General features: G+C 42.6%; 5 protein-coding genes across 9 annotated transcripts; 3 read left to right on the top strand and 2 right to left on the bottom strand.

The window, feature by feature from the left end:
* Window positions 1-7589: 7589 nt before the first annotated feature.
* On the bottom strand, window positions 7590-14242 carry zgc:114181 (uncharacterized protein LOC619255 homolog). Of its 3 annotated transcripts, none has more exons than XM_041942716.1 (13): window positions 14168-14190; window positions 13651-13768; window positions 13440-13550; window positions 12749-12892; window positions 12036-12198; window positions 11157-11245; window positions 10212-10409; window positions 9978-10062; window positions 9565-9725; window positions 9314-9478; window positions 9069-9210; window positions 8840-8987; window positions 7590-8135 (listed from the first exon to the last, which is right to left on the bottom strand). In XM_041942716.1, exons 3-13 carry the CDS (start codon window positions 13548-13550, stop codon window positions 8057-8059), a joined length of 1485 nt encoding a protein of 494 aa, XP_041798650.1. In that variant the 5' UTR covers window positions 13651-13768; window positions 14168-14190; the 3' UTR covers window positions 7590-8056. The 3 variants fall into 3 exon arrangements, with proteins under 3 accessions (XP_041798650.1, XP_041798649.1, XP_041798651.1); XM_041942715.1 differs by having other exon boundaries at window positions 14076-14174; XM_041942717.1 differs by lacking the exon at window positions 13651-13768 and having other exon boundaries at window positions 14168-14242.
* Window positions 14243-19556: 5314 nt separating this feature from the next.
* Window positions 19557-44628, top strand: taf2 (TAF2 RNA polymerase II, TATA box binding protein (TBP)-associated factor). 2 transcript variants are annotated; one of them, XM_041941852.1, is made up of 28 exons: window positions 19557-19650; window positions 19894-20076; window positions 20340-20394; window positions 20894-21054; window positions 21472-21590; window positions 21896-22037; window positions 23228-23459; window positions 24133-24317; window positions 24570-24683; window positions 26980-27079; window positions 28204-28289; window positions 28427-28562; window positions 28681-28835; window positions 29722-29836; window positions 31080-31189; window positions 31506-31571; window positions 31737-31863; window positions 32025-32150; window positions 34489-34629; window positions 35111-35221; window positions 35375-35568; window positions 36069-36208; window positions 36546-36615; window positions 37234-37343; window positions 41534-41763; window positions 42501-42665; window positions 42908-43010; window positions 43126-44628. In XM_041941852.1, the coding sequence occupies exons 2-28, from the start codon at window positions 20027-20029 to the stop codon at window positions 43422-43424; spliced, it is 3642 nt and encodes a 1213-aa protein (XP_041797786.1). In that variant the 5' UTR covers window positions 19557-19650; window positions 19894-20026; the 3' UTR covers window positions 43425-44628. The 2 variants fall into 2 exon arrangements, with proteins under 2 accessions (XP_041797786.1, XP_041797785.1); XM_041941851.1 differs by having other exon boundaries at window positions 19565-20076.
* A 459-nt stretch (window positions 44629-45087) lies between these two features.
* enpp2 (ectonucleotide pyrophosphatase/phosphodiesterase 2) lies at window positions 45088-69542 on the top strand. 2 transcript variants are annotated; one of them, XM_041942350.1, is made up of 25 exons: window positions 45088-45138; window positions 45687-45792; window positions 50822-50977; window positions 52486-52611; window positions 53496-53556; window positions 53751-53848; window positions 54011-54090; window positions 54383-54502; window positions 55249-55304; window positions 57248-57313; window positions 58663-58735; window positions 58895-59003; window positions 59275-59400; window positions 59777-59808; window positions 60025-60152; window positions 62025-62100; window positions 62355-62442; window positions 62563-62735; window positions 65586-65631; window positions 65899-66038; window positions 66746-66881; window positions 67303-67380; window positions 67558-67690; window positions 67860-68013; window positions 68298-69542. In XM_041942350.1, exons 1-25 carry the CDS (start codon window positions 45121-45123, stop codon window positions 68466-68468), a joined length of 2550 nt encoding a protein of 849 aa, XP_041798284.1. In that variant the 5' UTR covers window positions 45088-45120; the 3' UTR covers window positions 68469-69542. The 2 variants fall into 2 exon arrangements, with proteins under 2 accessions (XP_041798284.1, XP_041798283.1); XM_041942349.1 differs by having other exon boundaries at window positions 45094-45138; window positions 58663-59003.
* Window positions 69543-75036: 5494 nt separating this feature from the next.
* nod1 (nucleotide-binding oligomerization domain containing 1) lies at window positions 75037-82934 on the top strand. Its single transcript, XM_041941688.1, has 12 exons — window positions 75037-75514; window positions 75828-76026; window positions 76156-76330; window positions 76723-78535; window positions 78627-78710; window positions 79611-79694; window positions 79822-79905; window positions 80470-80553; window positions 80641-80724; window positions 80814-80897; window positions 80981-81064; window positions 82164-82934. Exons 1-12 carry the CDS (start codon window positions 75486-75488, stop codon window positions 82234-82236), a joined length of 2877 nt encoding a protein of 958 aa, XP_041797622.1. The 5' UTR covers window positions 75037-75485; the 3' UTR covers window positions 82237-82934.
* A 1278-nt stretch (window positions 82935-84212) lies between these two features.
* znrf2b (zinc and ring finger 2b) lies at window positions 84213-121094 on the bottom strand. Its single transcript, XM_041941689.1, has 5 exons — window positions 120180-121094; window positions 100778-100873; window positions 88861-88966; window positions 88105-88177; window positions 84213-88008 (listed from the first exon to the last, which is right to left on the bottom strand). Exons 1-4 carry the CDS (start codon window positions 120580-120582, stop codon window positions 88120-88122), a joined length of 663 nt encoding a protein of 220 aa, XP_041797623.1. The 5' UTR covers window positions 120583-121094; the 3' UTR covers window positions 84213-88008; window positions 88105-88119.
* Between the last annotated feature and the right edge of the window lie 23085 nt (window positions 121095-144179).

The following is a 144179-nucleotide window of genomic DNA, read 5'->3' on the forward strand; positions in this document are numbered from 1 at the left end:
AGGTCATTCTTGCTGCTGATTTTTTTGCGCATTTAAATGGATCTTTCCCCAACATTAACCAACTGCTGCCAGTGCCGAAACAGAACCATGCAAAGCTGAATAAAGTCACTATGAGTGGAGAGCGCGTTGCACTTGCAGGTGCACACAATTCACAATTCAGTCGGCAGATGTTTGCCTTAAAACACATTTGCTGTTGCTAATTTGTTGTACATGAACATAATTTCTAGGGGACAGAGCTCAGCATAAAGTAGCATAAATTAAACTACTCAAGTAATGTACAAGTACCTCAAAATTATACTTAAGTACAGCAATTGAGTAAATGTATTTAGTTACTTTCCACCACTGCAACTGTGCTCACCAAAGTGTTGAAATCTGGCAACATGGAGACATTGCGATGATGTAGCTCAACATCAACTCAACTCAGATATGGAAATAAAAAGGCCATAAGAATTTGAATCTTTAAATTAACTATGAAATTCCTCAGATTGATTATTTTCGTATCTAAAAACAAAAAAGTTGAGTCACAAAATCAAGTGGCTACAACTGAAATGATGATTTCAGACACCACAGTTCATGAGTAAAAACTCAAACACGAACGTTCGAGCTGTCAGGGATAGCCAACCGAGCCTGAGTGGCAGCAGTCAACCCTCTGTCCTATCAGGTTGCGTTTAGTCGGCCATATGATCCAAGAAAGAGAAACAACCCTGGACAATATTGGACATTGCAAAAAAAACTTTCAAAGAATTGATATAAATTCAAAGGCTGGAATTCAAATCCCAAAGCTGTTCAGTAAAATGTATCAAGCGTATAAATGCAGTCGTGTATAAATGTCAACATTATTCACAGGTCTTAAAGGTCCAGGTTCAATCTTACATTTCAGTCCTGAGTTTCTTATAAAATCCCAGTTGTTATGGTCTTTAAATTTCTTCCACAGACAAAAAACATTAGTCAGACATTTTAAAAGATGTAAAAAGGCAACAGCTTATTCAGTTGACCTAAACCCTTTTATGTAATGTTAAAACAGAGCGCACCAGAAATGTCAGTAATAAATCCTGACTGTACAAACTGTGTGACCAACTACGGCAGATACAGAGGGTCAAAGATGAACCAGGAAGTCGGTTGCTTGTGAGCTTGAAATCCTTACGGCCTTCCTTTGCTTCCATCCCTGCGCTGTTGGGCTGCGTGGTAGAGATGTTCACAGATCCTAGGAATGATTTCACTGAGTACAATGCTAACATAACTGATGCACACGATGGTTGAAACTATGACATTAAGGCCTCAGTTGCAGTAAACCAGAACTGAGTGGTTTGCTCAAGGGCTTCCTGTCCTGCCAAACTTCAAGTGTCAAAAACTGCCTCGACTTAATTCAACTGTTTTCCTCTCTGGAAACAAATGGAGTCAGTCCTGATGACCTTTAATGAGGCTGTTTAGCGTGCAGCAGGTTGACTGAATGTCACGCAGAGCTGTAGTGGCGTCGGTTCGACGGGTGGAAGGCATTTGAGTCCGACTTTCAGAGCCTCTTTGTCAAAGTCAAATCAAATTTGTTTAAGGAGTATTTGACAGAGCACCATAAACCGAATACAGACGACCCTGCAAGACAACAACGTTAGAAATACGTGTGTAAAAAAAACACACAAGGGCACAAAATGTTCCAGTTCCAGCTGCCGCGCTTGAATGGCAAGACTGAGCAGTGAATTGCATATTAAGCTGAAAGAGGTGTAGGTGCTACAGAAAGAAACAAAAACAAAAACCAAACCAAAAGAATAGACTCCATCTGGATGGGCTGCATGTTCACTGTGTGCAAAAGAAATAAATAAAAATGAGCCATTTTTGTAACTTCATTGAGACAAAAGATAATAATGGCAGGATTGAACGTCATTGAAATACAGTCAAATAAAGACGGGACTGTGCAACACTTTTAACTGAAGCATACGTACCTGAGTTATTTATTCCGTTTGTCATCCTCTTGCAGTGAATGTATAAGATAAGCATCGCCCTCTCCTCTGAGTACATTGTTCTTCGCTTCCTCTGTTAAATGAATTCACTCAGTGTTACGCCCATATTGTCTTGTTTCCGGGGGAATCGTCATTCCAAAGGTGTCTGCTAAGCAAAATATTGTGATGAAGGGAACGCAGATGGAAGCAGCAGGAGAGCCGTCAGAGAGAGACGAGAGCACTGCAGACAGACAGACAGGCAGACAGACAGCTGGGTGTGATACAGCAGAGAGGGAGACTGGATGGATGAGGATGACCTAGGTTTGGAGGGTCAGTACATAGGTGTCAGGGACGAAGGCGGATTAGCCATTAAGATGAATTGATAGATGTTCTTAGATTTGTAAATACTGAATGCATGTGAAAATGTAGACTGAATATGAAGTAACATCTTGTTCTTCACTTGGATGCTGTGGGACTGGAAGAGGAAGGAAAGACAGGACTGGATTTAAATGTTTTTGGTGGCTCAAATTAGCTTCTTTTTAACACAGCTGGCTGCGTTTCCAGAATGTAGCACACAGGGTATGCACAAACTATTTGGTGCAAAGTGTTTTTACAAAAAATAAAAATCCACTCAGTTCCAACAAGGCAGAAGAAAAGAATCAAAATGAGATGACCAAAGCAGAAAATGCACGTTAAACACACAATCCTTCCCCCAAAGTGCTTCTTGCTCTCAGAATTTTTAGTAGAAATGAAAAAACTTCACATCATCATCTGATTTTATAACTTTCATCACCTTGATTGTAAAAGATTTTAGATCTCTGCACGGCAACTATACAGAATGGTCAAGATTAGGGAATTCTCCTGGTTATGGCAATTAGACTTCGGCTAAGGTATGCTTAGGGTTTAGCGACTAAAATGCTGTGTAAATAGAGTTGAGATAGAGGGCTCCTGATATAGGTGAGACAATAAAATATTACCAGGGATGTCCCGTTATCCATCCATAAAATTAAAGACTTAACAGACTGCCTAGCAGTTTATAATATCATGAGGAAAGGTTTTGAGGAAGGATTAGTTATCACATTTCTTTCTTTCATCGGCCTCTCGGCGGCACATAAAGGGCAGTGGCACTGAGCACTGGCATTACACATACATCAGTATGAACATGAATCACACTTGTATGCTTTTGTTAAATGAATGGTTAAAGTCTCGCTGTCGGTGTTGATGGAATCACCAGCCTTGGCTTTATAAGCCAACAGAATCAACAAGTGGATAAAGAAGTATGAGCTTCTCTCATAAACATCTGGAAGGCCAAAGAAGGGCCTTCATCCAGTGAGATGTCCAGTGAGAGAGGACTATAAACTGCACTTAACATTTTATAATTTGCAGGCTTTGCTGTACTTACAAACAAACCAGATCTCTGCAGATTTAATGTGAGCAGCTGAAGACAAGGACAAACCTTACTGACAAAAAGAAAAAGAAAGACTTGTTGGAGCTTCAGACACAGTGGAAATCAATGGGAGCCTTTCAGTAAGCCATTGCCCAAAAGCTGCAGGATCACTTTCTTGACTGCTTTCGCCTTTTCAGAAACTGTGATGCACTTCTTCAAACAACTCACGTTAACTGAGCCCCTCCCTCTTTGTTTCTACTCCCCAAAACACCACACACACACACACACACACACACACACACACACACACACACACACACAGAGAGAGAGACACACACACACACACACACACACACACACACACACACACACACAGAGAGAGAGAGACACACACACACACACACACACACACACTGCTCCAGCTCATAATCCCTCAGGCTAGTTTTGATTGTTAGTTAAATCTTTGTGCTCCTTCCCCCAGAAAAAAAAAAAAAAATCCAGAACCTTTGGCTCTGAAATGAGCTAAACTGTGAGGCGAGCGGCTGGGTGGGTTTTCTCTTCTCCCCACATTCGGCACCTCTTTTCCTTCTTCCTCACTGAAGTGTTTCTATCCATTATGCGCAGTGACACTCTTTGTCTGAAGGACACGGCGTTCGGCAAAGAGCTTCCGCTGGGCCGGCCCGGCCGTTTAATTGAAACCGTAAAAGAACTTTCTTTTGGCACAAAAGCCCTTATGTGGGCTTTGTCGCAATTAGATTGAGCAGAAAGGCCAGCGAACCTGATAAAAAGGGATTAGGAGAAATGTATTGCTGGGATATTATGTTGAGTGTGACACGGCAGCTTGTGAAGGAATTAGCAACCCGTCCTGGATTGGTCAGCAGAAGGACAAAATGATTAATGGAGTGGTCAAAGGCTATGCTTTAAACCCAATTTCACAACAAGAGCTGAGGCACATTGTGAACACTGGTCCACCTCGGCAGCACCTGACTCACCTGCAGCCCAGCACAGTGCCCTCAAGCTGCCGGTGTTAGAAGTTGCCCACTGTGAAGAAAGCGAGACTGTGCAGGAAATGTGCCTGAAACGTCTGAAATGTTTCTAGCTCTTTGTTTTTCATTAATCTTCATGAGGATCCTGGTGGTTTGCTTTAGGGCTCCATAACTGTCTGCATAGATCCAAACAAATAACCCTCAACAGCACAATGCTGAGTCATTAGTCATGTTATCAGCAGAATGATAAGAGGGCAGTTACATCAGGTTTAACACTTCTATTATAAAAATACAATTTGCTGAATACTGAATGTCAATTGTGGAGCTTGGCTAAATATGCACATATTTTTAAGTATTGATCAAGTGGCTATTTGTAACATTACCTTCCTCTCTGCAGAACGCTGTAGCCTATGGCTCATTGTTTCGGTTTTACAACCCGCCACTGTGCTTTCATTGACCTGGTTTCCAGCAGCAGCAGGCGGCTGTTATCAGCAGAAAAAGTTCTGGCAAACCCAGCAGCCGGCAGACAGACAGAGCGAGAGGCGAGCTGCTGAACGTAGTGGAGCATTTAGCAGCTAAAGGAGGGTGAATACTGGACTTCAGGTGGTCAGGGACGCAGCTCCACGTGAATGCAAATGACAGCTCAGTCCACCTTATGAGGTGATAACATGTCAGGGCTGTGTTCACTCTGCCTCTGCCACTAATTGGTCCAAAAATAAAACCTATTAAATACAGCTTTAAGTATAATTTTATCCATTTCATGCTTCACCACTTTTCACCAGCAAATACTGCTTTTACTCCCTGACATGTATTTCACATCTAGACTTAAAAGACACTTAACAGGACTTGTAGTCATTCTCACGTCAGATCGGCTTGGAACAACCACACAACGCTGTTTATGTTAAACTACCGCACAGTCATGAAACACAGTGGTAATTAGTGGCTGGAAATTTGCCAGATCGAAGACTGGAATGGCAAGATAAGTGTGTGGTAATGATAGATCATTACCGCCACTAAGGTGCCCTTAACCCCCGATGCAATAATTCAATGACATACAGTAATGGTAAGAATATAACATTCACAGGCTCCATTTAGTTTAACGACTAGAATACTTTTTCTGACTTTATTTGGTGCATTTTGGCAATAATTATTATATACTTTTACTTGAGTACAACTTTGAACTCAACACTTTTACTTGTAATTGAGTATCTTGGTGTTGTGTTAATGGTACTGAAGTAAAGAATCTAAATATATACCTTCTAGAAACACTGCAACATATTAGCTGTCTATCTGCAATCTAATCTAATTTCCACAGAGTGACTCAGTGGGAATTTTCTCTTTTCAGATGACTTTATTTTTCTTTTCATTATTTGAAGTCATTGATTCAGGTCAAAAGTCACAGCAGCCATTATTTATATTTACTTGAAAGCAAATTTTCCAGCATTAAATTGATATTCCTGTTTCTTCTTCTTTCCCGCAGGTTAAGTTGTGGTGTGTGACCGGCTTGGCGTCGGATCATCAGACTCGAAGTGAGCCAGCGGAGAAGAGAGCTGCTGTATTCAAAGTGTCCTCCAGTGGAGACGGTGTGTACTGCACGCCTGCCGCTGTCTGTCCTGGTTTAGCCTTATGTTAACCACCGTCACTGCTACTGCAGCCAGTTGTATAGTGGTAGCAGAGGACACACTGCTGTATATTAGCTGTCCATCTGCAATCTACACTGCTATCTTTCAATTTCATAGAATGACTCAAATTAAATTCTGTTACTTTGAGGACTTTATTTTGCTTGTGGCTATTTTAATCATCATCATCATTAATTCAGGTCATAAGCTGCAGCCTGACCCCAACACACAATCCTTCTATTGATAATCTCAGTGCGCAGACCTATTCGTGAATTTCTTTTCTGAAACAGCATGTTATACTGGAGAGAAACATTGTTTGAAGATCATTTTACTGTAAACCCACTTTCCCATGACACGATTTCAGCTTGCATACACAGCGGGCTGCTTCAAGGTGGATTAAGGCTTGTCGCTGTGAAACCAAAGTTATTCTCAGCTCCATCACGGCCCTGTCCTCAATACCAAAGCACTTTATAAATAGGCAACCAAATAGAGCACTGTTACATCTGAGCCCTGTCTTGTGGTACACCGTGCAGGCCTGCAAAGTTTCCGCAAGAGCTTTGCTAAAGATGATCACTTACTGTGTTTGGGATAACACCAACATTTTACAGTTATTTCAGAGGGTCTCATGTGATTTCTGAGGCTCTCCATGGGTCAAATCCTGCACTTTTTAAAGCCCAATTTTCAAACCCTTCCTTCACTTGAAAGCAAATTTCGCAGATTTTAAATTGATTTTCCTGTTTCTGTCTTACTTTGTGCTGGCTAAGTTATGGTGTGTGACCAGCTTGGCATGGGATCTTCAGACTCAAAGTGAGCCAGAGAGGGAGAGAGCTGCTGTATTCAAAGCGCCCTCCAGTGGAGACAGCGCATACTGCACCCATGCTGCTCTGTCCTGGTTTAGCCTCATTGTGCAGTCAGTGTTTCTTGTTTCTTTCACTACCACAGCAGTCAGCTGAGGACGTGACAGTCCTACAGAGAAGAGGTGAGTATTCTCAGTTCACTACTCTCACTACACTTCTGCTAAACTTCATCCTGTGGCTCCACTGTGCCTGCTGCCCTCTCTACAATAAAGTACATGCAAACTCTGGGTGGTGTCTCGTCAGTGGCTTGTTTCTGCCACTGAGACACTGAAGATGAACTCACGGCCTCTGTACTGTGCCACAGTACCGTGAGCGTGTGTGTGGGTGGGGAGGGTCAGCTGGTGTTGTGAATCAGGCCGCTGAAGTGTCAGACACGGCTTCTTCACAACACCAGGGTTCCTCCCTACCACTTCCTGCTGGGACACACGATCACAGCAACGTGTCTCCTCAATGACTGCGAATATGTGTCCGTTTGAGAAATGCTGCAGTTGAGATGACACCTGTAAAGTTTTGTGGATACTGTATCTAATGTTATTACTAGTGTGTCCAATTATTATTATTGTTCCTTGTGTTAGTATGAGAAACACTTCTTTAAGGACACATTTGCAACTGAATTACTAGATATTTTTGTGAGTTACTGTTCAAGTAAATGTCTGAGTGGTGAATAAATGTTTCATGACTGGAACAGAACCTGTGTGTTTGTCTCATTATTAACACTCATTAAAGAACATGTCGATGCTTTCTCACGTTTTAAAAAAAAAAAAGTACACAAAAGTTGCATTATACAGCTTTTACTACATGACACACACACGCACACACACTTACAGTACGGTCTGACATTATTTGGAGCATGAACGTATGCCACATATGCAACGAAGAAGGAGTGACATGTGCCACTACATTCACACACAATGTCAAAATGATAGATAGATAGACAGATAGATAGATAGATAGATAGATAGATAGATAGATAGATAGATAGATAGATAGATTTTGTTGCTCTTTTTGTCTACATTAATGAGTAGAATAAAGGCATTATTTAAACACACTTTTACTGACTAAACTGCCAGAGAGACAGAGAAGCAGCAGAAAAGCGAGACAGGAAGGGAGGAGGCGCTTGAGATGCAGATAAATAATAAAACCCTGGTAAGACACAGAGAAATGGACGAAAGACAGATAAAGGCACAGTGAAAATATAAAACCAGGCTCGGGTCGGGGAGAGCTCACGGTAGCTGGAATGGTTTAGCAGGTCGTTTAACAATGCCATGAAACTTCACACACTGCTCTTCTTAATCTGGGAGACTTCGTTCAGGTAGGCAATGAATAACTTGGTTCCTTCAATGTAGTTGTACCTGGCAGAAGGAAGTTAAAGGAAGGCAAGGGTTAAAAAGCTGTAGTCTCTATCAGCTGCTACAGACAGTATCAATCAATGAATCAATCAATGATGGACTGGTTTTGAAAAATGTGCTGCTTTGATGGAGACACTCACAGTAAGAGAAGCATACATAACACCTTCATATAGAGGCTGCCAAAGCATCAATAATCTAGACTCCACTTGTGCTCTTCAGGTCTCGCAGGGAGTGACTGTTTATCTGATCTGATCTGCTCTGCTCCGTCTTTTCTTCACATGCTGTCCGTTTGTCTTTGTGATGTTGAGTGATCTCATGTGGCTGTAAGCCCGTCGACCTCTTCAAAGTGTCTGCAGTGCTCTGCTTTCTGTTCAGCATTTACAGTATTGTGTTGTTTTCCGTGGCATGCCCACCTTGTTATGTTATTCATTTTAACCTGGCGTCCCCATTATCTTGCATTCATGTGTGTTTTATATATGGTTAAATGTTAGATTAAGGGAATAGCCCAAGGATGTTGATGATGAGGATGGGACTGTGAGCCCTGCAGGTTTAGGTTCCTTCTGATTAAATCCCAGCTTCTCTCCGGCATCGTGTGCTCATCTCAACAGTCCAACAGTCTCAACAGAAAGGTAACTAATAAAGGTTTTATTTGAAGCATCCTGTCAAATGAAATAGAAAGAAAGGAGTCACAGTTTGAGGAGTCAAACCTGCTCATTTTCTCGTTCTGGGAGTGCAGCCCGTCATCAAAGCCTCCGATGGGCATCATGATGATGCTCTTCCCCGTCACATCCTGGAAGGTTCTGGCAATAGGGATGGTGCCGCCCTCACGGATGAGATCAGGGTCCGTGTCAAAAACTGGACAACGTAGGAAATTTTATATTAGACCGTGATGGACATGAACTCTCACAAATGTGAGGGGGCTGCTGTGCTCTGCACCTCTCTTGACGGCAGCTTTCCCAGCCTCATAGAGGGGATGCTGAGTGTCAGCCAGCCAAGGCTTGGCCCCGATCACCATGGTGACCTTCAGCTTGTTAGGACTCTTCCTCTTGGCAAACACCGAGTGAAGGTAGTCTGTTACCTAAAGCATCGACCCAACAGGATAAGAGCAGCGGTAGTTTATGGGAATAATCTATTATCTTATTCTAAACACAGCAGAGGTTTAGGTTCCCATCCTGTTTTACCTGTTTCTTGACCATAGCAGGGTCCATGTTGGGAACTTGTCTAATGGAGAACTTAGCAGTAACCTTAGCAGGGATGACGGTCTTCGTGCCAGGGTCGGAGAAGGCCCCCTCAATGCCGTGGATGGAGACAGTGGGGTAGCGCCACATGTGGGCCAACAAGTCCACCTACAGGAAACAACACACACACACAACCATCATTCATGTTGCCCCGAAGCAGATTATTCAGATCATTTTCAAGATTACACTCTTACCTTGTTGTTGTACATGAGCTGGTTGACACCGATCTTGTTCTTGTAGTTGTCCATGTCAAACTGGATGTCCTGATACATCTTCCATTCCTCGTCAGAGAGGGGAGCCACGGCCTCCCTGATCCCAGGAATCAGGATCTTACCGCTGGGGCTGATCAGTGTGTCTGCGGCAAAAAGTCGAAGGCAAAAGAATGAAGTGGTTCTAACTGGGCTTCATCACACACTGTCATGGAAAAGTCATGGAAAAGTTTAAAAGCTAACACACAGAGCGCTTATATTCAAATGAAATAAAAACTTGGCCCTGTTGGTACCAGGTTTATTGCTGAGGCCCTCTGATCTTGGTTCAGTGTCTTACTTTACTCCGAGCAACGGACTAAATGACTGATTTAATGTGCACTGCTTAAAAATACACTCACCCAGAATGCCAACGAGGTCGGTCATCGGTTCGATCACAGTGCCTCCATACACACCCGAATGTAAGTCCTGTTTCGGTCCTTCAACCTGCAAACACAGCAGAGGAAGCCTTCACGGTGAACAAGCCTAGAGAAGCTGAATGACGGCCCGGTGCAGAGTGTGTGTGCGACGGAAGAATCAGGCTAATCTTATTTAAAACCAGATGTTTCAGTTTGGATTCGTGTTGCTGTGTGTACCTCAGCATAGAAGTAGCAGTTGCCTCTGGTGCCGTAGGTGAGGGCGGGCCGTACGCTCAGCCAGCCGCAATCTGAAATGACGATGTAATCCACGTCAGAGAAGAAGGTGTCCCTCTGGGCCAGGATCATGGCGTCCAGGCCATTGGAGCCCGTCTCCTCCATGCCCTCGATGACAAACTTCACATTCACCGGCAGCTCCTGGTGGACAGGAAGGAAGACGGTTACATGTGTTCGGCAGTGAGCGACAGTGACAGCATGAGGTCAGGAGGGAGGATGAGTTGTTAGAAGAATCTTACCTGAAAAACTGTTTATTTTTGGATGCCAAGAATGCCTTTTTGAAGCTGTAATGGTGTTTACAGGCTCTAAAAATCATGAGCCATTAGCTGCGTGTGAAACAACAGTGCTCTTGTCAACACTCACATAATCCCCTTAATGCATGGAGCATCTGGCTGAGGCCTTTTCGATGCGCACATTCAGCTGTGTATTTTTTCCCGAGACAAAGCGGCAGCGAGGGAAGCGGGAGCAGACCGGTGCAGTGACTTTGCAAAGACAGCAGTGACTGTGCACGTTAGCTTAGCAGGAGCTCAGCTCTTCTCTCTCACTAGCCTGAGGGCGTGCAGCTTGTTCCCGCTAAATGTGCAAGTTTTCCATTCCACTAAATCGCCTGCTCAAATAAATGGGAGTTATCTTTTAGGTCGATATCGCCTGAGGCGTCTCTCTCTCTCTCGCTCTCTCTCTCTCTCTCTCTCTCTCTCTCTGTTGCCCTCTTTTTATTTCAAGGGTTTTTAAGACAAAGATGATTTGCAAATAAGTGCTCTAATCTGTCCTTTGGTCCCACTTGAGGTCACAAGGGATCTGCAGCTCCGACTCCCTCGCACATGTGATATTATTCATCTGTGGCATGAAAAACTCTCTGGTACAGTGGTATTATCAGTTTACACTTACCATACTGAGGGCCTGATAAGCCTCCACGGCATGGATCCAGGCCAGAACTGGGGCCTTGTTGTCTGATGCTCCTCTTCCATAAAGGTTACCTACAGGCACAACAATCAGTGAGTGAGTATGGGTCCTCAGGAGGCCAGGGGTCATGTTGTGCCGGAGATTAAATGGAGCGCCCCCAGCTGCTGTGCTGACCTGTGCACCTTAATTCATGTAGACATTGTGAAGCCCTTTGACACTAACTGTGATCAAGGATTATCCATAAAAACCTGTCTTAATCCAACCCAATCTCACTTGCTAGTATAGATAAATTACCAACACACACAGTGTTGTCATGCCCATTTATTCCCTCATGTAAAGTCACCCTTTTTAAATGAATTCTTCATTATAAAGTGCCTGACTGCTGCTGTCCCTCTTTAAATTATTGTTATACTTTAATTCAATTCAAACTATTTCAGACTCAGGCTGGAGATAAAGGCAGGACATTACAAAGCACAATATAAAGATAATGGTTTAAAGGAGAAAAAAATATATACTAGCCCTAACCTCATTGAGAAAGCAAACATCCTGTCCATATATGTGGTTTTAAGGATGGAAAAATCATTTGATTTCATTTCATCACATACATACTGTGTATCAGCTACTGTGTATCAGCTCTTGCTCGAAGCTACTGTATGTGATGTTTACATTAAATGAAATATTCAAACCCAAGACTCCGTGTTCATTCAGATGGAAATATTATACACATTTCACCCAAATTCAGCCTGACATGTTTGGTAACTGTGGAAAACACCACAGTTTGAAATGAAGTTCTGCTGGTCTGAACGGTGCTTCGCTGCACAGCATGACTTAGTAACGGTGACTGGAGAGCTTAAAGGCTGTTACCATTGATGTCAGTCAGGTTGTAGGGATCCGTCGCCCAGCCGTCCTCCAGCTTCGCTGGCTGGACGTCCACGTGACCGTAGACACACACTGTGTGTTTGTTTGGGTCGCTGCCAAACTGGGCCGTCACCACTTTGGGCAGCGCTAACGTCTGCCCGTCAGGAAGCTGCAGACGTTAAAGGAGAGTTCACATCAGCGTGGCCTGTTGCACTCATACATATGTTTATTTTTCCATCCCTCCATCGCTGCGACTCCCCCCTCAGCTGCCACCTGACAGGTACTGAACACTGGGCACTGCATATTCATATGGAGTTTGATGTCAAAAGGTCATCGCCTATTGCTTTTACCATTCACTAAGACAATATAATGCTCTAACAGTTCAAGCTATGTTGGTCCTACAGTATTTACTGGTGAGAAGATTGACCTTTAGTCTGAACTAAAACACACTATGTATGTTTAATGAGTCTGGGAAGCAGCTTTGATGTGTCTCAGTCAGTAATGAGGAGGTAGATTTAGTCCTGACCGCTCCATCCCCCTTTTGAAGTTAGCAGCTCGTTTGCCACTGTTACGCTCCCCGATGAGCCGACCTCTATGTTTGAAATATAGAATATCTACTAACCAGTTAAGGTGATGATTATATACCAAGCTCTGATATCTCGGTATTGCAGTGTGTGTGAAAGGCAGGCAGGGAGGCGCAGGTCTGCTCTGTCACTGACCTCCTGTTCTCCGATGTCCACCAGCTCTACAGTCCCTCCCATCAGCCTCAGCTTCTGAGCCGCCATCTCCATCATGCGGTGTAGCTCCGATCTCTTCAAGATGTTGCTGGAGTCGCTTTCGATTGCAACCCAGTCCCGCAGAGCCTGGAAAACACACACACACGCACACACAAACACACACAGACATTCAGCATTCAAAACATCAGCACGGAACTTTATTCAATCCTGGTGCCATCTTGTAAAATAGCACCACTGCTGCACGACTGTCCAAAGATCAAAATGATTTCCTTGATTCATTTTAAATTGAGGGGTCTGAGACAAACAAAGAACTCTTCATAAAAAGTTGCCTGCAGACGTTGGCTGAAATGATTTCATGGAGCAAACAGTAGCTATAGTGTGCTTATCACCAGCAGCCCAGGGTGACTTCTTCAGATTTATGTTGCCATGTGCAGTGGATTCATCTAAACAAAAGAATCATTTAGATTTTTTTTTGTTACTGGCTAAAACTTGTTTGATTTCCATGCAATCAGCGTAACTTTTTTAACTCAGTAAAGTTTTACAGCATATTTGGCTGCTCTATAGGATTTACAATCTGTGGTGTAGATTATTCTAATCCTAATAAAAGCAACTGGTGTTCAGCATCTGTAGAGCTTGGACTCCTAACAATAACAGTGTTGCTACAGGAACGTACCTCCACATATTCTTCTTGATGGCTGTCAATGTACTGCACCAACTCTGTATACTGGAAAGCATGGACAGTAGAAATGACCAGAAGGATGGAGGGCAGAACCAGAAGATCCATCTGTAGAGTAAAAATAAATGAATAGATAGATAGATAGATAGATAGATAGATAGATAGATAGATAGATAGATAGATAGATAGATAGATAGATCCGACTTACCTGTTCCAGTTTTCTGTACTGTTGATTATCTATTCAATTAATCGTTAGTCTATAAAAAAGTCTGCTCACGACTCCCCTCAGTCCAAGGTGTAGTCCTAAAATGTCTTCTTTTGTTTCACTAAAAAGCAAAGATATTCAGTTTACAACAATATATGGCAAAGAAAAGCAGCAGTTCCTCTGATCTGAGAGCCAGGAACTAGAGAATGTCTTTGAAAAATGAACGAAACGATGAATCAAACAGTCAGTTATTCTTCCGTTGACCTAATCTGCTGCCAAATGCTGTTTCAAAGTCAATCCCACATAGGAAGGATAGAACGCAGACTAGTCCATCAAATTTACGGATAATCAGTCAAAAAATGAACCCATGAAGCCCACTTTCTGTAATTTATGTGTAATAACAGAATCACAAATCCCAAATAACTCACATCAGCTCATTGGCCTGCAGTCCAGAACTTCACGCTCACCTGTGGATATTTTCAGAGCACAGCTACACTCAGTGGACGGCCTTTGCTCTTACCTTTTCTCTGCTGGAGGTGTGTGTGACAGTCCTCTCAGGCAGGCGGACTGCGGTCCCGTGTTGTCGCTTGGACATTTATATACCCTCCCTTCGTGTCGCACTCCTACTGGGCCCCGGGGTCACACAGTCAAACATTTCCTGATACTGTGCCAAGAAAGCTGACAAATTAAATTTTTCTTGCTGACACAGGCACAAGAATTACACTCAATCTATTGATCCCGCTCCAAGAATGCACAGCGGGGTTCAGCAGGAACAAAAGCAGCATGGTGAAATGAGCAAATTCCTGTTGTTTGTGTTGTGGAATCTCCAAGAAAAACTCCCAGTTACACAAAACCGGAGCGCCTTTTTTTTTTTTCCATATTAGGAAGGCGCCCCATTGTGCTGACCTTAATGCTGAGCTACTTGTAAGCATTCCTAGTTGACATTAGATTATTACCCTAAGACAGGTTTTTCTGAAAATATTTAATCCAATCACCTCTTCATGTTCATTGGATAAATTGTCCTTGGTAAAAACTTCCTGTCTCTTTCTGTGTGTCCCAGTGTGAGACAGGACAAGAGCCCAGGGAAATCTTAGGGGGGGGGGGTGAAATAACCAAAACGTTTTAGCTGGCAACTGGAACTTTTTATCAATGTGCATTGTTGCAGTTTGTATGTGCCTGCAGTCACTATTCCACTTTCACTTTATTTTCTGTAAAGATTTGAATTAATCTTGAAGAAACGGACAAAAGGGATTTGGAACAAAAAAAGAAGAGACAAATCTTTCTTTAACTGACAATTGAGAGAAAAACAGCTGAGATATATATATATATATACACACACACACACGTATATATATATATATACGTGTGTATATATATACATATATATATATATCGAGAGAGAGAGTGTATGTATACATACATATGTACGTATGTACTAAGGCTATCCACTGAGTGTAGTTTATACACACAAATACACACACATGTATATATGTGTATACACTGTGTTTATGTGTATAAATATTCCATCCCCTGCACAATGACATTTTTTTTAACTGTTTCCTAAGTTGCACCACTGAATCTAAATCAAATCAAACATTTATCAGACACGAACACCACTCAATGAATGATAAAGTTGCTATACAGTCATTTGTAAAATGTATCTTATTATGTAAATCAGTTTTATCAATGTACAACCCCAATTTAAAAAAATATAAAAAAAATAAATCAATAAAAAAGCTGTGTAAACAAAATGTAATCATTTGCTAATCTAGTCAACTGAAAAGACAAAGACGATACATTTAATGTTTGACCTCATCAGCTTCATTCATCAGATTCTGAATTTGATGCAGCAACATGTTTCAGACAAGTTAGGACAGGAGCAACAAAAGACTGGGAAAGCTGTGGAACGCTCCAAAAACACCTGTTTGGATCATTCCACAGGTAAACAGGTTGATTGGTAACAGGTGATAGTATCATGATTGGGTATGAATCATCCTCGAAAGGCTCAGTCGGTCACAAGAAAGCATGGAGTGAGGTTCAACACTCATGAAAACCTAAAATAGTCCAACAGTTTAAGATCAATGTTTTTAAATGCACAACTGCAGGGAATTTGGGGATTTCACCATCGAAAATGTATAATATCATTAATTAGTTTGAGAGAATCTGGAGAAATCTCTGCTTGTAAGAGGCAATGCTGAATGGGCATGGCCTTTGCTCCTTCAGGCAGCACTGCATGATCACATGTTGTTAAAAGGATGTTACTACATGGGCTCGGGAACGCCTCAGAAAACCCTTGTTAATAAACACAGTTCCTGTCTGCTTCTACATGCACGGCGAAAGCCCCATCAACAGCATCCAAAAACACTGCTGACTTCCCCGGGCCTGAGCTCATCTGAGGTGCACTGACGCGAGCGTGCTCTGGACTGATGAGTCCACATTTCATGTTGCTTTTGGAAATCATGAATGTTGTGACCTCCAGGCTAAAGAGGAAAAGGACCATCCGGACTTGTTTCTGTCAGAAGGCAAAAATGAATATTTGTCCTTTTTTAATTACTCAGTGGGCAGGTTTCTTCATGAAAAAATGTCTTTATTTTTGAACCAAGAGGATTTACTTTCCGCAGATCATCAAAGTTCTCGATCCATGCCTGCTAAAGTCAGCAGTATAACAGTAATCAGGCAGCCAGCATTTGTAGCTACATCTATGAGACTGCAAACTGTCCTGTCCATCAAGTAGGGATTGTATGGCACGAATATACCAGCGAAGATTCCTGATCACAGAGCAAAATGGCTTTTTACAAAATGGTAATCATGCTGTAGCCCTCACAGTCATCAGATCTCAATCCAGAACAGGAAGTTGAGAAAGGGCCTCTTTACCTATCTGACATTTTAAGTTTAGGTGAAACAGTTGAACTGTGCCAACCATCTTCACATGGTGAACATGAAATCTACTGACATACATGTGTTTTGCTGAAATATTACAAGTTGTCACATCAGTCATTGCACAGTCGTACTCAGTGTTGACACTGTCTTTATTTCGGTTAACATCACTGGACTTAGCCGTATACATGTGTACAATCACAATCACAATGTCTCTATCTGTCACACTCTTTTATCTTCCCTCTTGTCATCATCACCGGGCAAATACAGTAGCCTGTTGCATATTATCTCCCCCTTTTGAGACAGAGAGACTACAAAAAGAACACAAACATATGGCTAAAGACCTCTAAAACTCTTTCTTAGCATTAATCCAAAAACTGAACATACACAATTAACTGGAAACTAAGTCTTCAGGGTAGATCGTATAGCCCTTGTTCCACAGCAACATAGGGATTATTCTACCCTCTGCAGTTCCTGTTCTCTCCCTGAACCCCATTATCTCTCTCTATTGATCTAGGGGACACATTGACCCAAACAGAGTAAAATAAAGGTGCATTTCAAACAAACACACGCATGTTACAATGTCTCCAGGCTGATGTTATCACTATAGTGTCTCTAATCTGGGAGGGGTCTAACTTCACAGGCCCTCAAAGTCAGTCTTGTTGTCCCTTGGGATGAAGAGGGCCACAGAAAAGATCCCGGTATGATCTCTGGGGGTGACATCCCTCAGGTGATCCAGCCTCCCTGGTGACCAGTGCAGGACCTGGACTGTTTTAGGCTGGTAGCGCATCAGGCCAGGTATGGGTCAGGCTGTTTGAGAACAGGACGATCAGTTGCCCTGTTCACCTGGGGTTAGTGGGAACTAGAGATTGTGGGAGCGAACCCATACTCCTTGCTGATGAACTCAAATGATGCAAACTGCATGGTGTTGTTTCTGCAAAGCTCCGGCGGTATTCTCAGCATCACGTGCTCATCCGGCTAATATACGTTTGAGCCGGCTGATGACCTGAAGGCTATACATGGAGGGCAGGATGGTTACTCGATGGAATGGGAATAATAGTCAACTACTGTCAGTTAACTCTTCCCTTCCAGCTCACAGAGATCTGCTGAAATTATCCACCAGGGTGCTCAAGGGCCTTGAGGACATCTGGATCTGAGTTAACAACAGTTTGGCGGTTGCAGTCATATTGGACGAGTACAGGTGCTGATGAGAGTATAGCTATGGCATTTTTTGCAGTCCTTGATCTTGGAGTTCACCCTATGATCACTCCTCTCCTTTGCCACCAGTTACCTTTGGAGTAGTTTCCTCCAGTGTAGGCAGCATGTATCTCTCATGCTTGACCACTTCATTCAGGCATTTGAGGTTGATGCACACTCTGCCTTTGTCCTGAGTCTTTATCTCCTCTGGCACCATACGTGTACACCAGTCAGTGGGTTCAGTTACGTGTTCTATAATGCCCAAAGCTAACATGTGCTTTTATTCCTTAAACCGCCGAGAGGCAAATATATTCCCAATGCATTTTACCTCACTGCCTGGGCTGCTGGCACCGTGCCTTGTTCTGATCAGCTGGGGGCTTGGTGGCAGTTTACTTCATGTGTGCTGAGACATTATGGTGATGTCAGATCCAGTATCTATCTTGAACTCGACCAGACTGCCATTTATTGGTAGTGTCACTCACCACTGATCATCTGAATCAGGTTACTGCATCATATTAGTTTCTGGCTGTATCAGAGCTTCCAGGATAAATGTGTCACCACTGTCTGTGTCTCCTGGTGCCACTGCCATTACTTCACTCAACATTTTGGTTTTGCATGCAGCCTCAAAGTGCCTCTTTTTATTACACTTCCTGCATCTTTTGCTATGTGCTGGACAAGGTTCACTTTCCATGCAGTCTGCTGTACCATGAACACACTTTCTGTTTCGACTCACCATGTTTTGAGTTGTTCTGTCCCTGGTGCCCACTGTTGCTCCTCTTTCCGTTTGTCTGTTGCCACGTCTTGTGTCTCACTGCATTCATTGAACAGTTGTGATCATTTTAAAGATAAAGAGGCAGAGGGTCATATCCCCTGATAAGATCCATAGGCATACAGAAGAAAAAAGACAAAGGATCTGCACACTGTACTGAGACCTCCCAGCTATTTCATTTTAATAGAGTTTCAATCGAACAGAGATCATCAGGCATTGTCAAATAACTATCAAAAGGCAGAACAAGCAATACATAGAGACAGTCACAAGATCTTCACGATTGAGAGTCAATCCACTCTCAGGCTAGACCAATCAGAGCAGAGCTGGACAACACCATCTGATACTCCTATATAGGGACAGAGTATGCCTCAATGAATAGGTCAAAAACAAATAAAAACATCAAATTAACATTATATAGGCATGAAATCCCATCCTTAAAAATCAGTCAAATACTATATATAACACCTAAGTGTCACAATTGTCATAAAAAACTACTATATAGGAAGATGCGTAGAAAAACGTGAAACAGTAACATGTTACTTGCCCAAAAAACCGAAGAAGTCTTAAAAATGCTGATAAAATCGTTTGATTCCCGGGAAAGGTGCATCATTCGACAACACTTATTCTCGTTTAGACATCACTGAAAAAACTCATATATTACACTTTTGCAGTGCGCGCTCCCGCAGAGCTTTGTGCACTTCCCCGCAGCAATATTATTTTCCTAGGATGGCGACGGAATCATCCAATCATAAGCAACCCTTTAAAGTCACTTACCCTATTGGGTTTGCCATCAAGAATGTGTATTCGCTGTGATTGGATGAACAAACGTGACTCTCCGTCGCCATCCTAGAAAAAAAAGGCAGGAAGGTTACGCCCCGGTATGACGCAGCAAGAAGTGAACTCTACTTTTTTTTACGTTTAAAGTAGATTAATTTGTATATGTTTTATAAACAACTATTTGTTATGTGAAATATATATGAGATTAAAGAATCCAGTGTTTTCCTCTTGATATAAAAAAATTGTTGTCATTTTTACGCGGGAGGTCAAAGGTTACTATCAAAATGGCTGAACACAGTGGAGCCGCGCTCACAGAGTTATGAGCACCCGGACAGAGAGGATATATTTGGATGTTTTGAGGCACCGCGACTGCAGCAATCATTGTATGGGCCTGTTCTCTTGTATACAACATCGACTGTCAGTCATGGCCGACGCATATTTATGGATACGCACACTGTGGTTGCAATAACACTGTAACTGTTACAGTAGTCTCCGGTGTTGCATACCGGAGATACGGCTCTCATTACAAAGAGGATAGTGCAGTGCTGGTTGTTACTGCTGGTTCGTTATTACTGTTGCATAAAACGTTAGTGACCGTGTTGTGGCTTTTTCTTAACTTTTTGCAGTCTGGCAAATGCATGCGCTTGCTGCACCTCCAGCTAGCTAAGTAGCTCGGCAGAGTTGTTGAGAAGCAAACATCACGGAGCAGTGTTTTGGCATGTTCAAATATCTGCCAAGGCGCAACAGCAAGAAACAAGGATGAACCGGAAGAAGGATAAAGGCTTCGAGAGTCCGCGACCATTTAAATTATAAGTATTTGTTCCATGTTTTTGTCATTGTGAGTGTGAAGTGAATGAAGCGGTTTACTGTCATGTTCGATAGCGAAGCAAAGCTAACGTTAGCTTACACGTAGTAAGACTTGCTTGTGTACACACAGTAACATTACTCTAAGTCCAAACCTGAAGAATGCCGCTGCTTGTTCACTGAGAGGGAGAAAGTAACGTTAGCTAGTGAAGTTCATAGCTCAGATTCACATCTCATACTGACATGGTTACTCTGTCATTGCCTTTACGACCCACCAGGTGGTGTGCATCAACAACATCAACTTCCAGAGGAAGTCCGTCATTGTGAGTACAGTACACAGATAATACTGTATAACAAATATAACAGCTCTCCAGTCTAGTTTTTCAGTCAGTCTGTTGTGGTTAAACAGAAAACACCTGCATCTTACTCGTTTTCTTTAAGCTTCCTAGGGCCACACAAGTACTCCTTGTAATAAAGCTGACATTTATTGACATCTTGACATTAGTGTTTCCTCTTTTTTGTCAACCTGTTTCCACATTACACCAATTCATTTAGGGGAATTACTAATCACACTAAAAAATAATGACAGCATTTATTACAAGTCAGTTTAACAAACCAATGTGTTACAGCCCTGCAGAATCACGTTAAATGTAAGTAAAATCATAAAAGCATGGAAAGACTTTGGAAGTGATGAAGCCTGCACAGACATTTTTTTGATCATTTTGACTGAACAAACATTTCTCTGCAGCACACCTTCACCTTCAGCTGCAGATGATAATTGTAGTCAATTTTGACCAACGTTCTCTCTTTTGCGTCCCGTAGGGCTATGTTGAGCTGACCATCTTCCCTACAGTGGTCAACCTGAACAGGATCAAGCTTAACAGTAAACAGTGCCGCATCTACAGGGTCCGAGTCAACGAACTCGAAGCCCCTTTCATTTACAATGATCCCACACTGGAGGTGTGCCACCATGAGTCCAAGCAGTGAGTACATCAGTGCACTGTCTTACCAAATCATATACTGGCTTTCAGTTGTTTGTCTGCAGTCAGAATGCTGTTGAGTTGCGTTAGATCCGTCAAATCAACACTGTGTGCTTATTAGCAAATGTTGCCTAATTGTATGGTTGAAAGGCTGAATGCATCAGCTAAAAGTAATTAAATAAGGTAATGGACAGTATAGTTTTTTGCTAATTCAAAACACTAAAAATGCTTGAGTAACTGTTGTGTTGAGTAAAGTAAAAAAAAAATCTGTTCACTTATTTCCTCACATTTAGACTCCTGTAGCTGTAACTTTTCACTGCAGATGAAAATATTATCATCGATATCGCTGTCTGAGGAACTGTATAGTGCGGTGGCAATATGATCATTCATTTTGTGCAAATGTTTTATGTGTTTACGTAGGAGGAACCTCAACTATTTCTCCAGTGCCTACACAGCAGCAGTGAGTGCTGTGGACCCTGATGCAGGACATGGGGAGCTGGTTATCAAAGTTCCCTCTGAACTCTGGAAGCAAGGAGACGGTAAGACTGTGGCAAAAAAAGGCTACCAAAAATTAGACAGGCACACAGGATTATTTAATTATTTACTTATGTATAATGCAGAGCATTCGTTGTGTTTCAAGACGTCATCTACTGTCCAAAAAATGTCATAATTTTCACCCAATTGTTTAATTTGTGATGTGTGTGCCTGATAGCTTGAATCGATTTGGTCACATAAGGTGGATTACAGTTTCCTTAGAATAAGTAAAATGTCTTGGGTTTTTGAGATAAATGGAACTGTAAGATCATAACTGATGCACCAATGTTTCTGCATTTTGTGTCTGCAGATTTGAAGGTTCTAAAGGTGTACATTGAATTTTCTCTGGACCAGCCAAAAGGAGGTCTCCACTTTGTGGTCCCTGATGTGGAAGGCAGCATGGCGGAGAGAGGAGCTCATGTGTTCTCCTTTGGATACCAGAACTCCACCAGGTCTAGAAACAATGACTAACCCTGACAGTCAAATAACAACACTACCTTCACTTCCACTCTGCCAGTAAAGCCCAGTTCAGACCAAAGATTGACCACGAAACAAACCGTTTTAGAGCTTTGGAGGGAAAAGTTGTTGCAGCGTGAACTGGCCTGAATCAGCTCGACTCAAACTGGCTGATGGCATCACGTGCTTGTCAAGTCACCAGTGGCTGGTTAAAGAACGTAAGACACGTCACCTATAACAACAGCCAGTCAGCTTGTAGCTGGTTTGCTCTGTCAGCTGGTGATGGTGGTAGAATTTTAGATGGAGGAAAGAAAGGATCACCTCATCGGTTTGTTTGAGGGACAGGCATTACAGTATGACATGAGCCTTAAAAGTTAGATTTACTGCTAAACTGACAGCTTCACTGCCAGCCTTTTCCTCTGTTCCACTCACATTCATTGTCCCTCTCTGCTGCTCGCCCTCTCTCCATTGCTCAACCACACACTGTACGCACACACTTTTTATGTTTTCGCCGTTTCCCCAATACTAGACAAGCAGCTGAAGCAAGTAACTCACTGTCATTCATACTTTAAGATGCCACAAATTCTATCCAGCTACAAGAAAAGCCTGAAAAGAAGAAGAAAAGAAAGAACAGAAGTACCAAAAGTGGTTGCTATGGAGACAATACACCGTCTGGTCCAGTCGCATATATGTAAACTGTCGGGTTTTCAGAATGTTGCAGACCGGTGCATTGCAAGTCGTTGCATGTTTCAGCCTGTGTCTGGTTGCGAATGTCTGAACTGGGCTTTAGAATATAGACAAGTATACAACTGAAAACGTTGTCAACGTCGCCCCACTTTCAAAGGAGTCTGGAAGTCGATGTACTAAATCCTTAAAGACTTTACAGCATATGCAACATCACCTCAAGGCTCCAGCAATGAAAAACATGGAAATTCACAAAGTTTTTAAAGTTTCAAACCTTTGTTGTCTTAATTACGTTGTAATAAAGCCCTCTACCTGTAGTCTGTTAGCATGTGACAGTTCTTAAACTTCTGTACTCTCTCAGTATTTTTCCCCCTTTTCTCTCTGGAAATTTCCTGTGCTGTCATGCAGACCTACACTTTCACAGGAAGTCCACAGTAGCAGTTGTCAGTGCATTCATTTATGTGTGTATGCTCAAAGCTCATCAGACTGTCTCATCCCCCAGATTCTGGTTCCCCTGTGTAGACTCCTACTCAGAGCTCTGTACGTGGAAGCTGGAGTTCACCGTGGATGCTTCCATGGTGGCGGTGTCTTGTGGCGATCTGGTGGAGACCATCTACACCCATGATATGAGGAAAAAGACATTCCACTATGTCCTCCCCATCCCAACTGCGGCCCCCAACATCTCCCTGGCTGTGGGGCCCTTTGAAATCCTCGTAGATCCCTACATGCATGAGGTAGGTTTAAATGATGATGTTTCTGCATCTAGTCTGGGAACATGCAGAAACAACCACCCTCATGTCACTGTTTTTGATGTCTGTATTAATTATTTTGTGATTTATTTTCTGAAATATCTGATTTTATTTATAGGAGATCAAACAGTGAACTTTATGGTTCAAAGGTACACAGAAATCACATAGTTGACTGAATAACAGTCAGAAACGTGTAGTGAGAGGAAAAAAAATTCAACTATTACAATGTTTTATTTCAACAAAACTAATGACGAGATTAATCAAATAGTTATTAATCAAATAATAACTTTTGCAGTAAGTCTTGTAATGTGCAAGTAATTTGTCCGTCCTTGTAGCTTCTACTAATGACCACTAGATGTCCCTAAACACAAGGTAACAGTATTGAAGGTTAGGTTTGCTTCACTACAATCAGCCCTTCAAAAGGATAAAACAGCTAAAACCTTCATGGCACTAGCAAACCGCTTCATTTTATAAATTCAGTGAGGTAAGAGATGGTGTATGGGCACCCCACTTATGTAAAGTATTAAGTAATTGTAGTTCATGCAGTCAAAGAAATACAAAGGGACTATTTCCTTTGGACATTTTACACTTTCTTCTTTCTGACATTTTGAAAGATGCCAAATTAACAGCTACAACATTGTGCCCTGCCCCCTCTCAGGTGACCCATTTCTGCCTGCCGCAGCTGCTGCCGCTGCTCAAGCACTCAATGTCTTACCTACATGAGATTTTTGAGTTCTATGAGGAGATCCTGACGTGCCGCTACCCTTATTCCTGTTTCAAGACTGTGTTTGTGGATGAGGCCTACGTACAAGTGTCCACCTATGCTTCCATGAGCATCTTCAGGTAAGCGTGCCTTGGAGTGTGTGAGTGACTCTGTCTTTTCAGGTAAAGACGAGATTTGTAAATTTGCGTTTGTACAACCATGTTTTTCTGTGTGAGCAAGACATTTCCAGCTATAGAGAACTTGCCGTGTTGTCTTTGAGGATACTTTACACTAAATTGTTGTTGTTGCAGATTTTGATCTAGTCATACTGCTTGTATTCACTGTATTCATTTCCTTCTGTCTCAACTTCAATTGTTTCCTCTGTTTTTCAGTACTAACCTGCTCCACAGCGCTATGATCATAGACCAGACCCCGCTGACGCGCCGCTGTCTGGCCCAGGCCTTGGCTCAGCAGTTCTTTGGCTGTTTCATCTCCAGGATGTCATGGTGAGAGTCAGCACAGTGAGGCTATCAAGTCTGAGACAGGGAGTCTAAGCCACACAGGCAGACATGCCGCTTGGAGCTCATAAGAAGGCTCATTTTTCATTGGCTAGTCACAATGTTAGTCATGAGACTGTGGATTCTTTTTTTTTTTGCATTTGTCATTAAATTATAATATAATAAGAATACAACTGCAACCGAACAAAGCCGCTACCAAGACTAGCTTGTTACATCAATAAAAACATTGCAGTGGTGTCCAGCAGCGGATCACTGGGTCTGAGATCCCTAAAAGATGATTTACCAATGTGACTGCCATTTTGTTGAGGATATGATGTCCTTGAACCTGTTATTGTTGTTTCTGGATTGGTTAAAATCACTACAAATTCAATAGACATTTTCAACTTTTTTGAAGCCCACCTTTGAATGAGGTCATTGAAAACAGGTACGAATACTTTAGATGTGATCAGACGGCATTTTGTACGAAGTAGTTCATTCAAAGTGTTCTTTGAGTGGCTTTGATTAACCAGAGGCCAGATTTGTATGTAATGGAAAAGTATAGTCATTATTGTTTGGAACTGTGCTCACATAACGTACAAACCACTTTTGATGGAGCCCAGAAATACTCTCCACTGTGTTCTGGTCTTTTTGAGAAGTATGGTAACACTTAGCCCACAGACCTTTTCATATGAGGCCGGTGATGAGAGATTTACAACAGAACTAAGCTGCTTTGTCAGTACCAAGAGTCAGAAGTCGGGCCAGCACTGGCCTGTATTCACCAACGTGATGGATCGGTGTGTTACTGCTTGGCAATTTGGCCAGTGTGGTCGGAGTGTGTGAGAGACCGAGGGAATAATCCAGGGGTGCTTGCTTGCATTAAGAGGCCCATCAGAAGGACTTCTGCGCTCTCTAGAGCTGCTAGTCCCTTGGAGAGAAATGCATGCGTGTCCTTCCTTTACCTCATCTCATTCTCCATTCTCCTCCCCTCGCCTCCTCTCCTCGCTGACCTCTAAACACACATCAGATGTGGAGCCTTGGCCTGCTGATGTTGTCGAGCTGGCAGGTGTTGTGTAAGAAAAGACCTCAGGAAAGTCAGATCTGTTTGATTTTAGCAAAGCATGGCACTGCCTGCTAGCAATTAATCAGAGTGGGAGTTAACTGGGCCCTGTAATTGAAAACAGGCCCTGCTCAGTAGCCTGTCAGATGTTTAAAAGAGAAGGCAGAAGAAAAAGAGAAACTGCTCCTTTCCAAATCTGTATTGATAAATACTGTTGGTTATGAGCTTGAGAAAAACAAGACCTTGGATTTTTGTCTAACCTTTGCCTCATGTGTCTGTCTAATAGAAAGCAAGCCAGGTTTTCTTCTTAGTGAATGTCTGCTGACATGAAGATAGACTTAGTCTATAGTATCTGAGGGTTTTATCGTCTAGTTTGCTGTGTTTTACTGAATTTTCCATTTTTTTACAAGCCTGAACTTCGGTTACTGTTAAAGAAAGGTTTGTTGAAGTTGAAATCATGAAAGGAAGGAAATTCAGAGCTTCACTGTATTCCACAGGTCTTGATTATCAGTTAAATGATATGATCCAGAGAGTATTAAGGCAAAAAGGGATCAGATCTGTGTAGGAAAATACTTTTCTCCATTATGCCGATTATAGCCCTTAAACAGATGACATCATCTTAATTATATAAGCCAGACTGCATTTGGTTCAGCCTTAAGTTGTGAAACCACCAAGGTTGAATCAGTGTATTGTGTCTGTTTTTACAATACAATAAATCCAGGCTGATATATTTATGAGAGACATTTGCCATGCCAAGTTTCTTCCTAGAAATACCGCCAGAGTTAAACTCACAGTAAAACTCACTCAAAGCATTTAAAGCCGCAAAAGATTTCCACGTTCAAAGAACACAAAACAGTGTGGGCAACTGACATGGAACTGGTCAAACTACACGTAACTCTCAGTTTCAATGTGTTCGCTCTCATAATTGCAAATGCCTGCCTTTAACTTCACACCACACTGCTGGAGAAAGGAGAGGAACATCGAGCAGTGTAATTTATACTGGCCTGATTGTTACACACTTCTTCTTCGCCATAAATCACTTGCAAAAAAAGAGACTCTGGAAAGTGTAAATGAGGTCTGAAGTTAATTCACTTAAAGCCATGGAGTTAAACAGCAGTTTGCCTGGTTTTCATCATTTATTCCTTAAAAGGATGAGTGGATGAGTGGAATGGATGACTTCTTTAATATTTTGTCATGACTTGTATTTAGTGTTGGCTACAGTGACGTGATATGTTGTTACTTCTAAAGGGCTGATGAGTGGGTTTTGAAAGGAATCTCAGGCTACATCTACGGCCTCTACCTAAAGAAGACCTTTGGAGTCAACGAGTACCGGCACTGGATCAAAGAGGTAACCTTTTTTGTGTCACAACACTTGCAAGGTTTCCCTAAGAACCTGTCAGCAGAGGTGGCGTACAGCCCAGCTCCTGCAATGCTGCAGTCACTGTTTTTGTCATGATTTGTTTGATTTGATTTGTCATTTTCCTAGCAGAACTGAGATTTTCCTTTTTCCCCAACATTATGACGTGTCATGGTATCTATCAATCAATCAGTCACCTGCTAAACTGAATCTATCCTGATGCATCTCATCATCGATGTAGTTAAACAGATTTCAGTTAATGTTTTACCTTTGCAGTGTGATGTAGTGCCACTGCTCGTTTCCCCTGAACCATAACAATCCTAATATTTCATAGAAATGTAATAATGTCCTATGATGTCTCAGGACATTATTACACTGTTTTGAAGCAAGGAAGGGGTTGGGGGGTTGGGGGAGATCTCCAGTATAACACACAGTAGGAAACCCTGCGCTTCAGAAAAGTTTTTCCCAGGAAATTGCTCTTGAGTGAATGCGAAGCTGAAACTGCGTGTTAGTCCACAGTGATTTGAATGCTCTCAGAACTGGTGGTCAAGGTACCACAGGAAGGAACGGTTAGGGTTTGGTACCTTACAAATGATTACAGCTGGTATGATGAGTTGGTTAATCCATTAGTTGGTTGACATTGCTGATAATCGATTTTTCAAATAAAAAAAGTTGGAAATGACCTGATAATTAATACCTGCGTACATGTGTCCAGCCTCTGCTTTTCTTCACCCTGTGCTGTTGTGAATAGGACATCTTGGTGCTTTGGGCACTGTTTTTTGACATTTCATTAGAGCTGCAAAAATAAGTTGACTATTTGATTGATTGAGAACTTTAAAACTATAAATATAGATTTTTTTTTGGTTTGTTTTGGACTGTTGAATAAAACAAGTAATTTGAATACATCATCTTGGGCTTTGGGAAATTATATTAGGCACCTTTCACTGTTTGACTTTTTATATACAAAATTATTGCTTTGGAAAATAATCGTTAGATTAATCAAACATGAAAGCAGCCACTATTTGTAGCCCTACAAATTATCAGATGATATTAAGTGATTACATTTTCCCCTGAGGTTTCATAAATGTTACTAAATATTATCCTGTTGTTTCCAGGAGTTGGACAAGATTGTGGAATATGAACTGAAGATGGGAGGGGTTCTGTTGCACCCGACCTTCAGCGGAGGCAAAGAGAAGGACAAGTAATACACTCAGCCTCAGTCTGAATCCCAGTGTAGCCATTAGAGTAATTTAGTTTTCACGTTTGAAGTGTTCATAAGAAGTCATTTTCTGGATCATAATTGCATGATACGCTGACCAAACGTTTTTTTCTCCTCAGTCCAACTCCCCACCTTCACTTCTCCATCAAGCACCCTCACACGCTGTCCTGGGAGTACTACAAGATGTTCCAGTGTAAAGCCCACCTGGTGATGAGGCTCATAGAAAACAGAATCAGCATGGAGTTCATGCTGCAGGTTAACCAGCATTTTCTTGCCCTCTGCGTCTGTAATTTTTTAAAGTTTACTTCGTAACAGAATCCAGTTTAGACTTCATTTGAATTCTTTGTTTTCTGCTGTTTTCTGCACTCTGTAGGTTTTCAACAAGCTTCTGAGCCTGGCCAGCACAGCCTCATCCCAGAAGTACCAGAGTCAAATGTGGAGTCAGATGCTTCTGTCTACTCACGCCTTCCTCAAATCCATCTCTAATGTCTCTGGCAAAGACATCGGGCCCCTCATCAAACAATGGGTGTATCCTTTTGTCTCTAATGGATTCTTAGTTTGTGATTAATGAACTGATTGTACTGTGTGACCTTGCACAGCTACACATTAAAGGTGTAATACTTAAGAATTGGCCACCTGTTGAAGGTCGCTCCAAACAAATAGGGGGCAGCATATCACCAGAGTAACTGCTAACTGCTGCTCACTGTACTCTTTCCTGTGGCCATCTGTGGCTTTAGCTTGTAGTTGCTATTAGCTAGCTATCTCAGGTTAGTGGCCCTATCAGCTGTCTGGAGTCCCCCCTGACTGAGAGCAGTTTGGCGAGAGGGAATACAGTACCAAGGATTCGGACTCAATGGATGATGAAGACATGGCAGGCGGGGAGAGGAGAGTCATGAACCAGGAGAGCAGCGAGAGGGAGGTGGGGCATCAGCAGCTAATAGAGCTGGAATATTTTCACATCCAATTCTGTGAATTAATGGTTTATTTTGACCAAACCAGAGTTGGTGATGATTGTAACAGTGGGAAGACAATGACAGTTCTTACATATGGCACCTTTCAAAACCTAGCTCTTGGCAGGATTTTCTGTAGCTTTGTGTTCACTTGAGCTAACTTTGGAACTGCTTCAACTTATGTCAGAAGAAATGGAAACATCTGTGTGAACTAAAACTACTTGAAGTACGCAGAGCCCAGATTCCTAAAAGAAATCTAAAACCAATTTGAAAGGAGAATTATCACAAATGTATCGTTTGCTCTTGAATTGAACAGAAACTGACTACAGCATTTTAAAGCATCATTGCAATATAATAAGTAACTGACCACCACCTTTAGTTGAAACCCCCTCTCTTAACTGGTTATATTTCCCCCTACTGTTCTTGGTTTTCTGCATGTTTTAGCCTTAACTTTTTACACTCAGGGACCAGAGTGCTGTCGTGAAATTCTTTGGCAGTTTTGCCTTCAACAGGAAGAGGAACGTGCTGGAGTTGGAGATCCGTCAGGACTACACATCATCTGGAACTCAGAAATATGTGGTGAGCATTGAGAGTTACAGCATATGGAAGGCGTGTGCTGTCTTTGTGTAGACCAGCTTTTTTTTTTTTTTTACAGCAATGCACAGGTTCGATTGAAAATGTGTAATTATAGTCACAGTATACTGTGGTCTGGTCAGTCCATTCACAGTGCACATCAGGAGAAAAACAATTTCAATTATTCTAATTTGTGTGTTTATTTTGTGTCTATTCAACTTGAGGTAAACTTTCATTTTCAGATTTTCACTTCAGGCTAAAATGAATAGTTGTCCATTGCATGCAAGAGTTTGCTGTGAATGAAGATTGAATACCTGCTGCCTGAGTAATAAAGTGCCAGTACCGGCACAGTAGCCACTGCCTTAACTTAAATAACGTTGTGGACTGTTAAAAGCTACATTCCTAATATGCAATGTCAACTTCATGGCATTTCTCAACTCAGTTACCTGTGGTGGAAAGTAATAAAGAACATTTACTCAAGCACTAAAGTACAAATTTGAGATACCTGTGCTTTACATGACTATTTCTACTTCTACTCCATGACATCTCAGAGACAAATATTGCACTTTGTACTCATTAATCTGACTAATCTTGGATACTAGTTACTTTGCAGCGTCAGATAACAGTCTGAGATATAATCAATACACAAACTATGATGTTATTTTATCACTGTGGCTTTATTGGTTGCTTTGAGAAATTCACAGGAGGCTGAGCAGTATGTAAAGTAATGTAGCAATATATTCTAATTCGCTCCACATTAATTAATTATAATCCAGTATTATAATAGATTGTATTCACAAATGGGCAATTCTGCATAATGAATTATTTTGCTTTTGGGACTTTAAGTATATTTTGATGCTAATACTGCTAGATTCTTTTACTTAAATAACATTTTCAATATAGGAATTTCACTTTTAACAGTGTCTTTCTCCTTCTCGTGTGTGTGTGTGCGTGTGTGTGTGCGTATGCGTGTGCATGTGGCCCATCTTCCCTGGTGCTGCACATTGTGATCAAAAGCAGTAAAACATTTGTTTATAAGATCAAGATAAGTTCAGAATTCTCCAAAAGGCTTCTGTTTGCATATTAAAACCACTAAAATGCTAAAGTGGAGGAGAATACCCCAAGACCCCAATACCTGATTTTAGTTTGTTTCTTGTCACTTTTTTTCCCTCTTGCAGGTTTGTAGTTTGCACGGTAGAATATTGTTCGAGATTCAGTATCTGTAAGGGTCTTTTTGGTTTCCCTGCAGGGTCCCATCAAGGTGACAGTGCAGGAGCTGGATGGGTCCTTCAACCATACACTGCAGATAGAGGAGAACAGCCTCAAACATGACATCCCCTGTCACTCCAAGAGCAGACGGTAAGTACTACAGCAGAACACGTTGCCTCATTCTTTCTCTCATGGTTATACAGTATTATATTTTTCACACTTAATATTTTTTGTATTTCTCCATATTATTACATTAAATTAATACATTATATTATAGATTAATATGTGTTATATGTGACATGTTCAGCAACTTAGTCTTTATTCCATCTGTGCTGGTTCTCTCCTCAGTCCTCTCATGTCTGTCATAGTGATTGTCAACAACAAAGAGTTTTCAATAAATGAATGTGCATTATGTTAGCCTCATATTTGTTGGTTTACTAATCGCTGATTCCTTTTCTGTTCCCAGAAATAAGAAAAAGAAGATCCCTCTGATGAATGGAGAGGAAGTTGACATGGATCTGTCAGCCATGGAGTAAGACATCACTCTGCCTGCTTAGTTGTCACATCCATCGATCATATTACTCACATGTTGTGAAGATGAAATGTCGTGCGATAGATGTTGCCAGAAATACCTGCGTGAGTTGACTTTAGGCACTTTTCCTTCCCTCAATGTGCTTATCTTCTGTTGCCCCTGCAGTGCTGACTCTCCTCTCCTCTGGATCCGGATTGACCCAGACATGTCCATTCTGAGGAAGGTGGAGTTTGAGCAGGCTGACTTCATGTGGCAGTATCAGCTGCGCTATGAGAGGGATGTAGTTGCACAGGTGGGATAGCGGCAGTCAAGCAAATGTGGTCATGTAGAAGCATAAAGTATCATAAAATGAAAAAACGAATATTGTACCAGTATGACACAATTGTACTGAAGTGCATTACTTGAGTAAATGTACTTAGTTACATTCCACCACTGACCTTATCTCTCTGCTAGGAGGAGGCCATCTCAGCATTGGAAAAGTTCCCAACTCCTGCCTCCAGACTGGCTTTGACAGACATCCTGGAGCAAGAACAGTGTTTCTACAAAGTCCGAATGCAGGCCTGCTTCTGTTTGGCCAAGGTATGTACCTGCGTGCATGTGTGTGCGCGCCCAGCGATTTTATGTAAATGAAGAGTCGCATTTAAGATCATCCTGGATACACATGTTTTATGAATAACAGTCGACTCAGGTGTCGCTAAATCCTAATTAATATTAAATTGGGATGTTGGTTTCAGTTGATTTTACTTTCGTTAGCCTGACAGCCATTAGCCAGTAGTGGCTGTTAATGGATGATTCTGTGGTTAATGGATTCTTCACTGACTTGCTGCAAAGGTCTGTGTTGAATGTGTGGGTGCAGGGAAGGACCTTGTTTGTGTAGGCCTGTAAAAGAAGTGGACAGCAAAGGGCTGCTGGTTAAAAAATGGACGTCTGATTGTATACGTAGAAGTCTATGAGGAAAATGAGCCAACTTCTCGCTTGACTTATTACCACAGTAAACATTTTCCGATGGTTTATGGTCTCTGTCACTAGTTTAAAGTCTTCTTCAGTACAGCATGATCAGGATAGAGGCGTAGCAATGTGTATCCATGGCACTGTGTACATTTAAATGGCTGTGACCTTGTTTTGGGGTGTTGTCCGTGTTTTCGTCGTAGAGCTTTGACCCTTTGACAGTGTGTTTTTGAGTTCATGAAAGTCAATTGTAACATTTTGTTCACCTAAAAATGTCTTGTTCAGTGTACAGTAGTACTGAAAGACACTGTTAACTTTTTCTACCAAGTACATTTTGTTTTAAGCCTGTTTTTTGCTAATCGATCATCTCTTATCCCCAGTAAAGCAAATAATCTCAAGGGATAAGAGTGTCCTTCCAAAAGGCCAAGGATTGGTGTTGTGTTTGTTCTTTGCTTCGACTCATTAAATGTGTCAGAGGTCACAAAAACATGGTTTAGGTGGTCTGTGCAGTTGTACACATCAGTGGGAAAACAATCTGACCATGCTGAGTTTGGTTTTCATCTTCGCTTGTTTGCTCTGGAGTCAATTAACTTCAACTGGCAATAAGGAAAAGTCTTGAAAGTAGCATACAGAGATATAAGAGGGAGACAAAATGCTTCACAGAGAGACTGAAACTATCATGATTCTGTTCTGTTAGTCTAAATTCCTCTTCTTCTCCATCTCTATTCACTTATTATGGTAAAAATCTACATTTTTACAAAATATTTAGTTCAAAAATATTGTGTAAAGGGGTACGGTATGAGAACAACATAGAACTTCCCAGCCAGCAAGGCCACCCACCAGTTTAACCCTGGCTGTGCTTGAGCTCAGTTCACTGAATAATCCTATTCTGTGGCTACAGGAAATTCTCGATTCTCTGGATTTGGTCTATTCAAACTTTAACCTCAATGGATTTCCTCCATTCGGGTTCCACCTGAACCAATATTTTCACAACATGATAAACTGAGTGGAGGTTGAAATGGCAGCACTTCACTTTTTTCATTAAGTTGCTGTATTTGGCAACAGAACCCCCAACAGACTCCATCGTAATGGCCTTTGGTATATACTACATCTACACACACACACGCATACACACGCACACACACAAATTGAGACACAAGCTCATACACAGAGATATACACACTCTCTGAGACACACATAAACACATGCACTCATAGACCTGCATACCCACATCGACCACAAAGTGAAATATGGCTGTCTTGAACCCTCAGATGGAGTTGGCTGCATTATTATTGGTTAGGATGGCATTTGCTTGCTTGTTATTGGTAGAAAATGTGGGAAGGAAGAAGGAACAGCCTGGGGCCAACAGTCGGGGGGTGGGGGGGCATAAATACTGACAAATGCATGCACATGTTAATAACTCTGACACACAAAAAATACAGATGTGTTCATGAATGCGTGCACACACACCACACAAAAACATTCCGGTGTGCTAGCCCCCCTTTATTTATCTTACCAAATGACAACATCCTGTGTCCGTGACCCTTAGCCCCATATTACCACATTAACATAAATTCCCCAATATCCTGTTGGAGCCCAAACACCACTGGAGCCACCGGTCTTCATACCTGTGGAAACCTCATGTGCTGCTCGTGTGTACATTTGTTCAGTTTTCAGCACAAAAATTTGAATGGACAGAAAGTACAATGTTATACAAGTTCCAACATTGTTGACTTGCCATTTGTGTGTCATGCAGTCAGCTTATGAAAGTGCAGCTTTATGCTGTTGTGCACATTTTACATTCCATTTGTAGAAATGTTGATAGTATTTAATTCTGCTGTTATTTGACTGTGATGCCAGCAGATGAAAGACAGCCGACAGCCGACAACTTGAACAGAAGTGAAGAAAAGTAATTGAGTAAAGTATGACTGCATTCTTCTCTTCTCGTGTGTGCGTGTAAACCTCGCAGATAGCCAATGCCATGGTGAGCACGTGGCAGGGCCCGCCAGCTATGAAGTCCCTGTTCACCCGAATGTTCTGCTGTAAGAGCTGCCCCAACATCGTCAAGACCAACAACTTCATCAACTTCCAGAGTTACTTCCTGCAAAAGGTTCATCGAGCAAACAACCCCAGCAGGCACACACAAGTTAAACACACACTAGTTCTCAGCCCCATACACTCTCAATCAAGGCCTTACAAGTAGAGCTCCACAGATGAATGGACATTGCCAGTATCTTCACCCAGTTTCAGCCCATCACACATGGAGTGGTGTATATTTTGCCTGATTAGTAACAAAAACCTTCAGTACAGAAATACCACAAATATGTTTTCAGATTAGTGTTTCAGTTACATATTTTGTCCACCAGAGAGACCCGACAAGTTTATTTTTCAGCTGTTGAATGTCCCACCAAAGATTATTATCTAAAATGTTTAAACATGTTGATTTTAAAAAACGAATCTCGAAAGTTACATTGTTACTGGATTTTCACCATTCAAATATTAGTATCAGGCTCATAATTCAGTTGGACTTTACCTATAAGGCCATTCTAATCGTAGAAGGATTAATCTTTTGTCTTTGTTTTTCATGTTAGACGATGCCTGTTGCCATGGCGCTACTCAGAGATGTCCAGAACCTCTGTCCCAAAGATGTCCTCAACTTCATCCTGGACCTCATCAAGTATAACGACAACCGAAAAAACAAAGTAAAGACACACATTCACACGCTCTATTCTCTAACGCCGGGACTCTTGATCAGTAATGACCATGGCCAAAACCTTACAAATACACAGTAGTTTTCATTTTCAGGTTTCCTTTTCTCTTTCCTCTCTCGTCCTCTCCCTCCTGTCTGTCTTCAGTTTTCAGATAACTACTACCGTGCAGATCTGATCGAAGCACTGACCAACTCTCTGACCCCAGCCATCAGCATCAACAACGAGGTGCGGACAGTGGACAACTTAAATGCTGACGTCCGCCTCATCTTGGAGGAGATCACACGATTCCTCAACATGGAGAAACTGCTGCCAAGCTTCAGAAACACCATCACTGTCAGGTTAAGAGCGGAGCGTGTGTGCCTGTATCTGTTTCACGCATGGCCTCCCAAAACACGCATCTCTCCCTGCAGCTCGCGATCTCAGTTTTACACCACAGTATACTTAAACACGTTGGTATGTTGCTTCCTGTTGCTCTACAGCAGAGCAGAGAATCCTAGCTTGTTTCCACCTAATCACACCATATTCACATAGTGATCTTAGTCTTGTTTATTAACGAACACCCATCTGCCACTGTCAGCTTAGTATATGAAATTAAGGAAGTAACAGTTATGGGGAAAAAAGATGGCGTGACAAGATTTCATTAATTAATCATTCATATCTGATTTATAATCATTCATATCTGATTTATCCAAAAGGAAGAGCAAACCTGGTGTTATTATTTTGACATAGAAAAGGCGCAGTGCCCACTTTTAGTCATCTTTTGCATTCATTTCACACACAACTAGAATATCCCTCATTTTTCATCTCCTCTGTTACCCTCCTCCTCCTCTCTCTCCAGTTGTCTGAGAGCGATTCGTCAGCTTCAGAAGAACGGTCATATTCCCAGTGATGCGTCACTCTTCAAGTCCTACGCTGAGTATGGCCACTTTGTAGACGTTCGCATCGCTGCACTGGAGGCCCTGGTGGACTATACTAGAGGTAAAACATTAATTGCAAGTAATTAGCTGTTGTTATTAGAATTATTATTACTACATTTTGTCATTTTAAAAACATTGAGATCTGATATGGCTCTGATAAGTAGGGGTCCGTGATAACTGACATGGGGCCAAATCTCCAATAAAGAGACCAATAACTGCGTAATTAAGACACGGCACCTGAATGTTTGTTGAAAAAAAACAGAGTGGGGGTTTCTTCCTGCAGTTCTGCTTTATTTTGACACATCTTTGGTATCTTGAGGATGTTTTTCGTAGTGACGTGCTGTATTCAGGTCAGTGAAATGCAGCTAACTCTTTTATGTGCTTTTTTTGTCCTGCAGTTGAAAGATGTTCAGCAGAGCTGCAGTGGCTGCTCAACATGGTCCAGAATGATCCAGCTCATTATGTCAGGTCTGCTAACAGCTAGCACACACATGCACCCATCATGCTGTACATTACACACACTCTATCTCACTGTACCTACAATGATCCCACCTCAGGGTTGTTTTCTTTTGCTTGGTCTGTTTGTCATTGCATCTTGTACAAATGTCAGTACTTTTACATAAAGTTGCAATGCAGCTAGAATATTAGCAAAAAGATTACTGATTGTCTACTGTTCCTGTTTTTAACCTCAGGACTAAAGGAATTTATCACCATATGGAAGTACATGTACGTGATTTTGTCACACTTCCTCAGTAACATGTTTATAAAGAGAAAGTCATTGCAAAAACCAAATTTCACCTCTGATTAGAGGAAGTGATTTCAGTGTAACTAAAGGGGGATGAAATCCACAGCCATGTATAAATACATTTGAGAGCTAAAGTTTTTCAGCAGGACAGTGACCTTTCATAAGACAGTATTGTACCAGTGGGCTCTAATCTGAGGTGCCGTTGTTACTGAGGCTGGTAACTGTCATGAGAGATCATGCATGGGTACATCTAAATGACCAGGCTCACCTGCTGTAATGCTAAATGAGCTGACAGACAAACAGCCAACATGCATTCATCTTCTTGTTTGTTGTCCAATCAGACACGAGATCCTGGGAATGCTCTGTAAGAATCCACCTTTCACTAAGACAACAGACTCGGCTCTGTGTAATGAAGCTTTGGTCGATCAGCTCTGGAAGCTAATGAACTCAGGTGAGACACGCACACATACACAGACCAACACACACTTACCTGCACTCTTTATGAAGGACAAGATGTAAAATCCTAAAGACTTCTCGTTGTCATTGAGTCAGTCAAGCTGCACAGTACTTACAACAAATTGAAATAAAGGCCACGGGGCTGTCACTGTACCATTGTATGTGTAGTGTATCAGGCTGGTTGGAGGAGCTTGTGAGAGGATATGACCCAAAAATGTAAAAGTAATTCAAATAATTGATCAGATGCAATTGAAAGTGTATTAGACATGTTGTACTAGCCAGCCTGTGCACAGTGTGGCATCAAAAACAGACTTCAGTTTTCATCTTCCCTTGTTCCATCACTAACATGCCACATTCAGTTGTGTTTTGAATATATGGCCCAGTCAGGTCTCAAGGAAAAGGACAGCATGTCAGTTCCTCAGGAATTATTACTGCTGAAGCATCTTTTAGCACTGAACTCACATTTCTCATTTATATGATGAAGAGTTGTTCAACTCTAAGGCTACGCAGCTGTCTCATGAATTTAGGTCATAAAGTATGAATTAATATTGGATTGAAAATGCATCTAACGATCAATAGCTCTAGACCAGTTGCTCTTTGGCTTTTTCACTCAAGAATAAATAACTGCTGAGTTTCCCAAATGGCCTGATCCAACCACAAGTAGGGGAAATACACAGTTGAGAGTTTAGTTATTACACGTTCAGTTTTATCTTGCAAGAATTGCTCTGACAGAACTTCAGTCACTGACACAGTGCATGCAACAGAACCAGGAAAACATTTGAGGTAGAAAGTTTTCTCCCTGTAGAGGAACTGCCGCAGAGACCTGATATGTTTGTAGGTACCATATAATAATCTATTTCATCCTGTTGTTAGACAAGTTGTCCTGTCTGTCAAAGCCAGCAGTTCTTATTTGCAATGAAAAACTTTGATAACAGTAGCCAGTCTCATTTCACCAGTTCACTTCTGGTTGCACTGCGGCTTCAGACTTCTGAGGATGTTTCATTCACTACTGGTGCTGTCTGAATGTTGTCCGAAACCAGAGCACTATGGTCATGTTGTGTTATGGACTTCACTAAGTATTAAGTTGAGTTTTTTTAAAGAACGTGTAAAGCCTTTAAGGTTCCCAGCAGCACAGTTGGTTCTTTCATTGTGACATGGAAGTCTGGACCCACCAGGGTTCCTCTTTGCGTTTAAACTCAGTAACCAGACAGGAAGGATTTGGTCAACAAGGGTAACAAAGACTCAGATCTAGTTCACCACCGCCCCTCTGGTTTACTAATCATGTAGGGAGCTCATTTTTTCACATTGCTTATTCCGTTTGAGTAGTTTAAAATCAAATGAAGGTTATTGTCACACACAGAGTCATACACAGGACAACGTATAGGGAAATTTATTCTCTGCATTCAACCCATCCTAAGTATTAGGAGCAGTGGGCAGAAACTACGCAGCACCTAAGGGCCAACTCCACTTCTAATTCAGTTCCTTGGCAAGGGTCGCGACAGGAGAATTAACCTTCCATTCACACATTTGATGGTGGGGGAAACCGGAGCACCCAGAGGAAACGCAGTCATGGGGAGAACATGCAAACTCCACACAGAAAGGCCGGGCATTGAACCCAGGACCTTCTTGGGTTCAGGATCTTCTGTCTTCTAACCAGTGAGCCACCGTGCTGCTGCCAAAAAACAAACAAAACACAACAAAGCACTTACACTGCTGCAGCCTCCATTCCAACCAGGCCCCTTCCAGTGAGGATTTATTCAAGTATGCAACTTTCACCCTGAGAGTTATCAGTTGGCATATTTTGTTATGGCATCTGTCATCATCTGATTGATAAAAAGAGGTGATAGCAGATTGCTTTCTATCTTTCAGAATGGCAAAGGCATTAGTTTCCCCTGCCACATGTGTTTGACTGGACAGACTTCTGTCAGACTGCTGTTGCACAACTCACTGACACAATCTGCACGTTGTAATCCTCTACAATCAATCCCAAGGGGTTTTGAATTAACTTTAAAGGATTCTCAGTGAAAAAGTTGGTTCTGCCATAAATTATTTTGTTTTTGAATGACTAATGCAAGGCTTGTATGGCTCAGTCAGCTGGTGTCCAGATTTGTACTGATCCCTGTTCCATGTTATAGAAGAAAAATGACAAACTTTCAAGTGTTGCTACAGTTCATCATGTCGTGAAGTAGAACTTTTTACTACTCAGGATTTTACTGTTTCTCTGTCCTTTTTCTTATTATCATATTCATTTCATAGTTGTTAGGAATAGCTGCAAGTCTCAGCTTACCTCGAGTTGCACTTGCTTACTTCCAAACACGTGGCTGCACAATCATTTCCAGTGTTTGCTCCGAAAACTGTAGAAAGTACTGAAAGATGCCCATCACCAGTTTCAGACTGGGGTGACTTGATTTGTGCAACCAGCAGTCCACAAAAGATATTCCACTAACAATGATGTAAAACAGAAAGAAGGAACAAGTCTGCACATTTGAGAGCCTGGAACCAGAAGTAATCTGGCATTAGTAGAAACAATATAAGCCCTGTAAGAATGTACTTCCTGCAGCACTTCAATGCCTTGCAGGGTGTTGCATGTGTTTAATGGCGTGTTAGAGTCACAGCCATTTGGTGGACTTGCTGCTGACTCTGCTGTTTTTCTTGTTCATTGTCGTTGGTGCTATCACAGACAACACATATTCTTGTTAGGCACAACAAGGACTAAGAACAGAAACAGTTAACAGAACCATGGTAGTGATTGCAGTAGGTTTGGTGGCAGAGTGTGTTTCAGATGAAATCTTTTGCTCCTGCTCTTTTCCTTCATTATTATCTGCTTGTTTCTTCCTGTCATGAATTGAAAAAGGTTCAAGTCTACTCTTTGGTGCTGTGCCTGTACCATATGCGCACATGCTTCTGCCTTCTATTGTGTCCTCAGGTTTCATTATTTCACTTTCTTCCAGGGGGGCCTATGTGTCTTTTAGCTCGCGAGCCAGGCCGATCTGTGGTTCAGTGTGCCAATCCAAATACACACCAGCTCAAAATCCAAATACAAGTACATGTTCACCATTCCTGAAGACCATGGGGCTCTGATTGCAACATATTATTTCATTTATTGACTTACAAGCTTGAAGGATGAAGAAAAATATTGATAATCATTATTTCCAGTGAACTTTTGTTTGTCGGTCAGTCGGTGTGGGTGGCTGCCGGGCAGCCTGAATGTGCTGCCAGTTTAAATAGTAAGTGACCAGAGTGTGGTAACCTTAAATACTATGTTATGAAAATGTGTTGGTTGTTTTATTCCTGTCCCCCCATAAACCAAAGCCCCCCACGTGTTAAACACACACACTCACACAGGATGATGTGTCTCTGGCTGAAGGTCAGTGCTGGAGGAACACAAACGCAGAGTACTTTATTTCAACCTTCTTCCAAAGCCACAGTCCACCCTCCATGCTAGGCGCCTGGCCTTTGGATTGTCAGCTTCAGCAGTAATTGGTGTTGAATTCATTCCAGCTCTCAACACACTGCTACTCAGATGACTCATATAATGATGCTTTTGGCTCTGGAGTGATTGAAAGCTGATCTTGTATTTAGTTGTGCTCCCATTGTCTGATGTGTGGCTGAAGAACAGCTCAGGATTAATTCCTGCGGTATACTCTATAAAGAAATAGATTATAGCATGAACTGAAGGCAAAAAGCGTTGATAGCTTGTCTGAATGGCCACAAACGTGGGGTGACAATTCTGTTGGGCCAAGATGTGATAATATTTTTGAACACTTCATGGTTTTTACACAGAAAAAGTGATCTGATTTAAGAGCTTGAGAGAGATGTTCACACCTCCACACACCTGGCCGATTACTGTAGAAAGTGGGCGGAGCTGTAGGCTTGTCCACTGTTCAGTGGTCTGCAGCATACTGACCCTCTGACTGCACTGAAATGCAGTACAACCTTATCTGACATTCTCATGACTTGCCCCCCTCTGACTTCATTCCACCCTTCTATCTGTCCTTCCTCTGCACCTCTCTTTTTTATCCAACTCATGTTACTGGTGGTAACATGATGGTGGGTTTGTAATGCAGGTGAGGTGTTTTTCATCTGTTCTTCCCTTTGTCTGTAGCCGTCTTTGATAATTGATCATTTACTACCCCCTCCTTGTCAGTCTGTACCTCATTTTCACCTTGCCCCTCCTTTTCGCAGGTACCTCCCATGACTGGCGTCTGCGCTGTGATGCTGTGAACCTCTACTACACGCTGTTCGGTTTGACTCGGCCCTCCTGCCTGCCCTTGCCAGAACTGGGCCTCGTGCTCAACCTGAAAGAAAAGAAAGCCGTTCTAAATCCCACCATCAAGCCTGAGCTGGGGGTCGGCACTATCATGGACACGCCTGCCAGTATAGGCATCCACGGTGTTGGCATGAGCTACGCAGCTGTAAGTGGTGTGGGGTCTATGTCAGTACTTTCTGAATTACTGAATGGACGACATTTTAAGCTATTTCTTGACAGGTCATGTTTGTATTTTGACCATAAATTATTTCATTTCAGCCAACAAACACATCAATTAAAGACCTACAACATCACACCACAGCTCAAGTTCCATTGCTTTCTGTGCCAGTGGTGATGTAATCAGCAAGCTGCTTGGTGGTCTTTATTTCCTTCTCTTTGAAAGTCTTTGATTTAGTATTGCTACATAAAAGTTTTCAGATGGCACACAGATAGCAACTGCTTCATAGAAACCTGTGTTAGGTTGGATCTATGTAATTATGGGTACTATAGAGTTGCCAATATGTTTGGCTGTACCTCATTCCCATTGCATCACCATTGTGCCCAGAATCAGTGTTGAGCACAATTCTGCCTATTTTGGCCATAAAAGCAGGCAGCTGATTGAATCAGCATCATCCTAGCCTGAGCACAGGTTGACTACACTGCAAGCTGAAATGACAATACTGACAACACTTAGGAAGCTGCTCAAAGCTCTCAGAATTATTGACTTAAAGTTCTTTATTCATTCTCATTACATTATTGTGCAGAAGAAATACCCTTAGTGGTTTCATACACACAGTTTCAATGTACTCTTAACTCGCATTGTTTTTAAAATGACACTATTAAAAAGAAGAATAAGTAAGCCATACTACTACATTATTAGGCTTATTTGTTTGTGTCTTCCAGGTGGATGAAGAGCCAGATCCTATTTCATTAGGTGTGTGCGGAGTGGGTCAGCCCCCCCAGGGCCTGAAGAGGAAGGCCGAGACCCCGCTGGGCTCCCCTCCAGAGCCCGGACAGATTCTGCAGCAACAGGATGATGATGGACGAGGAGGCCGCTATAAGATCAGGGTAACAGGCTGCCCTGACTTTGGACCTCACTGTTTTGTTTGCTGTGCTTTACTTGCCACTGCCCTGTTCTTGTCAAGTCTTTTGTTCTTTATTTTGATAATTTTATTCAGGCTTATGGACTTCTGTTTTACTGAAACTTGCAGCATAGAGTTACAATAATGTCTCTGCTGTACATAAACTCACTGAAATAATGATGCTCTGTCATCCTGTGTTAATATGTAGTTCTGGTTTGTTCCATTTAGTTCAACACAATGGAAGATGAAGATATTGATATGGAGACTGTTCATGATAGTCAGGCTTTCATTCACCATCATCTCAATCTGCTAGAGAGACCATCTACACCAGGTAAACACACACACACACACACACACAAACAAGGAATATTCCTTGCATCATTCCGGAAAATAAAAAGCTATCCAAAGCCTGGTGCTGCACACGCTTCTTCTCTGCTTCTTTTTAGGAAAAGAGCCGCCTTCAGTCGAACAGTCCATGCTCTCCATGCCCGCCACGCCTGTGCCGTCCTTTGCCAAAGAGACCGCCTCTTTGTCCTCCAAACACGGCGGCGAACATAGCCACCACCATCACCACCACCACCACGAGCACAAGAAGAAGAAGAAGAAGCACAAGCACAAACACAAGCACAAGCACAAGCACGACAGCAAGGACAAGGAGAAAGACAGAGAGAGGGACAACTCCCATGCTTACAGCAACAGCCCGGCCAGCGGCAGGTCCCTGCGCTCGCCCTCTTTGTCTGACTGAGACACCTGGAGGGGAGTTTGGTTTCCAGTTGTTTCAGACAGTGTTAACTGGACACATCCATCACACAGTAGCAGGCCTGTATCTCAGTCGAGCACAGAGACACAGATGTAAAGCAAAATATGTTTAGCTGATCAAAATATTCATGACTCAGTAGTGTTATCATACAGGAAGACGTATTTGGACAAAGTGAAGAGAAATGATGCTGTTCAAGTGTTGTAGTCAGATAAATGGCTGCAGTGAATTCCTCGGCAGAAACAGCAGAGACAGGAAACAAGGAAGTCTGAACAGAGGTTGCAGTGTCGTTGAGGTAAATCCTCCAGAGGTGTGTCCTCACACCACGCAGACACACACAGCCTGCAGGAGTTCCAAGCTGTCTGAGGCACACGACCACATACACCTCCCTCCACAAACCTCATCCCCACCCCCCCGAACAGACACCACTGTGGTCTGCCTCATCCCCACGGCTCGATCCCAACATTCAGCGAGTGGCTTCTGAGGGGAAACTCCTTGATGGTGGTGTGGATTTAACCATCCTGTCTGGACTGTGCCTCTGGTGTCTTTAGCGTCATGCAAACGACATGTCCCTGCTGCTCACAGATGGAAAATAAAGAGAGGAGTTTCACCGTGCTGCACCGCTGAAACTCAAGTAATACTACGGTGTTTTTTTAATGCTTGTTGTTTCTAAACTGTCATTGATTAAAGATGCTTTTGTATACATGAATGTTTTCACTAGCTTGAATTCAGCTCTACAAAGGCTTTTATGGCCGGTTTTCTCAGCCTTTATTTAGAACATGCAGAGTTCTATATCCCCCCTTTACATAACCAGAGAAGTGTTAAAAGGCCTAAATTAATCTGCTCTTGCTTAAAAAAGACATTGGTTAAATATTCATGCCAGCATTTATTCCCATTTAAAACTTCTGCATTATCCTGGGAACTCTTGTCTCCAGTGTGTTATGAGATTTCATGATGGTTGTGAATCGCCTTGTTGGGATTACGGACAGTTTAAGAAGTGTGTTGTTGTTCTTGTTGAACACAATAATCTACTAAAAGACATGAGACAATGTTGATTTCACAAACGCACTGTAGATACAAAGCAGTCATGATAGAAGTACAGAATTAAAAAAAGTTAAAACAGTTTACTCACAAGCTCTTTGGAAAATGATGGATGTATCTTAACACAGGAAAGTGGGTCTTACATTTTCATTGGTGACTTTATTATATTCAAAATAAATGAAAGTACATTATCTTTTTTTCTATTGTTCTATTTGTGCAGAAGGCAAAGCATGTTGATGCCTGTGTGAGAAATAGGTTGGAGCAGCTTTTGAGCTACATGGAAACATTTAATTTGACTCCCTGGCTGCTTAGACTGTGTTGCTCCTTGTCCCATATTACCCATTTAAATCCGTAACTTTAGATTTCAGAGTACACCAGCATCAGTGTAACTTCATTCAGCAAGTACAAGACCAGCGAAAATACTTCAGTAGCACTTGCAGTAGCAGCTGCAAAGACAGTGGTCATCAGTTGATAGAGAGGCGAAGGTGAGAGCACCTCCCTCCAAAGCAGCGCCAATGAGACGCCGGTCCGCACCTTTCGGACTCCTCCCCCTCGTGCTCCCGGTGTCTCCAGCGGTCCTCTCTCCGGTGGTCCTCACTCTCAGACCTACAGCACAGGACACCGCTCAGGCCCACGGAGGAGCATGTTGCTGCACAAACTGGTACGGTAAGAGTCCGTCCCTGCACCTTCCAGCTGGAGGTCGCTTCAGATTGTAGACACGCTGTGCGTAACTGCGCATTATTTCTTACTTTGCGTTATTTGTTGTGACCGAAAGGGCATTTTCCAGGTTTTCTTAGTTCTTTTTCCCCACTAACCCCCTCCCCCCTCCCTGCTGCTAACATTAGCAAAACAATTGGAGATTTCGTCTGTCAACTCCTAGATGCGATCGTTTCGTCAGAGGCCATTATTATGCGGATGCGGGTGGTCCCTCTTCACTTTGAACTCAGCACCGCACCGGTGCTGACAGGGCATCGAGAACAGAAAGAAAGAAAAGTCTTCTTCCTTCTTCATTTGGAAATAAATGCATCAAACGGAAAGCAAAATACAAAACCCCCACAAGAGCACCTGACAGTCATTTAGTAAAATGAATGAAAACAGTCTGATAAGCCTGTTCTTCCTCTGCCTCTGTGTCAGCTCTCCAATGGAGAGCAAACCTGTGCAGCAGTTCCATAAATGACTGTTCTAAGACCAGATGTGTTGTTATCTCAGGTTGTTTGGATCCTGTCAGTCCTGTGTGGCACTGATGTGTGTTCGGGATTTGTCTACGACCGGCCCAGACGCTCGGGAGAGGACAGGACCTCAGCCAGGACTGAGTGTGAGTACGCTGCTCTTCTTACTGCCAAGCACAGAGAGCATCTCTGACCCTGAGCCAGCAGGCGTTCTCACAGCCGAGCCGGCCTGGACAAAGCTGCCGCATCCCTCCCGCCTTCAGGCTGTTCTGAAACAGACCCTGACCTCTGACCTCCCAGTGGATTGCAGGCAAGGGAGAGTCAGTAAAGTATCTCACTGATCATTCAATCATTTCTAGAGGTGTGAAGGGCCAGCATTTCACTAAAAGAAGAGCAAAGGTTGTAGGAAAGTCTCAAAAATGAGCAGAATTTCGTGTGGAAAGTTTTATCCTGTTTCCAACCCTGTTAATTATCTTGAGACATTGTGGGTCCGTTATAGTTGAGCTCTAACTAAAGATTATTTTCATTATTGATTAATCTGCAGATTATTTTCTTGATTTATCAATGAAACATCTGGCCTGCCGTCTCAGTTTCCCAGAGCCCAGAGAAAACCAGAGATTCAGTTTACTATCACGTAAAACGAAGAAAATTATTCCACTAACTGCTTCAGCTCTGCGTTAGAGAGTATTTAACTGACGCTGTGTCGTCAGAAAACACTCAGCAGTTTGTGCTAGTGTATTCTAGTTTTGTGCATAACGCCAGATTAATAATCATTCCATCACACTGACACGATAAATCAATATGCGAAACAGACACACTGGTCTCTGAGACATTGGGATGATATGTTTGGACTACATTTTATGTGCTGCAGGATTAATTTGAAAAAAATTGTCAGCTGGAGTCAAACATCACTAAATATTGTGAGGTTTTCTGCTGGAAAATGCTTGAGAACAATACAAAGGTGCATTAAGCTTATGTAGAGTTTCTCACAACTGTGTTCAACACACATTAACAGCACATGTGTTCAGTAGAGCAGACTCCAGAAAAAGTCAAACACTTTCATTTAGTTGCCAAAGCATCTGAGCACGGGCCATGTGAAGTGTGTTTTGGACGTGCATTCATGTATCTTGGCCAAGACATGCCTAAAGCTACGCTCCAGCTCCAAGACACATGCAGAAAACAACCTCTTTTTTTTTTTTTTTTTCTTCAGAGCTGAGTTAATCTTGAACCCTATGTGAGCTTCAAGCGCAATCAGTCACCCCAACGTCAGCCGGAGTGACACACGTCCACCCCCGGCTGTCTCCAAGATCACGCCTCCGAACATGAGCAACGTGCAATTAGACGAGAGGCAGCTTTCCACAGCTGCAGCTCCGGAGGAATTTCTCCTGCTCAGTTTATTTGCTGGGTTATTTTCTATATGAAGTGTCTGCCAGCGCATATGAAATGAGCGAGCAGCAGTATGTGGCGGCGGCAGCGGTGGGGGGGTTACAACGGATCACTGTGCGAGGTTGTGATTGGGCGGCCTGTGTGTTTTTATGAAGAGAGGGAGTGTGTTTGTGTTGCTCTACCTTGAGTCAATATTAAGAGAGCATTGGAGCTCAGCCTCTGCTCCAGATTCTCAAGCCTTGTCGGCAGAAGGAGGAAGAGGTTTGCTCCTCTGTGCTGTAGATTGTCTCTTCTGGACTTTGCTTATTGTTTATTTCGCTGCGTTTTTGCATGAGATCAATTTGCAAAAAATGCTTATATGCACACAGTGAGTATGAATTTGCAAGATAATTAAGAGTTGCACAACGCTTCTTCAGTGCTTTGTTCACCAGAGGTTTTCAGCTGCCTCGCCTTCATCAGGGTGATATCTGAACACTTTCTTTATGGCCCATCAGTTAGTCATGAGACTAAGAAAATCACCGTAAATCCCATCATCTTTCTTCAGAATACCATATTTACTCTGAAAAAAAGGAAGGCAACATAACGAATTTCCTCCATCTGAACACTTATGGATTATCCTAGCCATGATGCAGCACTGTCATTTTGCATTTCACAGCCTGGATGAATCTGGACATTTCAGCCACTCAGATCATCTAATTAATTACATGAAGAATGTTAAAAATACATACACGCTCACAGTGACTGTGAGATGGGAGAAAATGTCAACTAAAAACAGAATTTACTCTGCCATTTACCAACCATGTGAAAATCAACTGGCCTGCAGAGGCAGCACTGGGCACATTGCTGCTGAGCAGCGCAGCAGCCAGGGGTGAGGAAGAACTCCTGCACCATCTTTGCGTTATTATATGTCACAGTAAAGCACAGACCTCAATGATACAATGAATGATGGCTGAGATCCATTTAGCTGCTTCTCAAGGTTCTGGTAATGTTCAAGCTGGCTCACTGTCAGACTGTCATGATGTGCTGAGACCCCCCCCCCAAAGATCAGTTCATCTGGACATATGTCAACGCAGCTATCGCACTGGGACAAAACAGGAAAGGATGGTCTCTGCTCGCTTCCACTCAAAACCTGGAGAGGTTTGTTTGTGGTGTGGCAACAAATGGACCCACCACCAGTGTTTTGGGTTGCTACAGATGTGACTTCAGCACCATTTCAAAAGCAAAACTGCTAATAAATCCACCTGCCGACTGTGAAATCAAAAAGTGCGTGACAGCGATCCCACAGTAAAGAGCGACGCCTCCTTTTCATCATATTCATGACACGCGGTCGATTTGCAGTCTAATACTAAAATAAGGCTTCTAATCAGATCTTTGAGAGTTCTTTGTGAAACTAAAGAACATAAATGTACACATCAGAAGCATTAAAGTGCTGCGTTAACTTCTGTCACTGAAATTTGATTATCCCATGTGGGTTCTGATGATGCACTGACGGCGTTCTCCAAAACTGTCAAGCCAACAAATTATCTGTCAGTCTGCATAGCTTCATGTTTAAAAGTCCTACTGAGCTTTAAAGTTCATTGGAAACAGAATTCCTGTTTTTCGTTATTTTACACCTTCCTGACCTTGTTTTGTTCCACTCTGAGAGTTGCTCAGAACATTGCATAGAGTTTCAAGTTTCCTCCTGGTTTGGCTAGACGGTGGTCCTGGATCAAGGCTGGGATAACCCTAGCTCATCAGTTGACCACAACACATCCTGTGATCCTGTGATTGAGAAAAAATGTAATCAGCTGAAAATGGTACCTAATCGACTTTATTGGGCCTCGAGGCAGAATGAGTAGGATTTGTTGGTTAAGGTTTGTGAACGCTCCTTTCAAAGTCCCCCCTCCTCCCTGACTCAATAGCTCCTCTTGGATGCTGCTTTCGATCTGGCGCCTGGTCGCTACGTTTTTCTGGAGTCCCGCCCTCACACCCTGCATGATGTTATTGGCTGAGGGCTTTACACCCACTGCCCAAAGGCTGATGTCCGGAAACATCCTAAACACAGCAGAATGCTAAAATACAGGCAGAGGGCAAATACAGACTCTGCTGCACACTTCTAGAGGGTCATAAGTGATGATTGACAGGGATTCTTTAAACATGACTCCCTGCATTGTTTTTTTTAGGAAAAAACTCTCTGTCTCCCTTCAACACTGGAAACTTGGACCTGTAGTCCACACCCAGCGCAAGGCTGATGGGAGCGAGGGGATTGATGCTCTACACGGCTGTGCCAACTAGCTGAGCAGCAGAAATCATCTGAAGTGTTCCAGCTCAGTTCCTTCACATAGTGCATGTGCACACACACGCACACACATGTCCACACAGAACACACAAACACGTGCTGAAAAGCTCCTGTTGGCATCCTCTGGTTTTCTCTCCGAGCGAGGTTGTTTTTTCACGGGTTGGTGGACAAGGAGCACGTTGTTCGAAATGTAGCAGCGAGTTCACTCCGTCTCACACTCAGATCCCCAGGATGTCTTCAGTTAAGCCGGGGGCGTCTCGCACTGTGTGCTGGGATCCAGACTGGACCACTGTCCTTTGGCTCAGAAGTGGACAAGAGCATTACTGTGTTGTGTAGAGGCCGAGTGTCCCCACAGAGAGGTAGAATTACTGCCGTTTGGGTCCCAGGAGAGGACTCAAAGTAAAGGACTTAAAGATGGCTGGGTTTGGCTCATGGCTTCCAGAGCTTTAGCACAGTTAGTAGAATTATCAGCAAAGAAAAAAACAGTGAATTGCTGTCATTCTGAACAGTGAAAAAGACATTGTTTTTGAAAGTGGTAGGTTATATTTTTGCAGTATTTGTGACTGTAGGTCAGTACAGGTTGGTGCTTTAAATGTCCTTTAAAGACAGCTGAGTCAGTCATTCATCATGTGGACAATATACAGTCCTTTAAAGACGCTTTCTCTGATGTTGTTATTGCACCCACTGGCCAGATGCCAAAATGTCGTCCCACTCACATGTGGAAGGTGTTATCTTATCTTGTCTCGTCTAAACACACACCTGATGTCGTGACCCGCACGAGCTAGCAAAGTTAGGTGGGTCAGACAAAAAAATCAATGCAACTGCAATACAAAGTGTATCTGATCACTGGAATCACAGCTCCCTTTTATTTTATTAGCAAACTCCAGATCCTCAGGCAAATCCTCATGAAAAGGAAGGCAATGAGGGATTTTTATAGTGATATACAGTATATCCGTTAACAGGTAAGAATCGGCTCAATACCATTTCACTGTTATAGAAAAAGAAAACCCAGAGCCATGACCTGTCAAATTACTTACAGTTATTGATCAGATATCCTACGAAGGCCTGTGAACAGGGGCGGCAGTACGTGATTAGAGGGTTGGCTGGTTGCCTCAGATTTGACTACATACAACACATGAGTTCAGGTGTGTTTTAGCATCGCACAGGATCAGAAAACTGAGGGGGTCTTATGTTCAAATACTCAAAATATTGTTGATGGACTGTGAGAGATGGTAGAACAGTTCATGCATTTTTTTATTTCATTATGTCTTTAAGTTGGCTTCATGTTTTACTCCTCTGCATCATGGTAGATCAGCTTCATCAATGCTGACGACGCTGTCATGACTCTTGTCTGTCAACACTCATGTTTGATATGGACTCTCCTCAGCAGTGCACTGATGCTGTTTGTGTTCGAGACACCGCGGTGCAGAGCTGTGCCGAGCCTCTTCATCTCACAGCAGGACACCCAAATAACATAAAACACCCATTGAACGTGTGTCTTTGGTCCTCAGCTCGCTCTGCGTCTCAGTACGTGCCGACCTCGGGCTCCTGCAGGAACAGGTGTTTTGAGCTGGCCGAGCAGGAGCCACCAAACTGTCGCTGCGACAACCTTTGCAAGACCTACAACGGCTGCTGCTGGGACTTTGATCAGCTGTGCCTCAGGACAGGTACTCCGTCGTCCTCCCTCCTCATCTGCTGATTACTTTTTTCTTCCTGTGCAGCTTTTCATCCCCTCTGTCTTGGTACTTCAAGAGCAAAGCAGCTAATGTAAAATAAGCTAAACTTAAGACACACCAAACCATTCCTTTGTATTACTATGAAAAAGTATTATGATTTAAACTCACTCACAGTGTTTGTCTTTGGAGGCGTTCTTGGACCTCATGGTGCAGGTCAGGTCAGAGAGGCCAAATAAAACATTCTCAGATTTCTTTCTTTTTTATGCCATTAAGCTGCAGGAAATCCTTGGACATCTGGCATTTAATATCCATCAGGTGGCCGACAGGTTTTTCCAACAAAATGGCAAATCAGCCGCGCGATGTGACTTTTATGTGTTGCTGCGACTCTGCAGTTTCGTTCATGTGTGAAAGAGAGAAAAGAAAGGATTCTCCTGATTTACAGCGTTATTCCACGTTTTCAAATGAAGATTCACATCCCAAACTGGTGAGCCTATAAAATGTGCTCCAGTGCTAACATTATTAGCTTCACCTCAAGCAACAACAACTGTAAAATCCTACTTATGCATTAATGCACCAGATTTCACTGCTTTTTCTATATTGAGTGCTTCGTTTAGCTCATGTGTCATTTTGAACATAGGACTTTGACTTGTAATGGGGTTTTTATACAGTGCAGTATTGCGACTTCCACTAAAGTACAGGGTCTGACTTCTTTGGAATGTCAGTGCTGGTCACAGCTGTACTCTGCACTATGCTGCCATTTAGCCAGACCCTGATTATTTTGGATCTAAATTTATGTCCCTGCCCTAATATGCCTAGAAAAAGACTAACGTGGCTAATTATCGCTCTCATTTTCAAAGTGCTTTTGCCGAGCCTTTTAATCAAGCCTTATAAATATCTGGATATCGTTTTTAAGCGTGATTGTCCAGCTGTACCGTTCAGTTGAATGAGCTGGAAATGAGCCATGTACTGAATATGCATGTACTTGATGTGGGCCTGAACAGATTTCTTACTTGTTATCCAGGCTGGACTTGTTTGTAGCCATTCCTCCCTGTTCATGTGTTGCCTTCTCTCTCTGTCAACATTTCCCCTCCGCTACTTCCAGTCTTGGTGGTCTGATTTGACTCTCCCCTTCAGCCTGGCGGTCTTTGGTTTACCACCGCCTCACCGCTGTAACCCTCCCCGTGCCTGAAAGTGATAATATACTTCTACTCTGGTTTTTACCCTGATGGTGTCAAATCCCGCTTTAAGCTCCAACTGCCGTCTGGCGCTCACATCTTGATTCTTGAATGAGAATACATGCAGTGTTGTTAGTGTTTGTCCCAAACTGTGGGCTGCTCAGCTGTGAAGTATGCAGCCAAACCACTGTTACATTGATATACCAGCTTTCATTTCTCAGTGCTCGTGGTTTCAGCACTAATCTATCAGATTTGAGGTGCGCAGTCTTTATCCCCTGCTGGCTCTCATGTGAGCTGAAGTCCCTCCTGTGTTCCTGCATACAGAGGGAGGCTACGAGTGCAGTAAAGATCGCTGTGGGGAGACTCGAAATGAACAACATGCCTGCCACTGCTCTGATGACTGTCTGGCCAGAGGAGACTGTTGTACCAACTACAAGACACTGTGCAAAGGTTTGCAACTTTAAATGTCCTGCGTGTGCTGTATACAGTGTGTTTGAATGCCCCGTTTGTTACAGTGCATGCAGTGATTTGCATGGAAAGGCTCACTATCAGTCACACATCAGTTTTCATTTACATCAGCTGTCACCTTGAACAACTTTAAAACTCACACCCAATTATCAACACCAGCCAGTTTAGATGCTAAATGCTAAATGCTATGGTTATAGTGTTTTACTTCAGTACAGATATGGCCGCTGTCACACTGTCTGTTCTTGGCCTGTAAACTACAGTTAACAGCTCTGGTTTATTTACAGTGTGTTTAAATGTATTTGAGTTACTAAATTCAGGTCAGTAAGATGATTTCTTAAATCATGTAAACAAGGAACCTGGTTTCGCCTGCTAGATTCTGCAGGAGAACACAGATTTTTCTGTCGTGTTTATGTGTAACCAGGTTTCTAAATGACTGTGTGCATCACAAAGACTTGATACAGGGGAAAGAACAGAGCAGCTGGTGTGGAGCGATGGTTCCTTGTAATCTGGCACTAAAACCAACACAAAGTAGCCTCTAGAACTCTAAATAAGTTTGTATTTATCATTAAACAATTGAGTTTTTTTTAAATTCAGATGCATTTGTGCTGTGAGCTGTAGGCTCTGTCTGTCAGCTGTTCAGGAAGCAGCATCTTCTATCACTGCATGCGTGGAAACACACTGTTTGTCTCTGCATGCTATCAGCTATCAGTCAGACACATTCAGTGGCTCACCCAGAGCTAAAGGAGCATTTCTGATGGATGTTTAATCCAAACATCGGCTTTTGCAATGTTCTCACTGCTCCAAACCCGCCGTGGACCAGCCCGTTTCAGTCTCTTGAACTGCCTCCTCTGACCGTGCTCTTTCAGGAGACACTTCGTGGCTGCAGGATGAGTGTGAGGAGATCAAGACGGCTGAATGTCCCGCTGGGTACGTTTACAGCAGTGAAGGAGCATAAAGTGATCAATCAATCAGTCAATCAAATAGACACACTCTGACATCATTTACCTTTTTTATTTAAACCTTTCTTGTATGCCACATGGGGACTGAACTGGCCTCCTCTGATATGTGTGTGTGTGTGTGTGTGTGTGTGTGTGTGTGTGTGTGTGTGTGTGTACGTGCAGGTTCGTGCGCCCGCCACTCATCATGCTGTCAGTGGATGGGTTTCGAGCTTCTTACGTGAAGAGAGGAAAGACTGTCATACCCAACATCGAAAAAATGAGTAAGTAAGAGTCGGCTTAGCTGATCGCTGATCGAAGGGGAAGACTCTGTTGATGTGCTGATTTATGGAACCATGAGCATCAACAGACAGTCAAGACCTGATGTGATGCTGTTAGTGGGCGTCTCTTTGCTAATCTGGAAGTTTCCTTTGCTCTGTTTTCAGGAACATGTGGAACCCACGCTCCGTATATGAGGCCTGTTTACCCCTCCAAAACGTTCCCCAACCTCTACTCGCTGGCTACGGTATGGCACAGGAGCGCTGACGTCACCAGCAGCCGGGTTGTCAGGTGTTGTCAGTGGCGTGTAATGAAAAATAGTCTGCCTTCAGCGTTTGCGGCAGTGAACCTCAGCAGTATTTTACAATAGTCTGTTAACGTTAGCTGTCTGTAAGCAGCTTGAAATACAAACACAAGTAAAGAAATGTGAACGTATAGTCGACCACTGGAAGTGAGATACAGAGAAAAGAAGACCCGCCAGGTTATTAAATGACAAGTACTATTGGCTGAAGCATCATCTCAGTTTCAATCTCTCTCAGGGTCTCTACCCAGAGTCTCACGGTATTGTTGGCAACTCCATGTATGACCCGGTGTTTGATGCCACCTTCACCCTGAGGAGCCGAGAGAAACTCAGTCATCGCTGGTGGGGAGGACAGCCTGTAAGTACTGTTTCTTCTCTTCTCTTCTCTTCTCTTCTCTTCTCTTCTCTTCTCTTCTCTTCTCTTCTCTTCATCATCTTTCTTTTTGCCATCTGCACTTCATCATTGCTGCGATTGTTTTTTCTTCCTGCTTTGACGATGGATGACTTTTGTGGGTGGCTTTGAACGCCAGTGTTTTTCAAATCCGTCTGACGGGTCACAGATCAGAGGCCAGCAAAGGCAGGAAAGACTTTTCCTTTGAAGCCGACTACAATAGGAACGGCAGGATCTCAGATCTCACAAACCGGGTCTGATAGGCTTTATTATCCGCTGATCGACAACAGTTGTTAATGTGTGATTGTGAAAGCTGGTTGGGATCACTCTCTAGTGAGGTCAGAGATTTGACATGAAGTCGTCTGGAACTCTAGATCTTCAGGTTTTGTAGGATTTCATTTGATGTCACATTGAGCAAACAGAAAACTGAGTCAGGATGCATTAACTAGCAAAGCTTTACCAGTGTCTTCAAAAACAGCAACAAAGCCAACCTCCTGTATGGTTTTATATCAACTGAAGCAACAAGTTGGACTATAGACGAGCCCACACACACACACACACACACAGTGGGAGATCCTTCTTAGTGTAACGCAACCTACTATACACCATGAGAGTTTGGGTTTCAAATGTTTGTGTCCAGGGTAGCACCCTAACAGCATCCTCCAGAACCATATCAGACTGATAAAATAACGAGACTCCTGTTTGTCTCCTAGATCTGGATCACAGCGGTCAAACAGGGAGTGAAGGCTGCCACCTTCTTCTGGCCTGTGTAAGTCTACTACATCTGTACTACACCTGAGTACATCAGCACAGTGTTGTTCTGTTATCAATACTTTCACCGTTAAATGAATATTTCCCAATAGGATCAATAATGTACTTCTACAGAAAAATGCTTGTTCATTACAGCCCAAACCGAATTTGCAATCAATTTCATACAGCCCTCGTAATCCAATTGTTTCTTCACTTGCTGCCTTTTGCAGGATGCTCAGATTCCAGCTACGGTCGGTGGCAATGACACTGACTTGAGTTGAGTGCCTTGCTCCTGGGCATTACAGCTGGGTGGATGCTTTGCAATGACAGCCTCTCCTCACTGTGCCACCGCTCTGCTTAGACAGCGCAATTTCAAGCATCTGTCATCGGACAGTATTTCAAAGCAGTGTTTTCATTGGGCTGAGCTGCTCTGGAGTAGTTCCCTTTGGCATATTAATATTTGTTCATGTTGCCTGATAAGTGAATCACAGCTCGTAAACAAAACTCACAGGCAAGTCGGCTGTAGCTTGTTTAATATACTGAAAGCACTATTTGTTGGAATTTATCCACTCTGGCAGCCGCTAATAACACACTCGTAAATAGCCAAAAATGAGCACTGTGACCTGTATTGATACTGGAGACTTCACAACCATGAGCAATTTCGGCCTATCAGATGGCAACATCAGTGTCCTCGTACCTCTCAGACCTTGTGTCATGGGGCTGTCTCCTCCTGTTTGGATTACGTCCCCGCTGCTATTTGAACTGCACTTCAGGTTCCTCGGAGCATGGTCATGGTTCTGGGACCTGATGAGCCCTCTCCAGAGTTTAAATAAACATGTTTGCTGGTAATGCGTCTTAAAGACCACTGCAGATGCATCTTTAGAGCTGATCATTCAGGGCTAATCACTTGGTGGTGAAAGTCATCAGAACATGCCCGTTCATGTTCCTGCTGCCCGCTCAGGCCGCTGCACTAACCCTGTAGGCCGTGACGCACAAAGGAGCCCACATCTATCGGCACAGAGGAGGCTTTGATGGAGCAGGAGACAGAGCCCAGCGGAGGGATGGCGCTGGGCTGTTTTTACAGCAATTTGTGCAAATGGGCCTGTTTACACTACGCAGGGTTCCTCTGTGAACCGGGGTCACAGATGTACCACTCTATAGAAGCACGGGGGCCAGAGTGCGGTGTGCAGTGCTTTTCTAGCACTTGGCACTGACAGAGGTGTGTGAGAAAGACAGAGTGTAAGGAGGAAGAGACAGCAGGGTGCCTACGACAGGCCGGCCGAGAGAAGGCCTCATCATACAGCGCATTATAGTTTAGTGTTATAGCGCACTGTGGGATTGGCATGGAAATGGGGACCAGGGATTGTTGCTAAGAAACCACAAGCAGAGAACAAGGGAGGACAGGAAGAAGAGAGAAGGAGAAAGAAAAGGAGAGCAGATAAAAACAGACAACAGGAGGAGGAACATTTTGTTTTAAATGTGAACATAGAGCAAAGTACAGAAAGGGAGCTAACGTGGAGAGAGAAGCCTGCTGTCAAGTGTTAAGGCAGTGCAACCACACCTCCTTGTTCCTCCACGCTGCCCCCCACTGCCTCATACATCAAGCCCCATTCAGGGCCTCGGTCCCGGGCTTGATGGTTGACAGCTGTGGACTGTATGACAGCCAGCAGCTTGGTTGGTGGCCTCCTCACTTCCCAGGCGGCACACAGGCAGCCTTTGACTGTCAGACACTTTAAACAGTCAGGGGGCTTTAAACTTGTTCTCCTCTACAACCCTCAACTTTATGAGGCTCTTTGAGAGTTGAAGGAACAGTTTGGAGCTTAATGGTTCAAGAAGGGGACAGGGTACCAGACTCAGAGTCTGTTACCGTAAGTCTGTGTTTACGTCCTTGGTGGTTTCTCACTTGCAGCTATGGTTTTCCAATGCTTACCAGCGTTACCCTTCATTGTGTTTGTGTTGCAGTGCTATCCCATTGGAGAGGCGGATACTGACCATGCTGCAGTGGCTCCACCTTCCTGAGGGGGAGAGGTGAAATCAGTTTTTCCTCTAATGTGCTTCATGTTGACTTTCATCCTCCACTCTTCTCATGCTTCGTTTTTTTTCTTCTTGCCACGGCTTAGAAAGAGTGAGCAAAATGAACTAAAACCAGGCTTGTTCTCCGACAAGTGTTAAAAAGTGAAATTAGGGGTATGTGCCACATTACTGCAGTGTCCCTGTTTGGATTGCAGCCGTCCTGCCTCTTAACTATCAACCACAAAATAATGGCTAAAATTTAATACTCCATTACAAGTAAAAGTCCTGCATTCAAATTCCTACTCAACTAAAAGTACATAAGTACTATCAGCTAAATATACTTAAAGCATCAAAGTAAAAGCACTTGTGTTGCAGTGAAATGCCCTCTCTGACAGTGTTAGATTGTTGATTCTGAGGCTTCACTTTGCATTTTATTGCCACGGTGGAGTGAAATTTAACTGCCTCATATGCAGTCAGCTAGTTTAGGCCTGTGGTTCCCAGCCGAGGGGTTCAAAAGAGCCACGCAGTACATGTGGTGGGTAGTAAGATGATCAACGAGAGGAAGGAAAAAAAGACCTGATACACACATTTTAACAAAATTTACTTTTTTTTTTCTTATCTTTGCCTTGTTGTGAATTTTGCATCATTGTTCCTCTTTGAGCCTCAAACTGGGCCTGAAATGAAACCATGTGAGAAGTTTAGAGGGTTAATGTCTCTTTGGTGGAACTGCTATCATCTCATTGGCATCTGAAATGTGACAACTTTATTAATCCTCAGCTGGGGAAGTTTGGTGTTACAGGCAGCATCAATAAAAATAGCAAATAGCAAAGACAATGGAAAATAAAAAATACAAAATATGAAATCTGAAATAAGAAGTTGACTATGTATATTTACATTTTATACAAAGGACTATAGAAAATATATTGCCAATGGAAAGCATTGAGAAATATTGAAAAACTAATTGCACAGGGGTTGAAACAAAAATTGCATGTGGTTATGGATAAACTGTACAGTATTTGCTCTATTGCACAGTAGATAAATATAGATATAAATATAAATATGTGTGTGTGTATGTGTGTGTGTGTGTTTCACAGTGGAAACAGTTTTTTCTAAAAGGGATCAGAATCAAAATGTTAGGAGCCACTGACTTAATCTTTAATAGATCATATTTTAGAAATGTGTTTATTTCATATAAAATCTTCATCTGAAAACTAACCAGTAAGCAGAACTGTCAAGTTGTTTTCCTCCACAGTAAATGATGCACTGCAAAGAACTTTGAAACCTGTTCATGTTAAAGTTATTATACGTGATTATTACTGTCAACTACCACACACATCTCCAATGTGCCTTGCATCTTGTTCCAGGCCCTACGTTTACGCCATGCACTCTGAACAGCCGGACACATATGGACACAAAGTGGGGCCCATGAGCCTAGAAGTGAGTACTGTCTGTGGTGGTGTGTGTGTGAACTGGGATGTGTGGGGGATGTATGGAAAGCACATGGTAAAGCACACGAGCCAGACACACATGCACGCCCATATACTTACTGCATGTGTGTGTGTTGAGTGTGTCTCTTTGTGTGTTTGTGTGTTTCAGTTGAACAACCCTCTGAGGATGATTGACAGAATTGTGGGCCAGCTGATGGATGGACTCAAACAGATGAAACTACACCGCTGCGTCAACATCATCCTGGTGGGGGATCATGGTATTTACACACACACTCTCTCTCACACACACACACATGCGCTGTAGTAGCATCATGCTGGGCGAGCACCTCTCAGTTAGTCATTATTCAGGGAAGTCACATGCCTGCTCAGCACAAACACGAAGCAGCTCTGGTGAAGCAGCTCAGAGAAAGGTGCAGTGCTCAAAGGTATGCTGGCAGTAGGCAGAGGTAGATCATCGCTCGGTCATGCCATCATAGGTTTCACCCAGCAATCACACATGCTCTCACTCACACTCCTGTGTGTTCTCAGGTATGGAGGAGGCCCACTGTGATCGCACCGAGTTCCTCAGTAACTACATGACCAGCGTCGATGACATCATCCTCATCCCGGGGTCTCTAGGCAGAATACGCTCGAGATACCCCAACAATCCTAAATGTGAGGGAGAGATATCCCATCCTCTTTTTATCTTTCCTTTTTGTTGCTTTGGTTTCTCGGTTTCATTGTTCATTTTCAAAGATGTTCATTTGACATTATTCAGGACTTCTGCCCTCTTATTATTATTGTATATGTATGTATGTAGACCTTCACCATCAAACACGATGCAGTCATTTGTAGGCTAGAACTAAAAGCCTCTCATCTGATCATTGGATCAAAACGTGTAGTACCTACAGTGGCCCCCACCGGCTGCATTGTTCATGGCGCAACTGAACCTTGTTTGATCTTGCTCCTACAAAACAGACATTTTGTTCATTGTCTGTATTCACTCGCCGTTGCAGCAGTTTTCCTGCTCTGACCACTGTTCTTTTTGCAGATGACCCCAAGACTGTTGTTGCAAATCTGACAGTAAGTATTAGGCTTCCGTGAACCACAGGAGAACTTCTGTGAACTCATGAACTTAAAAAGAGCTGACGGAGAATTTAGTCAAATTTAATAAGAAGAGAATTTTACTATTGTAGCACAAAAATGGTGGAGCATGCATTACTGGGTAGTGATCTGTCTGTCAACTCTCGGACTGGGATTTCTAAGATCAGCGTACCAATGATTGTTTCTTTGTTCCAGTGTAGGAAGGCAGACCAGCACTTTAAGCCATACCTGAAGCAACATCTGCCTAAGAGACTGCACTACGCTAACAACCGACGCATTGAGGAGATCCACCTGTTGGTGGACAGGAAGTGGCATGTTGCCAGGTACAGTGGCATCACTACAGCAGGAAGTTAGCAAACAAAAGGCGCGAGGCAAGACTAATCACTATGGCTGGATAACAAAGGACAAACAAAAGGAGCGAGGCTAGACTAATCACAAAGGCTTGGTAACAAAGTACAAACAAAAGAACAATACTAAACTAACTACAAGACTTACTAGGAAAGCAGGAGACAAGGATCATGGAAAGCTAGATAGCAAGGCAGTACAAGACATGGCACGAGACAATCTGGCACCGGACAAAGGGAGACGCAGACTATATATACACGAGGTAACAATGAACAGCGGGGTAGACAATCAGACAGGCGGGAAACACACCGGGAAGTCAAGGGCCTGAAACGAGAGGAGAGTTAGGTTTCACAATAAAACAGGAAGTGCAAGACAAGACATGACGCTCGTGAACAAAACACATTAACACATCTGACGAGACATGACAGTGTGTCAGCATTTCTGTCATGCAAACTGTTGATCAATCAGGAGCCAAGTGATGACACGACTGAGAGGAAATAACAACATGTAAAATCCATAGCTAAGAGAGGTGGTGACTCAGCAGTGTGAGTTTACTGTAAATAAATGTAAGTAAAACCAAATGCAAACAGCTAAGAGCTCAAAGGGTTAAATCCAAACCAGTGGACCGGGTGACAGAGAAGAAGTTCAAGCTAGTTTCCTTTCAGTTCGATGCTGCAGCTGCTACCAGGAACATGCTCTAATGTTGTGCACAGCCAGTGTTGATGTGGCATTTTTCAGCCCACCCATCAGTGAAGCTCTTAACTGCACATCTTGATTTACTTAAAAACACATTTCATGTCAATGTGGGCTGCCATCGACGCATCATTAACACATGTAGCGCTGAAAGGTTTTAAGATGTGTTGTCCTGATTCACGCTCACGTCAAAAACCTTTTTCAGGCTTTTTTTTATTTTGCAGCTGTTGAAATGTTAATGACATGCTAAAATGGGCTCTGACAGGCGTTTGATGTAGAGCACTGACAAGTTTCTGCACAGGTTTAGTGACTAAGTAAACCATGAAGTCATCACGGCTGAAAGTGAAAACAAACAGCCTCGCTAACGATGTGCACGTGCACGTGCACGCATACACACACACACATGCAGGGCTGCTAAATGAAAGAGACCTTTGAGGTTTCTGTGCAGCTCAGGTAGATGGACGAGCTAATCGTTGCACTGGAGCTGGGAGCAGACACACACACACATACACACACACACACACACACACTCACACACTCACACACACACACACACACACCAGCACATATGCATTAGTCAACATCTGCATAAATCCCAAACCAACTAACTGTTCACACTAAATGAAATACCGAGTTTGTCTGATTTCCCCGTCAGCTAGTCATTTACATTTTTAACATGCCTGCGGCTTCACCCCCTAGACCTGCACAGCCATGCACACACACACACACACAAAGGTGTATAACTGGAAGCTGTGTTTTAATGGACACTTAATAAGAAGTGGCTGTTTTTCAATTAGAGGACTGTGGCTTGAGTTGTGTGAAGCAGTGGTCGTCCTGAGGGCTAAAGTAGGTGAACATACTACAGTTCAGCTGTATTTAACACCAGAGTTTAAGCCGTTCAAACCTGCGTGGACCTCATGGTGTGATGCATCAGGTGCTGTGTGACAACTGTGGCATGCATATAGTGATTGGAAGACAGTGTCTCAGTCAGAAACAAAGCTGCATTGTTTAGTTCTCTTTCTTCCTCTGCTTCCTCCTCTTTTACAGTCACTCCATGAGTTGAACCACTGTCTGAACATACTGCAACAGTTAGCAGTAGCACTGCATTAGTGTTCATCAAGCAAATACTGATGTATGGCTCGTACTCTTCATTACAGGAAAGTTCCTGAAGGGCGGAGGCACTGTGGCTTCTCTGGTGACCATGGATATGACAATAAGATCAACAGCATGCAGGTACTCCTGATCATCTCCAGTCGCATAAACAAGCCACCTCGCTCATGTTTGATACCCAGTGCAGCAAAATAGATTCAGTCTTGATTTTATTCACTATTCTCTTGGCCTGTATGGTGACCATTACTGAAAAGCAATGATGTAATAGCCATAATAGTATTCATAGTGTTGGACAGTGAGACCTAAATTGAAATGGTGAAGTACTAAGCTTTAGTGTGAAAAATCCATTTACATGTACCATCAACTTTCATTTTCAGACCATTTTCTTGGGTTATGGACCTACATTTAAATTCAAGACCAAAGTTCCAGCCTTTGAAAACATTGAGCTTTACAATGTCATGTGTGGTAAGACGTGTTCTTCTGTGCAAAATGGATTTTTAATGAATATGTGAGTTGACTAGTCACTACATGTGTGACTACTTGTATTCTTTCAGCTAACATGGAATTGATTTCACTCACTCTCAGATCTTCTGGGCCTGAAACCAGCCCCCAATAATGGAACCCACGGCAGTCTGAACCACCTGCTCAGAGCCCCCACGTACAGACCCGCCATGCCGGAGGAGATTTCCAGGCCAGCGGCAACCTCTGGTCTTGTTCCTGCAGGAACAGATGACCTGGGCTGCAGCTGCGAAGACAAGGTCAGCCGTGATGACTCAGTGGCAGACCTGGGCCCAGCTTCCTGTGCACTGCAGAGAGGAATACTAGTCTTCAGGAGATTGGCTTGTCTGTCGGCTCATCTAGATTAGTGATAGCAACACTGGAACCAAAAACATGCTGGTCATCACCTACCCTAGCACTCCATGCTAACACTTGACCATGAATGAGGTTGGATGATAGCAGGTAGATTGATTGTTGTAATGGGAAAAGTACACTTGCTGATAAGGTTTCATTTATTGAACAGTATAAATCTACTGGCCTTATAATGAGGGCAAGTTTCAGCTAAACAGTCAGTCCTCTCAGTGAGGACAATGTGATAAATATCCTTAAACATGTGTAGTATAGATTGTTGGCATGGAGCACTGGAGCTAACGGTGATACTTTTGGTATCTATTGTATGTTCATCACTTTTATGTAAGCTGGACAATAAGCCAGTCTCCAAAGCTGATCATGTATTACTTCAGTGTGATGATAATATGCACGGACCACTCTTTGAGTCATGCAGCGTGGCAGTTTTGCTGTGATAAGGTGTGGCTGCTGCTACAGAATGATAATGCAATAAGCCTGGAATACAAATGCTACTGCCACCCAGCTTTCAGTAACTCACCACAGCGTACATAAGTGCTAAAATACTGTTGGCATAAATGTTGGTGAAACTGCCAGTCAGCATGTTCTCAAACAGTTTCCTGCATACCATGACGTCCAGGGTCGCACCTTATGTTACAGCTCCCTCTTCTGTAATTACAGTCAAATAAGACTTATGTGGCGCTGATTTGATTCCCTCAGGCCACATTAGACCCTTACAAAGTTCAACAAAGTGTGACTAACCTGAGTGTGTGCTGGCCCGAGGCCAACCACTCACCATGAGACGGCTGAACATGTCCTGAACTGAGGCACTGCTCAGACTCCCTGTGTTCTTACACCATCAGTAACATCACATTTATGTATGCATTTTACTTTGTTTACTTAACAGGGAAAATGCACTATATGTTTACTGCGAGAGACATAAAAAGCTCATTTCCATCTGTAGCATCTGAATGCTAATGATAAGACTCTCATATTACAGATAGGAGGGAGCTATAAGGCTTCCCATCATCTCTCCACTCAGACAAAGCCTTAAAATTGGGCTGAGATGAGATGAGAAAGATGAAACACCAGGATCATTTGATGTGAAGACTTTTGGTCAATGATTCAATTTCTTTTAAATGTTACTAAGACTGAGCACAAGCCTGTTTAAAGTAGATCCAGCCGTTCATGCTGGGGCTGATGCTGACCTCCTGTGAGGTGTACGCTGAAAAATGAAAATGTTCAGGAAAGGGAGCTAATTCAAATCAAGATATATGAAACTTTGCTGAGATTGTGTCTGGGACGCTCTTTAAAACATGAGTAAAACAGAGTGTGATAACTTGCTAATCCCTTTTGACACACCCAATTGGAATCAGTTCAAAGACAGTATATTTACCTTTGACTTCATCAGCTTCAGCGATTGCTGTAAATATCTGCTTTTTCTGAATTTGATGCAGCAACACGTTTCCAACAAGCAAAACATGTGGAACGCTCCAAAAACACCTGTTTGGATCATTCCACAGGTAACCAGGTTCAGGTAACAGGTGATAGCATCATGATTGGGTCTGAAAGGCTCAGTAGTTCACAAGTGAGGTTGGAGCGAGGTTCACCACTTTGTGAACACATGATTGGATAAATCAGATCAATACATGGACTCAGAATCACTTTGTTAAACTGCTGTTGGTAAACTGAACTGCATTCTGTCTTTACTCATGTCTTACACAGCATCCTTTTTTTGGGATCAGGGTTGTAAAAGTAATGCCAACCAAACATAATTGGGGCCTCTGTGGTATCAGTGCTGATCCCGTCATCATATATATTTTTTTATGTATTTATTTTTCATGAGAAAGCATAGTCTGTTCATGTTTAGTGCTCTTTTACTTAGAGGACTTGCACAATCCACTGTGATAAGGAACTGATGTGACCCCCTTGTCTTTGTAGCAGCATTCAGTTCACATTCATCAATGGATCATGCTAATGTTTTCAAATGCTGCAAACACAGGAGTTAGCTGATCTCTCTTGATCTTTAGAGCAGAGTGTGTGTAGTAGTGGTTTGGAAAGGCCTGCTGGGTGTTGCTCTTGTTCATCCCAAACGTGGCAGAGCAAGTGACTGAGGGGCTTCAGCTCCATTGCAGATGTTGTTTTTGCTTCTCTGTTTGCTTTTGCAGTGCAGTTAAACATGTCTTTTTACACAGTGGACCTGTAAAAAGAATCATCTGCATGGGCCTGTCGTCTGTGATTGTTTATCATTGTGCGTGTCTGTCTGCGAGTGTGTGAATGAGCCTCTTTGACTTGTAAAAAATGTGTCTGATCACCTGATTGCTTCTTCCATTCAGCTTCCTTAGAAACAGAAATAACCGTGTTGTCTCTTTGCTTTCCGCTGCAGAGCTGGAGTCAATTCACCTCCAATCAGTCAGTTCATGTCAACAAAGCCTGTAGTTCATTTGCAAACAAAACAGCATTCTGTGTTTCAACGAGGTTTACTTCCACGTTTGACGACCGTCTCAGTCCAGACACCATCAGTGTATTTATTAGATCTGCTTCCTGAATTGCTTGGATTGGAAGTGAGTTCGACCCAGCCCTTCTCTGCAGTGTGTCACTTTGTTCGTACTGTGTTTGTGATTCCCTTGTAGATCTCTGGCAAGAGATTGTTTCAATCTCCGATCTTTTTGCAGTTGCGTGTAAAAAGTAGGGGCCAGAGAGGTTTGAAAGTGACCCTTGTACGAGGCTATAACCTGGAGTCACTCTGGCTCTGTCTCTTACAGAACAAAGTGGAGGAGCTAAACCAGCGACTGAGGCAAGCTATTGATGGTCAGTCTTTGATGATGCTCCTGAATATGACCTGTCTTATATACAGCATGTCGGCATAGGAGGATGAGGAAACTCATAATCAAAGTGAAACAACTAGAACACAATATAAATCCTCTTCAGATGAAAACTTGCTCACAGTACCTTAGTAAATGACAAAAATGATGCACCCAAACATTCACTCCATGCAGAATGCATGTGTACTACACATGTTAAAGCTGTGTTACACACCTGCGTCTCTTCTGCCGTGTCCCTTCCTTCCTCTCTCAGACAGCAGGAACCTGCCGCATGGTCGACCTGCTGTGCTCTTCCGTACCAAATACTCCATCCTCCACCACAGCGACTACATCAGCGGCTACAGCGAGGCTCTCTCTATGCCTCTCTGGACGTCATACACTGTCAGCAGACAGGTACTGCTCGCCCCGCGCTCAACCTGCTCGCACCTTTTTGTCGATGTTTATCGTGCATTTTAGTGTTTTATGTTTCAGCTCAGCAAAGATACATCATCCAGAGCACAGCATGCAAGATGCTGTTGTAAAGTTCCAGTCTCCAGTTCCAAAATACTACCATGGCCACGCTCATTACAGTATTTGCTGGTATTTAATGCAATGGATTATTACTGGCATGTCCCAGCAGCTGTTGGCCAAGTGGTCTAAAGTTGTAATCAGCATGTCTGTGTGTCAGACAAATGAAATGAACGCGTTTGTAAAAATCATTATCTGATCGGCATCCTTCTGCAACGTGTTTGGAGGATGAAAAGTTAAAGTTGATCAGTAAAGTTTTAAGACGTGAATATGTCCTGAGAGCAGTGGGTGTGGCTAGACGCTACAAACACATGACATCAGGTACCTTCTCAGCTGCCCTCCGTCCTCTCTGACATCTGACATGACGCTTTTCACAGATTGAGTTCTGAGTGAGTGGTTCTGTGAGCCTCACACACTCCATGCTGACAAAAGTAGAGTTCATCCTATACAGATCACACCTTCCCCTCCTACCAGACAACTGCTCTGGTCTGATAAGACATGTGACTGCTAAACAACTGAAAACCACCAATAGCAACTAGATGCCAGTTGACCCATGTCCTCTCTCTCTATCTGTGTGTGTGTGTGTCATCCAGGTAGAAGTGTCTCCTCTACCTGAAGCCCTGTCCAACTGTGTGAGACCTGATACCAGAGTCCCTCCAGCTTACAGTCAGTCTTGCACCAACTACAGAGCAGACAAGCAGATCACCTACGCCTTCCTGTACCCCCCACGTACGTTTACCCCACAGCTTAAACACTGACACACAGTAACACACCACGTAAACATTTTGTGTCTTATTAATACGCATTTGAACTTGAACATTTGGGATCTTGAGCTATTGATCAGACAATTTTGGCTCTGATTTTTGTGATGATACATTTTCGATTAAATGATAAATCAATGCATTGAGGAAGGAAGTTGCATTAATTGATTGTACAAATATTCAACCCAAGTCTTTGATTTGTTGTCTTATTATGATCAGGTTTCATCAAAAGCTCTACAGTAAGAAAACAACTCATACGACTCACGCTGAGAGTCTCGTGCTAGAAAATTCCTGTTTTTCCCATCATTCCTATCTCCTATAGTAACGTTACTAACACAGGACTGCACCAGAAATAGTCTGAATCATGCTTCTTTTCTTTTTATTAACAGAATTGTCCTCAACCACAGACAAAAAATATGATGCTGTCCTCATCACCAACACTGTTCCCATGTATCCTGCATTCAAGAGTAAGTCAGTCAGTGATTAGACATGACCAGAGTCCTGCTGATACCTGCTATGTTATGACTCTGACTGTGCTGAGGGATTCACTGACACATCTCACTGCTTGTCTGTGCTTTCCGTCACCTCCCATCCTCCCTCTGCTTGTCTCTTTGTTCCCGCTCTCCTCCACCCTTCGCTCTCAGGAATCTGGGGTTACTTCCAGAGGGCTCTGGTGAAGAAGTATGCCACCGAGAGAAACGGGGTGAACGTGCTCATTGGACCCATATTTGACTACGACTATGATGGTGTCAGGGACTCAGCTGAGAAGATAAAAGAGTAAGAGTGGTGCTTTGGGATTACATCTGAACTGAAAAGGAAGCAAATTGATTGATAAATGAATAACTGACCAGACACATTCCAGTGTTACATGTTGTATGTGTTCAGAACAGCAGAATTAGCAGAAAAACCAGTTAAGCTCGAGTCTTCTGTTTGACCTTTATTGCAGGTATGTAAGTGGGACGATACCCATCCCTACACACTACTTCGTGGTCCTGACCAGCTGCTTAGACTTCACCCAGGCAGCGGACTCATGCGGCGGCCCGCTCAGCAGCGCTGCCTTCGTCCTGCCACACAGACCCAGCAACGACGAGACCTGCAAAGTAAGGAACGCCACGTCTTTCAATGCATCGTCACGCTTTAACAACCCTCTGAGTGCATCTAACAGACACAGTATATGGCTAAATCTTGCATTATCTATTCAAACCCCAAACATAACACCCGTCCAAAGACTATGCAGCAGCATCTAAATATGCAGTTGACTGGCAACCTCACTGTGAAACAACTCTGTGATGTTACACATCGTCAGCCAGGCTCATCACCAAACATGTAGTTCCAGCGTGTAACCCATGCTAATGCTTCTGTGCTCCTCACTGCCTCCCTGCAGAACTCAGAGGAGGAGTCTCGCTGGGTGGAGGATCTGATGAAGATGCACACAGCTCGAGTCAGAGATGTGGAGATCCTGACGGGCTTGGACCTGTACCGCAGAACCACCCGGAGCTACGCTGAAATCCTCTCGCTCAAGACCTACATGCACACCTACGAGAGCGAGATCTGACCTCTGCCCCCCGGCTCTGTTAACACGAAGTTACTGGTCTTTTTCAACCGTGGTGGATGTATGTGGTACTAGGAAGAGGTGTGATCATCTCTATTACACTGACCTACAGCTGGAAGCTACGGCTGCGCTGCAGCATCCACGTTGTGGCCCCTTCACTGAGCATTTGGTTTGATCTCATTCATTTCATCCACATGTTGACATACAGCTTTGACACCACTGAGCCACTCCCTGTGGTACTGCCCACTGCAGCAGGAAGGCAAAACAGTTCCTCCGCTCTGTGTTGCTGTTTCATGGTTGCAACTCAAATTCAGTGAAATGACATACACTATTAATCTGCCATTTTAAACACATACTCTCTCCCCGTCCAGCAGACACACAGGAGCTGGATGAATTGGCCCAACCGGGAAACCCACAGTAACCCTGTGCTAGATGTTCATTATATTACCAAAATGCCACAGACACACAGTTAACCAGGGTCTTTTGGGGGCCTGAGGGTCCAGTTGCCCTGTCTACACACACATGTAGTGTTTCACACTCATCACATTCCCTAATATTTTAACTTACACATACTGTACTGTTGATGACTAAGATTTTTGGAGTTTTTTTTGTATAGTATATGAACACAAACAGAAAGCAATATCCCATATGTGTAAAAATTGTGACCTGTTTTAAAGATGTAAAAGAATCTTGAATTGCACTACAAGGCAACACAGTCGGGCCCATCATCAGTATTAAGGCAGGATGGTTAAAGCAGTGCAGTAAGAGCATATTTTCAGTTTCCGACATGATACTGACCCACTCGGTCTGATGTCCACATTGAGCAGTTTCTCTGTGTTCAGTGGTTCAGATGAAATTGTGTCTGTTTTTTTTTTTCGATGAAATGACAATGCAATGTTGTTGTTGTTGTTTGTGTGTGTACAGTGTGTGTATATTGAATTCAAGGTATTTTCTGTTTGTGTTTGACTTTGTGTGTGTTGGTGTGTGATGTTGACTTTTTGTTCCGTGCACAATAACAATCATGTCAATGACGATGCTTCATTCATTTTTTTTCCTCTAAAACATTTACCACCTGTGAGACTGATATATTTATGCTTTATGTAAATTGCATCACAATAAACAAGTGTTTTTATTAAATGAAGAGTGGCGCGTATTCAGTCGGTCCAACTGCTTCCCAGGTGAGAAAATACAATATTTTAATTATACCCTTTGAAGAATGCACTAAGTATACCGTGTGCTATTTTATACTTTTTCAAGTATACGTAGGTGTAAATACTGTAGTCGCTAAACTGGCACAACTTATTGCCAACTTTAAGTGTGCTGAAATACACCAGTGAAAATCAGAGCATTCAAATGAGCATTCAAAACACACTTGCAGTACAATGGTATTAAATCACCAATGTGTTGGAACTTAGTGCTTAATTATACCAAAAAAACAAAGTGACATCAAAGCAAACTTTAATTAATGCTAACTAACGCTAATCGTGTATCACAAAGAACATGAAAATAAGTACACTTTTCATAAGTACACTTTATTGTGATTAAAATATTTATAATTTAAGCAGAACTGCATTTAAGCAGAACTTAATGACATCACTTTTTAAAAGTATATGTCAAACATACTTTAACTTAAGCACAAAAAGTAAAAGTGTACTTGCAATGACTTTTCCCTTTTTACCCCTTTAATTTTGTGAAAGGCTTGTTTAATCAAGAAAAAGGAGGGCAACTTAAGGCAACGAAATCAGAGATTGAACAGTATTTGAAGTCGACGTATTCAGATTCAAAGGAGAATAGGAACATAGGTCTTCCACCTGACATGCCACCATTAGGGGAAGTGGAGCAGGAGATGGATGTGAGCCCACCTAGGTGGAGAGAAGTTGTGGAGGTGGTTAGGCGTGCAAAGGCTTCTTCGGCCCCAGGGCCTAATGGAGTCCCCTACCGTGTCTATAAGAGTGCACCTGGCATCTTAAGGACACTATGGAGATACCTGAGAATAGTTTGGGAGAAACAAAGTATTCCAAGAGCATGGTGCAGGGCAGGAGGTGTCTTCATCCCTAAGGAGAAGGAGTCATCGGACCTTAGCCAGTTTCGGATGATTTCTCTCCTAAATGTTGAGGGAAAGATTTTCTATAGTATCGTAGCACAGAGGCTGGCTAATTACTTAGAAAGGAATGGTATGATAGATACGACAGTGCATAAAGCAGGGATACCAGGATTTGCGGGATGCTTAGAGCATACTAGCATGATTTGGCATCAGATTCAGACAGCTAAGAGGGAGAAAAGAGACTTGAATGTTGTATTTTTAGATCTGGATAATGCGTTTGGGTCAGTGCCACATAATCTTATTTGGAGTTCCTTTGACTACTTTAAAGTGCCGGAGAAAGTTGTTAACTTGGTGAAAGCATATTTCCAAGACATCAGACTGTGTGCAAGTAGCGCAGAGCTCACAACAGGCTGGCAAAGATTGGAGGTTGGTATTATGGCAGGATGTACAGTTTCCCCGCTAGCTTTCACAATGGCTATGGAGGTAATTATTAGGGCTTCCAAGTGGGTCGTAGGTGGGGAGAGACGGCAGAATGGAATGCGTCTTCCACCAATTAGGGCTTATATGGATGATATGACACTGCTAACTTCAACAGTGCCATGTACAAGGAGGTTGTTAGATAAAGTCAATCAGAATCTCAAGTGGGCTAGTATGAAGATTAAGCCTAGTAAGTCAAGGAGTATTTCAATATACAGAGGGAAAGTAAATGATAGGAAGTTTGCTATAGATGGTGAGGAAATCCCAACAATTAGGGAGAAATCAGTTAAGAGTCTAGGACGGTGGTACAATGTGGACCTGAATGATGTTGAACAGGTTGTGCAATTTAGAAAGGATGTTGCAGAAGGGCTGGAGAGAATAGATAAATCAGGGCTCCCAGGAAAACTGAGGTTGTGGTGCTTGCAGTTTGGCTTGTATCCTAGGTTAATGTGGCCAATGTCAGTATATGAAGTCCCATTATCTGTAGCAGAGAGAATGGAAAGGCTAGTTAGCTCTTATATTAGAAAATGGTTGGGTGCTCCCAGGTGCTTAAGCAATGTAGCTTTGTATGGGAAAGGAATGCTTCAGCTGCCAGTATCCAGTCTAACAGAGGAGTTTAAATGCACTAAGGTTAGGACAGAACTTTTATTATCTGGGAGTAAGGACATGTTAGTTAGCAATGTGGTTCCGAATCCTTCTGGCGGGAGGAAATGGAACCCAAGGGCAGCAGTGCAGGAGGCAGAGGCAGCTCTTAGGCATGCAGAAATAGTAGGAAATGTTCAATTTGGCCGGGGAGGCTTGGGGCTTGGCCCAGGCAAACCAGTGTGGAATAAAGCAGGTCTAAAGGAGAAAAGAAAGCTTGTAGTGGAACAGGTGCGTAGGCAGGAGGAGTTGTTAAGGGGGGCAAAAGCAGTTGGTCAAGCCAAACAGGGACAATGGTTGAATTGGGAAGGTGTTGAGAAGAGGAAACTTAGTTGGAGGGACCTGTGGAATATGGAGGAAGGCCGTATTAAATTTCTGATAGGGGCGACATACGATGTGTTGCCAACCCCGCAGAACCTAAGTCTCTGGGTACAGGGCGATCAATCGTGCCCACTCTGCTCAGGTACAGCAAGTTTAAAGCACATTTTGTCAGGTTGTAGAATTAGCTTATCACAAGGCTGGTATACATGGCGGCATAATCAGGTGCTGAGAAGCTTAGCCGCAGGCATTGAAGAGAGAAGGAAGCAGGTGAATTCTGGAAGTTCTAGAAAGGAGAGGTTAGATGTGCAGTTTGTTCGAGAGGGGGAGAAAAATAGAGCTGCTAAGTCAGGGAGAAGGCAGGTAGGTGGCTGCCTGGTAGGGGCTGATGATTGGCAAATGCAGGTCGACTTGGGAGGAAAGCTAGTTGTGCCCCAGGAAATAGTTTATAGTAATCTGAGGCCGGACATTGTCTTATGGTCCATGAGTAAAAAGACTGTGTTTTTTATTGAGTTAACAGTCCCTTGGGAAAATTCAGTGGAGGCAGCTTATGAAAGGAAGAAGACTAAGTATGCAGATTTAAAGACAGAATCTGCGTTGTAAGATACAGAGTTGGCTTGTTTTTTGATCTTTTTGGTTGTTTTCCTGCTTTGTTTGCTTCTTGAAGGAAATGTTAGGGTTTGTTTTCCTGCTTTGTTTGCTTTATGAAGGAAATGGTAGGGTTTGTTGCTTCTTGAAGGAAATGTTAGAAGAGGCTGTTAAATCTAGTCTGTGGTTTAGGCCTCCACCTTCAGCACCCTCTAAATTTTCCACCCCCTACCCGAACAAGGGTCTGTATCCAATCCCTACTTTCATCTTTTGACTCTACCTCTTTATTTTCTACCCCCTACCCGAACCAGGGTTTGTATTCCCACCCCGCTTTTTTTTGGTGCAGTGGTGAGAGGCAGGTGTAGATGATGGTAGTGTGGCAATCGGCAGTTACATGTGGCATCTAGGCCTGTGGTAGCATTGTAGCAGCTAACAATAGCTAAAGCGGTGAGAGTATGATGGTATCTTAGCAGTTAGTATTGGTAGCTAGCAATTAACATTAACTGTATAGGTGAATCTAGCTTTGTTGTCTTCTTCTGTTCCTCTTAGCAGGTAGCGGTTAGCACGTAACATTAGCTAAATGGTAGCATCAGAACTGTATTGTCTTCTTCTGTTCTTCTTAGCGGTTAGCATTAGCATTATAAAATAGTTAAATGGTAGCATCGGTACTGGCCACTACCTGGAGCATCTCTGGGTCAGTTGAACGTGGCGGTGCTGTTTGGATTGTGTAGGAGCAGTGTGAACTGGCACTAGGGGGGGTGACTCTGGGACGCCGGAGTTCACTGCCTAACCTCCTGGAGGTGTAGTGGGACTAAGTAGGCGAAACACTGTTGAAGGGAGGTTTCCACCTGATGACCCCCAGAGACGTGTTAGGAATCACTGCTCTTTGGCATGTATAGAGGCAGATTAGAGCTCCAAGGTTCTTCACTGAGAATGAATCCTCTTTTTGAGCACAAGTATCTTGTGCTTAAATTAACTATATTTAAATTACATTTCTAATACTTTGAAGGATACTACTTTTTGACCTGGGCTGTCAGGCATTCATTAAGCAGTGGACGGCTCACAGGACAGACTGAGAAGACATGGACACTCAGCTGTAGTGGAGCAGCTTGAACATGATCAGTCCATCTACATGGCTGTATATTGAAAGGAAGTCTAAAAGTGAAAATTAAAAACCTTAGAAGTACATAGCAGTTTCATACTCCTCCAAATGAGCCAGCCACCAACCTACTACACACTACTGCCACCACGTGGACACTCCTAGAGCCTGTTGCCAAAGCAAAAACATGGAGACTACAGGACTGAAACATTTGGGAAAGAAGTTTCACTGAATAAAACAAGAGAGTGTGTTTTCTGGAAACTGTGTGTGAAGTCGTCACATAGGAGTGGCCAGAGGCAGGTAGTCAGGGTAGAAAACAAGAGTTTGGGTGAATAATAGAGTAGACAGGATAGAATAATAATAGAGGAGAGTCTACTCTGTGCTACTCCACCTGAAACATTTGCCTGCTCTTGCACAAAAAATGTTTTGTTTTGTTTGTTTCCGTGATTTATAGAGATCCCACGTTTAACACTGAAAGGAAACTAACACATAAATTAGGTAAATAAATACATAATAAATTAGACCTGTGAAGTCTTTTTTTTATTCCTCACAGCAAGTCATTTGTAGCCATCTGATTGGACCACAGTGAGGAAAAATGGTCTTAGCACAGGCCTTTAGGAGGGAGACTGACAACGTTTGTCCACCTGTTCATGATTTTTTATTTATATATCTGCCTGTGAATTTCACTTAAAGGCGCACAGAGGCTGCATGCACTTCATCGCAGATCAGTGGGTATGGACATATTTAAAAAGAGTTTCCTATTCATTATTGTGTTTCTAAAGCACTTTATTACTATTATTAAGCATTATATTACACATATCATTGTACTTTGATCTCTTTATAGCTTGATCCCATAATAGCACAAGTCAAGGTCTACTTACTGGAAATTTTCCAGAACTTTCAGCCACGCCCCAAAGCTTCAATCAGCACATGGAATTAGCTCATTTGTCATGGAAAATAGGATGGCTCTTGCAACTACTCTTCAACAAACTGAATATCAGGATCACATGTTATATCACACAATGAATGCAATCATGATCTATCTATCTATAATAACACAGAAATAATAATAATAATAATCAAATGCAGGACCCACCTTTGTTGATAATGAAATTTTTCTAAAACAAGAATAAGATTACATTAAAGTGGCACTGTGGAAAAAATGAGAACAAAAAAAATCCAAACATGCTACCTTTGAATTGGCAGAAACATTCTGAAAAAAAAACCCAAAATAAAACATTCTAAAACATCCCATTGCTATGTAAATAGTTATTTACGCCGTGCAAAAAGTCCAGATGTTTTAGTTCCCACAATTCGGTGGGTACTTGAAGGCAGCGCCAGCAGGTTGTGACAGTGAGAAATGACGCACCGCCGCTCAACGCTTTCACTTCCTACACAAAAAGCTTCAGCTCAAAGTCTCACACAGCCGACGTGTGCACAGAAAGTAAACGCATGGCCACTTGTAGCACTGAACAGTACTCAGTTTCTTTATTACTCGGCCTTTATTTGAATGTACACTGTTTACAGCGCTGCGGCGTGGAGCCAACACAATGGTAGGAGTCACTATTGTCATTATGGAGCACTTCAGTTAGCTTTTGACTGTAGCAGACAGAATCCAAACACAGCTGATGTAGCTGACGCTGACGACTCAACAAGCTGGGGTTACTTCAGAAGCTGGAGTTAACCTGAAAGTCTCCAGAGCTGCATCCGCAGACAGAGGGCATTCACTACCTGTCATAGTGGACAGGTAATCGGAACAAGGAGTGCCCAGTGGAGCGGCTGTCTGATCGTCTAATCATCTGTTCTGCTTCACTGAGGCGTGGCCCGTGGTGAACAAAGTAACCATTCACACATGAAGGAAGCAGCTGTGGTACAAAAGAGGTGAGATGTTCAGATGTTGGTTATTACTTTACTTGACCAGCCGAGGGTACCTGCAGCATGAACTTGTCAGTCAGAGGTTGTTGCTTCTGTAGATGCAGTGCAGTGTGTTGATGGGAGTGTCCACTGTTGCCTCAGACTCAGGTCACATGGTGTGCTCGCCTGATGAGGATTCTCATTCAGACACATGAATATATTATCTGGACTCGTCAAAACACAAGTGCCATCATTGGATGTTGTTGTAAGATGTGGTGATTTATTGCGGCTGGGATGCTCACAGTGCAGTGTACCTGCCCTGCCATCTGTTGTCCCACAGAGCCGACTGTTCTGCAGTAAATATGGGTCACATAGATGAAGCCAGGGTGTCGTGCCTCGACATCCTCACCCACCACAGAGAGCTGCTGGTGTCCAGGCTGAGGAGTATTCAGTGCATCCTGGACAACCTGTTGGCCTGTGGCTTCCTCTGCGAAGAGGACGCTGAGATCGTCCAGCGGACTGTCACCAAGACGGATCAGGTAGGAAAACCACAAAAATCTACGTTTTCTGCGAAATACCAGCTGGTTAAAAAAAAAAACCCACAATAAACTAAGAAGTTTGTGAGATTCTAACCAACGCAGACTTTCTTTCCTGTGATTATTTTCTAGGTGCGCAAAATCTTGGAGCTAGTCCAATGCAAAGGGGAGGAGGCCTGTGAGTACTTGATTTACATCATATATAAAGTATGTGATGCATACATAGACCTCCAGCCATGGTTGAAAGAGATCAACTACAACCCAAGCAACGATGTTGCGGCGATGAAAGTGGTTAACACAGATCCCAGTAAGTATTACAATCGCTGATGACATCAAAATGTTCTTCTTCATAGATTTCAGGTCAGAGCATGCTGGAAGCATACCCTGCCCAGAGGCCTGTGAGGCACTCTGGGCAGGGTATGCTGTGTCAATGCAAGTGTGTAACAATACACAAATAGAAAATTTGCATTCCTTAGCCTTCCTGGGGGAACATGGGGAAAGCAAAACCAACGTGATACTTGAATAAGGTTTCTAAAAATTTAGTAGTATCATCTAACTTTGTCATCCTGAAACCAACTGTTTGCAGCAAAGGTAAAAGGTAGAAAACAGTTATGACTCACTGGACCTAACTTTGGTTCATATAATGCCACCAAAAGCTTCTACTGATGTTGCACTAATCCACTGTCGACCTCCTCTAAGTCAGCAGGTATTGTGAGAAGTTGAGGTATGAGATGAGCCGGGACACCTGCTACATCATGTCGTACGGCCAGAGAGAGGAGACCCGCCTGGAGGAGCTATACACTGACACGCTGATGGAACTGTTAAACGACTGCAATGACAGTCTGGGCTTCCTGGAGAGTCTGGACCAGCTCCTGGGAGACCACGCAGTCTTCAATCCCCAAGGTGAAACCATCTATGTGATGGGGGATGCTGGTGTGGGCAAATCCATCCTCCTGCAGAAGCTCCAGAACCTCTGGTCCAAGAAAGAGCTGCAGACGGACGCCGTCTTCTTCTTTAAGTTCCGCTGTAGGATGTTCAGCGTCTTCAAGGACACAGAACAGATCTCCCTCAGAGATCTTTTGTTCAAATACAACTGCTACCCAGATCACGATCCAGATAACGAGGTGTTTGATTACATCCTGCGCTTCCCTGAGAAGGTCGTTTTCACATTCGATGGCTATGATGAGATTCAGGAGGATCTAGACCTGATGAATGTCCCTGAAGTGGTGTCACCAGAAGACAAGGCACACCCCCTCCAGCTGCTCGTCAGCTTGCTCTGTGGGAAACTACTCAAGGGCTCCCAGAAGGTGCTGACGGCCCGGACAGGCATCGAGATCCAGAGTAGGGTGATCAGAAAGAAGGTGGCTCTGCGGGGCTTCTCCCCTGCTCATCTGAAGACCTACATAGATCTGCACTTTAAGGAGCAGGAGCACAGAGAGCTGGTGTCAGTTCAGCTGGATGCTAGCCCCCACCTCTGCGGCCTGTGCTCCACACCGTTGTTCTGCTGGATTGTGTTCAAGAGCTTTAGGCACCTGCACACCATGCACGATAGTTTTCATCTGCCTGAAACCTGCGTCACACTCACCGACATCTTCCTCCTGCTGTCTGAGGTGTTCCTCAGCCACTCAGCCTCACCTGCACCTTCCCTGCTGAAGAAAAGCACCCGGTGTGCCTCAGAGACATTCAGAGGGGGGCTCAGACCTCTTACGGCATTTGCCAAACTGGCACTTGAGGGTATGGAGAGAGGGGGCTTCATTTTCAGCCAGGAGGAGATCATTGCGTGTGGCCTGACAGAGGAGGATCTGCCCCTGGGCTTCCTTAGACCCATCACTGAGTATGATGCCAGTGGGAGCCCTGCCACATTTGAGTTCCTCCATGTCACCCTCCAGTCTTTCTTGGCGGCGTTTGCTCTTGTGTTTGATGAGCAGGATGCTGCCAGCTCCATCCTCAAGTTCTTCACAGCGTGCAGCAGGAAAAGAGACGCATCCTGTCTGCCTTTTGTCTTCTGTAACAGTGGCTCCTCGAAGCCCAGCGAAAAGGAGCCATTTGCAACTAATGAACATCTTCAGTTCACTAATCTGTTCCTGTGCGGACTGCTGTCCAAGGCTCACACCGGCCTGATGGAGCATCTGGTTTCTCCCGCGTTATTAAAGAAAAAACGGGCCTTGCTGAAGTCCTACCTTTCGACCAGTGTAAAGTCCCACCTGCACGGCTTGCCCCCCTACCCCAGTGATGATGGCAAGAAAGTCCATGTTTTGCCCAACTTCCTGTGGATGCTGAGGTGCATCTTTGAGACAGGGAGCAAGGAAATCGCTCAGATGACGGCGAAAGGCATCACGGCTGGCCTCATCAAGCTGGGTTACTGTAACGTGTTCTCAGGTGACTGCACCGCCCTGAACTTCGTGCTGCAGCACCGTCAGAAGCTCCTGGGACTTGACATGGACAACAACAACATCAGCGACTATGGGGTGAAGCAGCTGAAGCCCTCCTTTTGTAAGATGACAGTGGTGAGGTAAGAAGCATAAACATTGTTTTAACTACCTTCTGTTCAGGCTGATTTTTTGAATGTACACAACTCATCTAATCAAACCGCTCATCTTCAGGTTGAGTGTCAATCACCTCTCTGACAGCAGCATTGAGGTTCTTGCAGAGGAGCTGTGTAAGCACAAAATTGTGGAGATTTTGGGGTGAGTATACATGTCAGTTGCTTCTCATGTAAAAATATGGAAGTATTATCAGCCAAATGTAGTGAGAGCATCAAAAGTTAAAGTACTTTGTATGTCCTGTGACTGAAATATTATCATTTTTATATGACATTATTAGATGGTTAATTCTGATGCATAAACATGTAGCAGCATTTTGCTGTTGTATCTGCTCAAGGCAGAGTGGTAGTTTTAACTACTTTATGTGCAGTTTAGTGCAGTTTTTGGGAAATGTCTCTTTGTCTGAGCACTTCAAGGAGATCTCATCCATGTTGGCTTATGTTGTAGGCTTGAAAATTCCTTCTTGACTTTGGAAAAACGCCCTGACTCCTGAACTGATATACACCATTGCTACCAGAGGAGGGACTTCTTTAAATTTGTTGGTCATGCTCATAAAATATTATGCATTGCATGAAAGCTGTATTAATATTGATAGTTATGTTTTAGTGAAATAAATGCTTTCGGTTCCTTTGGAGAGTTTGACTCCTTCTTCCTGAAAAGAGGAAAGTTTCCAGTGGAGGTTTTTTGTGGTGTTGGTGTAGAAATGTTCAGTTTGGCTCTGCCTGCTGATGGACACTCTCAGTGTAGGCAGCTTCGTTGCTGTCAGTGGAGACTTCAGACCTCTATGCCGACAGTCGCTCCAAAAAGGCTTTGGCACAGTCTGCCTTTATGCAGTCGCAATTTTTATTATCAGTGTTCTTGAATTTAGTCACATGGTTTCATAGTTGTTGTTTTTTTCAGTATACCAATGATAAAGGTACCGCTCACTAACAAGTTAAGGTAGAGCAAGTGCAAGCATTAGTACTCCAGAAAGTACAAGTCTGCTTCATGTTGTTATGGCAGTCAAACAGGATATTTAACCGCAATTCATGTGTCTGTCCTCAGGCTGTACAACAATGACATCACAGATGTTGGAGCCAAGCTGGTTGCTCAGATAGTTGAGGAATGTCCAAAGCTGCGAATCCTCAAGTATGTTAATAACTTCCTAACCTAACAAGTCTAAAATCAGAATATTATGATGGTTGTAGTAATTGTAAAATTCACATGTCATGGTCTTTTGTCTGTTAAAATGATGCTGACACTCTTTTGTCCGCAGGATTGGTAAAAATAAGATCACTGCTGTTGGTGGAAAGTATTTGGCCCGTGCAATCCAGAAGAGCACTTCTATATTCGATGTGGGGTAAGACTTCAGCGCTGTGAAACTGTTCTCATCCTGCTGTGCTCATGAAAGCAGCGAGGTTAGAAAGAAAGAGCCAGTGACCTGACACATTAGCTGGAGAGGCCAGGGAGGATTAATGGAGGAGTTTCAATAGCAACCATCTCTCAAGTGACACAAAACATATTATTATGAAAACAAATCACGATTAAAATGTCACGATTGAGCCCAAATTTGACAAAACATTAGAGTTTGTTAGTAACTCAACAGACTACAGCCCAAACAAGTAGTGGATAAAGCATGATAACAGGGCTGTTTGAGGATCAGACTTGGTTTTAAAGGTTAGGTTATCATTAGGTTGGAGTTAGGGTCAGGCCTTTAGTTGTGATGGTTAAGGTAAGGGTAAGGGACTGGGAATGGATCATGTCAATGTGTGTCCTCACGAAGATAGAAGTATGTGTGTGAGTAAAAGCATGAAAACAATACATTTTCTCTTAGAGGACACTGTTGGCCTGAGTAAGGCAGGCGCTCTCTGTTTGGATGCTTCCTGATGCTGCTCGGATGACATGTGTGATGTATTTCTTGCAGAATGTGGGGCAACAGTATCAGCGATGAGGGAGCAGAAGCATTTGCAGAAGCTTTGAGGCACCACCCAAGGCTTACCAACCTCAGGTGAGAGGGCAGCTACCTGAGAAGACAAAAAAAAAAAAACCCTACTGATTTAAACTCACTGATTAAAGAGTCGTCTCTGTGTTCTAGTCTCTCAGCCAATGGCATCACATCTAAAGGTGGGAAGTGCCTGGCTGAAGCGCTGAAAGAGAACAGCGTCCTCAGGATATTCTGGTAGGCAGGTCACTTACTCTGAGCCCAGTGATTTCACTGCTCTAACAGTACTGCTGTCTGTATACATGAACATGTCTGTGCTGTTGTAGGTTGGTGCAGAATGAGCTGACTGACGAGGCCGCTCCGCACTTGGCTGAGCTGGTTAAAGCGAACACAGGTTTAAGTCACCTCTGGTAAGTCACCTCCTGACACGATGCCGCCGTGGATGAGACCTGTTGAATACCCCGCTCAGACACTGCTTCGTATTTGTCTGCAGGTTAATCAGCAACCGGTTCACTGTGGATGGGCTCGGACAGCTGGCTGAGGCCCTCACTCACAACACAGCACTCAAAGAGATATGGTGAGGACGGAAACTTGTTATGGCCTGTGAGAATGCACATTTACCTCCCTAATGAAATGTACAGTGTGTCTGACTGAAACAGCATTTTGTGGTGGTTATAACACATGGAGGTCTCATTGTTAATTGGTGTTTATTGATTCAATTTCAATTTTATTTTGATTTGATTTATATAGATATTGATGCTGATATATTGATTTACATTATGGTACTAATATCCTTCAGATCATAATGTCAATATAGTTATTAACCTGGATAAATGCACCACAAGCTTACTCTTTTATAGTGTTTTATAAACACTATATGGCTTCATATGAAGATCAATCAACATGTATTCACCTCTCCTGTGGAGTAGGATTTGTTTCTGGAGCACAAATATTGACGCATACAAACGAGTGTGTCTGGCAAAAATAATAAACTGTATAATCACCACATTAAAATGCTTGAGCATCTACGCCTTCTCCGTCAATATGTATGAATATGCAAAATATAAAGTCCACTCTCAGTGTTTGTGCATTGGAGGCTTAAATTGAATATTGGACCAGGATTGGCTTCCAGACTGGCTGTGATGTCACAAATCCTGCTCGTAGGCCCGCCTCTTTAAATCTGGATTTTCAGTGAGCACAGAAACTCTCCATCCTGCAGATGGAAGTGAAAACAGCCTTCTAGTGCACATACATCACGTGGAAGAGACTTAACATTGAGGATGTTGTTTTAAAAAAAAACTAGTTAGTCACCAGTCTGTGGTACGAGGTGATGATGATGATGGTCTGACTTTTATTCTAATTCATTATATTTTATCTGGTGTACGGCAAAATTCAACTGGGTAGGTGTCGTCAGGTGTTAATGTTTAAATGGTTTTAGTTATGGGAACCAAGAGTGGCACTGACGCAAAAACATATGCTGAATCATGTGAAGAAGACAGCTTTGGTTTGAACTGATTAGCATGAAGCCCATTCGCCAAATCTTTTCCTGTCAGTGTGTAGTAGTTTCAATCAGGAGGGTGAAAAACGCCTCACAGCATCGAGGCTGTGCTCTCCTCTGAGCCCATGAGTGGGTTTGGAGTGGGACTGTCTGATGATGTGTGCTCATGTTCTCACAGTGTGAAAGGAAACCAGCTCTCTGAAGAGGAAGAGCAGCAGTTTGCGGCGGAGGGAAGGCTGCGGTTCCACTGACTGGGCACTCCTGTGAGGCACGAGTTGAGTAACGTCTGTACGACAGAAAAGAAGTCGTGTGTGTGTGTGTGTGTGTGTGCTATTTCACCTGCGTGCAGCTGTTTGGCCGTGGGCACAAAGTCACACCATCTGCTTTAATGGAAATCCTGTATGTTCGTGCCATCATCCAATTTTGCACAAATGTTTCAAGAAGGGGATGTTTACCTGAGTGGCTGTCGGGGAAAAAGGAAGTGGAAGCAATGATGAACAAGAAGAATACAAACAGTGACTCCTTTTTAATGAACTTGTATAGACTTTATGTGCATGTTTTGTATGAATAATCAGTAGAATAACTTTATTTTATTTATTCATAAAATGAGTTATTGCTGTGTTTAAGTGTTCCAGTATGCTACTGTATGACAGAGAGCCAGCAGTCTTTCATTAGTCTGATAATGCCCACAAAAGGCTGCTACACTGACTGCTGCCAAATGAAGAGCCCCTTTAACTCACTACCACAATCTTTATCAATCTTTGGATCATCAAACTAACTACTAACTAGAATAGGACACTGTTCAGGCTGATTAGTCTGGATGAGCTTCAAACACAAAGTAATATGGTAGAAAGGTGGAATAAGTGCAGGAGAATGACTTGCATCCCAATGATTCACTGTTCATTGCTTTTTGTAGATAATTTTACAGAAAATAAACATTTCAGCACATTTTGTGTTCGTCAGGATTTTATGTCTTTGTCAGTTACACATTGAACAGCACACATTCTCTGTTACATTTCATTAGGTAAGATTTGTTGGGGCTCAGAACTGGCAAGAAATCAATTATGAAAACGCTAAAAAGTGCTTGACTGGTTCTAAAGTAGCTCCTAAAGGCTCATGTTTGGACTGTACCCTCAGTTTGTCACGCAGTCCCAGAAACGACCTGAGCCAGTACTGCTTCTCCTCACTGTGCTGTGGCTCAAACACCTTCGACACGGTGTACAACGAATTTCTCACTGCATGTGCAAACAGGAAGCCCTGACCCGGAGTTGCACAATAACAACGCATTTGTGTCTACACACGGTGTAGAACAGAAGAATCAGATGTTGACCAGTGAAAGCGTTCAGCTAGCCTGGAGAGACATTCAGGAACAATATATTATAAATGCTCTTGCGATTACTAACATGTCCTTGACAACAGAACATTTCCATTCGCTGAGGAGAACCATGTGAGCTGAGAGCGTCGACCTCCCAAAACGTTCTTGCACTACACAGTTGAACCTTCTCTCTGGTTGAGGTTTTATGCAACACCAGCCTTTTTCTCCGTACCTCTTCATTTTCCCCACAAATGGAAAGGTTTGAGTCATTGTGCTTTTGCAGGCAGCTGTTCAAAAACAATAAAATCTAATCAAAAACCACAAGGACAGATCACTGGATGTCATCATCATATCTATTAAGGCCAGATCCGATGCACGTTTCCTCAGCAGTTCACAGAGAAAAAAATGAAGACGTCACTGAGCAGTGTCAGAAATCACCTGTATGATCAGTCATGACAGTGATGATAAAAAATGACTGCTGAATTCAGATTAAAGTGAGAGATGAGAGAGCAGTATGAGCCCTGTGAGATGTCCTTCAATCAGCCAAATGTTCAGTGTTCGGAGAACAACGTGACTATAGCACCACCGTGTGGTGGGACAGTGTTACAGGCCTCAGCTGACCTTCATGTGATCCCAAAACTCCAAAGTCCATTCAGTTTTTCCTCCAGTGATCAGATCCCTCGCTGTTGTCCCAACAAGAGACAGGGCTGACATGACTTAAAAATAAAGACAGCGTGAAGTGTAATCAGAGAGAGCATGGAGGTCCTCCTCAATCTAGATTTTATTTCAGTCTTCACTTCTGTTTATATTTCTTTAGATTATTTTGAATTGGAAGTGGGGTGAAAATTTTGTGTTGCCCTCAGCAGCCACAGACGTGTCACCTGTTCCCGGTTCACTCATTACATAATGAAATGCTGTTGATTTAGCAGCTCTTTATTTAAAATTACAGAGTAACTGATGCAAGTCTATCATTTGAGATCCAGGGAGGAGGGTGTTGCGGTCTAGAGGGTTCAAATAAAATATTAAAAACACTGGCAAAGGCCTTCTTTATAAATCAAATATATGATCCATCCTCCTCTGCGCCCAAATAACCTTCCCACAGTCCCTGATACAACTTGATAGCATCTTTCATTATACCACATTCCTGTCACGCAGGATGGAAGGCAGAGATGGGGAGGATTCATTTTCACACAGCCTCTCTCAGACAGGAGGGGAACACTATGCTAACAACAGAGTGAGACCAACGTGTGAGGACAACACAAACCTACATGTGCTGCCTGAAACAGGAAAATGACTCCAGCTGATCAGATTTGGAAGTGCTTTGAAATAAAATGACTCATATTTTATGTTAAGTCCACTTAGAGGTGAGCATGTCTGTTTCTGAAGATGGAGGAGCAAATGAGCAAGTGACTCTGTGCATGTAGCAGAGCTTGATGCTGAGTGTGAACCCAGGCCAGGCTAGTCACTGATGGGGGCAGAGATGTGGTTGTGAGGGAGTGGACGAGAAGTGGATCTGGGATTTAGCAGCTGAATAATTCCACCTCTTTTATTTCACAGGACGCTGACCTGGAAGATCAGCTGTTCTGTGACTGGTTGGAAAAACCCTGCATACACATGCAACTGGGTGGGTGGATACCAATGATACATACTGGATCCCAAATTTGACTAATACACTGAATTCTAATACCACAATTACAACTGCATGATTTGATGCCTCAAACACTTTCAGAATTGGAGCATTAAAAAAACAAAAATGGTAGTGATAGTTTGTTTCCCCCAAATAAAGCTCCCACTTCATTTAGCCTTACCTTTCCTCCACCACCACATGCTCCAACCTGGAGGTAGCTTTAACGACACAAAGGGAGCAGCGAGCACAGAGAGCAGGAGAAAGTGGAGGCCAGATGTGGCACTTCATCCAACATATTTGAATAAAAACGTCATCACGCCCTCATGTAAGAACCTCCATGTGAAGCTGGGATTACATCCTATACAATTGCTTTTAAAGTTGCTATTAAGGAAAGAGTGAAGCAGCTTCATATTTGTTTTTCCAGTATAAAAACCATCTTCACTGTGGTGGGACAAGCACAGGGTTCTGAGTCATGGGAAAAGGAAACGGGTGAGCTCCATCAGAGCTTTGGGATCCACACTCTGTGATTTCACTGATTAGTCTGATGATGAGCTTTTCACTGAAATCAGTTAGTTTTGAAAGAGTCAGTACACAGCTTCTCCATGGAAGAGGCCTTCAGGCAAACCTGACCCCATGAAAACCCAGGAAACAGGTCCAGTCATCCCAGTGTCCCTGTGCCTTGACCAGCTTCACATGGTGCTGGGTCTGTATAAATGAATGCACTTGGTTGAAGTTTTGACTGAAGCTGCCGGGACCTGAGACCAGTCTGCTAAAGTCTCATCGACCAATCAACAGCCACGCAAGTTCATGGCTGAGGGTAGAGTGAAGGAGCACTGCACTCAACCTGCAGTTTACCTGCAGTGACAACAACAGTAAACTGGTTTGCACTCAGAGTAAAGAAGGAGTGTCCTCAGGTGTCCTTGGGGCTGCTCAGTGAAGGTATAAAACCAATCAAACAGTCAGAAATGGAACATAGAGCAGATCATAAGGAAACCTCGTGGGATTACTTGAAAGGCTCTATGGAGTTTTCTGTTCAATGTTATGAAAGAGTTATTCATAAAAAGTCATGTTTCCATTCACTGTTACCGAAATGACGTGTGTCCGTAAGCTCTTACAAATGTCTTTGATATGTTTCCCTTCTCCTGAAACATTTGCACAGCCTGAATTGATTACATTCATGTTTCCTAGCTTGTGCTCTTCTTCGCTGGCTTTGTTGGCGCTTTGTAGCATATCTTGGTGTGTTACTGCCACCTGTAGGTCAGCGGAACAGTGCGAACTGGGCTCTGTATCATGTCCTGTGCATGTTCGTCCTCCTGTATGTGGACAACAGAAACAAAATGCGGACCCACCCTTTGAAAAACAGATCCAAAGGTCTACTAGAGGTCAAAAAACACCACAAGTCAACTTTAAATTAGAAATTATAGAAAAACAAAGAAACAAGAAATTTGGATTTACAGTAAAAGAGGATTTTGTTCACTGCACAGAAAATACTCCAATAGCTATCTTTAGCTTTCATTTTATTTTCATTTATATCTTTCATTCACACTCTTTTATGATTAATTTCATTAACCTTAGCCCTAATTCAGCTCAGGTTAAAGCCACGCAGCTTCCTTGTAATCTGCTCTGCGTGTTCCATTTCTATGTCGCGACACCGCTGACCTGTGGTAATCACTTAGGGAACGATCAGCTGAACCAGCCCGTTCCTCTTCTGCTCGACAAAAGAATGAAGATACAGCAAATATGGACTTAAATATGGACATTTTTTTACTCTGAGCGGGAACCAGTGTCATCACATTTGTAGCAGCTGAAGTATGATGAAGTGCTATGATTAATGCACGGCCTGTTCAAATCATATCTGCCTTTGACAGACTTCATGAAAACGACAGCAGCTTATTTTTTCGAGAAGTAACACAACACAGTTAGACAAAACAGATGCAGCAAATTAGCAAATCACATTTTTTCGTCATGAGATCCTATTCGTTGCATGAAATTATAGTTTTCACGTGATGATGTGTTTTTTGTGACTCCTGCACACCAACAACTCAGTTTTAAGAACAAACCTTTCTCGTTATGACAACATGTCACTTTATTCTGTTATATCACAAAATGTTCTCGTTATTACACAAAATCAATGTATCTCTTGAAAACAAGAGAGATTCTCCTGATAACGTTAGAAGCTGTTATAGCGAGAACCTTCCAGATGTTGTTATGCTGCAAAAATGTAGTTAAAACAAGAAACCGCAACAGAATACTCGACTGTAGGCTCAGGCTGGTAAGTCAGGGATCCTTCTCAGGATTGGGGACAGGATTTTTGTACCTGAGGACCTCTACTCCATGGTTTGTGATTAAAAAGCACTGATGATTTAGTGTGTGTATGTGTGTGCGTGTTGAATATATTCACAGTTGATTGGCACCATTTTTGCAGTGGCTTCAGTTCGGCAAATGTCCGAGCTGCTCGCGCAGACAGATCGTTCTGCTGCTGTTCTGTCTCTGGCTCGTTTCTCCTGGACTGGTAGAGCGGCAGTTGTGGTGAGATGGTCCTGCGGGTCCGTCCAGCTGGTCCAGCCGGCTCTGCTGACAGTCTGGAATCCTCCGTCCTGCCCTGCTGTGGCTGGGCTTCACAACGACAAGGCACTGGTAGACACTGATGCTGAAGGAGGGAGGGAGGACAGAGTAAGACGAGGAGGGATAATCCACACGTTGCCCTGACCCCCCTCCACTCCGACCCCACCTCCAGGGGCCACGTCCATCTCCTCCAGTGTCCTGGTTTACAATCAGCCGACATCTGCTGTCCAGTGGCCACTCAGGAAGAAGAGCCCTGCCCATCATAATGTCTTATGTGGCTTTGGAGAGCATGAGTGGTGGAGATCAGTCTGCCCAGTCGGAGACTGAGCGTGGATGTGCAACTCAAACATAAACACAAAAGTCTGTATCCCTGAAGATTGCTTACATGAGATTTGGCACACCGTGGTACTACATTATTGGGGGCAGGGGGTGGGGGTTACTGATCACAGTGGTCAGTGTCCAGCAGTCTCCCTGGACCCACGCTTCATTTTCAGGATAACTCTCATTGCAGAGTGCCTGTCACCAAACAACCGACAGAGAACAGTAAGAAACAAGAAGCTAATGAGCATGAGGAGAAAAGTCCATCGCCTGACATGTTAGGAGACACTTTACCTGTGCAAAAAAGCTTTAATCTGATGGATGCTCTGGACATGACCTGTTCACTTCAAACCACTCATCGATACAGCTGGAAAAACGCACACACACACAAAAACAAGGAAGAAGAGATGAGGGAGACAGAGAAGAGTTACAGCATAGTGTGAAACAGACAATACATACAATACATTACATGCCCATGAAATCCTTAAACTATGTTTGTTTTGTTGGCTCTGGTGACACCTAGTGGTGAAGAGCAGTCATAACACAGCATTTAGATTTGAAAGCAAATTTGTTAGAGCTGCTCTTAGTCAAACTATTGTAAACTTGAAAGTGTCAACACTTATTTTAGCTTTTATACTTTGCCAGATATTAATGAACAAAATTCCCTCTTTGTGTTTCTGTGCTGAGCTGCACTGGAAGGACGGTACAACAAAAAGAGTATGTAGCACTAAAACGATCAACTTTGGAAGATACCCACTTCATTTGTCTAACTCAAAAAGTTGAAGCCTCATATCGACGTCAGATAAACTCTGAACATGGTTCATACAGGATGAGGGCTGTTGATTTTGTCCTTGAACACATCACATTGGACAGTCATTCAGGTACCATATCCACACCATACCTGTGCTTCAACTAATTTAACCAGATTCATTCTGATGTAAATAGAAATATTTTATATTTTAACACTAAGAAATAGGGCAATGTACATATTTCTCATACGGAAGGAGAGAAATAAAGTGATGCAGCATTTTCCTGAACAGAGCTTCATACCCTTTATGGTAGATGCAGAGGCAGGGCAGGCGAGCAATGGTGTCTCCCTGTACCAGCTCCTCCAGGCAGATTGCACATTCTCCTGCATCCTTGGTCAGGACGTCCTCTGTAAGACAGTATCACACCACGGGCATGCATCAGGATTATAGGCCCCTTCATAACGAAACACTTTGAAAAAGGGACGTATGCCATTATAACTACTCTGTTTACCAAAATGAACATTAGCTCAGCATGTCATGTTGCAGATATACTGTACAGAACAGACACTGTCTTTTTATTAAAAAGACTAAAATCCCTAATTGCTGCCCCCAATAGGCTTCATTCCCCACAATATGAAATTAAGAAGCATGCAGAGAACCGTCAGTGTAAACTGCAGCAGAACATGTTATATAAGCTACTGCTTAGCCTATGTAACATTTACTGTGTAAGTCTGCTTAAAAGGTTTACTGCTTAAAGCCACTGTTATACTGTATTTACTTTACTGTCATCTTTAGTAGTTTATTGTTTATATAAAATTTTGTGCAAGACTTTTTTCAATTACAACCTTTCACTTATTAACCAAAATTTTAGGAATCGTGTTTTTGTGTTTTATTTTGATTGATTCATTAAAAGTAAAAAAAAAAAAAGCCAATATCAGATTCTTATTACTTAAACAATTTAGGTAAAATTCATTTTTTCCCCCTCTATTTAAAGTATATTCTTTGCCTTGAGGGCAGAGGATGAGGAGGTCCGAGAGGTTATTTAAACCACAGCAGTTTATTTAAACAGATTGTGTTGTGTTTGAGGGTCAGGTTCACATTCTGTCCTGGGGGTGGTGCTAGGGAAAAGCTCACAGAGTTCCTCTGGTGACAATTCATGGCTACATGGCCAGTTGTCCAGATACAGTATGCAGTGTGTATAAATCTGTACGTCAGGAGGCAGCAGTCCTTCAAAATATGACCTGAGCCCCTCATAAGAGGCCCACATGCTCACGTCCACCACAGAGAACAAAAACTCTTCATTGTTCAAGACACACTGTTTTTTTTGTTTGATATTTAAATGAAAGTCAGATTTTGTAAGAGATTGACTCATATGATGATACATACATTTTGGCAAATTACATAAAAGATTTTACTGATCCAAAAATGTACATGTTACACAAGCCCAAGAGACCGACACTAAAACAATTCTTATTATAAAATAAATAGAAATAAAAGAAGAAATAAAGGTTCTGTTATTAAAAAGCCACATACAATATATACCGATATTATAATACCTTGGATGATAGAGAATTGTGCATATTTAATGACGACAATAATATTTATACATGTATCAGTGTATGTAAAATGAGTAATAAATACAATATACGTATATACATTCAAGTATATAGTGTTATATGTGCAGTATGTGTACTATACACACTAGCTGGCTAACTTACAGCCCTATATTGATTTCCTGATTTATTCTAAATAAATAATTTTCATTCCTATCTGACCACCAATGTAACAGACTTAATGTAAAAGTCTGTTAAGTTGTGATACTGTGTGTTGAAAATGTTAGTAAACATTTCAGCAACCAGTAAATAAAGCTACGGTTAGCCAGGTAATGTTAGCTATGTAGCTAAATAGCTAACTTGCTTCACCTGGCTGGATGTAGCGTTGTAACGTTGGCACCATCCTATGCCTGGCCAGCTCACAAAAGATAAATCACTCAACTGCCTGCAGTTCACTACAGTTTTTCCTCTATCATTACATCATAACATTTGTTTGGCCACAGCCCACAATGATTATTGGGACAATTATTTCAGGATTGTTGTGACATATTTTTTATGTCCTATGCATAAATATTATGTGTATATGTATATATATATAGCATAGAAAATAAAATAATATTACTATATATAATAATACTACTTTCTTAGGAATTGTAAAAATAGTATACATAAAGTTTACACAATGGAGGACATGGTGCAGGTGTATTGTTGTAATTGAAGATAATAGAAAATACCATATTTCTCCAGCGGTACCTTCTTATTTATATTGTGAATGCATGCTCAAGTTGTGTAATTGTGTTATTTCCAAAAGGTCCCTGAAGGCAGCATTAATTTGTTAACTCACTTTAAGATCTTTGGGTATTACTGTTAGAATTGGCCACTAAACAGTCTGGCATGAATCAGGACAACTCTACTTCTGCTAGCTGCTGTATACAGTCTGTGTGTGTATGTATACACACTCAGCAGCATTCATCTCTTCCTGCTATGCACAGAATCGGTCCGGGTCTAAAGTGGAAGTCAGTGTGTGCACCATTAAACCAATCACCTGCAGCAAAACGCACAGTGTCATTAGAACTGGCCTTATGTAACACTGGATTAACCCACATATGCCTGGAAAAGCCAGTTATTATGGGCTGCGGCACATGGCATCCAGCTCAGTCGAGGGGAAAACATCTTTAATGTACTGACAGTGCCGGTCAGTACTTCATTCAAACAGTCAGAGGCAGACAGGGAGAGAGGATGATGACACTAATGTATGGTGCAGATATTTGCTTTGTTAAAAATGTTTGATTTAGTTGCTGAGTATTATTGTTGTCCACACCCCATCAGTACACACACTGGAAGATGCAGTGGGACAGAAGGTGTGGTTTGTCTGTTCGTGGGTTCACATGCAGTCAGTTCTGCAGGATCACGTGAGGAACACTAGCCCAAAAAGACTTCTTGCAGTTCACAATCATTGCAAAAGTCCTGCATGTGTGGGGAATGATGATGTTCCAGTGCCCGGTAGTCAGGATGTGGTTAGCTGAGCTTAGCATTAAAACTGGTCTTTGTACTAAGCTAGGCTAATCACTTCCTTGATAGTAAAACGAATCTTTCTGTCTGACTCTCTGACAGAAAACATATAAAATATTTCTGTATATCATGTATGTTTGTCCACACTTGCTTCTGCACATTGAAACCTGTCGATCAAAGCATTTTAGCTGTGTGATTGGTGCATATGCTCCCAAATATGACGATAAAGAGCTGCTAAACCAGGGAAAGGACCAGGGATCGTGAAGGAGGAGCTGCTTTAAAGAGCCGCTTTTACTGCAGCAGACTGATCTCTGAGCTGTTGTTTGTCTGTCTAGCCCGTTTACTAGAAAGAACAACATGCCTCGAACAGTGTCATCAGTCTGTTTCACAGCAGGTCATAAATCTGAAATGGAGGTCAGGAGAAATCTCAGGCTCTGTGATACAGTTCTACGGAAACACACACACAGACAGGGGGAGCTGTGATGTTGTGCACACATGACAGCTGCTGTTTGTGTGCGTCTGTGTCATGAACCACTGGTGGATATATTTAGAGACCAGAGGTTTGTGTGTGTGTGTGTGTGTGCACGTGGGAAAATAAACATTTCAAGGCCAAACCACAAGTCATACTGACATGAGGTCTGGGGAATTTTCACCTATATCATTTCCTGTTTCTGCTGTGCTGGTTTCCAGCAGTATCATTCTGATTAGCTGTGTCAATCATCATCAAACTATGTCAGCCCTTTGTATGAAGTCTTAATGCTGAATGTTTATTTACTGTATCTGTTCTGACAAGTTACAATGATACAGTTTGTACTTGACTAATGTATAAGATTACATTTATGAAGAGAAAGCATGACTCCATGTGGTGTTGTTTGGACTTGATTAGACTACTGATATACTGCACATGCTGGTGAGTGAGTGGTGTGTGTGTGTGTGTGTGTGTGTGTGTGTGTGTGTTTTATTGAGGGGCTGTCCTTGGAAAGCTAAAAGCAAACAACTGCGAGAAACAAAGGCGTGCTGATTACAGATCTTCAGGGTCATAAGTGTCTGTGTGTGTGTGAGTGTGTATGTGTGTGTTAAGCATGCAGGCAGATAGCAGAAAGGCCTGAGCGGCTGATCCTCTTCCCGGAATGGCCACAAACACCACAGAGCAGGTGTGATCTCACTTCACGATGTGAGAAAACACGGTGACGCTTTATCTGAAGGTGTGTGCATAAGACCGACATGACGCTGTCGTAACCATGACATGACACATGTTCCCATGAACATGGAGGAGGACAAATGCAGCCGAGTTAAGCTATATAATAATTATTCAGCTTTCTCTGTGAATGTTTGTGGCTGTTGTCAAGTGTCAACTGGTCAATTGTGTCATTTTTAATTCAAAGCTGACATTGAGGTGTCTTTGTTATGACAACCTGACAATGACCAAGACAACATGACCTGCTATAAACATGCCAAAGAAGGCCTAATTATCAAACTTAAGCAAATTATTTAGCTTCATGTGTTAAAATGATAGAAAACTGCCATATGTGGTCGGGTTTGACATTAGCCTCTATGATACCATTGTAATTGTGCCATGAATAGTTTGCTTGACCTCAACCACAGTGGTACAATTTGGACCTGTCATTAAGATGTAATCAAATGTAATAAGGACAGTTTGACGACAGGGAAGTGATAAGTAAGTAAACTATTTATACAGAACTTTTCATACAGCAGTGACAATAATTTATCAGAAGCTCTGAGTAATCTTGGTGCAGAGTATTGGGCTATACGTTCAGAATATAAGAGAGTGCCATGTCATGGAGAGCTTTGAATGTTATCAGGTGGGTCTTGAACTGAATGCTAAAGCGTACAGGAAGCCAATGGAAGTGGACCATAATTGAAGTAATATGCTCTGAAACAACTGAAGTCCAGCAATTACAGACTCACTTCTACTCCCTGCTAGATGTCGAAGACACTGTATGGACTAACAGTACAACTTCGTCTGGGCCAATGACCAACATTTGTCCGTATTCAGCAGTAAAAATTCAGTGACATGCAATCTTTAATAGCAATAAGGCAACAGTGTTGTGTATCTAGATTTTAAGATTGTCAGATTTACATGATACACAAGGTGGCTGGTGGGTGGGTGTCATCTGATAACAACGGTAGGCAAGACTCTGAAAGTGCCAAATAATATGACCAATGGAGAACTGAACAAGATGGGACCAAGGATTGAATCCTGAGGAACCCCACATGACATATGAGATTGTGATGAGACAAAATCACTGTTTATCATCCTGAAGTTTGTAAGATATGAGGAAAACTGTCTGACAGCAGTTCCATCTACGATGACCCAGAGCTTTAGTCTATCCAGCAAGATGGTTCGATCCACAGTGTCAAGGGCTGCAGACAAGTCTAACAGTGCTATTCAGCACCAGAAATACTACTCGGTTAAACATATCATTTTATTGTACACATTTAAATCACAGGATAATGTGCAATGTTCATAATGCACAACAAGGTTTCTGTTATCCCATAATTATCGTTTTTTACTGGAAAAATTAGTTGAAGTCTGACATATTTACATGCTTTTTTCCCCTCTGCGTCTCTTAAATTGTGCTCAATTTTGACTGTTTTATTACTTTTAGAGTAGTTGACTCGCCAAAGAAATTAGTAATTAGCAACATCTCCATTTGGTACTATTGTCAAACTCGCCTCCATCAGTCTCGGTGGCTGTGTTCAGATGTAAATTCATGTCCCTCTCCAGCTGTGTTCACTGGGAGCTAGAAGAATGCTATTTGATTCCACATGTTCATGTAGTTCCTGTGAAAAAGGGGTGTGGAGGTCCAGAAGTCTCTTCCTAGCCATCTCTTTTTACAGGCAACATGGAAACATGTGGAATCAGATACCACTCTGCAAGCTCCCAGTGAACATGGCCAGAGGAGGTACCAGCAGAGACAGTTCACAGATCAGACAGCGCACTTTAAAGTCTTATTTTGCATCTTTGTAATGTGGACGTTGCCACTGACCCGCCTCTTTAAGAGGCTTGTGGCAGGTCCTGGGTCTATTCCCTCCAATGGTAGAAGTGACCATGAGTACAGATTAGAGCGATTCTTTTGCCTCGTAGTCAACAAAGTAAATCATGACCCATTTTTCACAAGCCATCTTCTGAACATTCAGACAGTAAAATTTAATTTTTCAGACAGATAAGTCAAGAGGAAGTTAACTTTGACCTGTCTCTGTTTCAGTAACACATTCTCGCAAGATTTGGAGTGAGCACATGAAGGTAGCAGATAAAAGCAAGCAGCAAAACAAGGTGCAATTGTATCCAGTGTTGTACTGTTTAGACGTGGACAAGCAATTGTCGGGTAATAATGTTATGGAGCATGTTTGGAAGCAGATGCGCACCGCCTGCCAGATCAGCTTAGGGTTCAGCATTTAGAGATAACGGAACATATTACTGTCTGACAGCGTGCCGATGGTGTGTGTTTGCACCATACACAAACAAATTTTAAATTGGTGATTGTGCAGAGAAAGACACGCACATCTAATAAACTGTAATTGTCAAACTTTACATTTAGTTATTTCATATCTGTTTAGAGTCAAACTTGTGTAACTATAAACTGTACATTATATTCATGTAAAAAATGTCTGATATGTTTAATGTAGACATTACTGTTATGTTTTAAATTCTGTATTTAATTCTGTGCATAAATGTCTTGCTTACGTCTGGGATTAATATTTATTAGTGTTAAGTATCAATGCCGATATTTCCATCTAAAAAATATGTACGTGCATCTTTCTATATAGATAATTTAAAAAATACCAGATTTTTAATATGTTTAATATTTTAAAATATTTGGATTTATTTTAATTCTTTCTATAATTCTGTGCCAGGCATGATATACTGCTGCAGTCTGGGACATGGGCTGCGTACAACCAACAAATGGAATTCAGTTAACAAAGCAAACGTGCTACAAAATCATGACAATCAGCAGTTTGCCCCGTCTTGGCGGAGGAAACCTCAGCTGTGTCTAGAGCATTCAAATCTCACACCAACTGTCTCCTAATACAATACACTAATTAAGAGTCTCTCGTTGAACCAGTTTTCCCTTCCTACCTTGAATGTGACACTCAATTAAATATTCAATACAGTATCTGATTCAATAAACTCTCCATAGGATAAGAATTATTTCGGCTATGAACACACACACGACTCATGTAGAGAGGCTGAGGGTGAGTGGGTTTCTAGTTTTGACTTTTTTAAGGATGTGAGCTCGAGTCTGAGCTGACTCAGATTAACGGGGTAAATACCGTTACTTTCATAAGCATTTCAGCAAGTGATGTAATCAAGTCCAATAAATTTGTTGTGATCTTCCTATTTTTTCCCATATTTTCATGTTATTCGTGTTTCAGCACTTGTCCTGCCAGGTGTGTCAAACTCAAACACTATTAAAGTCGTATTAAAGAATCACATCTGAGGGCCGAACAGGGCCTTCGTTTATTGAACATTTCTGACTCAAAGTGGACAGTCCTTTGATCACAACTCAGATAGAAAAAGCAGACCTTTGTGTTGACTTCCCCGTGATATGAAACCATCTGCACAGGAAGGAAAGTCACCCTCCAACCTGCTCAGCCTGCATATACGCACAGACAAATAAAAGCCTCTCATGAAAATGATGTTTGCCTAGAGAAGTGACACCTTTAACCCCCCCCCTTCTTAAAATAGGAACCAGCTATAAGGTAACATGAGTAAGGAAATGATTTGGGTCTTGAATGTTAAAGGTGACAAAATGTCAAGTTATAAATAAGAAATTCCAGAAATATTTCTATTGAAAAAATCAGATTAAATAATAAAAAATATGAATTCTCATGCACACCCCTGCAAATGAAGTGTCACAGAAAGACAAACATTCACACAGGTTAACCAGTTAACTTGAACTGTTAACTTGCTGGCTGACACACTGAAAAAACAGGTGCAGCCTAAATTTGGCACACTGTGTTTTTCACAAGCTACAACCAAATACTGGAAGTTGTCATTATTAAGTTGATGTATTATTATTATTATTATTATTGAGATGATGTGAATGAAAGTTTAACTGGGAGAATGTGACTGCGATCAGAGAGAGATGTGTCACTGGAGTTGTGGGAACAACACAAACACAGAGATGTTTGCGGGTGTACAGTGGTGTTACATAGTGATGCTTCTTTTACCTCCAAATAATCTTTGTCAGGTTACAGACAGCGGCCAACTTTCATTGTGACGGGTCATCAAATACGCCACAGAATTAATGTTACAACAGCTGATATGACCTGGCCAATAGATTAAAATTCTGTCTCTGGGGACCAAGAATGACTGACCCATATATCTCAAGCTGTTGGGATAACGGTCACCCTCGCCACTAGTGGGGCAAAAAGACTTTTCCAGGACATAAAGTGATAAAAAAAAAGTTCTATGGAGAAAAGAAGTAACTTGTATTTTGAAGAAGACTGACTAGTGCTCTCCATACTGTAGGGAACCAATCACACTATGATCATCATATGACCAATAGACAGGAAGAGAGAGGGATCTGTGCCTGATGAACAGGAAGTCATCTTCGTCAAAGAGGAACTCAACTGCCCGCCCAAAACATTCAGCTGAAAAGGAAATGTAGAGGAAAGTGTGCATGTACCAGTTGTGTATTTCTGTTCAGAGCACAGAGCACTGGGTCATATTGCATTCAAACACAGACATGACGTTTCTATGCAGAGGGGCAGGTCATCCACGCTGAGAAGGAAACGTGGGACGAGGTGATTCCTAGTGAATGATCTTAATCCCCACAGGTCTCATCAGATTCAAACCACAGCCAGTGATTAGCCTTGTGACGTGCTTGCCTTCACCAACACGTGTACACAGGCATGAAGCTGCAACATGAGCAGCTTTGTTCACTTTCGCAGTAGTACCCCCCTGTAAACACGCATGTGTAAAATCAATGGAGTTCCCCTTTAAAACCCAAGCTGCAGGGTGAATAAGACTCTGGTGTGTTTACTGAGATTACAGATACAGCTCAACCAATATATCTGCGAGGACAATATTATCACCAGATTAGTTAATCATAGATGTATCTGTGTCAGTGTATATGTTGATCAATAACTTCTAAGAATTCTTCAGCACATGGATGGCAAATCTTAGCTGGTGTGGATTATTCAGTCTGAAATCAGATTCACGCTGGCAGTTTTCTGTTTGTTCCAGAGGGTTTATTCTTCACAGGGAAGCGGTGGAACTGGTCGCTGGGAGCAGTTAACATAATGTTTTTCATATCTAAGAAATTATCTCATTATCTTGTTTCTGTAAGTCAACTTACAACAACCAGAACAACTGTATTGGCCCACGTTTGGTGCCATTTTGGTGCCATTTTTCTGGCTCTGGCTGCTGGTTTCCCTGTTTGTAATCCCACCTACAAAGCCCTGGTTGGCTCAGTTGTTTTTCCAACTGAGGAGACAGCCGTCAGCACAACGCCGGAACTATTTGAAATGCTGAATGCAGAAAATTTGGGTCCCGTCCAGACTTTCCGTGTTTGGAAGTTTTTTGGAAGCCCCCCCCCGTCTCCTGCTGCCCTCGCCTGTACATTGTCCTCTCTTTGCCTAATCTCTTCTTTCTTCTCATCTGCTCCCCCCTCTGGTCTCATGTGCCCGTCCATCTCCATGTTTAATCCATGTCCCCTTTCTGTCTATCAAGGTAAACCAAAACTTAAATGAATTACCAGGTCTCACATCGCGAGGGTGGATAAACTCCTGCTGCCTGTCATATCATGTGCATGCCAACTAGCCATAACATACATTTCATTATTTAATAAATTCAACAACATAATCGTGCTATTTTCAGCACTTTGTTGATCTTGATTACTCATTTTAAGTGTTATTGTTTGATTTCAGTGACTGTGTGTGTGTGTGTGTGTGTGTGTGTGTGTGTGTGTGTGTGTGTGTTTAAGTGGCTTTCGAAAATGGCTGATTTGGTAACACCTGCAGTTAGCAGTTAGTACCTGCTGACAGCAAATGCGGGTCAGACCACAGAAGTCTGGGGGCAACAAAACAAAGAATTGGCATTTTAATAAGGAAGTCAGGCAATAATTGGTGTTTTTCCACAATTCTGTTAGCAACCGTGACCTGATTTTACGCAGCACACGCCATGAGTCGGCGAACAGCAGGGCACAGTGAAACTAAAAATTAGCTACCTTGCTGAGAAGTTGGTTTGCAGCCTGTCACCTGCAGCTCTTTGTCTAACAGCTCACTTCTTGTTCCACTACTCTCTGCAATATTTCAAACTGATCCGCTGACGCAAAATGGCAGTTGTCTTGAGTCACTGACAAACGCGTTGCATTTCCTGTGACTACTTCATAATGAAAGTCAACTTAAATTAAATGCTTTTAATGTGAAGCTGCAGCAATCTACAAGAAACTCTTGAACTCTCTAGTCTAACTTAAATATTTCAGCCAAACTGTATTTTGTAGTAACTAACAAATACAAATGCTAAATTTGAAGTACAGTTCAGGAACCGTGCAAATGGCTGAAATTTTCACAACACTTCCCTCCACATATTTCACAATACAAGCCTTGACAAGGAATGACTGGATTGTGTCTACAAAGCATACAGGAAGTACTGAGATGGTATTAACGGCAAAATGCCATAACAAAAATGTAATGGAGCAAACATAGCAGATAAGAAGAGGAGGTTTCATTTGATAATATTAGCAAATATACTTAGTAAACAAAGGACATAAGGGGAAAAAAAACCCTGTCCCTGATACTGTATAAGCTTACTTCCAATAAATGATTCTGTAGCTGAGGTAAATAAAGGCCCTGGCCACTATTTGAGAATTTACATCAATATAGTTGTTGCACACCCACAGCCAAACTGCACCTATGCAATGTTCATTATTTACTATTTATCTGCATTGATATGCAAATATCTGTTTATAGAGATTAGCTGAAATGTTGTTGACGTGTTTCAAGTCGCTAATCTAACTGTAAACAATGACTGATGGATGGAAGAGGGAGTCTTAGCCTGAATATATGTTATCTGTCACCCAGATATCCTCTGGCTCCCAACCCCAAAACATTGGAAGTTTTTCGAAGAGGCTGAACTGTCATCATACGATAGCCGATCGGATCCGAGATTGAGCTAATTTAGCTTCCTAAATGACCTAAGTGACTGGATTTTGGGATACTTGGCTAACCATCAAAAATGTTTAGGTAATGCTTTTATACTGAAAAACAAATATCGACTGAACTCTCAATGTTAACATGAGTGTTGGGTTCAGACACATGTTAGAAAAAGCAGAGGCAAACCAAGGGGCCTTATATTATTATCATCTCACATGTCTGGCTGGGGAATCCATTCTGCAGGTCTGGGACATCTGATTGTGATGTGACATGTGACTTAATAATGTGCCATACGACCTGATTGTATCATACTGGCTGTAATTTCAATGTGGGGATTTTTTAAATGACCTTTACAAATCTGTCACACCAGCACATATTTTAGGCTGGGTCTCAAGATGAAAAGGCAGAGGGGTTTAGTAGAGAGCACAACAACATCAACAACAAACAAATAAAAGAACACTTAGCAGAGTGATGGAATTTCCCCCCTGTCACATTAACCACAGTTGTGGTGTCATTAAATACATGGCAGTATAACAGATCATTGATAAATGAAAGAAGAAGCTGCCCCCAGGCAACCACACTGTTAGTCTACAGTTTTGGAAATATTTCAGAAAGATTACACAAGATTTCACAGGGAAGCAGACTGCAAACAGAGGATCAAGTTACATAACCAGAAAGCTGTGATTGTCTAGTTTCATGAGAAAGTTAGTCATTTTTTGAATGCAACGGTGATGATGATCTCTAGGATAATTATATGGCTGGAGGGTCTCATCATTAGCACATAATCCTGCATAAATTCTTTATTGTGACATTTTCGTGTACTGTTTTTATTTGATCAGTGTAACAGCACTGGTTTTGTTTTGCACGCCCACACAATACAGTCATATATTGTGTATAATTCTACTGAGTTGTTTTATTTGCTGACTGATTGTTCTGCAGCTACATGGCTTTCTCATGTGCTGACCAGGCCTGCATATCCTTGCCTTCTTTATATTATATATGTAAAGGAAAAGCAATGGTCTGTCCTACCGTTATATGTCACTCTGGGTTTGGTTAAGCACAAGACCAGGTGAAGATCCATCTCATCTGAAGACACAAACTTGGAGCACACAGGGCACTTGAAGCCTAGAAGAAAGGGAGGAAAACACACACACATTGATGAATTCATTTTCCCCTTCTCCCTGCAGCCTCATTTGTTGTGGTGTTGTTGCACCGCATTTCCAGTGATCACTTGTCAGTTTGTGCAGTACTGCATTTAGAAAACATGGCAGTATTAACTGCAGTAGCTACTGATTCCAACGAGCCAGTTCTTTTCTTTTCACAATGTACAAAAAACAAACAAATAAAAAATCTTTTTTACTATTGTGTTGTATCAAACTGTTATAATCGGAAAAAAATGCTTAAAATGCTCTATTATATTATAGCCTATTTTTGATGCTATTTATGGTTGCCATTTTTCAGAAATAATATTAATTCTATTACCATTATGTGAATTTCTCTCAATGTAGTAGTTTTCATTGTTAGTGGCAGGGTCCAGCAGAGATTTAAATTGTATCTAAAATAATTAATGAAAGTGATGTGTGCGCGGAGGAAAACCAAAAGAGTAATCTGTGAGAAACTAAAGCATATAGAGCTGAGAACAGTTAGGTGACATCCTCTATGGGTTTGTTTGGAAGTGACTTCTCCCACATTACATTAACAAATTGATCCATGGTTAATATAAACATATAAAAAAATTATAGTGGTGCCTTAAGAATTCCAACTTTCTATAAGTTTTCACAAGCTTGGCACTTATTTTCTGATTTGTTGACCTATTTGTAATAGGTAACAATAATTTAAAGCCACCTGAAGTATTATAGCAAAATATATCAGAAATAATAAGCGACAAAATGTGTTTCATGCAAAAAACAACAACAACAGGGTGGAGCTATGAACAGGAATGACAACAGCGATCACACACAGTTACACAGATGGAGCTTTCTGGCTATAAGTTCATTCCATATTACTTTATATCAATCACTGATATATGTGTATATACTGTATGTAGATTTATTCATATGACAGTTCACTGACAATTATCTAAATGATGACTGACACATTATCCTCTGAAAATGTTCCCAGTTACAGCACTGGGTGTGATTTACTTCTATCACAATTTTATCGTCAGAATCTCAGACATGAATCCTGCAGTTTCCCCTGACATCACTGTGCCCTTTGTCACACACGACCTTCATAGCAACCCACGTCCATCATCCAGCAGCTGTCAGCATACAGTTCTGCAGCACTGACAGGTGACACACAGCAGACACAGGAGTGTAAATGTGTGTACGTTCTACAATAGTAAAATCTGTCCACATGCCGCAATACTGACGGGATAAATAGATTAGTGCAGCCAGAAGCAGGCTGTCCACTGCTTGTCTGACCTATTTAAGTGAATCACAACACACACACACACACAGACACAACACACACATGCACCTACAGGATGCCAACTCTCAAGATCTCCTGGCCATCTGCTGACAATTAGGAATGTATAGTCTAGGTGCATTTATTTTAGAGACGGATAAGGAGGAATTTCAGCTCTGCACAACTCCAAAAATCATTCTGAACAACGCTAAAAGCGAAGCTCAGCATGGCCTGTGCTGCCGTGATGACTCATCCAGTAAACTGTATGGGATGCTCTCCAGGAAATTAAATTGCTGTGTGTGTCAGTCGGTCATGCTTGCTCTTGGTAGCATTACAACTCTGGCCTCTTAAAAGTATATTTCTCCAAATTTCTCACATGGGCTGGAATATGACAAAAGTGGTATTTAGAACCTTGGAACAACTTGTATGTTTCAGCTTCCTCTTATTTTTATTGCCCTGAAGCAAACTCTGCTGCTGTGGCGGGATTCATAACTACAGATTTACTGAAAACAAATAGTGAATTAAGTATCATGATCTGAAACATCTGCTGCCTTGAGGAACAAATGCAGAAAGCTGTAAATTCCCAAAATACTGAAGAAAGGTGGAAATGTTTGAATGATGAGGCAATAGGAAAATCATTACAAAGTTTTCTCTCTCTTCATGCAGGCAGATGTTTGAAGATTGGGGAAGTTAAAAATCATCAGCATAGCCTGAGGATAAAAGATGCGGATGGAGAAAAAGATCTTTCACTCGCTTGAGGAGAAAAGTGCATCTTTTCTTAGTGTTTTTAGTTTCAGTTAGAAGAGGAAGAACAATAGAGGAAGAGCAGCTATGACACTGTGTTAGTGTTTCAAATCATTTTGAATCGGCTGAAAACGAGGTTGAATGCCTTTAGTTCAGAAAACAGATTTTGGAGTCACTGGATTTCCACTGAACTGCAATGACACGCAGCACATCTCATGTCACACTGGACAGTTTTGTTATACACTGCATGATCATTGTCTCTATAGACCCTGACAGCTAGGCTGGTGGGAGCTTGGTTAGGGTTAGAAAGACAGCAACACAGCCATCCAGGTTAAGAGTTTAACACACATTTGCACAAGTCATGAAGTCCATGAAAGCAAGAGGAGCTGCACGCGACGTCTCATTGTCTGTCAAATCTGCTTTTGAAGGACATAGACGGGGACGTGATTGGGTCAAAGGATGCTTGCAGTTGGCACGGGTGAAGAAGCAGTTTTTTAAATTTGGAGAGGCTGATAAATCTCGAGGTTTGCTGGTGTGCAAGCAAGATTGAGAAGACAGGTGCAGGAGCCATGCAATGGGCCTTTGGGGGTTTGGCACTGTGCTAACCATGCCCATCCCACTGCTACAGAAACAAACACTGGGCCTTCAATAGATTCTCATCACTCGTGAAAACTCTCAAGTGACCGTATGCCCACCCCTGGTAAAAGCCTCCTGGAGGCCAGGATGCAAATGAGAATCTACTTGGGCCAAAAAACCACGCCGGGGTCCGAACCAGATTTATGAGACATCTGAGGCAAAACAAGCTCTCATGTCAGTGGAGTGACTGTGGTGAGGTGATGAGAGGTGGAACTGTTATCCCTCTGGCTCCCTCAAGCATTAGAAAACCTGGAAGACCAGGAATGACCTGGCACAAAACAAGCTTGACAAGATGATCTTAAGTATAGTTGAGGCCCAACCTCTTGCCAAGGATAGGGATCAATGGGAGGGAGCTCACAGTGGCCTTACTTGCCACAGGGGACAAAGAGCATTAAGAGGGAAAGTCAGGCCAAAAACAAAAAAAAAAACAGTGAGTATGTTAATGAATGGCATTGGGTCAGTCTAACAAGTTGCAAAAATCTGAACAAAGTTTTGCACCTCATGCCAAGCCTCATTGCAAAACATTTTATAGTGCAATCATTTGTGGTGCTCCATAGTGACTGACTGCACTAATAACGAGGTTATCCCTTCATTACCGAAAGCAAGTAAAAACATTTGGGAAGATGTGTATGGTTTCCACATAACCTGAATGAGCAATCCAACATAGAATACATAAATGGTCCTAGAGTTGACTTTGTGACAAAAGCTGCAAACTTCATCAAACATCCATTTTAAGTAACGTGCGGAGATGCAACTGCTCAATAAATGTCAGTTTCAGCTTCTAAGTGCACTGGCCCTGGGTCAGTCAGTGTGGTTTGTAGACTGTCATCAGCATCTCGTCAGTGGAGTTGGAAATGTTGTATGCCACAGACGAATAACTGAAGAGACCACAAAGTGAGTTTTTGTGCTAAGTTTGGTGAGTGTTATATTCTGTAAAGCATGGCCACTGACACCCAACACTGCTGGCAAAAAGTCAAAGCTGGGCACATTTTGAAAAGGAGAAGTGATTTCCTGTTTCAACATGTTTGTACGTGACAGTGCAGCCTGCTGAGGATTCTGTCTTCTACCGGGGAAGTTACAAAATATGACACTGACGAGAAGATCATACCCTAGTTAAGGACACTTATTCTGTCTCTCTCCTTACAGTCCACAAGTGTGGCTGTTAGAAGAGCGAACAGCCAATTCCATCTCCCCGAAGACTGAAAGAACGCCGACTGAACAACCGAAAGAATAAGATCCTGGATAATGATGAATGAGATGAGCTTTCGCCACGAGGCAGCTGGGTCTCTCATACTGCTGGTACTATTTCAGCGGCTGATGGTGCAGAAATTGTACTGTAAGAGGTAAATTATCTGCATCATGCTTGCTGTCTTAAAAGCTAATGAGGCAGAAATAAGACCACACTGTTCACCGCTCTATGAGGCTGTAATTTAGCACAGCTGTGAGTTGAGCTGCACACATCAGCATGCTAACACGCTCACATGCAAGGAAGCTGACATTCAGCAGGAAGTATGTTTGCATCTGAGATGAGTGTGTCAGCATGCTAACATTCACAAATTAGCATTAAACACACAGCAGAGCTGAGGCTGATGGGAAAGTATTGAGCAAACACAAATGATGACTTGATGACGGCACCTGATGAACGGTCACGGGATCAGAGCTTTTACATTTCATCCTGAGCGGGTCCAAACGCAACACCAATCTCTGCAATAACCGTCGAGCTAGCTAAATAAAAAGTGGTCTGGGGGTGCCTGGGAATCCCTAGCTGGAGGGAGGAGGAGCTCAGATGTACTGTATGGATGGGCTGTTGTAGAGATATATCATTGTGATGCAGGTTCAGTCCCATTGGACAATATGAGGAGGCAGCTTATTTCTCAGCTACCTTCTTTATTTGATGTTATTTTTCTGGTTCGGACTAACGCTGTCCTGACGGGGGTTTGTCGTGCCTTCATTCATAGAAGTGTTATTTTCCATTATGTGTATGAAATGACAGCCAAGAACAGGTTAAAGCAAACATATCTGCTGCAATTCCTTTTACTTCAGGAAACTCCACCATAAATTGACAGTCCCTGGAGTGCTCCTGAAATCAATTCTTTTCTCCTCATCCATTATATTCTGTGCTGAAAAAGGACCAGTGTGACACAAGCAGTTACAGTTCTGCTGAGAGAACTGCGAGCCAGCCAACAGCCACTTGGCCACAGTTTAAAGACTTCACACGTGGATAATCAGGATTCTTCAGAGTTTTGACTGAATAAGCACCACATCGCCGATCCCTATCTTATCTGCTGTTTAGAGAGCATCCCAGGGTACAGTGTTCATTATCCACTGTCCTTAACTCAGCTCTCCTCCAGCCCCTGAATCAGCACATCCTGGACACTGTGCTATTAAATGGGATTTATGAATCATCACTTTATTGATCAGTTCACTGATCATTGACAAGCCTGGCTGCAACCGACCCCTGCAGCTCCGTGTAACACACGCAAACACCTATAAGCGTATGCACGAACACAGGCTCTTAGAAACACTTTAATTCTCACTTTAGTTTTTACAGAGGCAGGCAAATTCTCAAGTTGGAAATTGCCAAGATAAGGAGTAGGTAGGTCTTTCAGAGGGCACACATCAATCAGGACTGACTAAATTACCTCCCCTCTTTCCCGTTCTGCACGGCTCTTCTCTGCCATGTGTTGTTGACAGTTTGTGAAATGAGCACTACAGAGGAAACTCGGTTCTCTGTAGCACAAAGCAGGACAAAAATTCAACTATATGAATATTTGTAGGCTGTTTAAATTCATGATGTTTTATTCTTTGCACCACCAGTTAAAATAAAAGATTATGAAAGCTTTTCCTATACTAGCGCCTGTGGTCTGTATAGATGATTTAAAATGCTATGGATCCTCATGCTTAGGCCAGTGAGAGGTAGACACATACGGGGGGGAGTAGGAGACCACTGAGGGTCATCCCATTGATAGCTGAGCTGAGAAACAGTTGGCCTGTATAATTCATATTACTGGCACCTGCACTCCAAGGGACATGGAGAGGGTAAAAAAAGGAAGGAGAGTGAAAATAGAATAGGAGGGAGGGGGGCTGAATAAATGTGCTTTCAGTTGCTGGGAAATGGGTTTAAGTAGGGTAAATGAGGAGAGCCCTTCCTTCTGTCAGGCTAATGTCCTACTGCCTTCTACCTCCGTCAGTCGGCAGGGCTCTCCATCTCTCCCTCAGTAAACATTAGTATCACACACAAACAGGGAGCACCAGGGGGCAGCCATGGAAAGACCAAAATATCCCACTCAGGTCCAAGTAAGGTCATTTAGAAAACAACACCTTCCACCGCAATCCAACACTGCCAACTGAAAAAGCACCAGAAAAAATACTGTATTACATCATATTATGAAGGTGCTCTTGTTATTGTGAAAATCTGATGACTTCATTCTAAGCCAATTTTGGAACCAAGCTGAGGTTTAGGACATAAGAAGAAGAAGCAATCAATCCTTGGATACACACTTAACTAAAAGTTATGAGTTTAGTTGAAGCAATGGCCAACATTCTGGTACATAAGCTTATGTTTGTGATTTCTTTCTGAGAGTTCGATGAGACTATCAATGAGTCTTATCTCACCTGCACACAAACATAAATGTATGAGCAACAGTTAGTTGTTACATGCTGTGCAGGCAAACGACATCAGGCTGGAGTGACTGTGCACAGCTTCATACTGTCGGGGTTTGTCAAGAAACAGTTTCAGCTCATAACTACCCCTAAAAGCCCAAATTGTAGGGTTTTTTTTACATTCGTTTGTGTGTGTAAACAAGCAGGTTGCAACTCGTTGAAGTTATCAGTTTTAGAGGTATCGCTAGGCATATTTTTGAACTTTCAACATAGCCAAGATAGCCGTTTCCCCCTGCCTCCTGTCTTTATGCTAAGCTAGGCTAACCACATCCCATCCCCAGTACAGTAGTTATTCAGTAATACATTCAAACTGTGATAAGGAGCAGTGGGAAAAACCACTAGTGTCAGCTTCCTAGTCAGAGATATCAGCGACATGGTTGTAAAGCCACCATCGCTGGCAGTTAGCTTTACACCTTGACAAACCTATTATTAACAAGAACACAGTCAGTTCAGCTGTTTTATAAAGACCTGTGCGCTCTGTTTGTATCTGGTTTCACTTGTTAACAAACCACTACAATATGCAACACAGAAAAGAAGTTCATTTAGGATGTTTATCATGAATGATAACAGCAGTTCTTCTCCTGTTTCTGCATGAATGCAGCACTGCCGCAGACATGACAGGCGTAAAGCTCAATCTCAGAAACAAAGCAAATAAGCCATTTTTTCCCAAAAATGTTAAGTATCGACCCAAAACACAAAGTATACAAAACTACAAATGAAAAATAAAGATACCACAATCACCTCAAAATTCTGTGGTTTGCAGGGGGGTTCTACTGTTTCCATTTCTACAATTGTGGTCGGTACAAGTGACAGTAAAGGTTCCACCAGGTGGTGTGTGCTGTTCGTCATCTGCCATGTGAGACTCGGCAGATGGACACTTAAGAAAAGCGGTGGGGGTGGGGGGTAAAAAAAAAAAACAGTTGGCTGGCAAACAAACCAAAGGCTTTAAGTGCCTGCTGACTTATGCTGTACATGTGGATGGGGCATGGCTGCATGAGTGTCGCCACAACAGGCACTGAATACGCTCACAGTGAACCCAGCCAAGTCAGTGTGGAAAATCCACTACCTGCTGTGCTTCTACTCGGACTGTGTGTGGCAGGCAGGAGGGCTGGAACACAATGAAACAGTTGAAAACAGCTGACTGTCTGATAATAACCAAATGAGGATGTGTGGGTCATAAATCACGAGCACTGTACTCTCATGAACACCATCATTCTCACTGTCACACACCTTCATGCTCTCGCATATCTCATCATATGCTTTATAGTAGACTACATGAGATTTTCGGACTTATGTTCATCAGGAGGCCAGAAACACCACTTGAAGTGAATGCTAATGTTTCTCTGTGTCTGCTGGATGTGTAAGTAAGCAACTGTTTGCTATAATGGTGGTAATAACAATGTGATCAGGGCTTAATATGTTAATTTTTGTATACTTATTCTGCTGCCCCAGGTGGCAAACGGAAATCAATTACTGCACTAAGCACTCATTATGAACTCGTTATCACAACATTAAATGAATGAATGTAGTTGTCAGACGCTCCTCTCTGCAGTCTAGCCCCATACACCTCAGTTTCAACTTTAACTGAATATGGCACAGGATTGCATTACTCAACCAAATAAAGTTGACTTTCAGTTTCACTTTTCTCTCTGTCTGAGCTTTCTCTCGCTTTCATAAACAACAATATCATCTCATTAATTGAAAGGTGCATGTGCATTATGTGGCTCAAAGCAGTGCAGTTATTTTCTGTCTCTTAGTGTTGGCATGGGGCAGGGGGTGTGGGATGGGCACATGACCAGCTCCCACCCACATGTCCTTCTCTCTGCTCAAACCTGTCTGCTAGTTTAAACCAGATACAAGGAGCTGCAGAATGTGTTCAGGAAGTGGGGCCACAGACATCATTTCTGATGGTCATGCTACCTTGCTACTTAGTGGAAAATATACTTTGCTACTGGAGACTTTTGAGGTTGGTGAACAGAGTTACACTGCAAACCTCACTAGGAAATGTGGTTAAACTAGTAGAGACCGATTCATGCACACTGCAGTAAGCACCTGTCACATGTACCTCTTCAGCTAATTAGCTCACTGCGGCTGTTCCTTTTTGGTACAGGACTTAAAACGGATCCACTCACAGGTAATAGAAAGATGACGGTTTCTTTAGCCGGGCCTATTTGTTTACACACTGAGGTGTTAGCACTAGATAACGTCAGGGACCAAGTGATTGGTCATACCAACAGCAAACTTCTGGGAACGCGATCAGCGGATTTCCTTGCAGAAGTGAACAACACTTGCAAAGAGCTTTCATGTAGAACACTGTCTGCCACTGACCAACTGCAAACGTGAAGAACCACAGTCCAAAACAGAGGGAAGCTATCACGTTAGCTGTGTGATGTGACCTGCAAGTATTCAGTACATTACCAAGCTGCCAGCCTGACTGTTTCACAAAGACATGAGAATTTTGCAGTGCTGAGGGTAGGGGCAAGCTGCAGCTGCTGAGCCTTGAGCTGCCAGCATGCTTCATCAGAGCTGCTCGTCGGATGGTCGAACAGCTTTGGAAACCTTCTACGACGGTCGGTTTTTCACCCCACCTTTGAAAGTTGCTGCCTAGAACAGCCAGAACGATTTTATGTGGTTGGACGGCACCTGGCATGAACCACTTCTAACAAAACCTAGCCCTTAAGACGTCAGGATGCTTCAGACAAAGTGCTTATTGGATTGTCAGACCACCTACTCCCACGCCTGTCCAACGCCAAAACTGAGGGCATCAGAAGTCAAGCCCACTTTAGGTGAGGAGGTGAGACAGCATGCTCCAACTCACAAAGGAGGAAGCGAGAACTGAATCCAAACCCAAGCTTCAAAACATCGCTTTAGAAACTTGTGAGTGATGTCACAGCTGCTACATCCACGTAGTGAGAGCTCAGCACACGTCTGCTGCGGTATTCAAATGATGGGAATCAGCAGTGGAGATTAGGAGAGCAGGTTAGGTAGCCACTGGCTTATCTCATCAAGATAGATTTCAGCTAACCTGGACTGACCAGCACTAACAGCAACATGGCTCTGGAACCTCACGCTGACCTGTGGGCAGGTCTCCAGTACGACACAATATTACTGTTCTCAGCATGAGAGAGTGTACAGACATCGCCGCTTCCTTGCTAATGAATAATGATAGGAACAGGAAAAATCTGCCAGACAGTGCTCTGTCTCCTCAGTAGCCTCTTTGACAGCTCCAATCTGGCTTTAGCTCTTTGCAGAAAACAGACTGGCAACAAATCCGCCCTCGCTCTGCAGATGGACAATATCAGCCAGCATCTTTGAACTATCTCACAAAGCAGAAACAGCCTCCTGCTGATTTTAATCAGAGGGAATGAAACAATGCAGCTACTGTGGGGGACAAATTACAGAAAAACACAATTACCAGCTGTTTTATTTACAACACACTTTATCAGTTATGGTATACACAGCTTAATTTCATATCTCATGGGAAATCCAAACTTATTATATGAATCAATCTTTTTGATACTGTATGCATGAAAATGTGGTATGTGTAACTTCCATCACGGCAGCTTTGCAGAGGACTTCTCTGACCGTTAATCTCTTTTTTAACTGTATCATCAATTTTGCTCAATAAAACAATAATTGTAGAGCTAAAATAAAGCTCTCTGAGCTAAAGAGCTTGCTTAGCTTGATCGCTAAAAGGACAAGTTCACACAGTTTATTCAAAAGATGGATTTGTGCCATCGACTCATCTCAAACTATCCCACTGCTTTAGGTTAACTGTAAGTGACGGTGCAACACAGCTAATAGCTTCAATTAGTCTGAACAGCCTCACTATTTCAGTATCAACGGCACAAATTTATGGATCAAATGGGAAAGCAAAGTTCATTTGTACGCCCTCATGACGTAATGTAAGTGTTGCAAGCTTGGTGGCATAGTGAGTACTTGCAGGGCTAGTTGGCAAAGTACTGTAGCTGCAGAGTTAAAACACTAGCCAGCTGGGAACATGCTAGTGCCAGTCAGTCACAATAGCTCTCTGAGCTAACTGGCTCATAGCTCGATCTGTCTGACAGTTTATTCAAGAGACATTTGCACCATCTACTCCTGCCTCACAAATGTCTCTTTTGTGAAGCAGTGAATACTCCAGCAGAGCAGGCTGGTATACGAGTGGGTGATAAGGCACAGTGAATAAGAGTATGATAGCTTCCTCTGTTCCTGGATTACCCTGCCCCTGCAAACAAATAAACCGACTGCACCGATTCTACTGAAAGAAATTGATTTTGCTCTAAAAAAGCTGTTTTGAATGCAGCAGTGACCAGACCATTAAAAATACAGACACAAAAAAGCACTGACTGTCACTCAAGCTGTCACCCAAAGATGGGAATCAGACCATCAAGACTTAAACTGATGATGTCATTAGCAATGCTTGACATTGACCTTGGCATTGCTAGCACTGGTGAATGTTCTGTAGGCTCACAGGATACTTATTGAAGACATTTCCTAGAGGTGTCATACTGGATGCATCTGATCCCATCTGCCCATTAACACATTGGAAACAATGTTGTAGGTTAGTTTGTTGAACTTGGTGTTAGCATGTTGCTCAGCCAATGCCGCTACTCACAGTCTCTGCCTGTATTGACTATTATTGAAGGATAATTACAGTATTTTTCGAGATGGGGCCTAATTTGGTGTCTAAATGACTTATAGGTGCAAAAGGTTTTGGAATTGCTAGATTGCCTCTGCCAACAGTCACAAAATGGGCTGCAATGGCTGCAACATAATTCTTTTGGGCAACAGCGGCCAAGTAGGTCCACTAAGGTGGCTATTTTAAGTGTCTGACAACATCATAGAAAGGATCCCTTAAGAGATCAACATTTTCGTTAAAGAGTTGGTTTAACCAGAAACAGCTGTTATTTCACTCTTCTAAAAGCCACAAAAATTCATTTACAAAACAAGTAATTTTACCTCACAGAAAAAACACTTCAAACTCAACAGGAACAAAATAACACTCACCAAAACTATCTTTGTTAGTCTTTCCACTATTCCAACAATCCCCAACTCTGGCTTGGTTAAAATAAACCCTAATTCACCAAATTAGATGTGAAAATATTGTGGCTCTGCACGCTGTTTTCCACCCACTGCCTCTCTGATGCCGGAGCTTCACAATTCACGAGTGAATTGAGGGAAAGTAGCAGGTTGGATGCTGATAATTGTTTTTCATGTTGCTTTCTGTTGAAGTTTAGAACGTTACCGCAGTGCTAGCTGAGCTAGCATCAGCTCTGTTGTCATAAGGATGTGCGTTGGTTTGTGTGTGTGTGTGTGTAAATTGACTTCATAGACATGCCCTGAAGCCAACAATAAAGCTGCATGTGAAAAATAAATAGTCAAACTGCAGGAATTCATTTGCTTGGCAACATTGTGTAACTTGGATTAGCACCCAGCAACCAGCTTGCTCAGACCATAGCTGTAATATCAGCTGTAATGTTTGTGTAACCGTATCAGTTGTAACCATGTAACCATACCAGCTGCAGCGTTAGTGGCCCACTGTGCAGCGAGGCTAATGCATATCAGATTCCTGCTTCGACCTGTTCAGCAGTGACGTTTCAAAGCAGTTATTGTGGTGATATTTGAGGAGAAATGCAGCTAAACACTTGTAATGATTTCTTGGCTGCAAAAACTCTGACAGAGTTGACGACGGGCAGTACTGGCTCAGGCCTGTGGGACCTGACCAATCAGAGTAGACCGGGCTTTTGGGGAGGGGGCCTTGGAGCTAAAACAGACAGAGGGTGAATAGAGGAGCTGCAGCAATTTAAAGTATGATAAAAAAAATCATGTGTTTTTTCATCATTAACACATGGAAACCTGTTCTAATACACCCTCCAAATGAAAGTATGAATCTGAAAATGAGCACAATATGCTAGCTTTAAATAGGCTGAAAGGAGCTAAACCACTGACCGTGTCATCAGGACAGCTTCTTATTGCTTCTGGCATGTTTTGCCTGATTGATTCCTAATTACCACGTTACAAATTAATCAAAAATAACACTTTATTGTGCATTTCACAAATGATTAAACTGAGTGAACTTCACCGATATGCTTTGATGCTGCAGCTAATCATCTGACCAACAGTCTTAGACAGAGTAAGGTGAGTTACCGTATTCCACAAGAGCAGACAGCTGGTACTGTTTAACCACAGGTCAAACAGGGACAAACGCTGCATGCTGTTTTCAGTCTGGCCTCGGCGTAATAATCTAAATATAGTATTTCTGTTTTGTAGTTCTTAAGGATTCAGTCCTAGAAAGATACTGCAGCAATCCTTTATGCACCTTACAAGATTTATTCCTCAACACCGTCTTTCCATTACAGCAAAAAATAAAGAAACAGTACACAAAGTGTGGCGTTCAAGTTGAAGCTTCTGATTTTCTTAAAATTTGGGACAACTGCTGTGTTTGAATGAGTGTGTTTTAGAAGATAAAATGGATGTTTCTGTGAATGGAGTCTGGTGGCTTTGGCCAGAGCGATATAACAGCTGTTTCTGGTCAAACAAAAAGGATCTTACTCTTTACCAAAAAAAATATCTCTGTAGGGTTCCTTTCTATAATGTTAACAGACACCATAATAACAATCTGAGCCTGTCAGCGGCAAAAATAAGACTGTTAGTGGATGTACATTCACAGGGAGGCTGGCTGCATATAATACTGGACTTATTTCAAAAATCTCCTTTGGTCACTTGAACACAAAAACAAGGAACATAGGTCCATCAGCAGTGATAATATTTGACTAGAATTTCACCCGTTTGTCCAGAACATTGAAGTCTTTCAGGACACGTGGATCTCCACCAACTGGGAACTCTGCACACACTATGTCACTTTCATTGATTGAAAATGAAATGTAGGTCAAGCTGAAACAAGCAAAAAATTCAACAACCCAACAATAATCGAATTTGTTTAATTTGTAACGTGCAAGTACATAGACCTGTTTCTGCTGAAATAATACATGAGTAGTACGTTTTTCGTTGTACTAGTTTGCCTCTTATGGACATTATGCACAAAGGCAGATATTCAGTATATGCTATAATGGTTGGAATGTGTTTTTTTAGAAGGAAAAATCTCATTTCTGGCCAATTTGAACAGCCAGGGTATATCACTCAAGTGGCACTAAGGCAAGAGTGGCTCACCATTAGCTACTTCACTGTCTCAGCGTCGCCCCCCCTGTACTGAGAACACCAACACACAGGACAGAATGTTACAAGTAATTCTGGGTTCCTGGAGCCACAACAGTAGGGGTGCTGAAAATGAAACGTCTCCTCTCAGGGCGGTGCTATAGGAAGAGTGCTGGGTCTGGAAATTCAGAAGGGTGGATCACCATGGGAACTGAATACGCTCAGCAAATAACATGGAAATGTGCTTGTTAGATAATGGAGCGTTATGCCCAGAGAGCCATGTGCTGTTGTCACTTCACAGTAATCAGAGAAGAGGTGTGACTGACTGCCACACTGTTGGGCCATCATACAGATGTATAGGAGGTACTGTATAGAATGGATAACAGTTTGTTTCAGATTAGACGCATGTTACAGAGGAATATTACAGCTGCTGTTGCTATTGTTGTAGAGAGGCATGCACAGAATACATTTTAGACAATCTAGAGCTCTGTACAACATTTAAGACTGTTTTTCTTACCTTTGAACCATCTATAATTACTTTTTGTAAGGAAACAGCTACTAAAATCCTTAAATCCAATTTCTCAGTCTGGGCCCAGTCCACTATCAACACTGCCATGAAATCAAAAGTTTGCTGCAATGTAGAACTGCATCCATGTGGTAAAGCCAGGCTGCTGAGCCGTTCTCACACTCAGTAATCGGGGGCTGTATCCATTCAAATCACACGCTGACAACAGGAAAGCATTTCCATCATGAGCTTACAGCTTACAGTCTAGCAGGGACGGAAATGCTACAAACAACCCAAACATAATGGAAGCCAGAGCATAAATCTTTCCCAGGGTTTTTTAATTCTATGATGAGGTTTGATTCAAGGATTTAAAAACATTCAGAGATCAACTCAATGGTTTTGTGTCAGTCTGAGGGCAGAGTGTACCTTTTCAGAGATTTTAATGTAAATATCGAGATAATCTAGATATACGTACCCAGATTACAAAAAAATGGGACGCTGTGTAAACCATAAAACAGAATTTGATCATTTGCTAATCCTTTTTGACATATACTGGATTGAAAACAGCACAAAGACAATATATTTAATGTTCGTCCACGTCAACTTTGCAAATATCTGCTTATTCTGAATTTGATGCAGCAACACGTTTCAAACAAGTTGTGACAGGAGCAACAAAAGACTGGGAAGGATGTGAAACGCTCCAAAAACACCTGTTTGGATCATTCCACAGGTAAACAGGCTGATTGGTAACAGGTGATAGTATCATGGTTGGGAATGAATCATTGTCGTTTCCATGATTCTTCAGTCGACATGACTGTATAGAGGATGTTACTCCATGGGATCAGTAACGCCTCAGAAAACTGTTGTCAGTGAACACAGTTCTCAGAGACAGAGTGTCTGTAAACACAGGCGTCAGTAGTACACTGGAGTGTTGTGGTGCTTTACCCAAACTGCAGCCTTTTCAAACATTAACCACGTGTTGAAAGGCTTCCTGGCAGAAAGGCTTCGTGCGTCGCCGGGATGAGGACATGTTGGACAGTCGGAGCAGTTGTTCTGGGCTTCAAACATTGTAAACAGACGGATTTACATTGGAGTCGAAAGCCCGGTGCGTACCCTTGAGTGTCTGAATGGCGAGGGGCGTGACAAAGCATCTGTATTTCACACCCTGGTAATGACAGCGGGTTGGTTTTCCACATAAACTGCTAACTGCAATAGCATATTTGTTTTACTGCGTATGCTTTGACTGTTCATTATTCATTTGTTCATTTTACTGTCCCCGGTAATTCACAGAACACTGTGTCAACACTTTTCAGTGGGACTATTTCTTCTGGGGAAAGTAGTTCATTTTAAAACTGTTGACAATGAGGATTTTGGATTATCCAGATTAATGGGGAACAGTTTTTATTTAATGTCATTCTCCAATGTGGTGAGCAACACAGATGAAAGGCTATTCACCTACACTATATCTGAGCGGAGACACACACACTCACATACACACTCACCCACTCACACACACACACACAACAGTGAAACACAGGCCACGTTATGTCATTCATCAGGCTGTCGTGGAGAACTGATCTGGCGCGGTTTAAACTCAATCTGTGTAACTCTCAGAGGCACGGCGCCCCGTCAGCGTTCAGCACACTTCACTGAACAAACTGATCGATCAGTTACTTGTTGGCTTGAGTCTCACAAAGACACTCTGCGGTATTTTCATCAGGGCTGTTGAGACTGTTAAACCTCGAGTCTTTAAGTTAAGATCCAGCACCATTAACAGAGAGAACGCCACACCACCTGCTAGCACAGCCTGCAGACACATATGTGTGTGTGTGTGTGCTATTGATTCATCCATGCACCAGTACAGAGGAAGGAAACTTGACGAGCTGAGTTAATCATTAGGCGCCTGTCTGCTGACTCACACTTGCATTAACAAACTGTGTACACAGTCTGCCACATGTGTATGCACTGTGCATGCAAGCGTGTTTGTTTTAGTAAATACTCACTTGCATCAACATTGACATAAATAACCCACCGGCGTTTTTTGAAGTCCTTCTGCACTATGATAAAATAAACAGATTAAGGGGACTGTGTTATGATGAGCATCTCACGTGGAATTGCCACTGATGTGAGTTGATACAGACAGTGTTCTCCTTTACAGACAATCCAGGATGCACACAGAGCAAGGTCATGATAACTTAAGTACTGTTCAAAGACATGTTTGTATGTAGCAGTGGTTCTTGAATTCTAAAAACTTTGTACCACACGTCTGTCTTAGCCTGTCAGCTCTGGTTGAGAACAGCAGCTTTAGCAATAACAATGCTAACCGAGACTTTCACACCTGTGAGTGTTCCAAGAGCGGGTAAAACGCACAGAAACGCCCTTCACACAAGTGATCTTAGCGCACAAAAATACACGTTAGCGTGAAACGCCTGCTTTGACTGCTGCACAAGAGCACATTGTATTAATGATGTCAGCATGTGCAAAAATCCTGTAAAAATCCCTGATACCAGATGCATGCTGAGTGTGTCACACTAGAGTAAACGCTCATATTAGAGACGGCTGCAGTGCATAAAGGCAAAACTTCAACTTCACCTCACAACAGACTGTAAATACACACCTTCTAATGCTGATCTGAAAGCCCTCGTGTGCACACATCTCACTGATGAAGTGTCTTTAAAACCACAGTCTCTATAATAAGTGAATATGTGGGCTGGATAAGGAGAGACAGACACATGGAGGGATGATACGTGTATGAAAACGTCCAAAATGTTGTCCAGTGATCATCATTACAAGTCAGGAAGCGAAGATGGTGGGGAGGCAGTTGAAACTGCAAAATGAACGTCTGTTAGATATCTATCTGATGTGAGGCCACATCAGCAGAATAAATGAATCCCAAACATTTCAGATACAACAGCAGAACATTTTCTCTATTTCATTCTTCTCAGTATGAAACAGAACTAAAGTTCTGGTAGCAGGAAGGACAGAGCTCCATTGTACAAGCTGATGTTAAGCTGACAGTCTAATTATACCTGACAAATCAACACTGGGGATATGAGCCTTTTGTTCCTCTCTTCATGTAGAAATGTAGTTGTGAGGCTATTTTAACTATTGGCTGATCATTTGAATTTCATCATTTCAGTATCAGGCATTTTAACACCATTTTACAACATCATTTAAGCAGCAATTACTGGTGACTGTGATGGTAAAAGCTGAGGAGATTGATATCGTAAATAACATTTTATTCACTCAGGATCTGATCACTGTTAATACGACTTCCTGTATATTCTTTACTCTGCTGGAAACTGTCCAACGCGACCGCAGCTTTTTGTCAAGTCTCTCGGCTGCAGCCGCCTGCTCTCATCCACTTTCCAGGCGAGGCAAAATCCATCTCAAACAAGCCTGTTATCTTTTATCTTCTATTAAAATACTTGGGAGAGTTTAGAGAGTTTTTATCTTTCCTCTGTGAGCAAAAGTTTTCCACCACTTGAGTCAATTTAACAAGAGACTAAAGCCTGGTTCACAATGTTTTACTCAACTTTCACACTGTTGTCAAAAAAGAAATCCACATGAGCACTGTTGATCTCCAGCCAAATAAAAACACACACACAAAAAAAACAAATGGAGTGCAGTCAAGAGCATGCCAAACCAACAGGTGGCGATATAACACTAACCCTAAAGCCACGTTGGCCAATCAGAAGCCTGAAAAAAGCCATTACCGGTAGGCTGCCTGCAACTCGAGGTAACATTGGCGGTGGGGTCTGCTCATAGGACTGTTGGCAGTGACCTCTGTAGCACGTTCTGCCACCTCTGTGGAAGAGTAAGTTTTGCATTTATGTGTCAACACATCAAACAGTCCTGTTAGCAAGATTAGCACCAGCACTATTTTGGCCACATTGGCCACTGCAGAAAATCGCCTCATGTAAACAGAGAAGATAGCGATGCAAACTCTGACGTCAAACAAAGGAGATAACGGCGCTCACGCTGTCGTCGCGAGCCAAAAAGCTCTGTTTTCCCCGCCTACACATCAACGCTGCACACAGAGTTCGTGACCCTAACCCTAACCCTCTTCACCCTGGACGGAGTTTTCCAGCGGCCATGACCTGCCGCTGTGCTCGTGTGTGGACGGAAGGCCGGAACACACAGAAGACCAGGCCCCACGAGGCACAGGACAATCAACCTGACCTCAAAGACACATCTCAGGTCTACTTGTGGAACTCCTTATGTGCAGCACTGATTGGAGATGATTGGACAGCCTTGCCCTCTGATTGGATAACCTCAGCGTGTGGCGAGGAGAGCTGTGGCCGCCGCTGTGGAGTTGGTGATGACATCAGAACAGGTGACGGGGTCACCTGATCGGCTTTGGGGCCTGGACTACATATACTCCCGCCGCTGCAGCTGTTACGACTGATCGGTGAAACCAGCAAGAAGATGTTCACGCCGTTTATCTTAACGATGTTTGGCTCCGCTCGCACATGTGAGTCACCGTCCTCACACTTGAATGCCCTTAAAACCAGCAGGGGACACCATCAGTGTCTGCGTACGACAGATCAACACCACCCTGCTTCCTGATGGCTCTGGTTATTGGACCTCAGTATGGATAAGGCTGAGAAGGTGCTTGTCAATGTATTGTTAGATTTTGTCTTATTTTATTCAAAACTGACAAAAAAAAACAACTGTCCAAAGTATTCAGAGTGGAGCGTAAAGGAGAGGAAAGCCTCAAAACGTTTGACACTCTCGCTTGACAAGCTTTCCAATAACTAATCAGTTATCAGAACTGTCAGCAAACTTCTGTTAATGCCTGATCAATGCATTGAGCCCAGAGCTGCAGCTGTCACTGAGGACACTGAGGTCATGGCCCCCAGTGTTCATCTGTCACAGTTCTCAGCAATACACAGTGGATGTCCTCTTGGCTGATCAGGCTCAGTCTATTCAATTAAGACAACAACTCACTGAAGAAATAAGTTCAACATTGCATCCATGATGATTATTTTAGATTTGTGCTCGATCAGAGTTTGTAACGTGGGGCGGGGCTGTGCTTTAATGACCACATGTGTTTGCTGCTGTCACGTGACACCGTCTTCTGACGACATCAGCCTGTCACTCCACAGCTGTGTGTCTGTGTGCCGCTTTCAAATCAGTTGTTTGTCACATGTAAACTGTGTGAGACAAAGTCCGGATGAAATGAGTACAAGCGAACGGTTTGGTGACATTGCCCCCCCCCCATCCTCAACCATCCAGCCGAGCACGGCTGTAAACAAGCGTGTCCGTGTCACCACAGTCCAGCGAGTCGCTGAGCTGTGAGCACAGGGTCTGCCCTCTTACCTCCGAACAGATGAGGCGAGAGGTGTGCTGGTAGCGAGCCGATCAACAGTCGGGGACCTTCGTGCCCCCCGCCCGAGCGCTCCCTGTCCGCCGCCTCCTCCGGGCTGCTGCCGCCGGACTCCTGGGAGCTGTAGGCTCCGCTGCTGTTGGGAATGTTGATGCCGGACTGGGGTCTGGTCCCGGAGCCCCCGGAGCCCCCCACGGACCTCGCCCTGGCTCCGAGGTGCTGGCTGGTGCTGGACGTGGCTCCGGACGCGCTGTACGCGTGGTACCTCACCCCGCCGGCGGTCGCCCTGCTCACGTTGCTGCCGGACGTGCTGGAGGGCAGGTCCGAGCCGGAGTAGGCTCTGGTCCGTCCGTTAGCGGCTGGATTAGCGGTCGGGCTGCTCTGCTTTGCTCCCATGTTAACCTCCAGTGACTCGGCTTTGAAATATTAAAGAGGCGCTCAGTGAGCCGCTGCGGGACAGTGCGCCAGATTTACGGCGGAGGCAGATGGCTTTACAGGACAGACGCGCTGGAAGAGAGGGAAAGCAGAACAAACTCTGCGCCGCTACGATCCCGCCGACATTAGGCAAATGCAAGTTAGTGGAAAGTTGAACCGGCCATCTGTGACAAGAGCTAAAGATGTGTGTAAAACTTCAGAAGCCGTCACCATCCTATTCCGTTAGTAAGAGTTGTGGCCGTGCTGCAGGTAACGTTAACGCGGATCCGTGCTGGTCTGAGCCGCCGCTGGGGACCCGCTGTGCTCCGGCCGCTGGTTCCTCCTCAGTGTCCGCTCCGCCATGGCCCCCGAGCAACACGAAGGAGCGACGAGTCGGGCTCCTCACACCTCCCCGCCTGACAACACATTGCTCAAAAGAAGGAAGTGATAGAGGAGAAAGCGCTGCACAAAACCGTTTTTTCAGCGGCGGCAAGGAGAATCGGTGCGCAGGCTGGCCGTCAAGCTGCCGGAGCTCATTAGGACTTCCGCTAAGAAGTTTCAAAGTAAAGCCTTTGCGCCGTTTCATACCGGAAACTGTCAGCGTCGACATTGTCACTGCTAACGTTGACTATTTCAAGTATAAAACATTGACAGTTAATTCCTTTTTGGTTAAAACATGCTGTTTGTGTTGTGTTACACTAAAAGATGTTTTGATGCCAAGATGCATGTTCTGTGATCAGTGTTAATATACCGAGCTATACATTTCAGGATCAAACAAGCCAAGAAGCTACAGCCTCGCTACACCCTGTGAGGCTACACAGTGTTGCTTCAAGCTAAATGCTAAATATTAAGATGCTGAGGCTAATTAGCTCTCGCTAATTTTGGTTAACTAGTGTCGCAACAGGAGTTATGAATACTTCCAACCACTATAAGGCAGCAACGACTAGAGAGCAGGAGTGTACGCTACATGCTAGCCTACCTTTGTCACGGATGGGGGCAGCCGTGGCCTAGAGGTTGGAGAAGGAGGGTCGCCAGTTCGATTCCCCCCACCGAACTGGCAGAGAAACTTGGGTGTGGTGGAGTATTCACTCCCCCCCCTCCATTAGCCGGCTGATGTGCCCTTGAGCAAGGCACTTAACCCCCCAATATGCTCCCCGGGCGCCTGATGCGGCAGCCCACTGCCCCTGTGTGTCTCACTGCATGTGCATGTGTGTGTTTCAGTAAATCAGTGATGGGTGAAATGCAGGGAATAATATTTCCCAGTTTGGGATTAATAGAGTAACATACATAACACCAATAAAAACAGCCATGTTTATTGAGATGAATTGCCATAATCCCAAATAAATTAACAGAGAAAACACACTGAGAGATGTAAAACAGTATGACAGGTTTGCAAAATTTTTTGGCAAAAAAATGCAAAAATACTTGATCTGTCGATTTTTTTTAAGGTTTGTAGTTTTCTTGGTGATGTAATGCCTGGCAAGATGCCACATACACATTGCACTATAGCAGTCATATCACCAGATTCAGAAAAGACATCAGACCCTCCAGTGTAGCTGGATACCAGCCATTTGAAGTTGTCTGGCAGCTGATTTCTGTACATATGCTGCAGGAACTTGGAAACACACGTTAAAAACAGATATAAGACCTACGTGGCTCGCAACCCAAGGTCAAGCTGGCCTGGGCTGAATCTGCTGCTTTGTCCAAACAATGGATATCAGTATTTACAGTGTGTTTGCCCTGTTACTGTACACAAAATACACTTCAGCTGCAGAGCAACTTATTGGCACACTTTGCTCAAGACTGAATCCACGTAATGTTTAGTAAACATGCCTTTCAGTTTATGCATACTTTTCAAGTCCTTATCCAGTTTGTCTAAATAGACATTTTCCATTGTGTGCAACTGTACAAGGACGATGTGTTTTACAATCTGTCTCACAAGTCCTTTCACTTCACAAAACATATTTCATAGAAACATGTCACTGAATAGGCACAACATGATAGAGTTTTTATACTGTGCAGCTCTATTTAGTATCATTAATAACTGCAGAAAGTAAGTCCCACTTTTATTTTGAAATCTAAAGGGATTATTTCCGGTGTGATTGTGTATCTGCATGGAAACCTGATCAAATTTGGACCTCGGCGTCGGATGACGTCAGCAGCAGCGCAGCAACGTCAATAACAACCAGAGTCTCACCTACATTTATGGTCTTCCTCTAGCACTCCTCATTCTGATGTTTGAGTAGAAAACAACATGCGCTATGGTACATGAAGAGCCCAGATTAGGTGACAGCTAAACAGAAAGACAGTAAAGATTTCTTATAAGCAATGAAACTATTGCTGTTTGAATTATGTGGTTAAACTCCCCCTCTTAATTGTGCAGTTTCCGCACCTTGATTTTAGTATTATTTAGGGTCACATGTGTAACTAATCCTTTCAGACCTATTTCGTGGTCCACTATGATCATGTTGCTGTAAATTTCAACTTCAACTGATAAAAAAATATCTAAGTGTTCAAATTGGATTGGTGAAATTCAGAAACCAAAATTCAAGATAGAAAATTCAACATTCAAGCAGCCGAGAATAAACCAATCGAGCATGAATAGAATTGATTGGACCTCAGGTTACGTTCGGCCTGTCGTGTGATTCAAGAGACACTATGAGATGAGTGACAGGAAACTCAGGGCTTCTGATTTTTCATTGTGAAAGTAAAAAAAAAAAACATGAGCAATTGTGGAAATTTAAACCACGTATATTTATATAAAGTAAAACATTCTGTGGTATTTCAACATTAAGTACAAAACAGGGCTCAAATTTCCCGATAAGATATTTTCTTCAAAAATGTCAGTTTATCAGTGACTTTCTCTGCTTCCATACGTGACTTTCTAACTCTTTAGATTGCTTTGATAATTTCAATGCCTGCGTTCCAAAGACAAACATGCTGTATTGTACAGCAGTCTTGCCAAAACTGTTAAAGCTGCTACACAAACATGTATTTTTCCTGCACATGCATGCAAAGAGCATGCACTTCTGACTGGGACTGAAGCTTTGGCACACCACCCGAACACATAACAATGAAAATCGTTCCCAGATGCACGCAGCAGAGAAGGGTGGCATGCTGCGATGCTCCATACACTACCCACTAAATGTATTTACAGGAAACACAACAGGACAGCAAGAGCCCTGTTGGAAAGTACTGTTCGCTCCCACTGAGGCAGGCTAAGTACTACCAGACAGAACAGTTCACCTCGGCTGCCTCGTGGCAGATTCCACCTGGATACAGTGCTTGCAGAGCATCTGATTGGTCAGCTGCCAAAGGCACAACTTCTCATTAAGGCCTTTGGTCTGTGGTTGACGTGGTTTTCTTACTGTAAAACATGAACCGCTAAATACACATAAATTCATCTGTGGTAAGTCTGCAGGACGACTTCAGCGCCGACTTTGAGGCATTCTAATGGGTTTGAACGCAGAGTGACTTCCTGTCAACAACAGCAGGCACGTTCAGACAGCAAGGTCCACAGAGCCGGTGTGCAAGGTGAATGGTTTTCTCACCCTCGACCGCGTTAATCCCTCTAATCTCCTCTGTGTGGAAATAGCTCTGGTTATATGTCTATCGATCAACATCCATCACCACCTACGTAATGAAGGGGACGACAGGGCAGCTCAGCAGCCGCACAGCAACAACCACAATCACATTATGTGTTGGTGGATCAGCTGTCGGTGTCTGAATCATGGGACACACAAACTAAACCTCTGCCTAAACACCCAGGATCCTTAGAATGGTATTTACAGCCGACTGCGGTAAATATGGAATTAGACTAATCTAATCAATAACCAGATCTTTTCATTATAGCAGGTGGATCACACTGTCCGTCGAGTGAGGAAAATGTCACCAAACCATTACACAGCATTAGTGTAACTCTGACCTTCTACAGCCAGGGTGATTTTAGCCGGGATGATGGAGTGTGTATGGATGGTAAGCACAGGGGTCAAAAATGACATTCTGATTCCTAAATTATATATATACAGTATATATATAAAGAATGGCTGATAATATGTTTATTCATGACTGAACACACAAAGGTTCAACACCATCATTGCTTTAGTTTCATTTGGATTCCTGAAACATTTACACTTGATTTTACGCTCCTCCTCCTTGTGCCTGCAGATATCAGGGAATCTTTTCAAAAGAAAGCTAACTTCCTGATACACGCCTGAAACTTCTGCACTTCGCCTCACAGCCGCTCTTCTTTTAAAATGCTGTATTTTACTTGATTTTAAGCCCTCTATGTGCTCTGTTTTTAACTTTATTTTATCATTATTATTATTCAGCGGTTTAATGAATTGTCTTTATTTTTATTTTCATCCTTATTCTTTCTTGCTTTTATTTTGTGTCTGTTTTGATGTCCATTCTGCCATTTCTATGTGAAGCATGTGGTGTCTTTGTTGTAAAGCACTTTGAGCTACATTTCCTGTGTGAAAGATGTTATACAAGTAAACTTTACTATTATTATTATTATACAGTGATGGTCAGTTGCTGTAATATTTTCACTGTACTGTCTCAGTATCTATAGTATCTTTTTTCTTCATGCATGATGTAATGGAGCTGTCAGCACAGAACACTTCACGCCTCTCTCGTCTCTTACCTTCAAAAGAATCAATCAAAATCAATCAAAGCGTTGTCTCTACCTTGACATTGTGTCCCTGGCAACGACTGGAATCTGTGCCCAGAAACCAGCGTGCAGCTTATTAGATCTCAGGTCAATTTACAATACATGACCCATAAAAGATCATATCAGCACAGTCCCAAGCAGTGTTCTGTATATTTATAGTGTTGTTAAGCACAGACAGCATCGATTATGCTTCAGCCACAAAAACCCATGTGTGCATTAAGATTAGACAGAGCAATGCCCACTCTAATTAATACTCAACTGATACTTTAAGTAATGCTTCAAGCAGTATTATTTATTTCAATCATTAGCATTGGCACATTACAGCCTTATAAAGTCGATATGGCAAACAGTTTCCTCTACATAATAAGCAGACATAGTGAAATATTGGCATTAATTTGGAATTGTGTCCAATATTTACTCTCCTCTCTCTCTGATTTGGTCTCCAATACCTCCTGAAGGAAATCGGAGTCTCTGAAGTATTCCACTGTGTTCACCAGCCAGGCGCTACCTGTGCCTGTCTGCTGTTTGCTGCTGAGCAGCTGGAGGGCAGCAGGTATCAAACCCCTGTCTGTATCAGAGGTGAGGACAGTGTGAATATTTTCTTAGAGGTCATATTCCTGCAGTACGATGCACTTCACATGTATACTGTCAAGCACTTTCCCTGACCTGAAATCCATTCTGCATTAATCCCAGCCTTTGTGCATTGTGTATTATTCATGGACAGTCAATACCAGAGGAATTCACTATCATTTGGTAGCTGAACACAGGTCATCTGACTGTTAAAACATCGTAATTACAAAGGTTTTATTAACGACACCAGCAGCGTGGTCCCGACTGAAGAGGATGAAGGTCAGAATCTTAGTTTATGACCAAATACCTGCAGTCCATGTCCATCCACCTCACCTGGAGCTGATGCTCACTGCTTATTAGTACATGCATGCTAACACGCTAAATTAAAATGGTGAACATCGATCTGGTGCTAAAAAGAACAATGACACTGTTCCACACAGCAGTGCAGGGTTGAATGAATCTGTCTTATGCCGGGTAGGACATCTCTCAAAGTGTATAAATGATTAATATTGTGACTTCTTTTCTACTTTTCCTGCAAATATGGTTCAATTTTTCTGATTTCTAGCAATGATTTCTCACTTACTGTAAGTTATTGAATACTGATCAGTTAATACATATTTAAAAGTCATTGCTTTCATATCCTTCAGCACTCAGTATCACAGCAGCAGGTTTTGAATTTGCGTCAGCATTGGATGATTGTTACAGCTGTGAGCATACACAGCTTCAGAAAGCACACACTTTCTGTTTATTCTCATTCCTGCTCCTCATTAAAGCAGGTAGAATCAAGGTGCCAGAGAAACATTAAGCAACCAAGCATTTCATCATGTGGAAGGATGAGGATCAGGTCTTTGTGAATCCTGATACCCACACTTATCCCGTCTTGTCTTTGACCAAATTGAGCTGTAATACTTCAAGGGGGAGTCAATCAAGCACAGACCCCTTTTCAAATCCCTCACCTCATCAGCCATAGATCACACCTTTGCTGAGGAGGAGCTCAGGTTGCATCATGGATGGCCCGTCCAGCCTGAGTCACAGCACAGCATTACATCATTCAGGCACCACACATCTTATGACTGTGTCTCTGCTTTGGTTCGCTACGAGTCAAACTCTGAAAATGTATTGATTACTGTTTATGTTCCCAGTATATAAGAACACCCAGAGAGGAGGACAGGTATTAGCCATTTTCATTAGGAAGGATAACGTGAAGGACCTGACAGAAGTCGACCAGGTAAAAGCAGAACACTGCTCACCCCTGCTGGCCAACACAGGAGAATACAGCCTATGAAAGAAGGGAAGCCTCCCTACAGGCATTAACTTTGCCAAGAGACCGGTCTGTAACAGAATGTACTGTTTCCAGGAAATATCCAGCACCTTGCACTCTGTGTCTAACATGACAAAAGCTCTCACCTGCTCCATCCCACTCCTGTATATCACCATGACTACCAGCAGTCTAGGTGGAAAGGTTTCAACCTTAAGCAGTGGTACAAATGGCACTGTGACTAAGTGGAGTGTAAGCAGAGCAGGTGGTAAAGCGGCATAAGATCTGAACTTCCTGGCACCATAGCTCCAGCCCTCCAGCAGTCCCTGCCAGCAGCTACAGGAGCTGCCCACAATAAGACTTACAACCCGTTTCACTGTATTTTACAACCAGTTTGCACCAGCCAACACAGACTATTGCTTCACATCTCAGTCAAGGTACCTTAGTTATCCCTGAAAGGCAATTTGTTGCTCAGCCAGCAGTAACCAGAAAGCGATGTGATGAACAATTAATACATGACATACAAAAATCACTTATTTAGAGTTTATGTAAAAGGCCAGTGGCAGCAGGGACAAATGACTTCTAAAGAGTATTGGTCTTGTGTCTTGGCAGACTGTCTCTGTGGCCAGACGGAAGCAACTTGAACTCTTTGGACAGGGAATGGCTAGAATCAGCCAGGACAGACTGGGCTTCCTTCAAAGCTCTAATCTCGTACAGATCTTTATGTTCTAATCAGAAAAGACTGTGACGACCAGCTGTATGACTTTGTCAAGCATTTTTACGCAGGAGGACTCGGGACAGGTCAGTCAAAAGAGGGAAAATGTTTTCAGAACACTGCTTCAGACGCCTTTTCTCCTCATTTCAGCACTCTTGGACTCCAGCCAGCAGACCCAGCCAGGGGATGAAGCTTCAGACAGAAAGCAAACAGCTGAAGCACTCAGTAATTACACAGATAATACCACAGAGAGCAGAAGACACACAAATGCAACTCATCACCACTTAAATCCAGTGACTGTGGAGATATTTCCCCAAGGCGGAGCAATTGTAGACTCTCATGAGCCCACTGGGAGCAAATGTGCATGTGTTACTCCTGCACACCACCGGGTGGCAGTGTTGCATTAATAAAATTAACCCAATGTCAATTAACCCAACATGAGCAGCAACACCCAGGAAGATGTTACAACAGACCCAAAGACTAAAGGCTGGATTTTAACAGCTGCTTACAGACATTTCAGAGATGTATGCTTTAATTCAACTCGTCACACAGCTGCAGGTGTGTAGAGAACGAGGTCAGGTGTTTCACAGTGATGCAAAGAGACATGCGATTCTCTGAACCTCTGTCAGCCACTGTCCAGCTTGCTCTCTCATGGACACAAGTTCAACTATCAAACTACACTCTGAAGCCAAGCCACTCACCTTTGTCTCTCCTCTCTGTTGCATCTGTCCTTTTGATCTGCATGTTTAGTGGAGTAATGCCACTTGATATTCTACTCCTCAAAGGCTGCAGCTTTCCTCTTCCAGATGAGTCAGGAAACATCAACCTCCCCATTAAAATATTAAATAATCCACCTCTCTCAGTCAGACTCAACTTTTCGTAGGCTCAGAAAAGACACTTTTATGGAGCACCAAAGTGTTCAATGTTAACTAAATAAATAAGTATTCATAAAATAAATGGTCATATAATTAAATAATGTAAAATAACAAGAAATAAAACCATCATTTGTGAAATTATTTGAGAAACTCTTAAAACTACACTCACTGTTATAGAATATTATTTCATCTTTCTTATTTTTCAAGTTCTTTATTGTTTTATGCACAACAATGAAACTCTCAGATCTCAGGGTCCCTCCCACAGTGCTCTTACATTTATATAAAGATATGTGTTAACAATCAAGTGCCGCAAAATCTAATTAGAATCTTACACACACAATAGTGCAACATCTACAATATAGGAATATAACACAATATCAAATAACATATAATACTGTGGCAGCCAGGTGATTAGTGGTCAAATGTATAAGCTGTAATGTTGATGTAGCACGTGTGAACACATAATGAGAAGATAGGAGAGTTTTCTGGGAGTTACCAAGATGACAACCGAGCAAGGCTGGGTTGTGATCTTGGTTAATGACTCTGCATCAGATTGTGGTTCCCTGGAAAAGACTTGCTACCGGCTGAACTTATTCAGGCTAACACGCTGTTATCAGGCTAAAGTGATCCTGGTTTATTCTCATCCATCTAATTTGGTTCTTTGAAAGCAGCTTGAGGATTAATTTATTCATCTTGGATGACGTTATCTTGAATAACAGTGGGCTCTTATCTTGCAATAAAGGCAACACAAGTAGAGTTGAAACCATGTTCAGCATTCATAATTGGCTGAGGACCAACCATGTGAATGCACTTACATGAAATAGGTGTGTTGGGACCCCCCGGCTACACCTGAAGACTCCCTCTGTGGGATCGATGAAGGATTATGTGATCTTATCTTAGCATGCAGTGACGCAACAGATTCATGGACATACGTGTCGTTGTATGTGCGTTCCTGCATTGTTAATGCTGTTATGTGCTTCAAAATGTTTTCCACGTGCACTGTAAAACAGTTAGATACAACGGGTCCAGTGATGTAGGCGCACGATTAGTGAGGATCTCTCCAGTGGATGTGCCCAAGACTTCTAACTTATAATTATAAGCCTGCTATGAAAATGAAACCTTCTCACATCTCTCAAAAAGCAGCTGTAGTCACATCAACACTTTTCAGCAGAGTGAGCTTTGCAGTAAATCTTTTAATACAGTAAAATTTAAGCGTCCACATGACAAACTCCAATTTTAATGTTGAATCAAACACCATATATTGCGGCTCCGCTGCTCTTTCCACAGTCAGACTCTTTCAGTTGACTTTACGTCTGTTCCACTGACAGGATCTCACACTACGTCTGAAGATACTGTCTTCAAGAAGATCTTTTTTATCGTGCTAAAAACTCGTCTTGATTTGGGGTTCACCCTAAAACATCTTGGTCGTGATCCTGCTAACTGTTAATAAGCTGCACTCTTGCAGGTTTAGGGTTAAGGACTTGTTGCTATGACAACAGTCCCAGATAAAATTTAAGCAGCTTCAAAGAACCCGAAAATCCAGACTCCTGTCAGATGGTCAAGATTCGGATCTGGAGAACATGTTACCCTGATGTCTGCTGGTGTCTCCAGCGATGGTGCAGGTGGATGATCACAGGAGGTGCCTGGATTTGTAAGTTGCTCATTTAAATGCATTTTGGATCAAAACAAGAAAGAAATCATTTCCAGTTGGGTCCACATGTCACTCTGTAAAGCTCAGAATGAGACACAGTTTTGTTAGAGACAGCACAGAATACATAGATCTCACCCGTATCAAAGATACGATGCATATTTAAATGCTCCTCCAACTGAAAGGCTGAGAGGAAAACTGAAGATCCTTTAATAGCAGATTCATACAAAAGCGTGAATCATAACTTCCACTGACATCTGCGCGCTGCTGCGGCAGCTCTGTGGTTTCAAGTCTCGCAGGGTTGATGGAAATTCTGATGGCGTGTAGCTCTGGTTTACAGGCACATATTGTCCGATTACACAAGTGACCATTGACTGACCCCGGCAGCACACTGCCCCTGTGTGCTCTGACTGCGGCGATGCCACTCTGCATTCCAGACAAAAACATGAAAAGAAGAAAAAAGCACTTAATTAATTGCCTGACATATTTTCCAGCCCTTCTCCCAGCCAATTTAGTGGGACATGTCAATCAGGTGGATTAGGCTTGTTTTTCTGTTAGCCCCTGTGCTGACAGTGGGAAATGATTAAAAGGGGAGATTATGTGACAGCAAATTTGTGTTGATATCATTAAACTTTCATCATGGACTGGGTTTAAAGCTCTAAATTGCTTATTAACTCAGCTTTTTGTGGCTGTTCGCCTATCAACACTTCAAATGAGCCAGATATCAGAGCAGTTCCCCCCCAACCCGCCACATTCCCTGCTCTTATTCGGCTGTGGAAACATCCTTTGTATGACTGGAAAAGAAAAAAACATGGACCCACGTGCATGGATTTTCTCCCATTCTGGTCCTGTTCACAGCAGTTTTCACAAATCAATGCTGGAAAATAGTTCATGTCTAAAGAAATGTACAATACTTGCATGTATATACAGAACATATATTATATATACACTGTGATATGTGAATTGTCTGTTTAACATAAACCCCAGTCTCAAAGTTAACCTCTGGACTATGGTGTGGTTTGGTTTATCACATAGATCAACACTATACATTTGAAGCTGTTCCTATTGTTGGTAAATGACGCTTTGCCTTCTTTATACATCTGTATTTAGATGGCTTGTCTTCTGAACCACTCGCTGCTGGAGTCAAGTGTCAGAGTGGATTTAACTGGCCCCTGTAAAACAACAGCTGCCCCCAGTCTGGCCCCTGCGGTTTAAATGCGTATATTCACAGCCTTTAGTCTTCCTCGTCACCCTGTGCATCAAACTCTATAGCAAACTCTGATCATGGAAATATTTCTAAATGTTTATCTGGCCTGGCTCAAGTCTGTTTCAGCATCATGCAGTGTGTGTTTCTTTCTCTTACTCTTATTGCCTCAACATGTCTTCATTTATTGCTTCACTGTTGCACCATAACCTTTCTGAAAGTCAATGAGGCCTTTTGGTCAATATTCCAGATAACACAGCAGAGAAGTGTTTTCTTCGGTGATGTAGCGATGTGTAAAAACTTTCCCGCTTCCTGTGGGAATAGTACAGATTTTCAAATCCAGCTGAAATCACAATTCATCATCCCTCTTTGAGCAAAGTTTTTAAACGTGTTGTTAATTTATATTTGTATTATTGATTGATTATTATTATCAGAAATGCTTCTCATGTTTAACTGGCAGTTGAGCCAGTCAGCTAAAACCCCTCAGGGCCACGGAGACACAATGTAAACACATGTCTGACAGTAACTGTAGTGAACAAGCCAAGGTCGCGTATTGTTTGCATGTATGGAATTGCATCATTGCATGTTTTTGCATGTTCAGTGTGCAGCACCTGACGATCAGACTGCACTTTTTTCTGGTCTATCTCATTTATTTTCAATTAGACTTAAAAAAATAACAGCATGAACTTAATAAAAACAGAATCAACAAGAAAACACAAAGGCAGAATACAACTAATGTTCACTATGCTCTGTGAGTGAGCACACGCAGCCGTGACTGACGCCAAGTTTCGTACAAAATGTTCTTCTTTGTTTCTTTACATGAACACACACATTCATATTTATAGTGTCTTGCACACGCAGGCTGGGAACTGTCACGCTGTGATGATGAATTCTGTTTTATTCAGAGCAATTTCACTTCAAATGATTGTTTTGTCCAAAACCTAAAAAAACAAAACAATAAAAAAGCATTCGGTTCATAAGACTGACAAAAAGGAATCTCACATTTTTGTCTGATTGCGGACTGTTTTCCTTCAGAATCGGTATGAAGAGGCCAAACGTACTGACTCACTGAGAAAAAGAAACATATTTTCATCATGACATCAAGAAAACCGCTTAACAAAATATATCCATGTGCGTCTGTCACTGTGAGACCAGCGGCGTTATAGAAAACAATCAAGTTGATTATAATTCAATAACGTGCAGTCACAATGCTGAACATGTACAGCATGTATTTATCTGGGCAAATTACAGACAGGATGAACTGCTACGCTGAGCCAAAGTAAACAGCCTTTACTTTCATTGATGTAATCCTAACTTGGCTAACTTGCAATTAGCTCTGGCTCGTCAGTATGGGAAAGCACAGTGTGTGGTGCGCTCAGCCTGGAGGCCAGGCATCCTACACCCTGGGAATATCTCTTTACCTTTGTTTGGTCTGTCAACACGTCATGTCATAATTTACTTAAGACAAGGGCGCTCCGGAGAGCAGTCGGCCCAGCCTCCGCTGAGAAGTTCTCCCAGTGTAGGCTCAGCTTCATCACACACACACACACACACACAGGAGGTGGGAAAGGCCGCCGGTTCATCCTCAGGATGTATACAGATGCAATGTAACACCAGAGACTGGATCGGAAACTGCACTCCAGCTTTTAAAGAGCTGTTACAGTTCTCTGAAACATAAGAAAGAGCGACAAAGAGCTTTTGTGACACAGCGCCCTGGCGACCGTATTAACAGTGCTCCGCTCTGGGCTTGAAGATGAGTCTGAGCAACTGATCACATTTCTACATGCTCGGCATGGCGGCCTGAACAGGGCTGAGTAGGATTTCTGTGTCCCATTTCAAACTGATATTCATAAAAGCGATTGTTGATCACTTGTTAACTTCATTTTTACTCTTGTTGGTGTGTTTGTTTTGTTTGTAAAAGATTATCATGAGCAGGACACAGACCAGAACTAAAAAATCAACAATATCTCATATTTGTCTTCAGCCTGGACCAAACGAAGCAAACTACAGGTGTGTGTTAACAAGCACCATCCGTTGTGTTGTTGTCAAATTGTAATGGTTGTAAGCCAATTTTGTGGCTGTTTTGATTAAATAAATTAATTTTGAATGGCTTTTAAGATGCACATTTATGAATTTTGAAAAAAAAGTATTTTTATTGCATTTAAGCATTAACGCCTCTTGTCACTAATTTGCATCCTACCTGAATTTATATCTATAGTATGTGCTACAGAAAAATTAACAAACTCCTCTTAATTTAAGATCAATTTGAAAGCAAAAACACAAAGAATTATTTTTTTTTAAATATAATTCTAAATAAATTCAGGCATCAAGGGGTTAACACTTAAATGCTGCTCAGTTCTGAGTAGAAAAAAGGGCTAAAGCCCACTTGTAAAGTCTAAATGCATGATGTATGGTTCATCACCATTCTGGTAAAAAAAGTCTATGAGCTATGACAGCTGGCTGCTGAAAATCAAACCCAGGAGAAAACATGAATTTGACAGGTTTGCAGAACTATTGCTTTTGTAACAGGTGATTGGAGACTTATTAACTAAGTATATTATTGACTGTGATGCATCAGTATTACAACAACAAAAAAATTCTGTTTTTATGTCTTAATACACACTAAGACTGTGCTGACTGATCATATCATGTAAGAGGCTGGATGTCACAGCACATCACGAAGACGGAATAATACAGTTTCAGCCAACAAAGCTCTTCTGCCTGACACTTCTGTAACATGCAAAGGATGCAGCGAGAACACCTGCTACAGGTAGTGTAATGTATGTCTGTGTTTCTGTGTCAGCGATCAGTGGGAGAAACGTGAGCGTTGCTTTCCCTGCGACAGAGACCAGCTGAGGGCAGGAACTCTGCCAAGTGTGCCCCGTCTCATTTGCATGCATGGATGGCATAGTATTAGCATAGTAATAGCGGAAGAAAAAAAAAAAGTGCAGAGAACTAACAGGAGATATTTGGCAGCTGATACTCAGGGCCCAATTACAAGCGTTCCCCTGCATTCTCCTTTACTCAGGGGCTTTCTCATCTCACAGCCCTCTGCTCTGCTCTGCTCGGCACAGTGGGCCTATCTTCAAACTGTCAGCCTGTTTAGAGCTGGAGATTGCTCTGCGTGCGTGTGTGTGTGTGTGTGTGTGTGTGAGAGAGAGAGAGAGAGAGAGAGCGAGAGAGGAGGGGTGGAAACAGACCGGCTCTGCACTAATGAGGACAGGGACAGAGACAGCAAGAATCCTCTCGACTGCCTCGCCTCTGCAGCTCTTCCCGCAGGATGGAGGAATGTAAATAAGCTTTCCAGATTCTGACTAAATGGGCAGGCTGGAGACCTGGAAGGTGCTCCAGAAAGGGAGCTTAAGAAAAACTAGACTTACGGGGGAAGGCCTGACTTCAGCTAACCTAAACCACTGATTGGTTTAAACTGTAAACTGAAGAATCTAATTAGAGCTGACTTAATCAGCTCAATCATCGTTGTCAAGGAATAAATCGTAGCTTTTAGCATTCACTGTAAGCTCGCCGATGTGTGTTTCTGTCTTCTTCAAGGCTTTTCTAAGACCTTGAAATCTTGAAACCTTAAGTCCCACCTGCTAGCATTCTCTGGGGCTTTCAACCACAACTCACACTCTTCATCAGTGAGTTGTCTAAAATATGTTGTTGTATTTTTTATACTTTCTTTCACCCCGAACTGAACCACCAAGTCATATCATCACCATTTAATATTTGCCCTCACTGAATTGCGCAGGCTAATATCTGAGTAGCTACCCAGCTAGCTAGCAACCAGCTAGCTTGGAGAGCTGTTGTTAATGATGCTAGCATGTTCTCGGTTGGCTAGTGTGTTAAGGTTAGCTCGCCAGCCACAGTAGTAGCTGCTGCCAAGCTGCTAGCTGCAGTCACCAGCAGGCTATTTCATGGATGTGGGGAAATATTCACTGTAGTGTGTTACTGCCTTTTTTTAAAATGGCTTCATAGACATTCTTTTTATTTTAGCCGATCGTGTGTTGTCTACGTTTGACTAGGTAAATGTGAGCTTGTCTCTCGTCTTCAGATGAAAAATGAGCTTGTCGCGGCCTGCTGTGACGCCGCCGCAGCCTTTTCAAAGCTTCGATGAGTCTTTACTGTTGACGAGCCTCAACTTCCCTCCCATCATATGTCGTTATGAACCCTTCACCTCGCATATTTTAAATGCTGAAATTCAGATCAAACCTCATCTCACGTAGCTCGTCATCCATCTTCACCAACACACACCCGTTGGGTAACGTGACCCCGCTAAGCCAGAGGCATATTGACTGGCTCTGATTTTGACTTAGACTCCATCAAGCACCAGAGTTACACGAATTAAAGCTTTCCTCGACTCCACCTCCCTGGCACCTGGCTTTGCTTTTCTCTGGTTGTTGGAGGAGACGGAGGTATGGCGACATGAGAAGAACCCAAAGCAGCAGGGTGGTCTCTTTCAACACACAGCGATGCCGTGGGGTGAGTCGGGATCGGCTCTTCTGGGCCGCGTCACGTGCTGCATCTTCTCCATCTCCATTTGAACAACAAGAAGAGGCCCCCGCGACTCCAGCGAGGAGAGAAATGATTGAGTCACCTGGGATCTGAGCGAAGAACAGAGAGAGAAGCTCCCACAAGACTGCAGGTCAATATCAAAACAGACAACGGCTCCTATTTACACACCATCATCTGCAGGCTACACCAAACTGACCCAGAAAGAGAAAGCCGCAACAAAAGACTGGAGCAAAAAAAAAAAAAAAAACATATCGAGTGCTATTCAGACTTGCGGCTCTGTTTTAATGAAACTGTAAGCAAGTGCAAAGGTAAGCGCGAGCTCGCGGCACAGTTGTTCATAAATTCGATGGCCAGAGGCTCGAATGCAGCTGTGCACAGTCTGCTGAGAACAATGTGAGGCAGGGGCTGCATCTCTCTCGCCCTCTGTCACATTTCTGCTCCCAATCTGCTAGAACGCGTTCAGACCCATCATGAATGTCTGCTTTGCTTACCGATGATGCTAGCTAGCGTAAGCTTGGTAACAGTGCAACACACGTAGCTTGTGAAGTCTGTTTAAATATTCTCATGAACACTGTGTAAAGAGCGTGATAGTCTTTAAAATGGCTGCACGTCATTGTTTTTAAGCCATGCTATGCTATGCTATGCTATGCTATGCTATGCTATGCAGGCATGATGTCACTCTGTCAGTTGATCACCTTGGTCAAGACTGAAATACACCAACACCCATTTCATGGAAAGTCAAATTTTCATGGTACCCAGAGGATGAAACATAAACTGTGATGATGTCCTGACTTTAACTCTACCAACGCCACCAACGAGATGACATTTATGTTTTATAGTGATATGTCTCAACAACAGTTGGATGGATTGCCATTCATGTCTCCCTCAGGATGAACTGTAATAACGTTGGTGACCTCTCCACTTTTCACCTAGCATCAACTCAAATTGTTAACTCATCCGACTTGTAGATTTATGAAAAAAAAAAAAAAAAACCTGCAAAACTAGTCCCACACAGCTGCACTTTGGGTTTCGTGCTATCAGTACTAACATACTGACACACTAAACGAACGGTTCAGTTGGCAAACATTATATCTGCATTAGCATGTTAGCATTATCATTTTGTTAAGTGGAGGTGTAGCAGCACTGTTCCCTCATATGTTTTTATTCAGACAGCTCACTTTTGGCTGGAGGCCTGTGGTTTCTCTCAACTCGTAACTGGACCCGCTCATAACCTGGGCCACACCTTCTACTGAATTACGTCCCAAAGGGATCGTGTGTTTTCTTTGTCAGCACTTCACATTACTTTATCAGACCATTGCTGCATCTTTATTGAAACCAATCTTGATCCTGCAAGGCTCAGCTCTGTTGAAACTGTCCAGAAATGAACCTGTCTGCTAACTCTGGTTCTGTAACGTTGTAATGTCTAATGTGTTGTTTTGTGATGCCACCTTCAAGGTACTCGACTAGTTTTAGATGCTACTGCAGCTGCTAAAGTGACGTCTGATAAAAGTAAAAGTTCTTGGCTGATGGATGAATTGTCAAGAAGGAAAAAAGGGACTAAAGAAGTGCAAATGTCACAAAACCCAGCTTCTAGAGCATCTTGATATTTACAAGTCTATTGATTAGTTATAACTCAGAAATTAATACACACAATTCAGGAGTTTTCTTTTCTACTACAGAAAAGTCAGAAATTCCACTGTTTTTATTTCCATCAAATTTGAGGATTTTGCTGCCTTCTTTCACAACAAAATCATAATTATTAAGGCAAATATTCCCATAATCACTCAAGCTCCTCCTACTCTGCTTCCTTCTCAATTCACTACTCTTTCAACAAATTTAGGTAGGCTAGCAGCATAACAATGTTGACTAACATGTAGTTAAAGTAAGTAAGTACAGCCCCACAGAGCTGCAAATATAGTTGGAGTCTTAATCTTGTGTTATCTCCCTTAGATGAGGCATTATGGTATGGGACAGAGAACTTCAGTTTGCAAACAGCTGTAAGATTGGTTACTTTAACTGTACAGTCTGATTTGATTATTTTGGCTGAAGCAGTGATATGCAGCGTGATTAATAGGTGTTTAAGTCAGTATTCATTCACTTTTCATATGCTTGAAAATGTAGTACACCCCAGAGAGCTGCAGCACCCACTTTGGGAACCATTGTGTTGGGAAATGCCTGCTTTTGTTTACCGACTTCTGCTTTAGTCACATAACATCGCTGACACCTGATACCCAGCGCGATATGTTGAGAATCCCTGAACACTGAAAAAGAGAGCGTGGAAAAGCAAAACTCTACACCCATAAATGTGGTCTTTTCCTTCTGCAATCCTAGGTATCTGGCAGTAAATACCCAAATGATGTCCAATTTGATCTCAATACATGACATGTGTGACGAGCCATTCCCTTGAAGTACTTAAATGTATTTTCCAGTAAATTTCTGCATTCCTCCATCTTCCTGTCCCACATGCAAACTTGTAAATTACATAAACAATAGGATATTTGGTCTTCCACTGCTGCATGGAGATTGCTGTATGATTAGGAACAGATCATATTTTATCTAACGCTGGGCTTTGGCCTCTGAGTGTCACATATGTTCACAATTAGTCGGGAGACGAAGGTCCGGCTGTGGTCGGCCTGTGGGGAGGTAAATCATGAGTTCACGATCTTAAGGGATTAAAGCTGCGTCTTGGGAGAAGTGTGTGTGAGTGACTGTGTGTGTGTGTGTCTGTAGGTGTGTGTGTGAGAGAGAGAAATAAGGGAGATCCCATCTGTTTCTACATCTGAGTGTCTCCTTATTTTCCTGAGGTCTTTCAGGTTATGGTGCACCTCACAGCACGCTGTAATTCACAACATGGGTTGTAAATGCAAAACTATTTTCCACTCTACTGTAATTTATTGCATATGTGTGTGTACACAGACATGCCTATATGTTGAGTGTTCATGGAGATTACACACAATACACAATTAAAATATGTGTGATTCCTGGAACATTTGTTGTAAATGGGTGTACGTGTGATTATTTATAAAGGGCATTTCTGATGTTTATCTGTGTACCATTACAAACCACAGTATGTGCTGGATTAGCATTGACATATTGTACACACACTGAAAACCGACCGCGATCCAGTGTGTGTTTGATATTCTTGTGAGTATTTGTCTTATTCTTGTGTTTGCCTGTGGAACCCAGTCTGCACAATTTAACAGTAACAGATTCACATACACAAGTTTCAAGTCACTCTTGCTGTTTTCTGATTTGCTGACTGCTATAACTGCATGGAAAACTGGGTTTACTCATTTGACTTTGCACTCCTACTCCCACTCAAAATAAAGTAATTTACAAAGTAAGGTACTATGATGCAACACTTAGGTCAGATCTGTGATCTAAAGTCACTGGTCACTGGAATGGGGCCCAAATGTCAGGCCAGTGCTAAATAGTGAACATGGGTATGTCCCTGATCCTATGACAGATTAGATTTCTTTGTGTCAGGGTTTGAATAGTACTGCACAAATAAAATGAATAATTGCCTTGTAGTTCTTGCTTTACACATGCAACTTGTATTTAAACGGCTGAAGAAGATATCAAGTGTTCCAAAGCTTGCAAATGGGGATGACTGAAATGCATCCTGCTTATGTTTGTGATACGGAGTGGGCTAGGCTCTGCATTGTTCAGTCAAAACAGATTCAAACTCGACCAGCACGCTCAGTGCCAGCCAAGGTTGGTTTGTGTTGCAACCCTGAAGGTCCAGAGTAACACAAAGCCAAAGCTGAAAGTGACTCTCAGAAGACAGGAGAAACGCCCTCAGGGATGAAGTCATCTGGGATTACTGGGCTGAAGAGTCAGCATATCACATTGCCACTTCCTTGTCTTTTACTTCTTACTCCTGTCAAAAGAGGGCTGCTTCAACTGGATGTGCTGAGGCTACTAACACATATCTGTTTCAGCTCGATGTCTGAACACTGAAATTTCATATGAGAAAACTTAGATTCTGTGGTTTCTTTAGCTTAGTTATTTTGCTCTTTGATTGCTCTGAAACTGCTCACATTCAGAGTAATTTAAATCAACTAAAAGGTGCACATAGTTGAGTTTGAAGGATTTAGAGACTTTTAAAGTCGGTGAGGGCGCTTGAGAAAATACAAGTAACAAGAGACAGAAAAAGGGTTTTGTTGAATGTAGTACAGTACTGCCTAACATAGCGAATGGTAAGTTATATTCATTTTGAAGGATAAGTATAATTTGAGTGAACCAAGCAGCTACCACAAGCCATAGGTACAATTTCCTAGCATTGGCAATCGAACTCAGGTTTGGACTCAAACAAAACCAATGTGAAAATGGTCTTTGATTTTTCTTCCTCCAGTAACTGACCGGGACAGCTTTATGAAGAAAGGAGGCAATAGTTATGACATATGACTTTCCTTAAAAAACTATTAGAAATTGAGTGTAAAAGTTCAGTCTTTCACCTGGTTCAAAGGTACAATTTGCACGATATGGTCACCTGTGGCAGGTCACGGGAAAAAAATGGGGGACAGCATATCACCAGAGGAGCCGATCCATGGTTTATACAGTCAATTTTAATACCCAGCTGCAATCAGACACAGCTGATCATGATGGAAGTGGTGTGTGTGTGTGTGTGCGTGTGTGTGTGTGTGTGTGTTTGTGCGTGCGTGCGTGTGTAACTTGCAACATTGTATCATATAGGGTGAGAAAGTGCAGGACTGGAAACACAAACGCCATAACTAGACTGTGCTGACAAGAATCTAATGTCTTAGTCTCTTGCTCTGCATGTAATAACACACTTCTAGAAAACCCTCTAACTTTGTTTATATGAGAACTGGCCAAGAGTGCTCTCACAGCCTGCTAATGAGCAGGCATGGGGATATGGTGCTAATACTGAATATGTGGAGCGACACACATACACTCTGCCTCCTCTCTGAAGACTACCTATCAGAAGCATAAAGCGATGCAAGTAGCTGGAAACCTGCTGTGTTTCATTGCTCATCTGTGAACCTTCATGCAAGCTAGGGATAGTTTAGCCATCAGCCAATTAACAGACTGCACATTACAGCCAAGCAAAGGTAGTTATGGTAACATTATGATCAGACAGACACTCTGTGGTGTCATTGGAATTTCTGCATCATGGGCGTCAATTTGCAAATGTTGCTCTGCAGTCTTTTCTAATTATCACTCCATGATTGCTTACCCAGAGACCTCAGGGGACTATGCTGAGGGGAAGATACAGATGGCACTGTTGAAGCAAACACACTTTGGTAACATAAGTTAATGAGCCCTTAATACAGTCAGTGTGGTGATTTGATCTTTGTACCCATGAATGTGTTATTTAGCTGACACATCCACATACCTTTTCATTGCACAAGTGTTCTACATAGTGCTAACTAAGGAATTGTAGGGTTGTGGATGTACAGAATGCTAGTACTATAAGAATTTATATGATTGATGTTGTAATCTCGTATTATTTGATATTCCAATGTGCCATATGACAGTAATGTGTTTTGGGGTTCAAGGTCCTTTAAAATTTAATTATATGGCCATTATGATCTTGCAGAGTGAAATTAGGATATTAACAAAAAACAAGATCTTAGGATGGGATCACTGCGATGCTTAAGACATAAGATTCATATCTCATTGTTTTCCACAAGCAACGAACAGCCCAGTGCTGCAACCAAAGCGGAGTGAGTGGCAGGGATCAGCCAGACTTTAAAACACTATTTAAAACAGGAGGAAAGTCAAAGAGAAATCCATCCCAATTTGTTCAGTTGCAAAAAAACAAAACAAAAAAACATGCAACCAAGTCAAGAAGTGCGGTCTGATCTTTGGAAAATCTCAAACTGTGTCATTCATCAGTGGCTCAGTTAGCGGGCTCTGCTTCATACCTGCCCCTGTCCTCTTACGACTAAATGACAGTTTTAAACAGTAAAAGCTCTTTTTTTTCATCTGTGAAGTAACATTAGCTAACAGTCTACACAGCAGCAGATAGGAGTCATTCTTGTTTCCTCACATTTTTATATTGATAGTTTCATTGTGGTTGGTTGCCATGACAACTAATTAATGCGAGCCTGGGGAAATTGTTATTCTCTGTATGTATATACATTATGCAGACCTACTGGGAGAGTAGATCTACCATACCGGGATATCAAGATTAGCTTTGACATCTACAGCAGAGCTCTATTTCACCATTTCATTGCAGCTGATGCATAACTCCATATCCACTTAAAATTATGTTTCTTACACTTCAACATTTGCTTTAAATCACAGATGCAACCAAAAATAGAACAGCCTGCAAAATTTTGCGAGGTCCAGACCTCAGAAACGTTGGTGGTCTGAGGTCCTTGCCTGGATAAGATAGCTTATCTGGACATAGAAAATTTGCATGCTGATGCAGGGTGTAAATGCATGCAGTACAGACGGCAGTCAGACTGTGATTGGCCAGGCCTAATCTGGAGGTGGTCTTGATCTAGGATGTGCCATGTTTGTTCAGCCCTGATCCCAGCCCAGCTCCTCTTACAGACTCTGGTCACACTGCAGAGGAATTGAGATAATGAGACAGCAGATCCTATGTTAGTACCAGGTGGAAATGCCCTGATGATCTGCCTGATGTTTAGGATCGTGCTTGTGTACAAAAGAAAGTTTTAGGCTTGTAGCTGTTGTACAGGCAGCGTTGTGACAGAGTTGTGGGTGTTGGACAGACATACTGACTGAATGAATATTACCTTTCTCTTGCTCCACTCTTAGAAATACAAAATCTAAATATAAAAACAATATCATTGAAATTTTCTTCCTTCAACCAGTTCATATTTTGTGGGCTCTCCACAGGGCTGTCTATACAAGAATTCTCTGGCTCAGACCACCCTGCACATGCACACCACAAGACCACTAATATTATGGCCATTCAGTTAGCTGTTTTGTTTCAGTTTGTATACCCTACTGCAAACAAGGGCAAATGCAATGGCAAATATTTATGCCTAACCAAAGTATGATAGCTCTACAAATCAGCCCCACTATAATCTAAAACTTGCCAAAGACACACACACACACACACAAGCTTGGATATCAAATGCTAAAGTGCATCCAAAACCGCTCCATTCCATCTGATACTAGAACAAAGTAATAACTTAACCTTACAGCCTTATATTATACCAAATAGCTAGTCTCAGCATGAAGCCACAGTGGTGTTGACAAGCACTGTGTTGCTTGTCCATATAGCAAAACGCCTTAATCTATACTTTTCTAAGTGACAACAGATGCGATGGATTTAAAGTACACATGCTGAGGGCCGTATGGGACAGAAGGGTCTAATTTGGACTTTTTCTTTAGTATCAGAAGTCATCCAGTGTTTGCTTGTGTGCATCCATGCTTACAGTGCAAAGAAGAACTGCTAGCAGCGAATGCTTCACCCAACGCTACAATTAGCTCACCGTATGGCATAATTATATGTCCATTTACATCCAGTTATTGTAGAATTATAGAAATCGGTATGAATCTTTTCTGTCATCCTTTAACATCCTAATTTACAACATAACTAACAAACCATTTTGACAGAGCTGCCCTTTGAGGGAAGGAACTTGGCAGCAAGCCATGGTGTAAAAACAACTTGTTGATATTTTATCGTACGCTGGATTTGAGCAGAAAATGGTGAGCTAACTGTATGACCGACCTTCACATATATTCTTTGCGTGTCCAGACAATAAACAGCAGTACAGAAATAGACACAGGTCTTCCATCCATCTTTCCTCCATCCAACACAACACAACACAACACAGTGCAGAGTCAAGGGGCTAACAGTTACAGTGGTGTCTCAATGAGCTCAGTTCCATCAAGGTTTATGAGACAGCGGTCAATGAAACAAGAAGGTCTCTTAAGATGCCCTTAAGATGCTCCCCTGGTGTCCTTCTGCTCACCCTCTGCACCTCAGACTTCAGATGCAACAAGTCCTGCCACCTGAACACTTTCTCGGATGACTCAGATCAAATGTGGGCTGCATCAGCGAGAGGAAGGAGGGTGAGTACATCTGCAGTTTAACACTGGTAAGACAAAGCAGTTGGCGGTGAACCCCATTACAAGTACCTGGTAGTACACCCAGATCACAAGATGGACTCAGTACTAAGAACAG

The sequence above is a fragment of the Chelmon rostratus genome, chromosome 8, assembly GCF_017976325.1.
Source record: "Chelmon rostratus isolate fCheRos1 chromosome 8, fCheRos1.pri, whole genome shotgun sequence".
Classification (NCBI taxonomy): Eukaryota; Metazoa; Chordata; class Actinopteri; order Chaetodontiformes; family Chaetodontidae; genus Chelmon; species Chelmon rostratus.

Coding starts and splice junctions, on each gene's coding strand:
- zgc:114181 (XM_041942717.1), bottom strand. CDS start 14,242: ATGTCCAAGCGACAACACGGGACCGCAGTCCGCCTGCCTGAGAGGACT. Junction 12,893..13,439: donor ATCAAGAAGAATATGTGGAG/GTACGTTCCTGT, acceptor TGTGTTTTCCAG/GCTCTGCGGGACTGGGTTGC. Junction 10,063..10,211: donor ACTGCTACTTCTATGCTGAG/GTACACACAGCA, acceptor CTGTGTTTGCAG/GTTGAAGGACCGAAACAGGA.
- taf2 (XM_041941852.1), top strand. CDS start 20,027: ATGAACCGGAAGAAGGATAAAGGCTTCGAGAGTCCGCGACCATTTAAA. Junction 24,684..26,979: donor TTCATCTCCAGGATGTCATG/GTGAGAGTCAGC, acceptor TTACTTCTAAAG/GGCTGATGAGTGGGTTTTGA. Junction 34,630..35,110: donor AGAGTTACTTCCTGCAAAAG/GTTCATCGAGCA, acceptor TTTTCATGTTAG/ACGATGCCTGTTGCCATGGC.
- enpp2 (XM_041942349.1), top strand. Junction 59,809..60,024: donor CTGTTGTTGCAAATCTGACA/GTAAGTATTAGG, acceptor TCTTTGTTCCAG/TGTAGGAAGGCAGACCAGCA. Junction 67,691..67,859: donor TCAGCTGAGAAGATAAAAGA/GTAAGAGTGGTG, acceptor CCTTTATTGCAG/GTATGTAAGTGGGACGATAC.
- nod1 (XM_041941688.1), top strand. CDS start 75,486: ATGAAGGAAGCAGCTGTGGTACAAAAGAG. Junction 76,027..76,155: donor CTGTCACCAAGACGGATCAG/GTAGGAAAACCA, acceptor ATTATTTTCTAG/GTGCGCAAAATCTTGGAGCT. Junction 79,695..79,821: donor CCAAAGCTGCGAATCCTCAA/GTATGTTAATAA, acceptor TTTTGTCCGCAG/GATTGGTAAAAATAAGATCA.
- znrf2b (XM_041941689.1), bottom strand. CDS start 120,582: ATGGGAGCAAAGCAGAGCAGCCCGACCGCTAATCCAGCCGCTAACGGA. Junction 88,967..100,777: donor ACCCAGAGTGACATATAACG/GTAGGACAGACC, acceptor ACTGTCTTACAG/AGGACGTCCTGACCAAGGAT. Junction 88,178..88,860: donor CTCTGCATCTACCATAAAGG/GTATGAAGCTCT, acceptor GCGTTTTTCCAG/CTGTATCGATGAGTGGTTTG.